We start from the raw sequence: 144,179 nt of genomic DNA on the forward strand, positions 1-144,179 counted from the left end.
CAAGCAGTACACCTATGATTAAGGGCGGAAGCTCGAAACGCGTCAGGAAACTGCGGACGCAGGCAGTTGAGGAACTTTCCCTGACCCGACAACGCCGCATTGAGAGTGAGCCTTGCTTTGGGAGCTTTGTGGAACTTTATATAACCGGCCGTCTCGGCCGGGAGGCGCACCGCCGCATATTCAGCGGTTCCGCTGCGGTCCCTTGTGAGACAACGCCTGCGGATCTAAATTGGCGAGTGGCTGAATAGGGAGAAATTGTCCTGACCTGCTTGAATATAATTTAAATGACATTGTGCAGCAAAGAGGCCAGCAGCCCACGGTGGTGTTATTTTTGGACTTCCAGCCCCAGAATGCTTTACGACAGTATTTACCTGATTGTTATCAGCCTAATAAAAGGGAGAACGCTGATTAGTCCTTTGTTGGTTTTCATTGCAGCAAGCAGTACACCTATGATTAAGGGCAAAAGCTCGAAACGCGTCAGGAAACTGCGGACGCAGGCAGTTGAGGAACTTTCCCTGACCCGACAACGCCGCATTGAGAGTGAGCCTTGCTTTGGGAGCTTTGTGGAACTTTATATATCCGGCCGTCCCGGCCGGGAGGCGCACCACCGCATATTCAGCGGTTCCGCTGCGATCCCTTGTAAGACAACGCCTGCGGATCTAAATTGGCGAGTGGCTGAATAGGGGGAAAGTGTCCTGACCTGCTTGAATATAATTTAAATGACATTGTGCAGCAAAGAGGCCACCAGCCCACGGTGGTGTTATTTTTGGACTTCCAGCCCCAGAATGTTTTATGACAGTATTTACCTGATTGTTATCAGCCTATTAAAAGGGAGAATGCTGATTAGTCCTTTGTTGGTTTTCATTGCAGCAAGCAGTACACCTATGATTAAGGGCGGAAGCTCGAAACGCGTCAGGAAACTGCGGACCCAGGCAGTTGAGGAACTTTCCCTGACCCGACAACGCCACATTGAGAGTGAGCCTTGCTTTGGGAGCTTTGTGGAACTTTCTAAATCCGGCCGTCCAGGACGGGAGGCTCACCGCCGCATATTCAGCGGTTCCGCTGCGGTCCCTTGTGAGACAACGCCTGCGGATCTAAATTGGCAAGTGGCTGAATAGGGGGAAAGTGTCCTGACCTGCTTGAATATAATTTAAATTACATTGTGCAGCAAAGAGGCCATGACCCCACGGTGGTGTTATTTTTGGACTTCGAGCCCCAGAATGCTTTATGACAGTATTTATCTGATTGTTATCAGCCTATTAAAAGGGAGAACGCTGATTAGTCCTTTGTTGGTTTTCATTGCAGCAAGCAGTACACCTATGATTAAGGGCGGAAGCTCGAAACGCGTCAGGAAACTGCAGACGCAGGCAGTTGAGGAACTTTCCCTGACCCCACAACGCCGCATTGAGAGTGAGCCTTGCTTTGGGAGCTTTGTGGAACTTTATATAACCGGCCGTCTCGGCCGGGAGGCGCACCGCCGCATATTCAGCGGTTCCGCTGCGGTCCCTTGTGAGACAACGCCTGCGGATCTAAATTGGCGAGTGGCTGAATAGGGAGAAATTGTCCTGACCTGCTTGAATATAATTTAAATGACATTGTGCAGCAAAGAGGCCAGCAGCCCACGGTGGTGTTATTTTTGGACTTCCAGCCCCAGAATGCTTTACGACAGTATTTACCTGATTGTTATCAGCCTAATAAAAGGGAGAATGCTGATTAGTCCTTTGTTGGTTTTCATTGCAGCAAGCAGTACACCTATGATTAAGGGCGGAAGCTCGAAACGCGTCAGGAAACTGCGGACCCAGGCAGTTGAGGAACTTTCCCTGACCCGACAACGCCGCATTGAGAGTGAGCCTTGCTTTGGGAGGTTTGTGGAACTTTATAAATCCGGCCGTCCGGGCCGGGAGGCGCACCGCCGCATATTCAGCGGTTCCGCTGCGGTCCCTTGTGAGACAACGCCTGCGGATCTAAATTGGCGAGTGGCTGAATAGGGGGAAAGTGTCCTGACCTGCTTGAATATAATTTAAATTACATTGTGCAGCAAAGAGGCCATGAGCCCACGGTGGTGTTATTTTTGGACTTCCAGCCCCAGAATGCTTTATGACAGTATTTACCTGATTGTTATCAGCCTATTAAAAGGGAGAACGCTGATTAGTCCTTTGTTGGTTTTCATTGCAGCAAGCAGTACACCTATGATTAAGGGCGGAAGCTCGAAACGCGTCAGGAAACTGCGGACGCAGGCAGTTGAGGAACTTTCCCTGACCCGACAACGCCGCATTGAGAGTGAGCCTTGCTTTGGGAGCTTTGTGGAACTTTATAAATCCGGCCGTCCCGGCCGGGAGGCGCACCGCCGCATATTCAGCGGTTCCGCTGCGGTCCCTTGTGAGACAACGCCTGCGGATCTAAATTGGCGAGTGGCTGAATAGGGGGAAAGTGTCCTGACCTGCTTGAATATAATTTAAATTACATTGTGCAGCAAAGAGGCCAGCAGCCCACGGTGGTGTTATTTTTGGACTTCCAGCCCCAGAATGCTTTATGACAGTATTTTCCTGATTGTTATCAGCCTATTAAAAGGGAGAACGCTGATTAGTCCTTTGTTGGTTTTCATTGCAGCAAGCAGTACACCTATGATTAAGGGCGGAAGCTCGAAACACGTCAGGAAACTGCGGACGCAGGCAGTTGAGGAACTTTCCCTGACCCGACGACTCCGCATTGAGAGTGAGCCTTGCTTTGGGAGCTTTGTGGAACTTTATATATCTGGCCGTCCCGGCCGGGAGGCGCACCGCCGCATATTCAGCGGTTCCGCTGCGGTCCCTTGTGAGACAACGCCTGCGGATCTAAATTGGCGAGTGGCTGAATAGGGGGAAAGTGTCCTGACCTGCTTGAATATAATTTAAATTACATTGTGCAGCAAAGAGGCCAGCAGCCCACGGTGGTGTTATTTTTGGACTTCCAGCCCCAGAATGCTTTATGACAGTATTTACCTGATTGTTATCACCCTATTAAAAGGGAGAACGCTGATTAGTCCTTTGTTGGTTTTCATTGCAGCAAGCAGTACACCTATGATTAAGGGCGGAAGCTCGAAACGCGTCAGGAAACTGCGGACGCAGGCAGTTGAGGAACTTTCCCTGACCCGACAACGCCGCATTGAGAGTGAACCTTGCTTTGGGAGCTTTGTGGAACTTTATATATCCGGCCGTCCCGGCCGGGAGGCGCACTGCCGCATATTCAGCGGTTCCGCTGCGGTCCCTTGTGAGACAACGCCTGCGGATCTAAATTGGCGAGTGGCTGAATAGGGGGAAAGTGTCCTGACCTGCTTGAATATAATTTAAATGACATTGTGATTGCGGTCGCGTGAAATGTACAGCTAACTATAACATGTGTGAAACCTATGGTTTTTTAAGTGAATATGTATATATATATGTATATGTGTGTGTGTATTTATATGTATATATATATATATATATATATGTATGTATATATGTGTATATATATACATATTTGTATATAAATCTTGTTATTTTCCAGATGACAAGTGCGTGGAGATATCAAATCCATAACTTTAGTCGCATAAAACAAAGCCACCATTGACAGAATCATTGCTTCCTCGGAGTATCCTATTGGGGTTAGTAGATAATGTTTGCGTTCCATGAAGTCTGTCTTCACCACAGAGCACACTAATAGTGGTAACATATTATTTTCTTGGCTAGTGAAGGTCCCTATTTTCAACAGTGTCCATATCTCCGACTGGAGCCCAGACCTTGTGGAATTTTCTGGGGCATCCCCTGCTCAGGCATGTGGCACCTTCAGCAGCCATGTAGAGCTCCATCCGCCTTGTCCATTTCTGTATTGTAGGGTTCTCTTCCACCCCCCATCGTCTGGCCACATCACGCTTGGCCACTGCCAGACCCAAGGAGGCGAAGAGCAGGTGTGCCCTGGTAATGTCTACCTCACTCGAGATCCCCACGAGGACAAATGAGCGGTCAACCGGCAGCAATACCCCCAGTATCGTCTCCGGCACTTTAATTATAGCCTCCCAGTAGGTTTGTATAGCAGGTCATGGCCATATTGTAGGATGAAAAATCACCCTTGGCGTCTCTACAAGTGAGACAGTATGGTGTCTCCAACCTGCCCATATTATGTAGTTGTCTCTGACATAATATACTGTGTGTGAAATGTTATATTGCACGAGGCGCAGCCTTGCTTTGATGGCTATCTCTCTGGGATGCATTAAGGCCGCTTTCTAATCTACATCTTCTAAAGGCCCTATGTCCATCTTCCACCTTTTCCATAGTCCTCTTAATTTGTTTGACATGTTTTTATTTATGGTTTTATACGTGAGTGAGACTGCCTTTTCCATGAGCTCCTCCTGTAGTAGCCTCCCCTGTACTGGAGCGTATTCAGGTAGGTCTTTGCATGGTATGTCCTCTGCCTGCCACGCATGAAGCAAATGTGTGAATGATTAATAAACTGCACTCCAATCCAGGATATCCCCTATCGTGAAGATATCCAAGAGATCCCAGGCCTCAAATCCCTTTAATTTGTGCAATTCCCTGAACCGTCCCGCTTACCAGATCAGCGTGGCCTTTGTAACCCAGCTTGTCCGCACAATAGCCTTCGTTGCTCTCTCCCATGCTATAACTCGCCTTGCCGGCAGTAATTGGGAAGTACCCTTTCCACCATAAAGGTAGTGTAGATAAGTATGGGGCACAATTGATTCTCCTTCTAGTCGATATGTAGGATGGTCTCACGCCCAATGCACCCAGTCATTTATGGGAACTAGATGAGCGGCCCAGTAAAAGGCCTCTATATCCGGTAACGTAATGCCGCCATTGTAGGGGTTGCTCTGTAGCGTCCCAAGCACAATTCTGGGATGCCCTCCCTGCCAAAATCGGGACCTAAGGTTGCTCTCCAGCTCGTTAAACACTGTCCGAGAGAGTGGGTGGTATGTGTTTTGGAGTGTGTAGAGGAATTTGGGTAGGGTAATCATTTTAAAGATGCCCGCTCTCCCAAGGAAAGAGTGGAAGAGGTCTTTACATCTCTTTGCATCTTGGTTAAAGTTCTGTAGGGCCTTCCCCAGATTGTGATGTGGGTAAAGAAACATTGGGGGATCCATGCAAGCCACACCTCCCTGGACTCCCAGGGGTGTCTAGTTTTCAGAAATGTCTGTGCTTGGTAAACTTCCCTAGATTGCCACTGAGTCCAGGACCAAAAATGCAGGTGCCTCCCTTTGCAAAACCAGGTTCTAGAAAATTTTGATGTCTCCACAATATGTTTTGGGTCCTTCCTTGTCATGGGCACTAGGCTTACCCACAGAAGTGAGGTATCATTTTGATCTGGAGACTTGAGTTAATGACGGGTGGATGGAAGTTTGTGGCTCCCTGCAGATTACAGAACTTTCCATCACAAAAATTAGAGGAGAATGTGTTTTCTTTAGTCAAAGTTTGAGGTTCCCAAAATCTAGAGCTACCCATATTGCAAAAAAGGGTCTGTTTATGGTGGAAAAATGCAATGCGTCCATGGTGCATTTCCGGTTGTTTACTGTTGCGGGCACCAGACACCTACCAACACAAGTGAAGTGCCACTTTTATTCGGAGACTTGTGGGATTATAAAATGGTAGAACACTTGTTGTTACCAATTGGATTTCACTGCATTTGTGCCTTTCAAATGTTAGCCAGTGTATAAAAAAGACAACAGATCACAAAATACCCTCTAAATCATATGGTAGTACAGGTACCCACAAATTCAGAGATGTACACTTAACTACTGCCCCTAAACTCCATATCTTGAGCCCATTTTAGAAATACATAAGTTTCTTAGATACCCATATTGCACTCTGCCTACTTTGCTATATGAATTGGTCTATACTTGGTACTCAATGAAAAAACATTGTGCAGTGCAGCTCAGTTGTTGGCTCTGGGTTCCCTGGGTTCCTGTACGTGTGGTGGAAAAATTAAATGAGTCCATGGTGCATTTCGGGTTGTTTCCTGTCGCGGGCACCAGGGACCTACCAACACAAGTAAAGTGCCACTTTTTTCGGAGACTTGTGGGATTATAAAATGGTAGAACACTTGTTATTACCAATTGGATTTCACTGCATTTGTGCCTTTCAAATGTGAGCCAGTGTATAAAAAAGATAACGGATCACAAAATACCCTCTAAATCATATGGTAGTACAGGTACCCACAAATTCAGAGATGTACACTTAACTACTGCTCCTAAACTCCATATCTTGAGCCCATTTTAGAAATACATAAATTTATTTGATACCCATATTGCACTCTGCCTACTTTGCTAAATGAATTGGTCTATACTTGGTACTCAATGAAAACACATTGTGCAGTGCAGCTCAGTTGTTGGCTCTGGGCACCCTGGGTTCTTGGACAGCCTAAAAACCATATATATCCTCGCAATCAGAAGAGGCTAGCGGATGTAATGGTATATTGCTTTCGTAAATCAGCCATCGTGACAAAAGGTTACAGATAAAAATGTTGTGACAAATTCCCGTTTGTTCCTAATCCGGTTCAATATTTCTCCAGTCAGGGAACTACACACATGGCCCCATTGCTGAATTTCAATTTTTTTTCTACTTCTCTCAAATCTATAGCTTTCCTAGATCACCCGAGGGTTTCACACTGGTTTCCACTACTAACTGGAAGTAGGTTGAGAGCACATAAAATAGGGAAAATAGGACCACCTCTGCGAAAAATGCAAAAACTGTGATACAAAAGAAGTTTTTCTGATTGAGCTCTGCATCTCCCTGAAAGCTGAGAAGATGGTGGCTTTAGCACAGTATACTGTTTGTGAATGCCACGTCTAGGAAGAAATAGCAGACACTTTTATCTGGAGCACTTTTTCCCTATTTGTTTTTAAAACTCAAAATTATGGCATATTTTACCTATTTTCTAGGTCCCCTCTTGACAAACACTGGGTACATTTAGAATCCCCAGGAGGCTGGAAAAATACGACTCACGTTTGGCATTTGTACCTTATAAGGAAAAAAAGTTATGGTCCCCTAAGTGGAAACTAGCCAAATAGCCAAAAAATCGCTCAGCACTGGGGGGAAAAAGGCCCTGAATTTAAGGGGTTAAAAAAGTGTTTGGTCATTATCTACCTGAACGAGATATACCTGTTAAATAATTCTTATTAGATAGAATATTTTAAGTCAGTGGCTTCACATCAGTGCATTATTCATTGACAGTTACCTGGTGATACCTGCCCCTGATAATGTATACACAATCAGGTGATAATCGCCACACTTTACACTTATTCCTGAAAATAGCAGAATAGCTTACACCATGAGAACAACACTCACAATCATACTGGCCTGAAACAGTTGGTAGGTGAGCCATCCATTCATTGTACATTCTTGTATAATGTACAGTGTCTCAGAATTTCCACTGAACTTCAAATATATATCTGCACCATATAAGATTATGCGCAGTGGGAGGGGGGTTTGCATACCATACACCCAACTCCACGGTGTCTAACCCATCGCAGTCTGCCCTCTGTGGTTAGCTTGCTGCCAGATCATGCCTGTCTTTTTTGTTCTCTGTTGACCTGCCCTTGCCTTCTCCCTGCTGCCCTCAGTGGTTTGCTTGCTGCCCCCTGCCCCCTGTCCCCTGCCACTTGGCTTCCATTCTCTTTGATTATACGTCTAACCAAACCCTCCACAGTTCCCTGCCTTCCTTCTTTGGTCTTTTTTGCTGCCATTGTCCATCCTGCCTGCCCTCCCTGGTCATCTTGTTGTCCCCCTTGCACCTTTCCCCTTCCCTCTGTTCTCTGTGAGTGTGCCCCTGACACAATCCTCCACAGTTCATACTGCTTCCACTGCCCCTCCATCCTGGCTCCATTGCTGCCCTTGCCTCTGCCCCCATTCTCCGTTTGTGAGCCACTGTCCTCTCTATCCCTGATCTACTGAACTGCCAAAGTTATTAAATGTATAGAGCGCACATTTACCCTGAGGTATCTTGGTGCTAACTGCACTGGAGCACAGCCTGAAATGCCTATAATTTCTGGAAAGCCATGTTTTAAGATCTTTCCTGAAGGCAAGTAGGGTATTCCAAAGTTTGGTTGTAACAGTGGCAAAGCTTTTTCCATCCCAATTAGCTTTCCTAATTCTGGGGGTTGTGAGTGTTTTGGCACCCAAGGAGCGCAGTGGTCTAATAGGAATATATCACTGAAAAATAGTTCTCAGAATCTCAGTGCCTGCATTGTGAAGTGCTTAATGGGTAATGCAAAGTGCTTTGAATTTAGTCCGACTTCTCACTGGGAGCCATTGACGCCTCCGGATTCCAGGGGAAATTGAATGCAATTTAGGCACTCCTAATATCATTTTTGCTGCTGCGTTTTGTACCATCTGAAGTCTGTTGGTATGTTTTTCCTGCATGTTCATATAGAGTCAGTTACAATAGTCTAGTTTGGAGTGTACTAGAGCGGCGATAAATGTTTTTGGGGTATTTGTAGGAATGTAGGGGAGGATTTTTCTGATCATTCTGAAGGTGTAAATGGATGAAGAGACTACATCCGGTACCTGTGCGCCGTAGTGAAGGCTGTTATTATTTAGTATACCCTTGGCTTTGGGTCCTGGAATGGAGGGGGGACCTAGCTCAGCCGGCCACCAAGAGGGAGACCAGGATGGCGAAAGGTTGCCAAATGTTATCACCCCTGTTTTGCCGAAGTTCAGCAGCAGACAGTGCCCGCTCGTCCATGAGCTTATATCTCTCAAACAGTCCTAGAAGCGGGGTGAGTTTCTAGGGTCATCGCTGAAGGCTGACACAGCTAATTGAGTGTCATCAGCATAAGACATTAGTGAAAAGTCTATGCTTTTGGTAAGAGTAGCCAATTCAGAAACATAGATGTTATAAAGTGTGGGGTTCATTGAAGATCCCTGAGGGACCCTGCAAGGAAGTGAAAAATGTGAGGACTCGTAAGAGCCCATGGCCACTGATTGTTTCCTATTGGACAGGAAAGAGGTCAGGAGGGACAGCGCCTTGTCCTTAACACCTTATTCTACCAGAATCTTATGATCAACTGTATCAAAGGCTGCTGACATGTCGGGCGGAAAGGGCTGCAGAGCTTCCTTTGTCTAGTGCAGCCCTCGTGTTTATGTTTATGTTTGTTAGTTTTATAAAGTGCATAGCTGCCTGAGGGATTCTCAGCGCTATGGAGCAGGAGTGAGCATGATCCGGGGCTCAACCTAGGAATAGCCAGGTTTTCAGTTTCTTTCTGAAGGCCATCTCATCTATGATGAGTCTTAAAAATCTGCAGGCATAGAGTTCCATAGTTTCAGCACTAAATGCGTAAATGATCTTCCTCCCCATCTGGATTTCCCAATACTAGTGGTTTGGGCCAGGTGCTCTGAGGAGGATCTTAGGGCTCTTTCTGGTGTATAGGGTGTGATCAAGTTTCTTAGTAAGGTTGGTCCTTTTCCATTTAGGGCCCTGTGTGAGATGCACAGCGTTTTAAACTTGATCCTGGCCTGCACTGGCAGCCAATCGAGTGATCTCAGAGCCTGATTTGTGTCTTAGTGTGTTTCTGAATAGTCTGGCTGCCGCATTTTATACCACCTGTAGTCTATTCAGCACATACTTGGGTGAACCCAGGAAGAGAGAGTTTCTGTAATTGAGGTGTAAGACCACCAGAGCTTGCATCACGATTCTCTGGGCCTCCTCTGAGATGAGGTCCATGAGTTTTTCGGAGCATCCTCAGGGTCCGAAAGAGGTGGCTGCTAGTTTCATGGCTTGGAACTCCATTGTGAGGGTGCAGTCTAGCCACACTCCTAGGTTTTTTATGGAGTTCTTATGCCCCTGGGGTGTCCTACTTCTTTTGTCCAGTTCATAGTGTCTTGCGGTGTCAACTTTTTGCTTAGGAACATTAGTTCTGTTTTGTCCCCCGTTAAGTTTTAACCTGCTGCGTGTCATCCATCAGGCTACCTTTTCCATACAGCGAGACACTAAATTATGCTTAGAGTCAGAGCCCTCTGTTACTGAGACTATCAGTTTTGTTTCATCTGCATATGTTATGATTGACAACCCAAGTTCCTGGACAGTTTTGGCCAGAGGTTGCAGGTACAGGTTGAACAGTGTGGGGCTGAGGGAGGAGCCCTGTGGCAACCCACACGTGACCTTGAAGTTGTCCGAGAAGTGTCCGCCTTCTGTGATTTGGAAGTATCTGTCCTTCAAAAATGACACTATCCACCTTGACACTTGGCCTTGGATCCTCGCTCTCTCTAACCTGAGAGTGAGTGTCTCGAGATCCACCATGTCGAATGCTGCATTCAGGTCGAGCAGCAGGATGGCGGCAGCACCCCCTTGGTCAACGATTCTCTTCAGTCTATCTGTGACAAGCAGTAGGGCAGATTCGGTGCTGTGTGCTGACCTGAAGCCCATTTGAGTCTGGTGAAGAATCTCATTCTCCTCTAAGAACTGAGACAGCATGTGGTTAACATGTTTTTCAGCCATTTTTCCTAAAATGGGAAGGAGTGATATGGGGTGGAAATTCCCTAGATCTTTTGGGTCTAAATGTGGCTTTTTGAGCAAAGGGCGAACTATAGCTTGTTTCCAGGATTTCGGCACTAACCCTTGTCTGAGGGAAAGGTTAAGTAACTCTGTGGCTGTTGTCGGGATGGTATCTCCCCCCCTGTAATAGGATGTGGGGGGGAATGGGATCTAGCGGGGACCCTGATTTAATGCCTTGTCAGATCTTAGTTTGTAGTGTCTCTGTTCATTTCTGGAAAAGCATTTATTGTAGGTCTCGTAGTGTGGGCTCAGCAGCTGACTTGTTTCCATGAGGGTCTGTGCTGTACTCATTCTCCAACATGGAATTATAAAGGTTTTCGATCTTGTTCTTGAAAAAAGCTGCCATTTTGTTGCATCTCTCCTTAGAGGAAGAATTTGGGGAGGCCTCCGGTTCTATTTATGTGAGGAATTTCACCACTTTAAAAAGTTCTCTGGAAGAGTTAGTGGCTGTCTTTATTTTTTCCTTGAATTATCTAACTTGAGATATCTTGATCTCATTATGGTAGTGTCTGATCTCTTTTTTGTATTGTCCCTTTAAAGTGATATCATGTGATTTCCTCCAGGTTCTTTAGCTTTTTTACAGGTTCTTTTTAGGGAGGCCAGATGACTATTAAACCATTTTTTCCTTTGTAGTTGGTTTGTTCCTATTCTCACTTTATTGCCACAGTGCTCTACCGATTTCGTAAGCCATTCGTCCCAGATTGCATCTGCACCCTCTACCTCCCCAGATATTTCAAGGGTACCATTTTCAGGTCAGGATGATTTTCCAGTAAGGTATTGCAGGGCCCTGGTGGTCGATAAATGAGAATCCCTGAGAAGGTTTGGGTGGGGGATAGCTGAATGCCTAACGACATAGTGTCGCAATTCAGGAGGGGGTTCGGTGTGATAGTGCAGCTGTGTGTTTCTTGGTATATGATAGCTATTCCTCCTACAGTTTTTCCAACTCTGTCCTGTCTATGTATCTTGTATCCTGATGGCAGGGCCATTATCAGGTCAGGTGTGGACCATTGTTTGAGCCATGTCTCAGTTATGAATACGCAAAAGACACACATTTGATGGACGGAATGCAGAAAAAATCAAAACATTCACCCCCAGTCAGGAGATCTAGGTTAAATCCATCATTCCTTTGCTCACCATGCCACCCCAGTTTAGACCTGGCCATATGCAAATCAGTCTTGACCCTGTGCCTCATGAAGTGGGCACTTCTGTGTGCAGTGTGAAATGAGTGCCTTGTCTGGCGATTGGCTGGCTGAGGTCATGTGATGGGCTAGGGAATCCCCAGAGTCAGGAGGAGTCACCCAGTGGTGAATAGGGAGATCAGCAGCCAGATGGGTGGGAGGAGTACACCTGGGACCTGAATAGGGCTGGGCTTTCCCCACACAATGCTGGCTCCGCCCCCTGTGGTGCGACTGATGACCCTGGCCTGTCCTGTGAATAGGGAGTGGGGCTGAGCAAAACAAAGTGCTCAAGAACCAGTTGCATCTGGTTCGCCCCTCCCCTGCACCTTGAAACAAAGGTAAACCTGTGTATAAAATGGGGCTGTGACCCCTTACAAAAGGTTCTTCTTCTGATCGAACTTTGAGGGGGGGGGCTGCTGCTGCTGGGCGCCAGGAGAGACCGCCACTAGGGACTGCCTCCCTGCTAAAGGGCCCTGTGAGCTGGCCCCTGGGCCCAGTCTTTGCCTCCCTGCATCTAGAGCCTTTTTCTGGACCTTCCCCATCCTAGCGCCTTGAAAGCGCTTCCTTTGTGGTGCGGAGCGCTGTGCTTTTGCCCCAGGAGGACTGCTGGGGCCTGCAGCGCGAAGCTGCACCGTGTGGGAGCCCCCCGCCCGCCGCCTGTCGGCTTATTATAATTACGAGCGGGTGCCCATCCCGCGTTTATGTGCTTTTAGGCGGGAGCCTACCCCGTTACTAACTTTATTTTTCCGAAGGCGGGAGCCTACCCCGCATCGCTGCCTTCCCGAGAAAGAAAATCACCACCGCAGGCCGGAGTCTCCCCCACGTCATCTCTCTGCCGCGCTGGGATTGGTCCAGCGGGAGAGAGTGTTGCCCACGTGACCGGAGGCTCGACCGAGAGAGCCGCTACTCGCCCTGCAGGACGTCCAGTCGAGAAAGGAGCCGGAAGGTGTGCGGGCCTGAGCGGGGCTCATGCGAAGCAGAGGGAGAGCTCCGCATGCCGCCAGAGTCCCGAGAAGCCTTCTCACCACGCTGGATCGACCCGGTGAGTGAGGGGCCAGCGGCACCGCAGTTGCGGGCCGCTCCAGTGGGGACATGTTTGAGCACCTCCTGTGCTCCAGTGGGTGCATATTTGTGTAGAGCCCTGAGAGGCTCCAACGAAGGGGGCACTTTATCTTGCCGAGTCCCCCCGAGCGGGACTCCAACGATTAAGGGGGCAATTGTTCTAGAGCCCCCGAGAGGCTCCAACGTCGGGGCAGTATTTGGCAGAGTCTGTGAGGCTCCAACCACGGGCATTATTTGTTTAGAGTCCAGAGGGACTCCCACGGGCATTATTTGTTAAGAGCTAGAAAGCGCTCGCACGTGTGACACATTTGATTCAAAAGGCACCGTGGTGCCCAGGCTCATTGCTACAGCTGCCCAGCACTTAGTGGGCAGCTGCACCGTTTAGGTTGTGCCTCTCCGCGCTTTGGCTTGCGCAGCCTGCGCCGTCCAGCCTTGACTCGATGGACAAAGGGCGTTTGAGCCCCTGAAAGGCCAAGTTGGCCTAAGGACAGTTCTTCTGTGGTACATATGTACTTTTGCGCCTGCGCAATGCCTTTATGCTATGTTCATTCCTAATGTGATTTATGCAATGCTTTCTGTATCCCTCTAGATGTATTTTTATACCTAGGAGGTTGTGTTACCTAGTATAGTGTTACTAGTGTGTTCCTGGTTCCCTGCGTAATATTTTCCTAAGGTAGTTAGGGTTGCGTAGGGGGTACTTACCTGTTACCAGTGGTTACTGGTTGTGTGCTACATCTATTATTTGTTCTACCTTTCTACACTTACCATTTGGTGATTTGTACTAATTCTGACAGTGGTCCATGTGGCCCTGTCTTGTGTAAATAGTCCCCTGTAAATTCTGCCTGTGCCAGTGGCACATTGTAAAGTGTGTATTTATTATCTAATGTGTTTGGTATAATACAAAGGCTATTTTTATATATAACCTTGTGTGGAGTTTCTTTTGTGGTGGGCCTTGGGTGTTGTTGCTGGGTGCGCGTGCAAACGCTTTACACATTGCCTCCGGGATAAGCCTGACTGCTCGTGCCAAGCTACCAAGGGGGTGAGCAGGGGTTATCTTTGGTGTGTAACTTCCTTGCCCTGACTAGAGTGGTGGTTTCTGCCTGGCTTTGGCGCAAGCCCTAGCCAACCAGAAATCCCATTTCTAACAAGCCCCAACTGCCAAGCCAGGTCCTCCCTGGAACGGAAACAAGCATCCTAGGACCGGTTTCGGGGTTTCACCCCTCTTCAGCCAAGATAGCTTGATTCCAGTGGCACAGTGAGCTCAATGCCCACATCTGGGCATACCTGGCGCACTTAGGGCAAGAAAGCAAAAGACACACAATTAGTGGACGGAATGCAGAACAAATGAAAACATTCACCTCCAGTCAAGAGATCCGGGTCAAATCCATCATTCCTTTGCTCACCATGCCACCCCAGTTTAGACCTGGCCATATGCAAATCAGTCTTGACCCTGTGCCTCATTCAAACAGTTCAGCCCGAACTGCCAAGCCAGGTCCTCCTTGGACCGGAAACAAGCATCCTAGGACCGGTTTCAGGGTTTCACCCCTCTTCAGCCAGGATAGCTTTATTCCAGTGGCACAGTGAGCCCAGGACCCACTTCTGGGCATACCTGGCGCACTTAGGGCGAGAAAGCAAAAGACACACAATTAGTGGACGGAATGCAGAACAAATCAAAACATTCACCCCAGTCAAGAGATCTGGGTTAAATCCATCATTTTTTTGCTCACCATGCCACCCCAGTTTAGTCCTGGCCATATGCAAATCAGTCTTGACCCTGTGCCTCATGGAAACAGTCCAGCCTGAACTGCCAAGCCAGGTCCTCCCTGGACCGGAAACAAGCATCCTAGGACCGGTTTCGGGGTTTCATTCCTCTTCAGCCAGGATAGCTTGATTCCAGTGGCACAGTGAGCCCAGGACCCACGTCTGGGCATACCTGGCGCACTTAGGGCGAGAAAGCAAAAGACACACAATTAGTGGACAGAATGCAGAACAAATCAAAACTTTCACCCAGTCAAGAGATCTGGGTTAAATCCATCATTTTTTGCTCGCCATGCCACCCCAGTTTAGACCTGGCCATATGCAAATCAGTCTTGACCCTGTGCCTCATGGAAACAGTTCAGCCCGAACTGCCAAGCCAGGTCCTCCCTGGACCGGGAACAAGCATCCTAGGACCGGCTTTAGGGTTTCACCCCTCTTCAGCCAGGATAGCTTGATTCCAGTGGCACAGTGAGCACAGAATCCACGTCTGGGCATACCTGGCACACTTAGGGCGCAAAAGACACTCAGTTATGAATAAAGCATCCAGCTGCTCTTCCTCAATTAAGCATCTTATCTCGATTTTATGTGCTGGGATGGACCTACAATTTATTAATACCATTTTCCAACTAGCTTTTTCCTTTAAGTTCATCGGGGGCCCTGTGAGCGGTCATTTTCCTCCCTTATTGCCCATCTATAGTGAGCACATATGGCCTTGTTGCCTATCAGGTTTTGCGGCGTGAGTGATTGCTTACATAGGGGGCTGGGAGCTGGTCTCAGCTCTATCATGTCTAGCACTGTGTATCTTATTGCCCCCTGGGCGTCTGGTTGAAAATGGGCAGTGTTTGTGGTCCCTTGGCCTCGGCCAGATGCGGACGGGCGCAGACGGGCTTACCTTAGGCGGGCCCACTACACGCGTCTGCTGCATGTCCGCACCTCCATCCAACTAAGTAGGTAGCCGGTCCGCACAGCTAGAGGGCTACCTGCTCCACGTCCCCCACCGGAAATGCCAAAACGGAAGTGGGAACATGGAACGTACTCTCTACCTTCCGCACAAATGGCACATCAGCTGCGACGGACCAGAGTAGGGAGGATGCGAATGCTGAGAATGCTGAGAAGTAGGTAGGTGTTTGCAAAAAGTCCTGAATAACTGTGTATTAAAATACCAATGTTGGTTGCTAAAATCTCTTAAAACAATTTAAGAGTCACCTACGTGAATGGCTATGGTGTCAAGATGCCGGCAGACTCTGCTCCTGTCCGCTGCGCAGCCGCACCTGTATCCGACTAAGTAGGTAGCCGGTCCCCACAACTAGAGCGATACCTGCTCCCCTTCCCGCGCTGGAAATGCTCTAACCTCCTCTGTGACTTTAATGAGGGCTGTTTCTGTACTATGCCCAAGTCTAAAATCAAACTAATTTGGGCCAAGAATATGTTTTTTGTGGATGAATTGAGCTAGCTGTGTATTCATTGTTTTCTCCATAATATTTTCCGGGAGTGGAAGACAGGAAGTGGGGCGATAGCTCATGGGGTCAGCTGGATTCAGGCTAGGCTTATTTGTTAGGGGAATGATGGATGCTTTTTTCCAGATAGATGCCCTCTGTTGTAGACCATGCCCCTTGTTCTGTGTGTGTGTGCACCTTCTACATCTCTCCATAGTCTGTTGTGGTGCCACTGTCCCTGTGCTGCCACTTGCTTCCAGTGGGAAACAGCGAACACATCGCATGCGATATATCGCATGCCATTACAACGCGGTCATTACAACGACTGTGTTGTTATATCACAAACCATTACATTGCAAGTCGTTACGACGACTTGCTGTAGGGGGCAGAAGGTGTTGGATTTACAATCCAACACCTTCCCTGCTGTTGCACAAACTGGAGTAGGAATAGTAAATTATACTATTCCTAAGTCCAGTGCGGCCCCTACAGCAAGTTATTGTAACGACTTGCGATGTAATGGTTCATGATGTAATAACGCGGTCATTGTAACAACCGCGTTGCAATGGTATGCGATGTATCACATGCGTAGTAAAGAGATGTATTCCTTCCATTGCAACCCCTGCCCTCTTCCTCATACCCCTCCGTTCTCTGAGAGCATGCAGCTTACCACCTCTCTCCCTGGTGTCTTTTGCGCCGTTCATTGCTGACTTTGCCCCTGATCCTTTAACCCTGTCTCACCATTCTCCATGTGCCCCTGTACTGCCACTTCCCACCATTACTGTCAGTGCCCCCTGCCTACCACCCCCCTTGTTCTCATGTGCATGCCACTGTTCCCTTACTTTCTTGGTTATTGTGCTGCCACTGCCCCTCCCATCAGCCCTCCATTTCTATAGCTATCCCTTTCCCCAGTTCTTTCACCATGTGCATACTATTGTCTGTGTGTGCCTGTGTCACCTACCCCCTTAGACCGATTTACTTCCACTGCTGCTGTAGTGTCATTGCCCTCATTTGTTCCCCCTGTTGCCCTCCTCTGCCTCCCATTTTCCATGTGTGTGCCCCTGCTACCTTCCATCCTGGCCTATTGTGGAGCCACTGCCCCTGTCCTCTCATACTGCCAGTACCCCCTCTCATTACCCCTCTTTGTACTTGTGCATGCTTCTGCCTGCTCCCTTCATGTCTATTGTGTTGGCGCTGTGCTGCTACTGTCCTCCATTGATGTCCTACCCCGTGCCAGCAGCCCAGACCCGCTCTCCTTTTTCAAGTCCATGCACCCTCCCTCCCTAGTCCATTTGGCTGTTCCAGCTCCAGTACTGCAAATGAACTCTGCTGCTGCTCCTTCCCCCTCCACCCTGGCCCCAATCTCAAGGTCGTTGCCCCTGACCCCTCCATCTCTGGTCTGTTTCACTGTCACTGCTCTCTGTTTCTGCCTCAACCCCTGCCTCACTTCCCCATCTCCCCTGTTATCCAAGTCCATGCCAGAGCCTCCTCCCTCCTTGGTTATTTGCACTGCTGCTGCACCTGTGTTGCTACTGCCCTCTGTTGCTGTCTATGTCCCTGCCCCATACACCCTACCCCCATTTTCCATGTGCATGTCCCTAACCATTCCCTCCATGGTCTGCTAACATGCCCTTGTTGCTTCACCAGTCCCCAATGCCCTCTCGACCCTCTTCTTCTCCCTGTGCATGCCCCTGTCCCCTCTCTTTCTAGTCTTTTGTGCAGCCACTGCCATCTATAGCTGCCCGTGCCAACCTCCCCTCATTCATCATGTGTGTGTGCCTCCCCTCCTTCCCTGGTCTAATGTGCTACAACTACCCTGAGGCTGTCCCCTCTTCTAGTCTGTAATTCTCCATGTGTGTGCCTCTGCCCCCTCCCTTGCTGCTGTACTGTTCTGGCTCTGTCCCAACTGCTCTCTATTCTTGCCACTACCTCCTCCCTATGACCCCCGTTCTTTGTGCACATCTCCCTGCAAACTCTCTCCCTACTCTGTTATACTGCCATTGCCCTATGTTGCGGCCACTGCCCCTTCCACTCACCGTCCCCGTGCCTCTGTTCTCTGTGTGCATAGCCCTGCCGCTGTCTTCCCTGGTCCCACCACTACAACCCCCACCTTTCTTCTCCACGTGGATGACTGTGCCCCCCACCCTTCCTAGTCTTTTATGCTATCTCTGACCAAGTCATTAGATTTCCTTTACGTCTTAAATGCTCAGTAATGGGCACTATAATATCATGGCACCCATGAAATGACTATACACACTGAAATACAGCCCTAAATCTTATGAACCTCCATGACAGAATAGTTTAACCCCATGACCACGTGGTCGTACCAATTCCTTTTTTTGCATTTTGTTTACACTGGATTATAATGAGGTTCACTGGTGGCAGCAGGAGCAGGACTATGCCGCTAAAGAGCCTAAGGAGAACTCAGCATTTTGTATTGTACTTACCTGCTGTATGCCACAGGTTACAAGCTGAAAGTCATCATTGATAATGTGACTCATCCCGTGGGTCGATTAAGAGACAGCATGGCCTGATTTGGCTGGAGACAGTGGTAGGAACATACAGCTTGCTATATCTGGGTGGTGTAGAATGTGAGATTCCAAGATGGCAGCAAGGCTTGTTTTTTTTTCTTCCAAAACCATCATGGTAATCTCGGCTGAGTGCTACGTGTCTTCCCAATCTTTGTAGCCCCTGAATCCTCCTTTTCTAGACTGTTGTGCAGCAACTGCCAAGGTGCCTAACTGCCTTCCTTTGCTGCCCCTCCCTCTGCCCCTTGATTCCCCAATTTGTATGCATTACCCCCACAATCACTGGTCTGTTGTGCTTCCACTGTCCCTGTGCTGTCACTGTCCTCTAATACTGCCCTTGCCTCTTAACTCCCTGCCCCTTGGCCCCAGCTCTCTTTGTGTGTACCCCGTTTCCTCCCTTCCTGGTCCGTTACACGGCCACTGCTCCTGCTCCTCTGCTGCCAGAGCCCTCCCTTGCTAACACCGACCCTGCACCCTCCCCATTCTCAGTGTCCATGTAATTGCCCACTCCCTCCCAGGTCTGTGGTTCTGCCACTGCCCCTGTCCTGAGTAGTCTTCATTTGCTGTCCCTGGCCCCAGCCCTCGCCCCATGTCCATTGGCTGCCACTGTCTCTGTGCTGTCACTGCCTGCGGTTGCCATCCCCGCCCCTCCCCTTTCACCGTGTGCATTCCCCTGCACCCTCCTTGGTCTGTTGTGCATCCACAGTTCCTATGCATAAGTGCCCTCTCATGCCCCTCCCTCTACACACTGTTCTCCGGGTGCATGCCCCTGCTCCCTCCTTCGCTGGGCTGTGGTGCTGCCATTGCCCTACATTGATGCCCCCTGCCCTCCTCCCTCCAAAGCATTCTGTGTGTGCATGCCCCTGCTACCCTGGTCTCTTGTGCTGGCACTGCCTTAGTGCTACTGCCCTCTGCTGCCCCTGCCCCCTCCATTCCTAGTCTATTGTGCTACCGCTGGCCCTGTGCTGTACTGACCTAATTTGCTCTCCCTGCTGACTCCCTGGTCGCCAAGTGTGTTCCCCTGCCCCATCTCTCCCTGGTCTGTATAACTGCCCATGCCCCTGTGCTATCAATGCCCTCCATTGCTGCTACAACCACCGCCTTCATTACCATGCCCCATGTTATCCGTGTGCATGCCCCTGCCACATCCCTCCCTAGTCCACTGTTCTGCCACTGTCTTCCATTTCTGCCCTTGTGACTTACCCCTCCCCCTTGACCCTCAGTTACCCTTCTATGTGCCCCTCCTTCCTGCCTCTGTCCCTGTTCCATTGCGCTGCTGCTCCATCTGGTGTGTCACTGCCACTCCCCCTCCACCCTGCCCCCATTCTCCATGTGCATGCCTTACGCACCCCCTCCCTGTTTTGTTGTGCTGCCACTGCCCCTGTGATGAACTGTACTCCTTTGCTGCCCCGCCATCCTTCCTCCCTGTCCTCTGTGTGCATATGCATGCCCACTCCTTTCCTGGTCCATTATGCTGCCACTGCCCAACACCTGCGCCTGCCCTCTGTCACTGCTCCTGCCTCAATCCCTGGCCCCCGTTCTCCATGTGCGTGCTCACGTTCCCATCCACCATGGTCTGTTAAGCTGCCACGGTGCTTCCCCTGTCCCCCTTTGGTACTTCCCACTCGTTTTGATTGTGAAACTATTGTGCTGTACTCCGGTTGTTGGTTTGTGTCCTGGGAAAATATTATGGGTTTGTTGTTTTGCTAATTGTATTTGTGTTACATTACTGTGTGTGCTTTGTTGCACTCAACACTTACTTTAGAAATATTATAAATGCGGTTATATTTCAAGGGACAAGCTGCACATTCCTTTAAAGTTCTATTGGCCATCAACCACTTTTTAAAGTGACAGTACAAACCCTACATCATTTTGGCTGTTTGACAAACCGTTCTGATTGAAACTGTGGCAGAAATGTATCTTAAATTAGAATCTTCAGTGCATAGTTTATATAATATAACCAACCCACAACTTTCTGCTTTTGAGATCCATGCAGGGCCACCTGTTTTAAATGCCATCCTGCTGACATAGTCGTCCATCCTCCCAAAGTTGATAAATACCATTCTGCCAATCCTGCTCAATTATACAAACAGATGTTTTGTATTTTTTATTCAGTAACAATAAAGGCCTTCTCCTCCTTTGTACCCTGGATCTATAAGAGCATTGCCGTGTGCATCAGCATTACCCAAAACTGCACCAATTTCTAAAACAGTTTCTCTGATGTAATCTACATTAAAATACAGTCACTGTAAACTTCCACTCATAGAAACTAGCCCCGCTACCAATAACGCATTGAGAGTATCTTTGCCTTTGTAATTGAACAGGGGATTGCTGCCTTTCGGCTAGATTCATGCTGTTCAAATACCACCTATATGCAGTGCTTAATTTGAGGTGATGGTTGCAGGTGAGGCCCACCATCACTCACCTTCTGAGACCCAGGCTTATATTTCATTATTAGACTTTGACCCAGAAGAAGATAGAGAAAGGGAGAAAAGAGAGAAGGAAGAAGGAAGAGAAAGGATGAAAAAGAATGACATAGAGAGAAAGCGAGAATTAAAAAAAATCCTGCAAGAATGAGATAAAGGGGCAAGGAATGTAGAGTAGTGGATGAAGGAAGCATGAGGGAATATCAAGACTGAAATTCTTTGGTATTTCGCATCCCTAACGCTCGGGAGCACCATCCATGTGCGTCTAACCAAAACTGTGGGCCTGGGAACTTTATCTTTTACAAATTAAGCACTTCCTACATACACATATACTTACATGAACACATAAATACATAAATGACTCGAACTAGACACAATGCAAACCTAGCAGAATAAAGTAAGGGCATATTTTAATTTAAGAAGTGTGATTAAATTACTTCTGTTGCTTCTCTCACCGTGGTTTTTCATCCTCCGACACTAGTAAGTAGTGGGACACCGGTACGGGGATTTGTTGAGGATAGGGATTGGACGAAATTTAAGCGGCGCATGGGACCGTTAGTAAGATCTGATGTGGGAGATGAAGAGAAACAGGTAATAGCCAATCAGGCTGCACAGTGGGCCCGTAATCCTATTTATAATGTAGAGGATGTCTGGGCGTCTATGAGAGATTTTAAGCTCTTTATACAGCAGCATGCTCTTAAATACATGTCCGCTTCTTTGGTTGGTCTTTGGCAACAGTACTTTGAAGTGGAAGCACCTCAAATTTTATATGACATTAGAGATCGAGTGTATATTAGTGTACTGGGGCCAGAACAAGTCTTTGCTAATGTCACAACAATAATAGCTTGTGGGGAAGAATACATGAGAAAAGTCCCAGGTCGATGTCCCAGTTTCCAATGAGAGAGGTTCATCCTATATATTACCCAGGCATCCCAGAGATACCAGAGTTAACGGATGGGCGAGGTAATGTTACTCGAGCGGCAGGAGCAGCCCGGTTTCAAGAACAATGGGTTTATACTCCGTGGAAAAGAAGTGAGGTTTTATCTCTTAAGACTCATTTGCCAGATCCTAGAAAAAATCCTACAGCTTAGTATAAAGAATTGACTGAATCTGCTTCTTCAACGGTAATGACTCTCACTGATATTGAAATGTTTTTTGGTCTTCTTGTTCTGGTTGCTATTTGGAGAAAGGTCCATACTTCGGATCATGTTCCGGAGCTAGGTGGTACATGGGATCAAATTAAGGCATGGGACCATGAAAGAAAGCCAGGTGATAAGCCCCGAGCGGAAATTTCAGCGTTGCCAGGCCGCATTATTACGTATATGCATTCTCTTATTCAGCTGAGAAAGGTAGACTGGGATAAATTGTCGGCCTGTCGACAAAAAAAGAAGAGAGTGTGTTTGATTTCTTCACCCACTTTGAAGATACGTTTTTGGATTACAGTGGGCAGGATTTGTCTATTGAGGGAGGTGTTCGGTTGTTTCTTAATAGAATTGTTTCTAATTTGCTTCCTGAAATTGCGACTCGATTGCAGGTTTCTGAAAGTACTCGCTCTACCTCTTCTCCCTCTTTTGAATATGGCACAGTATTATGAGCATAGGGATAATGAGGAAAAGGAGAGGACAGAGAAAAGGCATAAGGATTTGTAGACGAAGATGTTGTTACAGCAGGCTTTATGGGTGAATGGGAGAGGACGTGGGGGTCCTGCCCAACAGCTTCCACACTCTAGTAGGCAGCCAACAACCACACCTTTGGGTCCGAATCAGTGTGCGTACTGAAAAGAGGAGGGACATTGGCTTAGCGAGTGTCCTGTGCTTTTGCAGAAGGTAGCGGTCCAGAGAGGACGAGGTTCCTGTGGACGGTGTCATGGAGCTGGTGTGGCTGATAGGGTACAGAACACTGCATCCTCAAAGGGTCGTTCTGATAATATTTATTTTGATGACCCTCATATTACCAGTATTACCATATTGATTATGACATGGAGGAAGTGACAGGAATGTCTTACAGCTAGGACATTGAGGGATAGAGTGGGGGACCAGTTATGATGCCTGTAGACCAGCGTGGTCCTTATGTAACAACAGAACTGCAAGGTTCGACTACGGAATTTTTGGTGGACACAGGTGTGACAAAAAGTTCTGTTTCACGAAATATGGTCCCTGGAGTGGCTCGGTCTGGCCATAATAATGTTTCGATAGGTCTTTCTGGTGTACCGGTTGTAAACCCCATTTCAAGACCCCTTGCGTTTACTATTGGTCCTTTCACTGTGAATTCGCCATTCTTGTTGACATCCAACTGTGGTGAAAATTTGATGGGTCTGAATTTGTTGAAGAAATTGCATGCTACTACTTATTGTTCCCCAGCAGGTGTTTATATGACAATGGGACCAGATGTAGTACGTGCTAAACAGTGTTTGTCCAAAGATGCGCCTCTTCCTGTTGAATTTGCTGATGTGCCACCCACTTTGTGGGCGACAGGTGATACAGACTTGGGACTGCTGCAGACACCCCCAGTCTTGATACAGGTTAAAAGTGGTGCTATTTTGCCCCGTATCCCTAAGTTTAAAATACCACAGGCAGGAGAGCGAGCCCTATTGCAAATTATTCAGGATTTGATTAAGAAGTGAGTGGTTGAAGAGACGACTACCAATATTTGCAATAGCCCTATCCTTTCAATTCTTAAATGGAAACCCTTAGGTTCCCCTGATGAGCATGAAGATGTTTACAGTTTTGTGATTGATTTGCGCAAAGTTAATAAATAGTCGTTCCTCAGTTTCCAGTGGTCCCTGACATGACTACTCTTTTGACAATAATTCCTTCTACTGCTAAATTCTTCTCTTTCATTAACTTGAAAAATGCATTTATAGTATTCCTATTCATCCAGATAGCAGGTACTTGTTTGGGTTCAAACTAGCCGGCAGAAGCGTTAGGTTCTGTCGAGCTCCTCAGGGAGAGTCCAAGTATTTACAGTCAGGATTTTAAGTCCCAATTGGATTCCCTTTTGCTTTCAGCAGGTAATGCATTGGTGCAGTATGTTGACAATCTTCTCATTGCTTCTGACACAGAACAGGGGTGTCGAGCTAGTACAGTTAAATTGTTGTTGCATTTGGCTCAACATGGACATAAGGTGTCTCTTTCCAAATTTCAATATTGTCGACAGGAGGTCACCTATTTAGGTCACCTACTGTCGAAGGAGGGTAGGAGATTGACCCCGGTGCGCATCAGTACCATTGTTAAAATGCCCATCCCACAAACTCAGAAACATGTGCATGCTTTTATAGGTATCACTTCCTAGTGCCGGCAGTGGATACCTAACTACTCTTTATTAATCAAACCCTTGCTTGCACTAACCGCTAAAGATGTGCACAAGCCCCTACCTTGGACGCCTGAATGTCAGCAGTCTTCTAAGCAATTGAAAACTGCGCTTTGTTCAGCTCCAGTACTTGGAACCCCTGACTATAACAAACCGTTTGTGTTGTTCGTCCATGAGATGGCTGGCTGCGCACTTTCTGTGTTAACGCAACAATTAGGAGATAAGCAACAGCCGTGTGCGTATTTCTCTGCTGTTCTTGACCCTGTTGCACAAGCTCTCCCGAGCTGTGTAAGAGCGGTCACAGCCGTGGTAGTCTCCATAAGATAATCAGTTGGACTCGTACTTGTCACTGATCTCACAGTTTGCTAAACACATCATGATCAAAAGATGTGCCAATCTGAATCCAGCCACGTTACTGTCCCTCTCTTCTGAGAATGATGAGATTGATAAACATGACTATATCTTCCGGATGGAAGAAAAGACGAAAGGATGGGTAGACTTGACTGCTGTTCCCTTATCTGACCCACAAGGGGAACTATATGTTGATGGCTCTTGTTTTAAATAACCAGATAGCACTACAACTGCTGCGTACGCTATCACCACTCTGCGTACCGTAGTTGAGACATCACAAGTTCCCTGTCAATCGGCCCCAGCTGCTGAGCTTGTTGCCTTACTATGAGCTTGCGAATTGAGTGAGGGACTGGTTGTCAATATTTACACTGACAGCCGGTATGCCTTTGGAGTTGCACATAACTTTGGGCGACTCTGAGCTGAGAAAGGGTTTCTTACTTCGCATGGCACAAAATTCAGCATGGGCACCTTATATTGAGGCGTTTGTCTGCTTTGACACTCCGTAAGGAATTAGCTATAGTAAAATGTAATGCCCATCAGAAAGTCACTGATGATGCAGGTAGGGGAAATGCTTTTGTAGATCAGATAAGGAAACAGCCTGGATTAAAATGAAAAGAATGTTCGTAGCAGGTCCCGCTAGGTGGGTGCCTGAAGTTAATATGTGTGAGGATACACTTGAGAATGTGAAAGATATACAAAGTGAGGCCATGACAGAGGAATTAGCAATGTGGCAAGAAAGTACAGCACAACTGAATGATGACGGACGCTGGATTGATAAGTCAGGTTAGCAGAGATGGATGTTGCCAGATGCATATGTTCTTCCCGTAGTCACGATGACCCATGGCCCAGCCCATATTAGTGCTAAGGGTATTTGCAAGTTGTTAGACCCTGTGAAGGAGAGTAGGATCTGCTTCAAATGGGTACCCCCACTTTTTGCTGGTGTTTCACTGTTTTTCGACCTTAGTCTGGCTGTGGCCCTGCTAATCAGGACCACAGTCTAGCTACTTCCTCTCTAACATGGTTTCCATGTACATTAAGTACATATCTAATTGGATTCTGGAGTGCCTTATAAGCCCCTAGTATATGGTACACTATGTACATAGTGCATAGGTACCTCAGAGGCCTACCAGGGGCTGCAGCATGTATTATGCCACCCCTGGGAAGCACTCCAAAATGACACCACAGGTCTGCTACTGCAGCCTGAGTAAGGGTGTGCTTACACACCTTACTGTGGTATAGGCTACCTATATCACTACCTTATACAGACACATATAAACCTATAAGCCACTCCTATGGCAGGCTTTGACAATCCTGAAGGCAGAGTGCTTGGTTTTATGTGAGAGGAGGCCCAAGCATGAGCTGAGCTCCTCTGCAGCATTCGGAAATACTTCCTTATGGCTGTTCTGTGATACAGCCATACTTTATACTCTTAAGTGCATTATATCCTTGCGGTAAATGCTAACTTTGGAATGGCTGCATCAAAATGTTTGGTGTCAAACGCTTTGGGATACTACCCTCCCCCCCCCGCCAGTCCTGGCGGTGGGGTAGCATTCCACCCTTCTAGAGGGAGAGACATGTTCACACTGGCTAAACCCGGTAAAAACTTTCCAAAGCCCTGGCATCACAAAATGGATGCCAATGCCACAGACACGGGTCTGGCCTCCTGCTGCTGAGGGAAACTCCGGCAGGGGAGGCCTGGACAATAGGTTTCCTGTCCTTGACACCTCCTGCACCGAAGATTGTTGGCCTCCACTCCACAAGTGACCCGTGGGCAAGCTTCAAGTGCGACCGCTCGAGGCTCCTTCGCGATCACTAGTCCGTTGGCTAGCAGGTCCCCACGAAGGCAACTCCTTTTCTAATTGGGCGTTCCTGGTTGCTCCAGACGTGCCCTGGCTTACCTTTGCTGGGTGAGTCCCTCAGACCTTGCTGGTCTGCACCGCAGTCCTTTCTCTGCATTCCTGTGACTTGCTGATGCCAAGGCTTGTTGGGTCCTTTTTGGTCGCTGATACCGCAGCACTCAACAGACTTCATGGGACAGCTCGAATTCGGCTCATGGACTTCGTTGACACCTCCTGGACCTCGTGGCTGAAGATTCAAGACACCCATCAACTCACCTGAAGCACCCAACATCTGTGGGCATTGGTCCATCCTGCCCTAGGTCACTGGCAAGTGACTCAGACTCTGTCCCCTCTGCTTTCAGGTTCCTTACATCCTAAATCCAGGCTTGGATCTCTCCGGACACTTCTCCTCTTCACGGCATCAGCAGTTCTTTGCAGGCTTCCATTGAAATCGACGACGCAACCCGACACCAAAAGACACCTATGCACCCGGCTTCCCTGGGTGAGGTAACTCGAGTACTCCGGTGCTCTCGTGGGTGCTAGCCCTAGAACTTCTTAAGTCCAAAAGGGTTTGGTCCTGACTCGATTAGAAGTGTCCCTAATCTTTAAAATTCCAACCGCGACATTGCCCATAGAAGATAATAGGAACCCGTGGTTGTGTTTCCACACTGCATACAGCTCCTGTGGGTCCCCTGTGTCACTACCTTGGGTGGTTCCTTGGGGTCCCAGCGATTCTAGAGGCAATAGGCCTAGTGCCTATTCCAGTCGTGGTTCTTATACCACTTTTTTAGTATATGGTTTGGTACGCCCCTAGGGCCCAAACATGTATTTGTGCTTTTACTGATGCTTGATCACTTGTAACTTTAGTACTTCAAACTCCAGTCTCATAAAGAGACTAGAGGGGTGTGTTTAACCTTAAATACATATATTTTGAATATATACCTGATGTGGTTATCTTTTCATTTGATCATTCAAGATATTATAGACTGGTAAAACAAGCTGCTTTACATTCCTTGAAGACTTAGCCTGAAGGCTGCTCTCCATAGCTTCCACTAGGATAGCTTTCAATAAAGGTTGTCTTTAACCTATCACCATAAGGGGTTGTTTGGACTGATACAAGGTGCCCACTAGAACTAGTGGACATCATATATCAGGCCACCTTTTCACACCCTGTATGGCAGAGTGATAATATTTCGAAAACAGCTGCTCATCTAGTGAAGTACTGTATGGTGTGCATGATGCCCAATCCTGGAAAACGTACCCCTACACCACCTGGTAATTTCCCACCACCCACTTTTCCTTTTGAGGTCCTTCAGGTGGATTATATAGAGCTAGACAGATGCAATAATTTGAAGCATGTTCTGTTGGTTTTCTGTGCATTCAGAAATGGGTTAAGGCTTATTCCACTAAAGACAATACAGCCATTACAACTGCAAAGGTACTCCTGAAGGAGTTCTTTCCTCGGTTTGGCTTGTCCCGTTTGATCTGGAGTGATAACGGAAGTCATTTTAATGCCAAAGTGATTCAGTTAATTTGTGATGGTTTGCACCTAAAACAGAGGCTCTATGCTGCCAACCACCCACATTCAGCAGGTTTGGTTGTAAAGTACAATGGTACTCTCAAACTGAAATTGGCTAAAATACAGTACACAACAGGGTTACAGTGGCCAGATGCTTTAACATTAGCTCTTGTGTCGACAAGAACAACAGTCTGTTCTAGGACAGGATTGTCACCCTAAGAGGTTGTGTTTGGACACCCGGCAAATGTCTGGTACGTCCTGTGCTCTCGGCGGTTTTCCGATATTGAGTACCCGTTGTTGGTTGACCATCGTGCTCAGTTAACTGAAAGTTTGCGTTCTATTCACCAACAGGTCCGTGAAGCCCTGCCAGCTACACCACATAGGCCCGGACATGATATTCAGCCTGGCGACTTCGTGCTGGTGAGGAAATTCCAGTGGAAGAAGAGTTTGGAGCCATGGTGGAAGGGACTGGAGCAGGTCCTACTGGCTACATGCAGAGCTGTCAAAGTCGCCGGCCAAAAGAACAGGGTGCACGCAACTCATTGTCGCAGGATACCTCTAACCTTGCCCTACGATCAATGGGTGAGGGATGGAGTAGGGGACTTCGAGTGTGAGACGGTGCCTCAGTTTGTCCCCTTTAGTGACACAAAGCTGAACTGGACCAAAGCGGATGAGGAAAATGAAGAAGTGCTGAATGCAGCAGTTCCTCCTGAAATACGGGCTATCCAAGAGCACCTTTTCATTGATCCCTCTGTGCCTGAAGTCACTAGGTACAATCTACGCCCTTGGCTGAAGAACAGTGCACCAAAGGAGAAGTCAGATTAGTTAAGATAGACTGTGTAATTTAGGGTGTACTTTGCTATAGTACCAACTGAGTTAGTTTAGGGTGATGTGAGATTTGTGCACTGTTTGAACATTGGACAGGATAGATCGAAAGTATCCCCTTGGGGGTACATTATCCTGGTCGACGTGGGAATACGAGCTTAGGAAAGAGCAAGCTCCACCGCCGGTGTTCAAGAGCGCCAACGTTTTGATGGACAATAGGAGCCTGTACCAGTGAAGCTCTGACGGACATTGGGAACTTGTATATTCCTCTTGCTGGCATTTTTCCCCCTTACTTTATCATTTGCTATGCACATCTTTTGCAGATTGGTTGCATATGAGGAGCAGCCAGTGATTCCCCTTGTTCGTACATGCATATTTTGGTCTACCATGAAAAAGATATTATGTGCTCTTCTTGTGATAGTACTGCTATTGATTCTGGGTGGGGTGTACTAAACATAAGGTTGTTTCTCAAATACGCACAAAAAAAGCAGCCCGAGTAAAGTATTTCTAGACACACATAAAAGATTTTTTGGCGAAGGTACAGCTTGTTAATCCACCGAATCTGTCACAAGTTTATGGACTGCTTACCCATTGTCACTCGTCAATTATACGTATACCCGCCCAGCCCAATTTGTAGAGGTAAGGGGTGAGTTTGGATTGGGATATTCTGGTCCTTGTTTATATTCCAGGAAGCCACAGGGAAAGGGATATCCAGGTTGTGACAATAATATGTATTGTGATAATCTGTATATGAGAGAGCAGGTCATTACGTTAGTGGGCTGGCATTACCAAGATTTAATGGTCACCCAGAAAGCTGGTTATTATCCTGCATGTTGCCCGACAGTAAACAGTACTGACACATTTGTGTGTGTCAATTGGAATGATATTGTTTAAAAATATGATGTCTTTAGTGAAAAATAAGGATCTGAGTATTTTTGGAATGAACACCAGTATGCTTCTGTAGATTATCAAGGTCCACTCTATGCACATCCAGGATTTTAATTTCTGTCTAATGGTACTTATTCAAATGTTTATAACGGTACAGATGATGTTGCTTCAGGGATGGTGCTCCCTCTAGGTGTGCCTTGTAAGTACAGTAAGCCAAATATAAGATGGGTAAAAAGAACGTTAACTGCAGAGTTCTGTGATGGAGTGACAGATTTGGAAGTCAATAATTATAGTATTGGTATCACCTGTGGGTATATTCTTTCCTCCATTATTACCTTTGGTGGTACTGCAATGGATAGGGGTGAAAAAGCTAGAGAATATTTTGGATGTAAGTTGCAGACACTGTCTAACTCCACAGTAGCTGCTTTGCGTGACATCACCACCCAATTGGAAAGTATGCAGACATATTCTGAGCAAACTAGATATGCTGTTTATTTCATCCTAAGAGAGGTGGTGTGTGCGTGGTAGTAGGAGACCAGTGTGTAGTCGGGATCACATATATAGAAAGAATATTTCCAAACACATTTTAGACAACAAATATTAAAGGAATGGAGAGTGGGAACTGGAGTTGGTCACTTCTTTGGTGGATGTAGTTGGATCCTTGAAAAGGTGATTTATTTCATTGTGATTTTGATTTCTTGCTGTGTCTAGGTCCAGTGTCTTCCCTTATGTTGTTCTTATTGCACCACCTTTCTCGCTCCTAAGTGAATATCGATTCATGATACTAATGCTACAAATATGATTCAAAAGGAGGTAGAAGACCTCATTCAAATAGATGAGGGTATTTTGAGACTTCTTCCCTCCTTACTGTTTCCCTTACCAAAGCTGAAAATATGGAGTGCTCCTAAACTAATTTATTCATGATTTATTGCATAACATGTCTTTTTGCTATTACACAAAATGTTTAGCTCATGCTAAAAGGAGTGTCTGTTGGAATAGAAAAATATGTTTATCATTGTTTTACGGAAGTTAGCATTCGCTGTGCCATTATGTGTATGAGCGCCATTTTGTATCATGATCAAAATGAATTAATTCTTAGCCATTTCTGAGAAACACCCTTCTCTTGGTTATGTTTCTTTGGAGCTGAGTTTTGCTACACTAATGAATGCACTGTTCTTATTAGCGCATACCTTTCCTTTAGATGTAAGCCTTCTCCCACTTGTCTAGTGGTGATCATGCAGAGTGACCTTGAATAGTAGATAATGTGTCACTGGCCTCAGAATCAAAACTTACTCCTTTGTAATTTACTGTCCAGCTGCATCTCTCTGGATAATTCCATGGTGGGGGTGCTTTCATTGGTTTCGAAGTGTACATAATGTATCGGTATTCTTGCTGATGTCAGTCCGTCTGCAGCACTCCTAGCGACTGGGCAGACAGGGCTCCGCTCTGAATGTACTTTGAATAAACTGTCATTGGTTTGTATTCTCTACTGTCTGACCGACTCTTCATTTGGAGCAGAAGGCTGCGAGGGGGTCGTGAGTCACCCGGATGACCCTAATCGGGTCACTTCCTTCACAGGAGTCGCAAGAGGACCTCCAGCAGCTCACCAAAGTCAGAGGCCCACGATGCAGGAGATGCAGGGAGGACTCTGTTCTCCACGAAGTGAGGTGCTGTAGGCTGGAGCTTCTTGTAGCCTGCAGATCTCTGGAGTGCAGTGCCAACAAGCCTTGGCAACAGCAAGTTGATGCAGTGCACAGGGGTTTGGTCCCAGCAGCACAGACTAGGAATACTGTTCTCCAAATTGGTAAGACAGGTCAGGCCTCTAGGGAGCCACATAACCACCACCTGTGTTGCTGAGCCTTTGGATGTCCATGGGACGTCAGGAGCAGCAGATCGGTCGCCTTCATTGCGTTGCCTACAGATACAGGCGAGTGTCTTATTCACTCCATTGGAGATTTCTTTGGGTGTTCTTGATGCCCACCGGTCTTTTGGAGAACTCGGATGAAGCACAGCACAGATGATGTAGAAGACTTGAAGAACAGCGAGACCAGGGGCAGCAGGGGAGCCCTTAAATACCCTAAGGAAAGGGTTGGGATGACTCAGGGGTCTCTCCCAGAAGAGGAGATGGATAGAGGGAAAACACTCCCCCGTCCTTTGTCCAGTTTTGTGCTTGAGCGGGAGCCAAGGTTTCTGAACTGGGTAAAACTGGAGTGCGCAAGAAGGGCACTATCTGTGCCCTGGAAAGCAGTCTGGTAGCACTGCTTAGCGCCCCCACCCCAGCCCAATACACTAAGTCTTGACCGGGAAGTGGTCACATCTCCCTGTGACAGGAAATCTATTGTCCTACCTTTCCTTGCTTGAAGTGGCTCAGCAGCATGAGGGCTGATTTGTGTCTGTCGTCCACAGCAACACTAGCTTGCTTGCAAACTCTGAAAGGCTGTTACCCAGAGTAAAGGGGGTCCCCTATGCGGCCTCCCAGTACATGGGATCATACTTCCAGCACTGGAATCAGGGTATGATTCCAACATGTTTGATACCTAACATGACCATGTTCGGTGCAACCACGCCAAGAAATTGCTATGGTTCCCTGACAGAAGCAACTGTAGATAATTTTGTTAAGCTCCCAGGTTCTGAGGGGTAATGGGTTACCCCATTGTTTAGAATTGATTATATAGTTAGGCATCTTGTTATTACTGATGTCCACTATATGTCTTAAAATGGCTGACCACACTTACAAACCTGGAGAATCAACTCCGGGGTTTGTAGGTATGTCCTGCTCATGCAGGGGCACCCTCACATGTATAACCAAACACCTTGCCCTCAGGACTGAATAGCCTGCCATAGGGGTAACTTATAGGTTTTAAGTACAGTGACCTCAGATATAAGGAAACTTATATCTGTTGTGACAGGTGCAAGCATCAACTCACACAGGTTGTAATGGCAGGCCTGCAGTCACAGTTTAAGTGGCACAATACATATTTAGCCCATGATAGACCCCTGGTGTACCTATGCCCTGGGTACCTCTGTACCATATACTGGGGTGGTACAAAAGTACTTACCAGCACCATTTTGGGAGACATAGCACACTTGCTGGGGTACTTCTTAGCAAGTTCCCAGCAGGCTAGTTCAAAACCACACTGACACCAGGCAAAAAGTTAGGGTAACCATGAAAGCAGATCCTACTTTCCTACAGGGTTCTAGGTTTTTCACATTTAAGTAAGAGAAACTATTCCCACTCAAGGAGTCCTTGTTCCCTCCAAACTATGAGCATTTCAGTGTATCTCTTATTGGCTGCGGCTACTTCAGAGTTGTTGATATGCTGTAACATTCTGTGTCCGCCAATTGCTTCAATCCCTCTTCCAGAAAAAAAAAATCCAATGCACGAGTAGTTTTGGCTAAAGACAGCAAACCTTAAGTACATTAAACCAGAAAAACACACACAAAAGGGAGTAAATATAAATATTTGCGTCGTATTATTCAGTCAGAGTTTACAGAACCCAATGGAGTCTGGATATTAAGCTGTAATATTTATATATGGTCACCTGGTATTTCCCTACAACAATATAGAATCAGTGTGAGTGTTCCAAGAACTTCGTGGAGAACTGATCTATGTTACACTTAGACTTCGTTGTGACATTGGTGTAAAGAAATACATTAACCCTGATGAAGTCCTCTCGGAGGACAAAACGTGTTTGCCGGGCTGTTTCTTTGATGTATTGAAGAATAATAAAGAGAATTGTTATGAGGCTTCATAAGATGGCTCCCATGTTATTTTGATATTGGAGAAGAGTACATTGATATTGACACTATTGAACTATGTGCACTTCGTGAACGGAGGAGAGAAGAAACAAAGAGACAAAACTCTACAGTACCATTTTTGGACTCTTGAGGCACTCCCTTTTGTGTGTTTTCCCTCTTCCAGATACACCTGTTTATTAAGCACAACAATATATCCCCTTTATCCAATTAACAGATAACCACACTCAGATCAGATTTATGATTCTCAAGCGCAAGGGATATCCACATTTTTAATAACTGCAAGCCATGCAGTAACAGCTGTCTCCAGTCTCCCTATTCCGAATTCCACCAGATACTTTGAAATCAAAAAATGCACCAGTTGCAATACTGATTTCTGCATCTATTGCCTCATCTGTCCGTGTAACCTTTTATACATTGGCAGCACGATTCACAAGACTTTGAAGCATATACTTGAACATCTCATAACAATCAGACACAACAACCAGCAATACCCAGTCGCAAGACACTTTTTTGAGGTACATTTTGGTAAAGAAAAACTTCTATGCTTTGAGGTTTTGGATACAGTTGTACTGACCAGTAGGGGAGACGATAGGGTCAAGACACTCCGGCAACTGGAATCTAAATTAATTCTTGATTTCCATAATGTAACCCTGCAAGGCTTGAATTCTGATGAAGAACTGTCGGTACATTTACAATAGAGCTCACTATTATTGATGTCTGTCCTTCCTTGTAGCTTCTTGGAAGTGTTTCATGTTTTCTATGGTTTTAACTTCACTGCAATTTTGTCTCTTTTTCACCCAGGTCCCCGCAAACTATATTACGGGGCGCTGCAACCTAGACTGCACTTCGGATATGATGAATAATTTATAGTCTGCACTGGCACTTTATTCACATGGCATCTGTCGCTTCAACCCTTGTGATCACGGCACATCTTAGAACCCTGCACTTACACAGTCTTATTTGCACTTTTTGAATATGGTCTAACTACTAATAAAGCTAGGATACTGCCCAATTGGGCAAGACTCAGTATTGGACTCACTATAATGCAACCTGGTGTTGGCCGTTATTTGGATGTGCATCCTGAACCTAGCATGACACAGCCCATGTGAGCTAGAGTGTGGTATGCAGTTTGTATGATACTGATAGTACTTGCCTTTACTTTGACCGGTGATTCAGTGTTGACACATTATATGTGGTCCCGACCTATTCCAATAGCACAAACACCTTTCACTATTGGGCAGGTGGCAAGTTGCGTAGTGGTCAACATTTGCCTAGACTCAACCCGCTATCTACATGTCTTGACTAGCCACTTTTGAGCATTTATTTTGTAGGAAGTTGATCCATATCTGTGGGATTGTGGCAGCCTGTGTGATATTAAGGCACTAGCCTATTGGATGTATTCAGCAGGGATGGCATATTGTGGTTCTTCCAAGTTGACCAGGAAGCATGACGTGACGTGATATAGATGCACCATTGGTGGGGGCACTGCGCGTGTTATATATATATATTTTTTGGTTGTTTTACTGAGACAGTACGCTTCGCAAACTGTGGGGCAAATCAGACTGGTATGACGATTGGGATTATTTAGATTTATGCCAGTACAAACAACAGTTATATGCCTGCTATTTAAACTGGGGGCAATGGTGGTGCTGTGTGTTACCAGAGCACTTCTAGTATTCCCTTGCCTGTCTCCCCCTCTAAAGACTTAGAGAACCAGCATGGCCCTGTGACTGAGGTTGCCGATGGAGGACCTTTACGTAGCACTGAGGATTCTGGAGTAAGTAATGTGCCCCTACCTGAGGATCGGGCATTGGCTCGCCGTCCATTAGGGTCAAAACAACTACTGTTGTCTAACAGAGTGCTGAGCGCTAGTCAGATTGAAGGCCCGCAAGAGGGTACTGCTGTTCTAGATTTAACCTCAATATTCCATACAAGGGGCAATCATGACACAATAAATAGGGGAAATATTATCAAATTGGTCAACACCTTACAAGGCTTTTCTCAAGTAACTTCAAATGACTTGCTTAGTATAAGTTTTCACCAATGGGGGATATGCAGGGGAGGGAGCAGATATTAGCACTATGAAATAGCAAAGCAATGGGGGATGTGGCTAACCGCCTAAGATGGCGGACACACTCCGGTGAGACTCCGGACCTCAGGGGGAATTATCCTGATTGTCGCTGAACCGGGGGCTCATTATATCACTGCAGGCACGGGAGGGCTGCCGTCGCAGCCTATGGAAAGATCCTGTAGTCCCTGTAAAACTGGGAGGCGCTGGTGCGGCCAGCCGCTACACTCGGCTGTGACTGCGGGGCTTGCGGCCTACCCAGGGAGTACGTTGGGGCCGGTGAGCCGCGCCTGAGGCCCGCACCCTGCGGCCTGGACACTATGCAGGTCGCTGCGGACACCGGATGATACCAATCGGTCGGTGGATGGAGCCGGTATTGTAGAGCTGCCGTGCTGGGGAATGCCACGGCGGGGCCGGATCGCCGGTGCAGCGCGACCTGTGCCAGAGGGCGACTGCTGAGGAATGGTGAGGGGGCGCTTCGTGGCTGGCCCTGTGGGAGCGGCGGTGGCTACCAGCACAGAGGCCCCTGCTGAGTGGAGGTTCGCTGGGGCGGGGCCTGTGTGGCGGTGGGACTGGACTCGCAGAGCGGCCAATGGTGGTCTGAGGGCGGAGGACGGCATCTAGTAGTGTTACATGGAGCTGTGCAGGAGCCTGTCTCTTCCCCCCCTCTGCCATGCTGATGCTATTACTTTGTGGGGGGGAAACGGTAGTGGACACTCCCCTTGGATGCTGTGGCTGCCTGCTGCGTGAGGGGTGTGAGGAACGCACCAACATACACCCACGGCCTCGCCCTGCGTGTTGTCCTGAACTGCCCCTTGCACACGCTCGAGATTGAATACGGGCGGCAGAGTGGGAACATCCAGGGCCTCGGGAACGGTGGAGAGAGCAAAGCATTGGCCCAGCCTTGTGGAGCGGTAGGGCTGCTACAGGGGGTCGCGGTGGGCCCCTGGAGGTGGTCTTTCCTGGTTGTTGGAGCGCAGAATGGCAGAGGACCGCGGACAGACCTGAGTGGAGCTGCGCTCAGCGGGCTCACTGCACGAATGCACCTCAGACCACTGGACCCACCGACGTAAGCCACTGTGGCTATCACCGTCCGGTGGTGCAGTAGGGTGAGTGACACACAGAAGACCTCGCTCAATGCATGTAGGGGATCACCTGGCAGACTTAAGGGGCAACACTGCCTACCTCCACCCACATATCGAATAGCAGAACTTGAGGGAGACTTGGGCGGGTGGACCTGGGAGTATCCGTGGTAACACCCGTGAACCCGCTGGGTGTGACCAGTAGGAACCTGCAGTCATTGGAACTCATACCTTCCAGGACTGCGCTGGGTTGGAGCTACGCTGAACCGCATCTCCTATACCGATATCGCCCCTCACGCACTGCCAGCACTCGTTAACGCCTGACAGCCATCATGGGAAGACTTAAAGGGAAGGTACTGTACACTACCACGGCTGCAGGGGGCCCTCCAGGATGCCCGGGGATATGGATAGGCCCCCATCTCCTGGCGCCTCCTCCTCAGAGCCGGGCAATCTACCCCCTGACAAACTCGACCTGATTCTAAAGGAGGTCACAGATTCGCGCAGAGCAATAGAGCAGCAAATGGGGTCCCTTACGACTGGCCTCAACCTCCTTCGAGCGGATCATGGGAAACTCGCTGATGCAGTACGTGAACAGGAGAAAACATTATCCAACATGGATCCTAAACTTGCAGAATATGATACGCAAATAACACAGCTGCAGCCGCAGGTCGCCGGCTTGCGGGACAGAGTGGAAGATGCGGAGGGAAGAAATTGATGCAATAACATACGCGTGATTGGTCTTCCGGAACGTAGTGAAGGCACCAAACCGGCAGACTTTATGGAAACATGTTTCCGAGAACATGTGGCTTCAGATGGCCTATCACCAATACTTTTGCGTGGAAAGGGCACATAGAATTTCTACTGAAGTGCCAAGGGCGGGTTCGCCCCCCAGACCGTTGATTGTCAAAATACTTATTTACAGGGACAGTGATGTACTCCTGCAAAAGGCGAGAGAAAAACAACAGATCCAATACGAAAACCAGAAGATTTTGCTTTACCCCAACTATACCGTAATGGTGCAGCACCAACGGTCCTCTTATCAAGCAGTCAAGAAGAAATTACGTGCTGCCCAACTCAAATATGCACTCCTATTCCCAGCACGTTTAAAAATCATTCACAACCAGAAAACGTATTTCTTCGACAGCCCTAATGATGCGGATGAATGGCTGGAGGTAATGGGCCTGGAATCTAGTCAGGACAGACAATCCGGCTCATCGCGACGTGGCCTCACTCCCTCACAGAAAGGCGAAACCCAGCGTTGCCCTAAGAGCAAGATAGTCGGGCCAACATGTGACCAGAGGTTGACCGGCAGAGCGGAGGCGCTGGCCCTGGCTGGCTCCTTTTGGGAAGACAACGCCAAGATCTTGTCAGACTCAGAAGACAGCAATACCATTCCATCAGACTTGGATCACAGCATCACCCTGTTCCCCTACGTTACACCCCAAACTGTGGATGATCTAGTAGACAATTGACATGGCCCACTATGTCGCTTTGACTGAACACGATGAAGAAATACTAAAAACTTTAGTGGGACTACACAGCAAACCTGTATCCTTTTGGTCCTTAGCTTAATTATGCTGTATGTTGAAAGTGTGGGATTGACCATAAGGTTGCACCCTGACATGCTATACTGCTCCTCCTCATAATTGTGTAACCGGAGCCTACACAGCATGATAATAGCCTTTACTTACAGCCGGAAAGGCCCACCGCTTTTCGGATTAAAACCCCAGAGGCCCCCTACTAGGCGATTATTATTGTTTACTGATATATCATGTTTATCCCCTTGGGCTCTGTCGAGCTACCAGAGCTCAGTAGCTGAACTATTCTAATATGGCTTGTGGCAACGACCCTCCACATGGCGAACGCAGCGTAGTATTGTATACAAATGTTGCAGTTAATTGTTTGGCCCAGCGCTGTTCAATAGCTGCGCTGAGTATTTTTGATTTAAGGGGGAAGGGGCGCTCCTGGTCTGCTAGCATTAATTTGCTCTGTGTTAGGAGGAGTCCTGTTCACATTACCCACCTATGTCCAATAACATCACTAATTTGGGTTCTTATAACCTGTTGACCTGGAATGTGCGTGGTCTGGGGGCAGTGCATAAAAGGCACCGAGTTCATGCCTATCTCCTAAGGCGGAAGGCCCATATTGTCTTCCTTCAGGAAATACACCTTACTGACTCTGAAGCCTTGAAGACTCGCAAAAAATGGAGAGGTCACATGTTCTCCACTAATTACTTGGCCTTTGCACGTAGAGCAACAATATGGATTCGCCATGGGGTCCCTTTCAAAGAATTAGATTGCCGCGTAGAAGATCAGGGTAGATATATACTGTTGAGGGGTACACTGGACGGGCTACCTGTGGTACTGGGCAGTATTTATGCTCCGAACTTCGATCAAGACAAATTCTTTCAACGATTAAGCACTGCTCTAGTTGGGTGGGACACGATTACCTGGATCCTGGGTGGGGATTGTAATGCCGTTCTAGATGTGGATTGAGATAGATCTCATCCACCATTAAATGGCGCTGGCGCCCACAAACAAGCTGATCTTCTCACAACCTGGTTGAATGGTTGGGAACTGACTGATATTTGGCGGCTTTTGCACCCTACACACAGGGAATATTCCTTTTATTCACCAGTCCATCAACTTCACACTAGGATTGACAGGTTCTTAGGGTCTCGCATACTTACTACACAAATACACCACTCCACTTATTTAGCTAAGACCTTCTCTGACCACAACCCTTTGGAACTCATGCTCACATGGGGTAGAGTCCCCACCCCAGTCCCCACTTGGAAACTATGGCTTCAGCTCCTTGAAGATACTCTGTTCCGTAACACTTTATCCACGACCATCACAAATTATTTGCCCGAAAACTGGAATACAGCCTCCTCCAACCTCATTGATTGGGATGCACTTAAGGTGGTGGTGCGGGGTTCAGTAATTGGGACTATAGTAGGGGCTAGACAGGACATACACCAACGCCTCCTTGATATAGAAGCCCAAATGACGGACCTGGAGCAAGCAGCGGTGTCGGACCCAGAGAAAGGGAGTCCTTGCAGGAGGCCCTCATTCGACATGCAGAGATACTAGAAGATCTCTGTGTGATAGATCACCGGGCCTTTACACAGCAGAAGCATACTGAGGCCGACAAGTCTGGTACGTTGCTGGCCCGGATTCTGCAGGACAACCTGAAATCGCCCATGATCACCAGCATTCTGGCACCCATCAGGGGTCTAGTGCATACCCAAATCGAGATAAACGAGGCATTTTGTTGCTACCTCAGTGGGCTCTATGCTGCCCCCACACATACTAATGACACTCTATTAGAGGACTTCTTAAACGAACTAACGTTCCCCAGCATTACAGATGACGCAAAGGAAGAGCTTTCTGGTCCCATCACCCAGCATGAAATAAAAGCGACGATCAAGGGTCTCAGCCGTAATAAATCCCCCGGGCTTGATGGCCTACCCATAGAGTTTTACGAAACTTACTCAGACACTCCTGTCCCAAAATTTGAAGAACTATATAGGACGGCCCACTATGCAAGCTCTGGTCGTCTCCCTCCCCAAACCGGGACGAGATGGCACTGACTTATCCAGCTACCGGCCCTTATCGCTTCTAGCGACTGAATATAAAATCCTTAGTAAGGCATTGGCCAACCACCTACTGCCCGCCCTAAATACCATAATACACAGGGATCAATGCGGATTTCTCCCGGCCTGCAGTACTTTGCTAAACACCAGACGGCTACAACACGTCATGGCGGCTACTCCGCTGGAATACACCAATGCAGGCTGCCTAGCATTAGATTTTCGCCAGGCCTTCAACTTGGAGATATATGTTTGCAGCCTTGTGCCGATTCGGACTCCCTCCAGGGTATCTCCAATGGGTACGTCTGTTCTACACCAATCCCACCGCCAGAGCACGTACTGGGAAGCATATTTCCCACGAATACACCATACATAGAGGCACACGACAGGGGTGCCCTCTATCCCCCATATTGTTTGTCTTGGCGCTGGAGCCCCTAGAGATAGTGCTGCGGCATTCGGCAAAGAGGCTAAGGATACCGCTCGATGGTACTGCTCATTTAATTTCAATATACGCAGATGACATCCTCATTTATTTATGCGACATGACAGCTAGTGCGGAACCCCTTCCCAGTATATTCTCTACCTTTGAGCGTCAAACTCCTTTTATTTTCATGACGGACCTCGCCCAGACACACTTCCTTTTGGCACCTACAACTTGCCGATAACGTACACTACCTTTACATATCTGGGGATCTGTGTATACAGGGCGCACTCGGATCAACTTAATGGCACTTTAATGAGGACAATTACAGCCATGTGCTCAAGTATATCTTTTTGGACTTCCCTGCAACTATGGGCGATGGGGCGGATAGCCATTTCCAAAATGGTGATGCTCCCCCGTCTTCTATATTTCTTTGTTAGGCTGCCCCTAATAGTACCACAAGCTGTATTCAAAACATTAGATGTACTTCTTCTAGAGCTTATATGGGGGAAAGGTCGGCGCAGGGTTAGCCTCAAGAAATTGCAGCTGGAACCTCACAAAGGCAGATTGGGGTTTCCCGACTTCAGGGCCTACTACTATGCATGCCAACTGCAGTGGTTATCCTTCTGGACAGCAGGGAGAAATCTGCGGGAAATAGGCTACGGACCCCGAGATTTAGAGAGCGGGACACTTCACAGACTCTTGCTCCCCAAAATCAAACCCCCGTTGCAGAGACCTCCCCTTACTAACAACCGCACCCCAATGTTGGAAGAAGGCCCTACAATATACCTCGGGGACAGCCCCATACATGAGGAATATCCCGTTATTAGGTATACCACTTCCTGGGGGGAGGCTAACGAAGGTAAGACTACAGAACTGGGGGGAGGCGGGAGTGGAAGAGGTCGGCTCGCTCTTTCGGGATGGCACTCTACTAGGTCATGACATGTTCGTGCAAGCCACCGGAGCAACAGATTGCCATTATCTGCTATACGCTGCAGTCGCCCACTATACTAGAGAGACTTGGGCACCCCAGCGCATTGAACCTCTACAACATGAGATAGTACACTTGCTTTACTACATGGGGAAGGAAGGCCACCTAGTGAAATGGCTGTACACTGGTATCAGGGCGCAAGCCTCCATCACTCTCACTGATCTCCGGGCAAAGTGGGCAGAAGATACAGACACGGATGTAACCGACAAAGCCTGGGCGAGTATTCTAGAACACCCCAAACGGGTATCCCGTAACGCCCGACTTAAATTTATACAGACTATGGTGCTACATAGGAAATATTTAACCCTGAAGAGAATCCAGCGTATGTTCCCTGAGGGCCAAAATTGCTGCCCCCGATGCAGGGCAGAGGAAGCAGGATTTATCCACATGTTATGGGCTTGCCCCGCCTCGGCGCTTACTGGGGTAGGGTTTGAAGAACACCTAAAGAGAGCACACATTTAACGATTTGTGACAATACTGTGGAATGCCTACTGGGTCTCCGCAAACGTACTAAGGGTCCAGTTGCCATTCCTTGCCTTTACTCTTATCTTAGCCATACAAGGGATTACCATGAGATGGAAATCTCCTCGATGACCTCCATTAACAATGTGGCAGGAGGATGCAATACAATGGTGTGGGGCCAAGAGTGCGGCAATTAGACGAGAGGAGGCAAGAGGTTTACAAAAGCACTCCATCTCCCTAGAATGGGACCGCATGCTAGAAGATTTTAGAAAGTCCGATCTTACACCTGGGCCCGTCACTCCTACTCCATAATATATCCATAATGCCACATCACATGCGACACAGACTAGTTAAGGCCACCTTCGAGCCCAGGCAGCGCGCCACCAACAACTGGTAGCAAAGTGACCTAGACAGATGTATGGTGATAGGCTGAATGATACAACAACAAAAAAGCAGACCAGGAGGGAGGGTGGTGGGAGGGTAAGGGAATGTTTTAGTTAATGTAATAGGTTAAATTGTATTTCAAACTGTAATTGCTGCAGGTAATAACTTTGTACCTAATAAGCACGCGTTACTGGTTGTACATGTGCACAGAATTTACTTTGATGTATTGTGATCTATACTCAAACGTCTTATCCTACAAATTTGAAATTATTTGGCTAAGATGCCTCAACAAAAAATGAAAATGCCGTACTGTACCTAGTAATAACATTGGAACCATTTTTCTGGTGCTCAATAAAGTTTGCATTAAAAAAAAATTAAATAGCAAAGCAATAATAGACCATTTACTTAGGCATGGTAAAACTATTGCGTCCTGGGGTGCTTCAGTTGATAAACAATTTGCTGAGTCCTATCCGCCAATGTTCATGGCAGGTTTGGAAATGTATCAAAATCAGAGCGCCAGAGTGTGACTAAGCCACCAGCCACTTTAAATGGGAGCTTTTGGCCTTACACTCCCTCTTCCACCTATAGCTGATCTTAGAAAACTAAGGTTCCAAGTAACACCATGCCATGCTGTAGTGGGGGATGCTCCATTCTTGTCCCATTTGCCCTGCTCATTACATTTGCTAAACACGCATTCAAATGTTGCTTTTAAAGTTTTCCAACAGCAAGCCCATTCAGGAAGGGATCTCATTGGTACTGCTGGGCAACCAAGCAGTCACTTATAAGTAATACAGAGATCCCAGCATGTAGTGCTTCATTGCATGCAAATAATATGTCGAAATATTGCGGGTTTAAGCAAGAAAATGGAAGATCAAGACTGGGTTGCGTATATGAAGTTGCAGGATATATGCTGTTTTCAAGAAGCCTGGGCAGTGGAAACTATTGACTTAGAGGGGTTTGTGTCTATTAACACACCTGCTATAGCCCATTTGATAGGAAGGGCAAAAGGAGACCTACACATTTGAGTTACGGCGTCATGCACACTTAATGCTATATTATCCTTCTCTTCTATAGGTAAAAATATTCAGCAGTTGAGGCTCGAAAGAGGCAAGGGAATGATAGAAATTATTAACATCCATCTTCCACCGTGTGGAAAAGTTGAGACTTCAATATTCTTGGAAGCATTAGAGTCATTACTCTTTTCCGTAAGGCATGACAGACTGGATTAACATCATCCTTTAAAGAAGCAGGAAAAAATAATAATTCTATGTGGGAATTTAAATACTAGATTACACCTGGCCCAGCAGGACCAAGAAGTATTGCTTGACAATCAAGCCTGGGGGCTTCCCTCATATATTTTATGCAAAGATTGCATAGCAAGAAAGAAGGAACAGCAGGTATTTACGATCATTGTAAATGTCGGCCTAAGACCATTGAGTGGTCGTACCATCTCTGATTCCCCCCTAAGACCAACCTATATGGTTTGGAAGCTTGCTAGCGTCATTGACTATTTTATTATTAACCTGGAGGCCTGGTATCGGATAATCAACATGAGGGTCGAAAAAAGAATAGAGAGTAACCATGACCCACTTCTCCTGATGCTTGCCCTTGCTGATTCCCATTTTGAGAACTGGCATCAGGTAGAGCAAGTGTATCCGTCAAAGCTGAGACTAAGTGGGACAGGGAATACACTAGTCAGAGGACCAATTGAGTGGGACAAACTAAACTTTTTAACTATTCCGAAATGGAGTGCAATTTTGACAAAAATTAGTTTGGAGGTTAAGGATGGTGGCCCTGGGGCAGTTGAATCTTTCAGATCACTCCTTACCCTCACCAAGCAAGTCTTGCTTGAGCATAAAGCTAGCAGGGGTAGGTTAGTGCAAGATGTTCATTACAACTGGTATGAAAAGAAGAAAGCGCTTACTTCCACACTAAGAATTAGAAGGAAGATGCCAGCGGGCGTGGAAAAATTAATGGAAGCTCGAAGAGTCAATGAACACCTTGTCCGATCCAAAAAAAAGATCCAGTGTAACAAAGCTTGGAAAGCCTTGCCGTATGCAATTGACACAAGGGCTGCTAAAAGGTTTTGGGGGATTGGAGGATGGGGTAGCTCAGGTATGTGCAAGAATCTAGAGGCCAATATAAGTTCCTAATGATGGGTGGTGCATTTTTCTTCATTATGTCAAGTAATCTTGGTGGATGGCTCAGGTGAGGAAAAACAATCCCAAAGACCTTTGTTCATAAACAAACCGTAAGTGTCGCACCATGGAGGAATTATCTCCCTGATGGTGTTGCGTTTAGTAAATTGGAGATAGCGCAGGCCATTCAGTATCAAAAGCCAGGAAAGGATCAAGGCCCTGATCAGGTTCCCACAGATGTTTTCAAACAGAATCTAGATGTGTGGTTGGGCCCATGACATATGTTTTTAATGCCATTTTACTGGAAGAAGTGGTCCCTGACTCATTTAAAACATCTATTAGAGTCCCTATTTACAAAAAAGGGCCTAGGGACAACCTCTCGAACTACTGTCCACTTTCATTACTGGATGGTGTGCATAACATTTTTGGCAAATTACTGTTGACCTGCCGGCTAACATGGATGGAAATTCAAGGCATAATGTCTCCTCTGCACGCTGGCTTCTCCAGGAGCCAAGGCACAATTGATCAAGTTTTGCCCTGGTATCTGATCTGTTAAAATTACGTTATCTTAAGGAATGAATCCACTTTTTCTACTTTTATCGATTTAAATACCGCTTTTGATAGCGTGGATCGGACTACAGTCTGGCTGATCTGGAAGATCATCAGGTTCCTAAGTACTTACTGAAGTTGTTAACAAGTCTTCATATCGGAAACACAGCAGCCATAAAATATGACCCTAAAGATGAGTGCAGAAATATATTTGGAATACGTTCAGGGGTCATACAGGGATGTGTGCTAGCCCCAGCCCTTTTTAACATCTACATCAACAATATAGGGGAGACAGTTATCAATCTTGCACAGGATGTACCTCAGCTGGGAAACTAACAAATCCCAATTCTTATGTTCGCGGATGATGCGGTTCTCTCGGTACGCACCGAACTGTAAATGCACCACCTATTGGAAGGCTTGAACACTTTTGCACTTCCAGAAAATTAACAATAAATGTTCAAAAAAGCAAGTTTATAATAATAAAGCCAAGGGCCAATCTAAAATTAAAATCAACTTTTATGATTTATGGCAATCAAGTAGAACAGGTACGAACTTTTGATTATCTAGGCATATGGATTGATGACAGTTAATCTGGGGCAGTCAAGTTATAAAGTACAAAATAGTTTTTTCCCAACAATGTGGTGCAGTAAGGAGATTGTGAGCAAGTGCAATCTTTGTTTGATAAAACCAACCCTGACAGCTTATAAAGCCAAAGCATTAGCCCCAAGTATCTATGGTGTAGGTATATGGGGATATACTGATGTAAAGGACATTCAAGTAGTAGAAAATGCCTTCCTGAGGCGTTTCTTGCACCTTGGCCCAGGAACTCCAATGGTGCCACTCAGAGCTGAGCTTGGAATAAGGTCTGTGGCAGACTATATTGATTTTCGCCCTGTAAGCTACTAGACCTGTCTTTGGCCAACACTGGATCTTGTAGAGTACCAAAAGGGTCTGAGGGACATTTTGTGTTTAACAAACTGCAACAAATTGCAGTGTTTTAGGCATATGTAGCAATTATTAAAAGCAAATGGTTGTTTAGACCTTTGGTCTCATCCCAAAAACATAAGTAAATGTATATTACCATTGGTGAAAAGGATATACTGGGATTTTGTGTGGCAAAAATCTGCGGATACAAGTAGTGTTTTGTTAACTAAATATTTGGTGCTAAAGGACGATTATGTTTGGAAACCTATATAGACTTTATTTTTCTGCCTAAAAGAAGGGATATTTTCATTAGTTTTGAGCAAGGCACAGTCTTACATGGCAGCAATCTAAGGACCTCACTCAATTCTGCCACTAGACTCATCACTGGCTCAAAAAGATATAACCACGTCACCACGGATCTTAAATCCCTTACGTGGCTCCCGTACGAAGCAAGAATCCAACACAAAATTGCCTCCTTGACTTATAAAGCCCCTCACAATACCCCCAACTATCTCGTTCAGAAGCTTGAGCATTCTGGCGGATCCGGAACATCCAGAAGCTCCAAAACCTTTCTTCTGAAACCTCATAGATTTCACAAGAAGAAAACCTACAACCGTGTCCTCTCTGGGATTGCCCCAAGAATCTGGAGCTCACTAACTCTCAAAATCAGACCGAATCCCTCAGTCATATCAGTCACGAAAAAAGTCAAGGAACTCCCTATGAACAAACTCCTTCCCCAGATCCTAGTCTCCTCAGGCGCTCACATGATTACTTATCTACGATTACTTTTTTGCGCTTTTCCAAGTAGTAATGTCTTTACTTCCCTGCTACTCCACACTGCCTGATATTTGCATTGGTCTGAACTATGACAATATGACGGAACTATGATACTCGGTTGTTAGTTCATTTTGAATTTTTACTGTATGGGACATTACTGTTTTACTACTCTGCTTGCTGAAACTCTGTAAAGCGCTTTGATACCTGCAAGGGTCATGTTCGCACTATAAAAAACTATTAAAATAAATAAATAAATCATATCAATGGCAAAACATCGGAGAAATTGAACCTGGCTTTATGTTGACCAAAAAGTGTCTTGCCACTGGATGGGTCACATCATTATTCTTGATAGCACAAAAGTGCTTAAAGATCCTCTTGTAGATGGGAAATTTTAGACTGCCTACATACCGCAGTCCACACAGATATTCTAGCACATATATGCAAAAGCCTGACCTGCAAGATAAATGTTTGGTAATCCTGCATTGAAAATCCACTCCTTGCTTCATCCAAAAAGGTCCTGTGTTGGTTCTTGGAAATTACTGTGTGCCAAATAATCCCTCAAAGATTTAGCCTTTCTAAAAGTGATAGAATGATGAGGGGTGATCAAGGAATAGATCATATTTTCAGATCTTAAAACACCCCAATATTTACAAAAAATGTGTCCAATCCTAGTGGCCTGAGTTTTATAGCTTGCAATGAAGTATATCTGAATTTGATGCTGTCCTAAACAGAATGTCCTCTCGTCTTTTCTGTTTCATTTTTTAGTGGCCTGTGTAATACCTTGCGTGGTTACCCAAGTTTGTTCAAAGCAGGCTAACATGATCTGTTCCTCCTTCTTATACACTTTGTCTACACTGCAGTTTATTCTTACGTTGAGCAACTTCCCACATGGGATGCTCCACTTCAAATTAGTGGGATGATGACAATCCGCATGCAAAATACTGAGGCCTGAAGTTTCTCTTCTGTATAGTTGTGTGGTCAATTTACTATTTTCTACTATCAGCAGAATGTCAAGACACTCAATCCTGTCAGTATCCATTTTTTATGTAAAACTCAAATAGAGGTCATTTTGTTGCAGACAATCTATGAAATAAACTGCATATCACCTGTCGCCTTTCCAGGTCAGGAAGAGGTCATCAATATACTATATCCAGATTGGTATAAAAGATGTCATATGTGTATTGGCTTCAGTCCTGACCACCTGCTTCTTCCACCAGCCCAAAAACAAATTTGCAATGCTGGGAACGTAGCAGGTGCTTATAGCTGTTCCAAAAATGTGTCGGTAATAGGTAATTTTGTAATAAACAACAGGAGCTTAAACCCGTAAACCTCGTTGAGACAGGGGTAGTGAAGTAAAGAACAACAAGTAATCTCAACTGGTATCATTCAACCTAGACAAATAAAATGCATGTATAAGACATTACAATTGAGATAAGGAAGACTCTGAGAAGGAAAGTTTAGAAAAAAGTGTACTGTATTATATTAAATAAATACAAAGGAACGCACAAACACTTAATTGAGCAGAATAATGGGACAGTTGTATCAGCACTGTACGAAAATTCAATATAACATAAGGACAACCCGAACTTGTACTTGGTGCTTAAGGTGTACGTGACACGAAACGGCGACGCAAGTGACAAGGTGAGAACAGCAGGGGACGGCGCAAGGTGAAGTGGAAGTGAATAGTTGAAAAATAAACACACAGGTTCTGAATTCAATTTGTTACAATAAAAATGATTGCACATTCATTTTAAGGAACCATAAGGCAATCAATTAAGCTGAGATGTCGATGGCGTTTCGAGTCGGTTGAGTTTGGATCATTATCAGGACTGGGTTACAATATTCAAACGGTGCTGTACAGGGAAATAGGAGGAGTGTGAGATAAGAAAAAGGAGACCAAAGTTTTAAGAAAAAGGAGAGGGAGAAGAACTGGTCAATGTACCAGAGCCCGGGTATTAAAGTCAAATTGGGAGAAAACAAAACAAAATCAGGCGCAACGTGGAAGTAATGGTATAAGTCCGTCATAAAATATATAATTAAATATACAAGGACAAGGGAAGGGGAAAATATGGGGTGGTGGTTGGGGGGGGTTGGTGGGGGGGGGTTGGTGGTGGGAGGTGGGTAAACCAGGGAGAAAATTGGAGTGAAATGCCAAGGAACTAGTTAAAAGATCCAAGCAATAGACAAAACGGAAAGTAATTATTTAGTCAAAGTCTATGGGAAGGAGAAAGAATAACCTTATGAGTGTGAGGTACGCAAGGCACTTACAAGGACAGAGGGACCAGGAAAGAGGGAGACAATTTCAGTGTAATTACCTGGAAGTAGGGAATTATAGTCATGTTCCAGGGGACAGAGCGTGATGATAGAATATTTCTACGTAAACAAGAAGGACAAAAATACAAAAAGGGGAAAGAATTAATTTAAAAGGCACGGGAGGAGTGAGGTCAACTGAATGGCAAGTAACTTCCAATTCCAGCCGACTGGAACTCGAGGAAATTTCTGAATTAGAGAAAATGATTCTAACTGACACCACCTGCACAGAGGCCAAAAACCTTCTTGAGAAAATCAGTGCTACCATTTTGACCTTCAACACCTTTGAGCTAAATAAGAAAGTCACTAAAATCCAGAAGGATATTAAATTTTACAGTGTTGACAATACCTACCCTTATCTTCGCGAGGAATTTTACAACACCCCATATACCCCACTCAGAACACGCACTTGGGGTAGATCGCGTAATAATCAGCACGTTACCTTCTCTGAGTCCTCCAACACCTCTTTGGAAGACTCAGACGGAGTTGTCACCCCCAATTCCATTGGACCGGTCCACAGACCCCAACCTCTTTTACCATCTAGTTTTTTAGGGCCAAGCCGCGGACGCGGCCAAGCTCAATCACGACCACGGAACAATCGCCAGTACCAACATCAATACTCAGGCGAGAGACAAACCCGCAACAGGTATTACCAATGGGGACCCCCTCAATGATTCAACCCATTCCTACCAGTAACTGCAACCCACCTGATCCGTTGACCATACCCATTTTCAATCTTTCCAATCACATCCTCACCAACGATGAGACTCACATACTTAGTAGAGGACTCAGTTTTGTACCAACAGAACGTACAAATTTCCTTGATTTACAATCAAATCTACTTACATTTTTTTGCCATATAAAACTAAAACATTTCTTTTCTGACAAACCTTGTGATCCCTACTCTCCTTTTCCACGCTTACATCCCCCCTCCAATTTCAATCCCCCTTCTGCTTCCATGCCTGCCGAAATTTTAGCTTTCGAACATCTAGTTCTACAAGAAGTGGCTGACCTAGGGACTCATTTTGAATATGTTCCATATAACATACCCTTATCTGAAAAACAAGCTCTCAATAATCTTGCCAATAATCCTGAATTAGCCATTAAACCAGCTGATAAGGGCGGCGGCATAGTGGTCATGGATAATCACACATATGACCTTGAAGTAAGAAGACAACTTTCTAATCAAAACCACTATTTGCAATTGACTAAGGATCCTCTACCTGCCCTTAGAGACAAAATATTAACATTGACTGGGCGGGCCAAAGCTCTTAACATTATATCTTCTAAAGAGTTTAACTTCCTTAACAATAAATTCCCTCGGACACCTGTAATCTATATACTCCCTAAAATTCACAAGAATCCTATCAATCCGCCAGGCCGCTCAATTGTGTCAGGCTGTAGTTCTATTTTAGAACCATTAGGCAAGTATATCGATGCCATTATCAAAGAATTTGTACCTACAACTGATACCTACATAAAAGACACTATGGATCTCATTGTAACAATTGAGAATAGACCATTTGACAACAAGACCGAAATCATGGCAGGCTTAGACATCGAATCTCTTTATACAAACATTCCCCATTCCGAGGGACTTCAAGTTATCAGAGACCTCCTTGACACCAGACCACGCCCTACTTTGATTCCCACTGATTTTGTAATGGATTTACTTCAAATTGCGCTGGAGAACAATTACTTTCTATACCGAGATTCCTTTTACTTACAAATTAAAGGTGTCTCTATGGGTGCTTGTTTTGCCCCAAATTTTGCGATTCTCTACGTCTACAACTTGGAGAAAACCCATATTCTCACCTGCAATAATCCATTCCTTGATTGTATTTCTCTCTGGCGTCGTTATATTGACGACATCCTGGTCTTTTGGAGAGGTATTTCAGATACCCTTGACCAGTTCATGATTTGGCTTAATCAGTCTCAGCAACATCTTAATTTTACATGTGAGGCAAAACACAATGATTTACCCTTCCTAGATGTCACCATACATGCCTAGGAGGGCTTTATCGGTACACGTCTGTACCGAAAACCCACGGAACGGAACACTCTCCTTCAATACTCGAGTTATCATCCTCGTGCTCTCCGTGATGGCCTTCCTTATGGACAGTTCCTACAGATTCGTAGGAATTGTAAATGGCGTAAAGATTATTTCCTTGAGTCGGATGTCCTACTACAAAAATTAACAGATAGAGGGTATCCCAAACGCCTCCTGACCCGAGCACGCAAAAGAGCTTGGTATTGTCCACGTGAAGTACTTCTCACACCACAACCTAAACAAAGCATGACGCGGATTCCATTTGCCTCCAAATTTAGTCCATGCAGTAACATGGTCTCCAAAATCATCAAACGGAACTGGTCTGTACTCAGACAGTTGGACTCCTTTAAGGAATTCCCCCTCTTCTCGTACCAACGGGGTAAAAATCTGGCCACACATCTTGTCCATGCTATAACCTGGCCGACCGACACAGTTAATACCAACACTATTCCTTCAACTTGGGGTCTTCCACCGATTATTGGACACTACAAATGTCAAAACTGCTCAGTTTGTGACCTTACACAAAACACCAAAGAGTTCAAAACAGGCAACAAAACCTACATGCTCAAAACTATGACGAACTGTAGGTCCCAGAATGTGGTCTACGCAATTAGATGTCCATGTGATTTGACATATATCGGACAAACGACCCAAATGATAAAACAACGGATCATTCAACACAAAAGTCGAATACATTGTAAAGTACTTACTGCTCCCTTGGTAAGTCACTATCTGGAAAAAGACCACAATCCAACAGATATTGCCTGACAAGTGATTGTACAGCCAACACTACCACTATGAGGCGGCAATATCAAACTATTGCTCAATAAAAGTGAATCCAAATGGATGACCATTTGCAATTCTGTCAATTCAGGGTTGAATACCATTGATGAGTGGAACAGCACCATACTACTTTGAACCTTCTGGCTTTGAGTAAACAATCCCTGCTATATTACTCATTTTGACCTCAAGCATGACTTTAATCTATGGACCTTTTACTTTTTGGTCCTTTTTCTTTCGATTACCCTTACTCTACTTTGATTTAGGTCTCATGAATAAATCGGCTCATGACTTAGCCCTTCGTGGACAGTGTATGCTTTTGTTATCTAATTACCAGAGAGGACTTTATTTATGCCTTCCTGCCTCTTTGATTGTAACTGTACATTTATTTTGCGATTATATTACTACATAGTTGCATGTTAAAGTATTTACTTATTGCCCCTTGCGAGCAATTTTTAATTGTATAGGCTTTCAATTTAGTAAGTACCTTTTCCTTCAATTACAAAATTTAAATTTGTTTGACATTTTTAATCCCTTTCCTGTCCTCTCCATTTCACCGCTCCCTCGCTGTGTTCTGTTGTCTATTTCCATTCATTGACCTCTCACATGGAGGTATTTACGTTCAGTCACGCCCCCCCTTTTTTCCTGTTGATTTCCTGCAACACTCACGTCCATTGATTCACGATGCTGGTTCTGCGGCGACTGAGATGCCCTTCTCCCGACGCTCTATCGATTAGGTAATCTGCCCGTAACCCGTTGCCCGGTCATTCCCCTTGTTCTCTGCAAACTTCCCTTCTTACACTTGGTTTTTCTTTTTCAGATTGTCGGGCCCTTGGCGCTTTGTGCACCAAATTTAACATTAACCCTAACTATTGTCTAGCGGATTCAGTCCTGCCGGTGGTTTTTATGACGCTGGACCCCCGGTGACGGAGTTACCCCACCCCTGATGTTCTATTCATTAGGTATGCCATCCTCAATTGTTTCCCGACTTTACCCCCTTTTTCCCCACGGTTACACACACACCGTAACCTTGGTTACCTGACGTTTCTATTGTGTCCCTCCACTAGATACCCGCTATCATCGCGCTTTGGTTTCCCTCGAGATTACGATTTTTCTCGGTTCCTTCAGGTATATACTTTTATTCCTGATCATGAGTTTTGTGTAAATAGTAACTCCCAATTCCTTGCCATTCAGTTGACCTCACTCCTCCCGTGCCTTTTAAACTAATTCTTTCCCCTTTTTGTATTTTTGTCCTTCTTGTTTACGTAGAAATCTTGTATCATCACGCTCTGTCCCCTGGAACATGACTAAAATTCCCTACTTCCAGGTAATTACACTGAAATTGTCTCCCTCTTTCCTGGTCCCTCTGTCCTTGTAAGTGCCTTGCGTACCTCACACTCATAAGGTTATTCTTTCTCCTTTCCATAGACTTTGACTAAATAATTACTTTCCGTTTTGTCCATTGCACGGATCTTTTAACTAGTTCCTTGGCATTTCACTCCAATTATCCCCCTGGTTTACCCATCTCCCACCACCAGCCCCCCCCCACCAACCCCCCCCTCAACTCCCCCCCCCCCATATTTTCCCCTTCCCTTGTCCTTGTATAATTAATTATATATTTTATGACGGACTTATACCATTACTTCCACGTTGCGCCTGATTTTGTTTTGTTTTCTCCCAATTTGACTTTAATACCCGGGCTCTGGTACATTGACCAGTTCTTCTCCCTCTCCTTTTTCTTAAAACTTTGGTCTCCTTTTTCTTATCTCACACTCCTCCTATTTCCCTGTACAGCACCGTTTGAATATTGCAACCCAGTCCTGATGATGATCCCAACTCAATCGGATCGAAATGCCGTCGACATCTCAGCTTAATTGATGGCCTTATGGTTCCTTAAAATGAATGTGTAATCATTTTTATTGTAACAAATTGAATTCAGAACCTGTGTGTTTATTTTTCAACTATTCACTTCCACTTCACCTTGCGCCGTCCCCTGCTGTTCTCACCTTGTCACTTGCGTCGCCGTTTTCGTGTCACGTACACCTTAAGCACCAAGTACAAGTTCGGGTTGTCCTTATGTTATATTGAATTTTTGTACAGTGCTGATACAACTGTCCCATTATTCTGCTCAATTAAGTGTTTGTGCGTTCCTTTGTATTTATTTAATATAATACAGTACACTTTTTTCTAAACTTTCCTTCTCAGAGTCTTCCTTATCTCAATTGTAATGTCTTATACATGCATTTTATTTGTCTAGGTTGAATGATACCAGTTGAGATTACTTGTTGTTCTTTACGGTAATAGGTGATGGCACAGGGTCACAGGGCAGCAGAGTGTCTCATGGAACCGTACCAGGAATCTAGCACGAAAGGTAAACCTAGACCAAAGAAGACACAATAAGAGCTTGAGGTTTTTGCAATACCTATAGCTCGGATTTTGTGCTCTTCTTGTGGGGTGGGGTAAAAGACATCACATTGCCATGGAATGATTGGATGCAGGTTGAGGGAGGTTTTGGCTTTAAGGGGGCCCACGCATCATCACTTTACACCATTCTTACACATTCAACATTGACAATACATCAATACAAATGTGTAAATCGATGTACAGGATGTGTTACATCAGGCACTGAGGGTTACAAGGAGTAAGAGTCACATGTCCTTCATAGCTCACTGTGTTAGATTCTTTGTTACTTGCAGTTCATAAATTGTAATCCTTCTAATATATGTGTTAAAAGGCAAAGGCAGTAACTCACTTACCTATCTACCTAAAATAAAAATGTAATCTGCACGTTACATGATATGCTTTGCAGGAGACACCTTAACTCTTCATGCTACTCTAATTCAAAACTGGGACTAGACAAAACACAGATCTCTCCAGCCAATATGTTAACCTCCAGAGTTATCTTACCATTATTATTATTCATTGAGATTTAATAGCCACACAAACATCTCTGAAGCAGGTGCCTTAACCCCATAAGATATTTTAAAATGCAGACTTTGTAACCAATTAAGCTAATTTCCAATTTTTGAAACTTCTTGTGATGTCACTTCCTTTGACGTTTGGGGCTGAGATGCCAGTTCCGGTGATGCCACATGCTAAATGTCGTCCCTTAATGCCACACACTATGATGCCACGTGCCATGATGTCATTTACGTACTGCCTAAGTTAGTCCCCATCTTCTTTTTTTTAGGATTTCTGCCATGGTCACACCCAAATGCCATGCTGGGACCGCAGCTGCATCCAAAATAAATGTACATAGAAGACCTCATCCTCCCCCAAACCGGTCACTCAGCCCCAACCCCTCGCCCTTTGGTGTTCTTCTAAATTTTACACTCTGCTCCTAACAACTCATGCAGCTTCTGCACTTTGTACCCAGAGTGTACTCTCTCTTTCAGCTGGTGTCTTTCAGTCACTGCTTAGCCATCTGTTAAAGCTGAGCTGATGGTGGAAGGGCCTTGTTTGTGGGATCACAGCCTGTCGGTCGAAATAATACTTTATGACTCCTATGGCTCACTATGAAAACAGGGAAACACACACGTGCGATTACAATAAAAAATAAAGGTGTAAAATGCTTTCTAAAAGGTTTCATGTACATTGACGCTGGGTTGTGTGATAGAAGCATGTGTAAGGATATTGACATTCGCATAGTATCCTATGGCACTCCTGAGACATGGTAGACTGCACCTGCTGAACAATTGAAACCTACTCTCCTGGATAGAGACTCATGGGGGGCATTAGACAATTGGCATAGACAGGAGTATCCTGGGGGACGCTGTCATTCTCAAAGCACCTTTCATGGAGCCCCCTTCATTACATCACTGTTCAGCGGTCAGCGGCCTTGGTATGACAGAATTTCGAGGAGGGCACACAAGCTGCAATCATGCTTTCAGAGACTGGCACTTATGTTATTGCTGTCGGCCGGCTTCAGTCCAGGAGAAAGCACTGCTCAGGTAGCTTTCACCTGACTTTGCCTTACGCACCGACAAGCTACTTTTGTGTAGGGGAAGAATTGTTGTTTGGGCTTAGAACAGTGTCAATATGCAAAGCGTTTTCTCTCAAACTTGGGCAGTTACGCACTGTTCATCTGCCCTCTTGCTCGCTCTTCATCTGTTTCCCTAAACCAGGTGACCATGTCACAGTGACTCCTTTCAGTCCGAAATCAGATTGCCAACCTTTCCTGCCTTGTGCTACCAATGAGTGAGCGGATACTGGACCCTGGACGAGGAGCAATATGGCACTACAAAAATCTCTTACATACCAAGCAATTAATTGTGGAAATAGCCATAACGATGCCTGGTTCACATACAGAAAGTACATGCACGTGCCTATGTATTTTACATTTAGGTCACCGTGAAAATGCATGGCAACGCTCCTTCACTTATAGGGCTGTTTGTAAATGACAATGGCAATAGTGCTTTAAAAGCAGCATATTTATTTCTGCAGTTCAATGAATCTGTGCTGGAGATAGACAAAATAGAGTCCGCAAAAGCAAAGAGATGGAGGGAAAGCGATTAGGAGAGCCGAAACCAAGATAAAATAGAAAATTGCAAATGTAAGTGAAAGAAAATATTGGTGTTACATTCTGAATGAAGACGATTGAAGCAGTGGGCCAAAGAATTCAGAACTACTGAGCAAACACATTTAAATTTCTTTTACTATGGGAGCAGTGAATATAGATCTACAATTGAATGGCAAAAGTATGACTAGGGAACGAAGATTAGGGATATGTGGATAGAGAGATATTTATGGCAGAAAGAGATTTAGGATAGCCAAAAGTAGTGTGGTGAAAATGCGATACATCAAGGGGAATGAAAAAAATGAGTAGTATTACAGAAAACTTGAGTAATAATTTGAGCTTACATTCAGCTAATTGCAAAGTAATGTATTTTCTACTACAATCCCTAAATATGAGTGATAGTTGAGAGTCTGTTTATTGACACCCATCACACAGATGCTTGATTTTATGGTTCTCAAACTCAATGGTTTTGGAACAGTTTAAGCAAGTGAAGGATTACAAGTGTAGATCTAGACAGGTGCGCAGAAAGGAACACAAGATTTATTTTCTCTTAGAGGTGTTGCGTCCAAGGCTACCATAGCATTACAAATGAAAAGGCATGTTTTTTCAGAGGGTATAATGGTTGTCATCAGCCTTCAAGGTGCAAGGAAGAAAAGTATAAAGTTTGGTACTCAGTAAGCTCTTTCACTCCTTCTACCATATCAAATGCTAAAGAATGGGTGGTTACAGACCTGCTGGTATGAATGCATTTTTTTAACTAAAGAAAATCAGGCTGCAGTAGTTAAACATCATATGTATAATGCACAGTGTTATTATATTTTTTTAAATAAACAAATTGCAAACATCCAAGAGAGAATACACAAAGGTGCTGTGCACAACCTTATTTGTTCAACAACAAGCCTGTCTGCATTGAAGCCTGGCCCTTTATTCCCATTGCACATCATATCCAGACATTCAAGAAGTATCACAAATTTCACAATATACTGTACCAAGTAGCTGGATGAGAACGGTCAAACTAGACAATAGATGGACAGTTTGATTTTGGATAACTGATAATGACATGTTGAAGCGACATCAAAAAAATGTCAGGCCAAGTAATGGAAATTTAGTCTTGCCAAGTTTCCACTTTCAGATTGCCAATACCACAGTGGCGGCTTTGAGAGATTTTACTACCCAAATGGAAAGTATGCTGGTGTACTTGGAACAGACTAGATATGCAGTAGATTTTATATTGTCCAAGTCTGGTGGTGTTTGCGCTTTAATTGGTGATCAGTGTGTTATGGGCATAGAAATCTTTGAGAGAAACTTAACACAGCACATTTTGGACCTCATTGAAAATGTCAAGGGTATGGAAAGTGGGATTTGGAGTTGGTCTCTGTTTGGTAGTTGGGGTTGGATTTTCAAGGAACTGATTTACCTCATAGTTGTGTTGGTGTCTTGCTGCATCCTTATTCAATGTCTTCCTTTCTGTTGTTCCTATTGTGCCTCTGTTTTTACGCCCAAACAGAAAATATCAGCTCATGCTACAAATGCCGCTATGATGTTGCAGACTGACATTGATGATTTAATGCATATTGATGAAGGAATATTTGAGGATTCCTCCCTTCTCGCTGTACCCCTTTCTAATGGCTATTTAGGGCTAATGGCTTTAATGCATATTGATGAAGGAATATTTGAGGATTCCTCCCTTCTCGCTGTACCCCTTTCTAATGGCTATTTAGGGCTATTTAGGCGGCGAGGAGGACCGGTCATTTGCGGTAAGGGAGGACAGTGGCAGTGTCTCCCGACTCCGCTTGGCGTCAGGTAAACCCTTATTAGAACGGAGCATTGAGCATCGAGCAGTGTAGCGTGCTATTGGCTATTGGCATTGTTTAATACGTTTTTAAAAATCACTTGCGGCGTTGTTTTAACCTGCACGCATTGCTACAACTTTTCCATCTGAGTTGTACATTACTTTGTGGACAGCCTATTGTTCCTTTCTGCACTGTGTGGGGCTCTGGGGGCCGGTTTCTGTCTTGACTCGGTGTTTAAGCCTACCCGCCCTGGTCCGACTCGGTAGCCAATACCGTTGAGCGGAGGGCGGGCAGACAAGAGCAAGACACGCCCAGTAAACCCGGAACTGTCGAGCGGTTAGCGCTCTAACATCAATCCACACAGGGCTATTTAGCCCCTCGGAGGTCGAAGCGCGCAACGGTTGCGCGCAGAGGGGCGCCATTGACGGCGCCGAAGACAAGCCAAAGACCTGCCCGTCTGCGCCCGTCCGCGACTGGACGGGGCTAGGGGCTATGGGGCCAAACAACACTGACTACCCATCTACGCCAATTCCAAGGACGACCTATTCAGCACAGGTACTCCGTGCGATAGGCCGGAATCAACATCAGCTTCAAGAGTGTATGACGGGAAGGTGTCTCCAGTTAGACAGCCCATTTTCTTGCCGCTTTTGTCGAGCTCAGTTTGGCATAGTTTCAGAGGAGACTGGTTTTAATAATAGTACCCTCCTTGCTAGCGTTAATATGAATGGAAGTAAAACCTTTGTCGGAAGGAAAAACATACTCTGTAATATTAGATCTCTTCCTAAACATACGTCAGAAGTATGGGATCTAATTTCCACTTGTGAGCCGGATTTTTGTTTTCTTACAGAAACTTGGCTCAAACCCCATTCTAATCCAGCAATTGCGTTAGCAATTCCCTCAGGTTACAAAATAATTAGGCTGGACCGTCCGAGTAAGATAGGAGGGGGGATAGCCATTGTACATAAACAAGACATTTACTGTACCATTCTGGCTGAATTGAGCTCGCCAGTCATTGAATTATTGGTTTTTAAATTTTATTATTCTCCTAAAAACATCCAGATGGGTGCTTTAGTATATCGCCCCCCAGGACCATGCAATAATTTTTCCAACACGTTAATTGAGGCTCTTGCCCCCCATATTACTATTGACAGGGACTTTTTAATGGTAGGGGATTTCAACATACACAGTGATTTGATTGACTGCAAAGAGGCACAGTCTGTGTTAAATGATCTATCTTTACTTGGGCTAACCCAAAGGAACTTTGGGCCAATTCACCGGGCAGGACATACATTAGACCTGATTCTATCCAAATTTCCGGCAGTTAGATGTTCTCCTCCCATTCAAGTAAGTTGGACTGACCACTATATTATTGAATTTTATTCTTCCCACCCTACTAACACTTTGCATAGACCAATTGCTCTTCCTTGTCTCCGACGGCAGTGGCACAAAGTTAATAAAGAAGTCTATTCCAATAACTTTATTGAGCCCTCTATTACTTTGTTAGAAAATGTGGAAAGTGCTCTGAAAAAATTGGAAGCGGCTTCTGGAGCAGCCATAGACAAGATAGCCCCCATAAAGAGCTTCAAATCCCGGCCTGCTAATAAACAGGAAATTTGGTTCTCCAAAGACCTGAAAATATTAAAACAAGCAGCCAGAAAACTGGAGAAAATATGGAGGTCCTCCCATTTGGAGAGTGATAGAAAGCTCTATTGGATTTCATTATCGAGCTATCATAAAGCAATCCGGAGTGCGAGGAAAACACATATAACTTCTCAAATCACGGCAGCAGGGAATTCTCCCAGGGTCCTTTACCAAGTACTTAACTCATTTGTTAAACCAATAGCGTGTGAAAGCACGGAACTTGTGTCTCAACAGCTCTGTAATAACATATCTTCTTTTTTCTCTAATAAAATTGATGTTATTTATGAGAAAATTGTGGCATCTAATGCTGCTATGGTTACAGACGCAGCTTCTGCCTTTCAAAACACAGAATTTGTTCATGGCATACACACTCTGGACTCCTTTTCCTCCATTACTGATGAGGAGCTATCTGTATTGGTTAAACAGATTAAAAGTGGTAGTCCAGACGATACTATTCCAGCCAGATTAATGCCCTCTCTATTTGATACATTATGTCCCACGATCATTAAACTCATTAATCTGTCCCTGAGTACAGGATCTGTCCCTAAAGAATGGAAACGTGCACTTGTCAGGCCCATCAGGAAAAATACCACCATTGCTTGGACTGAACTATCCAACCTAAGACCAATTTCACTGTTACCTTTTCTTGGGAAACTTACAGAAAAGTATGTCAATAGACTCCTTTCCAACTTTATTGAAACTGTGGGCGGCCTTGACCACTCTCAATCTGGTTTCAGGCCGAAACACAGTACAGAGTCTACATTACTATCTGTTATGGACGACCTGCACATGTTCCAGGATAGGGGTTATTCAGTGATCTTGGTCTTATTGGACTTATCAGCAGCGTTCGACACCGTGTCTCATAACATTCTTATTGACCGGTTGTCGAACGTGGGGGTCAAGAACAAAGCTCTGGCATGGTTGGGAAGCTTCCTCTCTGATCGTACCCAGACTGTCACCATGGGTACGTATCGTTCAGCAGAGATGAAAGTCTCGAAAGGGGTACCACAGGGCTCTTGTTTAAGCCCAACGCTTTTCAACATCTATGTGGCGCCCCTAGCGAGAGTGATGCGCAAATTTGGCTTCATTCCCGTGTCCTACGCAGACGATACGCAGCTCCTCTTCCCTTTTAAGACTCTTACCCCGGAATTGAGGAGCTCTTTCTCTGCAGGCATGGAAGCTGTGGCATGTTGGATGTCCACCAACTACCTACAGTGTAACGTAAGTAAAACGGAGGTCATGCTGTTTGGTGAAGCAAAAATACTTTGGACTCCTGACTGGTGGCTTGGACCACACGTGGACCAATGAACAAGTTTGTAGAACATTGTGAAGGGGTTGCACTCAACAATAATACACAGTACCCGGGTATTGCTGTTCCTCATCAGTCGTGGGGTCCACTCACCTCAGCTCTGCTGGGGACTCACAATGGCTATTGAGAAGTCAGGAAATCTACTTCTGGGGCTGCAGGAACTTCGGACTCCAGCAGGAGCGGGAAAGTTTGCGACCCTTGATTCAAGTTTTTGATGCCTGCTAAGCAGGAGCGTCAGTCCTTGACTCCAAGGGAGATTCTTCAGTCTTCCAAAGGTAGTGGAATATCCAAGGGCCAGGATTCTTCTTGTAGAGCGTCATCCAGGGATATCTGATTTGCAATGGCAAGTTTTCCCTAACTTATACTAACGGAAAGGGAGGGACTATCTCTATGAATACTCCTCTGGAAGGGTCAGGGGAGTGGGTGGTTACACCCACTTCCCTTTGTCCAGTTTCATGCCAGAGCAGGGGCAGGTAGCCCCTGAACTGGTTTGAGCTGGCATATGCACAGAAGAGCCTACTGCTCCCCCAGTGCAGGACTTCAAAGCACTCTAGGAGTGCACCCACCCAGCCCCAATACACTAAATCCTGTCTGGAAGGTGGTTACACCTCCCTGTGACAGGATGCCTATTGTTGGGCCTCCTCCACTGCGAGTTTCAGTCAGCAGCAGGAGGGCAGCCCAGTGTCTGTGCTGGTGGCATCCATTTTGTGATGCCAGGGTTCTTTCAGATTTCTACTGTGTTTCCAAAGTAGTTACATGTTTTCCCCTCTAGAAGGGTGGTATCATACTCCCACACCAGTTACTGGTGTGGGGGTATGATTCCAAGTTGTTTGACACCAAACACGACTTGTTTTGATGCAGTCATTCCAAAGTTAGCATTTAACGCTAGGTTATAATGCACTTAAGAGTATATGGTTTAACCGCATCCACAAACAGCCAGAGAGAATAGACTCTGCCAGCTGCAGAGGGGCCCTGCGCATGCAGAGGCACCCCCTCACATTGTAAACCAAGCACCCTGCCCTCAGGATTGATAGGGTCTGCCTTAGGGGTGACTGATAGGTTTATATGTGTGTGTAAGGTGAGATATAGGAACCTATACCTCAGTGAGGAGTGCTAACACTACCTCACCCAGGCTGCAGTAGCAGGCCTGTGGTGTCAGATTTAGTCTGCTTCCCAGGGGTGGCATAATATATGCTTTAGCCCCTGGTAGGCCTGTGAAGTACCTATGCCCTTGGTACCCAAGGTACCATATACTAGGGGCTCATAAGGTACCACAGTATCCAATCACTAGTGCATCTAATATGCAATACAAGTTGTTTAGAGAGAACAGAGAGACTGGGGCCCTGATTAGCAGGGACCCAGCCAGACTATAGCCAGAAACCAGTGTTAACATCAGAAAAAAAGTGGGGGCAACATAAGTGCAGATCCTACTCTCTGACAACGAGGCACTAAGAATAGGAACAGACACAGACAGGCCAGCTGTTTTTGTGGGTGAGATCTCCTACACAACCCCCCAAATGAAGGGACACTAAACTAACCTTGACCAGTTGAGTCTTCGTGTTCTAAGTGGAAATACCTTGAGAGTCCATCTGCATTGGCATGTTGGGTCCCAGGTCTATGTTCCACTGCATAGTCCATCCCCTGTAGGGAAATGGACCACCTTAGCAATTTAGGGTTTTCACCTTTCATCTGTTTAAGCCATAGGAGGGGCTTGTGGTCAGTCTGAACTATGAAGTGAGTTCCAAACAAGTATGGCCTCAGCTTCTTCAGGGCCCACACCACAGCAAAGGCCTCCCTCTCTATAGCTGACCAACGTTTCTCTCTAGGGGTCAGCCTTCTGCTTATAAAAGCTACTGGCTGGTCTTGACCTTCATCATTCAGTTGAGACAGTACAGCTCCCACAGCCAGCTCAGATGCATCTGTTTGGACAATTAACTTTTTTTTGTAGTCTGGACTCTGTAAGATGGGAGCAGTGCACATGGCCTGCTTTAGGTCATCAAATGCCTTTTGACAGCTAGCTCTTCACTGAACCTTATTTGGCATTTTATTTGAGGTAAGATCGTTTAACCCCTTCAGTGCCCGCCCCTTTCCCCGCCCTGTGCCGGCGCTTTCATTAGCGGGCGGGGTCTATGACGAGCAGGACTCGTCATGGGCACAGCGCAACCGCGGCCCATGACGACTCCAGCTCGTCATGGGCACTGAAGGGGTTAAGGAGGTCACTATAGATCCATATCCCTTCACAAACCTCCTATAGTATCCAGTCAAGCCTTAGAAGGCTCTCACCTGTGTCTGGGTGGTTGGAGCAACCCATTCCATTATGGTTTGGATTTTGCTCTGTAAAGGCTGAACCTGGCCTCCACCTACAAGGTGGCCCAGGTAGTCAACCTGAGTCTGCCCTATCTGGCACTTAGTGGCCTTGATAGTGAGGCCTGCTGTTTGCAGGGCCTCCAAAACATTTCTGAGGTGGACCAGGTGATCCTGCCAGGTGGAACTAAAGACAGCAATATCATCTAGATAAGCTGAGCAATAAGTTTCCAGAACTTTGTTCACCAACCTCTGAAAAGTGGCAGGTGCATTTTTCAAACCAAAGGGCATCACCACAAAGTGGTAGTGCCCACCAAGGGTTGAAAATGCTGTTTTGGCCTTGGCATCATCAGCTAACTTGATTTGCCAGTAGCCAGTTGTTTGGTTAAATGTACTCAGATATTTGGCTGAGGCCAAAGTATCTATCAGCTCATCTGCCCTGGGAATTGGATAGGCATCAGTCCTGGTGACTGCATTGAGGCCTCTGTAGTCTACACAAAACCTCATTTATTTCTTACCACCCTGGGTATGAGGTTTAGGCACAAGGACTACTGGACTAGCCCAAGGGCTATCTGAAGGCTCAATTACACCTAGTTCCAACATTTTCTGGACTTCAGTCCTGATGCAGTCCCTGACATGGTTAGGTTGCCTGTAGATTTTACTCTTGACAGGCAGACTGTCTCCAGTGTCCACCTCATGGGTGCACCAGGACGTCTGACTAGGGGTCAGGCTAAAGACATGTCTGAACTGCTGCAGAACTTGTCTGCATTCAGTTTGCTGATGGTCAATGAGGCTGCTTGCCAAAGCAACACCATCTACTGACCCATCATCAGGGTTCTGTGAGAGCAGGTCAGGTAGAGTGGCACTCTCCTCCTGCTCCTCATCAGTTGCCATGAGCAAGCCCATGTCAGCCCTGTGAACATATGGTTTCAATCTGTTGACATGGAGCACCCTAAGGGGGCTCCTGGGAATTCCAAGATTCACCAAGTAGGTGACTTCTCCCTTTTGCTCAACAATTGTATGGGGGCCACTCCACTTGTCTTGAAGAGCTGCTGGGGTCACAGGCTCCAAGACCCACAGTTTCTGCCCTGGCTGGTATACAGTCAGCACAGCCTTTTGGTCATGCCAAGTTTTTTGTAGTTCTTGGCTTGCCTCCAGGTTTTTGGTTGCCTTCTTCATGTATTCAGCCATCCGGGAGCGGAGACCAAGTACATAGTCCATCACATCCTGTTTGGGAGGTTTGAGAGGTAACTCCCAGCCCCCCTTCACCAAACATAATGGACCTCTTACAGGATGCCCAAACAGAAGTTCAAAAGGGCTGTAGGCAACCCCCTTCTGTGGAACCTCCCTATATGCAAACAGAAGGCAGGGAAGTAAAATGTCCCATTTTCGCCTAAGCTTTTCTGGGAGGCCTTTAATCATTCCCTTTAGGGTTTTGTTGAACCTTTCAACTAACCCATTGCATTATGGGTGATAGCGAGTAGTGAACTTGTAGTTTACACTACACTCCTTCCACATTGCTTTTAGATACCCTGACATGAAGTTTGTACCTCTGTCAGGTATAACCTCCTTAGGGAAACCCACTCTGGAGAAAACCCACTCTGGAGGGCTCTTGCCACCACAGGGGCTGTGGTGGTCCTGAGGTGAATTGCTTCTGGGTACCTGGTGGCATGATCCAATACCACCAGGATAAACCTGTGCCCAGATGCTGTTGTAGGGTCAAGGGGATGAACAATGTCAATCCCTACCCTTTCAAAGGGTACTCCCACCACAGGTAGTGGTATCAAGGGGGCCTTTGTTGTGCCACCTGACTTGCCACTGGCTTGGCAAGTGACACAGGAGCGACAAAACTCCTTGGTGTCCTCTGACATGTATGGCCAATTGAAATGTGGAACTAGCCTGTCCCAGGTCTTGTTTTGGCCCAAGTGTCCTGCTAAAGGGATGTCATGTGCTAGGGTCAAGAGGAAACCCCTAAACTTCTGAGGTATTGCCAACCTCCTGGTGGCTCCAGAGGTAGGATCTCTAGCCTCAGAATATAGGACTCCCTCATCCCAATAAACTTTAAGGAACCCACTAGCACTCCCAGCAGCCTCAGCAGCAGCCTGCTGTCTGAGGGGTTCAAGAGAGGGGCAGCACTGTTGCTCCTTACTCAGATCTTCCCTGGAAGGTCCCCCTGCCCCCAAGAACTCGACCTGATCAGGCTCAAGTCCCTCTGGGGCAGTTCTTTCTTTAGGATCTGCTTCTCCTCACTCAGGAGGGGAATCTGAAATCTGAGACAGCGGGGAAGGCATTGACTTAACCCTACTGCTCCTCCTCTTGGGAAGCACCTGGTCCATACTTTCAGGATCCAGAGCTGGTTCAGTTTGATGCATTTTGGCTTGGGACCTGGTCACAGCAAATACCTCTTCAGGTATGCCCAACATCTCAGCATGAGTCGATAACTTTACTTCAGACCAGGCTGAAGCCTCCATATCATTGCCCAATAGACATTCGACAGGGAGGTCTGCACTGACTACTACCTTCTTGAGGCCAGTTACACCTCCCCAGTAGAAATTCACAACTGCCAGACTATGGTTGGTCCACACATTGCTTGCATTGATAACCTGGTACATTTCACCCAGGATGATCTGCCCAGGGTCCACAAGATCCTCTGCCACCATGGTGACACTAGCACCTGTGTCCCTGAATGCCAAAGCCTGTTTACCATTTATTATAGGCTGCTGTTTGTATTTGCCCAGATTACTGGGGCTCACTAGGAAGGACATATCAATGTCTCCATCACAAATCAGCAGTGCCTGAGTGGGTACTCTGACTAGGCCAGAGTCCACTTCAGAACCCAGGGTCAACCCTAATACACCCTTATTCTGAGTACCACCTCCACCAGTAGCTGAACTAGGGGGAACATATGCCTTAGGGGCAGGAGTGGTGGTGGTTTGGTCTTTGGACTTGTTACAATCAGAAGTCCAGTGCCTTTTCTGTTTACAGAATTTGCACCAGGGCTTCTGTTGGCCTTTTCCCTTTGTAGACTGTGAATCCCCACCAGATGCAGATTTGTGGGGACCTTGTGAAGACTTCTGGTCTTTTGACTAATCCCCACCTTTCTCAGAACCTTTAGGGTCCTGCTTCTTAGTGTCACCCCCTTGGTTCTGGGTTTTCTACCTCACCCTGGTTCTGACCCATTTGTCAGCCTTCTTTCAAAATTCTTGGGGAGAGGTCAGATCAGAGTCCACCAGGTATTGATGCAACAACTGGTTTTGGCAATTATTATGGATCTGTTCTCTCATCATAAGATTATACAATCTTTAAAATCAGTAACTCTACTACCAACCAGCCAACCCTCCAGAGCCTTGGTTGCACAATCTACAAAGTCTGTCCAGTCCTGATTCTGTGCTTTCTGGGTATCTCTGAACTTCAACCTGTACTGCTCAGTGGTTAAGCCAAACCCATCTATTAATGCACTTTTCAGGACTTCATAGTCATCAGCATCCTCTGCTCTAACAGTGAGGAGCTTGTCTCTACCTTTATCTGAAAAGGAGAGCCACAGGATTGCTGCCCACTGTTTCTGGGGGACCTGTTGTACTCTACAGGCCCTCTCCATAGCAGTTATCCATTTATGGATATCATCCCCACTCTGGTAGGGAGGAACAACCTTGGACAGGTTCCTATGGTCTGGAATGTAATCTCTGACTCTAGGGACACTGTTAGTGCCACCAGGGGGTTCTAACTAGGGGTGGGCGGAATTTGCGAAAGCGACTTTCGCAAATTATCGCAAAACTGTTAAAAATCTCCGCAAACAAGCGGAAATATCGCGAAGATGCAGAAGTTTTTTTCCCGCCCGTTCGAGATATTTTCTGCATGGTTGCGGGTCGCTAACTTACCCCTGCGGTTGCTCGCGGGCGCGGCCATCTTGTTTTCAGTTGCATGATCGCGAGAAGAAAGACGTGATCGCGCGACACATGACGTCACTGCGGGCGCGAACTGTCGCGAGACAGAGCAAATGGCTAAAACAATACAACATCTCATGGAGAACGAGACCGGATCGGGAAAACTTGTAGGCGAACGCGGGGATTCAGGTAAGGCGATCGCGCGCGCGTGAGAATGTATTATTTTACAGCACGAGCAAGAACCAAATTATCGCAAAGCTGCGGAATGCGGAAATTTTGACATTTCCGCGCTCTCCGCGGAACTCGGAAATGCCAAATTATCGCAAATTCCGCAAATGGAACGGAAATTTTGCCCAGTCCTAGTTCTAACCCCTCTTTTCTAGAAGCTGTCTGGAGCTCAAAGGCTTCTTTATCTAATGCCAACTGCTTGGCCTTAAGGGAAAACCTTGCTTCCTCATACTGCAGCAGTGTGTGCATTCCTTTAGTGGAGGTCTCTCTTCTATTACACCAGGGTCACCACCCAGCAAGGAGAAAAAGGACAGCAGAGTGGGAAGACAATGAGATGATAGGCATTGGTGTAATGATACCCTGTGCAAGAATACTATACACAACAAATCGAATACACCAGCTAGGAAGGATGATTGAAATTTAGCAAGCTCAACAGCAGCAGCTCTAGGTAACATTACTGAAGAGCTTACCGCCATGAGAGTTGTAGTTTTTCACAACTGCATTGCGGTAGACATCATTCTTGCCAAGTAAGGAGGGGTGTGTTGGGTCATCCACCAAACGTGCTTCCCTTATAAACCAGATAGCAGCAACAACATAAATAAGACGATCAATAACATAAATAAAGGATGAAGCATATGGCATACACACAGGGGGAATGTGGGAACAAGTGTCTTTCACTAGCCTGCCGCCGCTGCACCCGCTGATACTTCCCTTGCCGGCCTGCAGGAGGGGCCGTGATAACATGCACAGGTGCCTGAGCACCATAAAAACAGCCCGGAAGAGGCTGGGCTGGGCCACCCCCCTGATATTTGCTTTTGGAGATCTGCAAGCACACTTGAGGGAGTAGTGCCATTTCAAACACTGTGATTCTCTTGTTTTCATTGATTTTTTCTTGGAGAAGGTCGCAAAAAATCTACCACACCAGGGGAGAGAACCACAAGCTCCAGGCTCCCCGGTTCTACTGATATTGCCTGGTAGAGTCTGGATTGGGCCACCCCACTTAATTCTGGACACTGGACCCTGTAAGTGGGCATGCTGCAGTGGTATATTCCTTGACCCTGTGGCCCTCCAGTACTCTGGGAACTGTTCTTCCCTACGTAACCTGCTAGTTTTGACCTGTAGATTGGTGGCAATTAGACTCTTGAGCATGGGGAAGAGAAAGGCGGAAACCATTAATGGGGCTGATAAAAGGCTGAGAGACAGCAAATCTATATTGTCCTTTTTGAACCAGGCCGTGGGGGTGCTATCGGATAAGATCACCAGTGCCGAAATAGAGCTGTCGGTCAACCACCATGCCATAACACAAGATGCAGAGGCTCAAATTGAGGAGGGTGCTGACTCTATCAATGCATCCCCTATGCTTCCCTCTATCACCGAAGCCCCATTGACGGGCCCTTCTGGCACTCAGGAATCACAGCCCACATCCAGTGACACCACACCGAAACGTTCTGATACACTTTGTAAAACGGGTGCCAGACGCAAAACATCTATTCCAGGTCAGCCTTTACCTGCTAAACCAACTAGGAAGGTTATAACTGGTCCTAGGAAGACTCCAGTTACACCTGCACTCAACAATCCCACAGCTTGTGGGCAGGATACATTTGAGGGTTCCCTTGTGGCACTTTTTAAAAACATGGAAAAAAGATCTCTGCAGCTTTAAATGCCTTTGATACTTGGATAACTGCACTGGAGCAAATAGTGGGATCGTTAAAAGGGTCTGTGGATAACCTACACACAAACATTAGCAGCTGACTCAATGACTTTCCCAGAACTATGCTGAACACAGGTACTAGAACTCTCTTAAGTGGTGCCAATGGCAATTTAGGAGCCGGAGCATCCCCTCAGCCCCAGGCTCAAGCTCTATCCACAGCCTTATTACAACCGCCATCAAATGCCTGTACTCATCATCAAATTGCTCCACCTTGTATAACCAAGGGCAATCCTGGTCAGCCAGCTTCCGTTACAGGACAGCTGCTTACTCAGAGAAATTACACTACTCAGTATCCACCACTCTTGGCACATCCCAAATTGCCCCTCTAGTGAATCACCCCACTAACGTTACCATCCAACTGCCTCCGGTGGTCACCCCTTTTATTGTTGTGTTGGTGAATGGTTGAGGAAGGATACACAGGATAGCTACGCTCAACTGAAGAATAAAGTAGTTCATTGCCTGGCAACCAGGGTGAACGTTCACCAGCCCCCCACCCAGATATTGGCAGAAGAAATTATAATGGCTCAAAGGGTGGGCTGGATAGGCCAGTCCCATAAAACATCTCTGGGTGATTGCATATCAGTGAATTTTACCAACCCTGTATGAGCTGGCTCTATCCTTCATGTCCTTGGGGAAAAAGGTGCATCAATGGACCGCATATCTGTTCTTTCTTTGGGCTTTTCTACCCGCCATTAAACTCTAAGTTCCCGGTCAGGAAAGACTGGCATGTGATTCAGAAAAAGCCACGCCTTGAGCCAACCAACCCCCGCCTTAACTGATACCACTACCTTACAACTAAGCAACCGTTTTCTATCCCTGAGTGAGTTGGAAGACCCGGACTGACTAGCCCCTACTCCAATCATTAACACTCTGAATTCTGACACTCTGAACCAGGAACCCGAGACCAAAAGTCTAGAAACAATTGCGGTTCTCAGTTGGAACATCGCCAGGGTACAGAGCCAGCTGCTGGTTGGCCGTGTATGCTGATGAACTTTGACTTTACTTGTCTACAGGAATTGTAGGATATACAGGGTTGTTTACATTTAGACAGCTTCTCCTTGTTCTCAGTCCCAGCAACCCGCTCCGCTAGTGGAAGTGCAAGTGGTGGCCTTACAACTCTAATAAAACGAGAGCACAATTGTAAAGTAGAGGCTCTGAAATCTAACTTAAAGACTATTCCGAGTACCCTTTTATGATTACCCAACAAGTGCAGACTGCTTCTTGTCAATTTTTATAATGCAGTTACAGTGAAAAATGAGCAAGACGGTGTTACCAGTCTTAAAGGATTTATTGACAATTTTTACCAATCTGCACCCCCTTTTACCATAATCTTGGTAGCTGGGGATTTTAACTTGCATCCCTGTTACTCCTGCGCAATGTATAGAGATTCAGATTCTGAATATTTATTTGACAACCAGGTGCATTTTAAACACACTTGCCAAGGTAACGCTGCAAATAGCCTTATCTCTGAGTTTAATTTAATGAACCTAATGGCTAGGAATCAGGATCCCTTGAGTGAGAGAATACCCACAAATAATGGGGAGGACACTGCACTGTTATTGATTATATTTTTGTTTCCTGTTGTTTCTTTTCTGTACTTTTAGATTTTAAGACACAACCTGAGCGACCATAATCCGTTAACAGCCTTATTCTATTGGGACAAAAAATCTCCGGGAGTTGAGCACCTATATAAGGAGCCCATCACATTGACTGATTAGGGCCGAAGGGTGAGGTGGACTAGTATTGTTGCCTCAGTTTTTGTCCAAAACTTGATTATTTCTTGTCAATCTAATTATCTCGCGTGTTTGTCTAAACAGTCACCACAAAGAATCCTGGCATAATTTTCTAACTTTAGCAGGTTTATCAAATCCGCACTTTGTAGAAATGCCTCATCTCCATAATACATGCAGAAAGATGGTTTGACAGACCGTGTTCTAAAACCCACAAGGTCCTCTGAAACCTTCTTCAAAGTCAGAAGGACCAGGGCTGCGTTTAGAAAGGCTTTCAAGGATCACAAAGCCCAGCTGAAAGAGGAGTCTTAGGGCAAATTATTAACTGCCAGTTGGCAGCACGACAGCTCTGCTTTTTGGAGCGTCGTCAACTCGCCTCTTTTTAGCTCTGAACAACTTCCTAACCATGTCTGTACTAATAATATTTAGGCCTGGGTTGATCACTTTAAGGCCATCTACAGCCTAGATGAAGAGCCAGAACCACTGAAAGATCCCTGGACTGCCAAACGTATAGTTTTTCCACTGATCTGAGGTCTGAACTGCCATCTCTCAGTTACTGTCAAACAAAGCACCAGGCCCAGTCAGGGGACCTTTTTAAAACCTGTATAGATTTATGGGCCCACTGCTGACGTTACACTTAAACTCTGCAACCTCCTGTCCTCTCCCACTAACTTGATCTCAATCAACAATAGCCCTTGTTTTTAAAAAGGGAAAGAGGTCAGACCCTGCCTGTTTTAGACCTGTCTCCCTTATAGACTCAACGGTGAAAATCATTGGCCGGTTTTTATTTAACCGCCTTGTGGATTGGGCTGAGGAGAGAGGCTTTTTATCTGACCTTCAGTATGGGATTCGCCCTGGCCGGGGTACTATAGAGCAACCCCATAATCTCTATTTGTTAATTTGTAAATACACGAAGGCCAAGTAGGGTACAATTCATCTGGCCTTTATGGACCTTAGGTCTGCCTTCAACAGAGTCAACCGTTCTAAGCTGTCTGGTCCATGATGGAGCAGATGGATGTCAACCCGGTTTGAATGAACTTTTGTCTGATTTGCACAAAGACCTTTCAGCCAGTGTCAGGTTTTGCCCTAATGGGAAATGCACTGAGCACTTTAAATTGCGGCGCAAGGTTCGGCAAGGGTGTATTTTATCTCTCTTTTAATTTATTTTTTATATCAATCACATAGAGCAAGCTTTGATAGTCCTGGGTGTAGATGTCCCTAAAGTGGGAGGCGGCTCTATACCTGCCTTCCTCTATGCAGATGATACAGTTTTAATTGCTTGCACAGCTAAAGGCTTACAAAAACACCTTACCCTTTTATCAGTTTTATGAGTAGCCTTGACCTGACAACAAATTTTTCAAAGTCACATGTTATGAAGTTCAGTCCACCGAGCAAGAAAACTATGAAATATATAGTAGATGGTGTTAGAAATGGGATTTCTGGTTGGCTAGGGCATGCGCCTAAGCCAGGCAGAAACCACCACTCTAGTCAGGGCAAGGGAGTTACATGCTGAAGACACACCCTGCTCACCCCCTTGGTAGCTTGGCACGAGCAGTCAGGCTTATCCCAGAGGAAATGTGTAAAGCATTTGCACAACACACACACACAGCAGCGACACACTAGGCACACTACAAAAGACACTCCACAGAAGGTTATATCAAAAATAGCCTTTGTATTATCATCAATACATTAGAATCATAATCACACAATATACACTGTGCCAACTGGCACCAGGTAGAAATTCACAGGGGATTATATACATGACAGGGCCAATCGAGCCACTGTCAGAACCATCACTAAGCACAAGTGGCAAATATAAGACAACCAGCCTCTGCTGGTAAAAATACTGTTCTTAGCATCATATCACATCAGCATGAGGCATCATCCTAAGCATAAACATCATAGCATGACATTAGGCATCATCATCAGCATGAATACTTTATGCAACAATCACATTTAGGCATAAACACCTTAGGCATGAACACTAGGCAAAACCACATTATGCATAACCTCTTAGGCATAAACATTATTATGCATCACATTAAAGTGCACACCTTAAGCATATTCACAATCAGTGCCAGGGCCCTGTGGTGAGCACTGGTCACAGTACCCCTAGCCCGGGGCACATCCCATTAGCCCCTCTTGGGCGTAAACCTAATTGCACCTTAGGCCACACCAATGCACAAAATGACCCCAGGCCCACTGGCCTTCCTCGGCGGCCCGTCTGGGCTGTCCTCAATGCCCTTAGTCCTCCAAAGTCAGGGCATTCTGTACTCTGCATGTTTTTTACGCAACTGCCCGCGTCCCGGCAGTGCAGCTGCGAGCACCAATCTTTGCCCCTAACTCAGGGCAACACAAAAGTACCCTGTGCAGTCTCGGACCCCAAGGGGGAGGGAAGCCGACACTTTGCTCCCCCTCCTCTGCCATGGCCCAAAATGGGTAATGCTACCACCCTCACGTTGCACCTGCCTGCAAGCAGCAGTGCAGCTGTTGCAACCTGGACGGGTGCAAGGCAGGGAGCCCGCGTGGCTCTGCCTGGCTCTTGCTTGTGCTCCTGCTGGCTCTGCCGGCTGGTCTAATCTCCTTCTTCTGGGCACAAGAGCGAGGGGTAGGCTCCCGTCTGCTTTCTTTCACTCGCGGGTAGCCCCGACCACAAACAGGCACCGGGTTGCCTGACTTCCTTCTTATGCGACGTGCCTGCTCCCACCACGCTTAGAAGAGCCCACTCTCCTCCGGCATCAGAATGAGGGGTGGGCTCCCGCCGTCCCTCCTTGTGCAGTCATACTCTGGCGGCTCACCAGTTGACCTGGCAGCACGTGGAGCTATCTCTGGCCAGGGGAGCCCCGCCTACAGACAGGCACCAGCTGCTTGACTTCCGGCCCACAGCTGATCCTCAGAGCGAAGTCTCTGACGATTTTTGCCAAATGGCGCAATCCCTTGCTCTGTGCCTGTCGGGCAATCTCCGACCGGGATCCCCTACCGCTGGGCTCTTCCTCTGCCACGCGGGACTCTCTCCACCACACAGGTGACCTGCCCTGAACCAAGCCCGAGCGGAATGTTGATCTCACTCCTAGGGCTCAAAAGGTAAAAGAAGAAAAAGAGCTCAACACACACTTTACCTGGGCAGTAGTAAGAAAAGTAAAGCGCTCATCCTGCGCCAAGTTCCCCCACCTACAGGGCAGACCACCCAGTCCTGGTAGGTCACCAGGCACCACAGGCAGGCCAGCACGCAGGACTCCTTAAGAAAAAGGTGGGGCAGCTCCCTCAGCACCCCCAGTCAGCAGGGGCTTGGTCCCAAATGGTGGTTCCTCCTGGCAAAGTGTTCCTCAGGTCCCAAGTAAGCACACCGCAGCTTTCATGAGGTCACAGCCCAAATACTTACACCCCTTAGTGTCTTTGTTCTCCCCCTGCCACAGGGCATTGCGCCCAGTCCAAACCAGATCTGGGGGCACTCACACCATTTCCTAAAGATGCACCACCACCCCCTTTGTCAGTGTAGGCCCTGGCCCCAGACACACCACAGGGGGGCAAAGCCAGCATTGTGGAAGGTAGGCACTGTCCCATTCAGTCCCAGGTGCTGTTCCTCCCACCACTCCAAATGCAGTTTGGCCTATTCAGCCTAGTGCTGACTCACCCTGCCCCTGTCACTCCAGAGCCAGACATGCAATAGACATCAGGCAGGCACAAAGACACATATCACACAGAAATGCCTACTTCTAAAAGTGGTATTTCGAAAATAGTGATAATAAATTTGTGAACATCATTGCGCACCATTTACTACCACTATTCCAAACATCCCAAATTTGACCACGCTACTCCTCTCAGATTAGGAATTACCACTGCAACATTTATCAGGGAATCCCCAAAGTATTCCTATGAGAGGGCAGCCTCACAGTATTGAGAAACTAAAATGGCTGTTTGTCACTACCACGACATGCCACATATTTAAGGCACATGTCCTACCTTTTACCTACAATGCACCCTGCCCATAGGGCTAGCTAGGGCTTACGTTAGGGGTGACTGATATGTAGTAAAAGGGGAGTCACAGATGTGGCACCCATTTTATGTGCCATGTCACAGCGGCAGTAAACTGTGAGTGAGGTTTTAAAGGCTACTTTGGTGGGTGGCGCAATCAGCGCGGCAAGCCCACCAGTAGCATTTAATTTACTGGCCCCGGGTATATGAGATACCACCTTACTGGGGACTGATAGGTAAATTAAATTAGCCAAACAGGTGTAAACCAATCTTACCACTTTTTACCATAGAGAGAACATGCACTTTACACTGGACAGCAGTGCTAAAGTGCCCAGAGTCCTAAAACCACCAACACCAGGTCAGAAAAAAGTATCAGGAGGAAGGCATAAAGTTCAGGGATGACCCTGCAAAAAGGGCCAAGTCCAACAGATGGCCATCACATCAGCCAGGTAGACAAGTTTAGGTATGTGGGGTCAAATTGGTTTCTAAGCTTAATTGGCACTCACTTATAACCCAGAATGTTTTGTCTTTAAACATAGCGATACTCAGTATAGGAGATTTTTCCCGCTGGTTTGGGCGCATTCATGTCCAATTGGTCCTGGAAATTTACAAGGACAAGTTCATCCCGCTAGTGATCTATTGCAGTGGAATATGGGGATATGGCTGGTACCCCCAATTCAAGTAGCCGAAAACAAATTCTTAAGGGGCCTTCTGGGAGTTCCTCGTAGTGTTCCTCATGAAATTGTCCAAAAAGAACTAGGCTTTGATTATATTATTGACCAGCTCCGTCTTTGCCTTCTAAACCTTTGGCACTCAATTTGGGTAAAAGAGGAACTCAGTTTTAGCAGATTAATTTTACAGGAATTTTTTAAATTAGACGAATCATCCCTGATCCAGTGGCTGGCGTATGTGGTGCATAAATGGCGGACTCTAGGGAGGCCCGACCTGTACAATAATCCCTCTATCATGACCCTCTCTGAAGGCAAATGGGTTGAAACCACCTTCAAGGACAAGTTGGCATCAGAACGTGAGGACTCCACATAAATGAAACTTATTTGACCTGGAATATGACACGTCATCAACGCCGCCTGTTGACTTATTTCAGGTTGAATTTATTCCCCCGTCTAGTCCCTTTTAATCATGTCTGTTTTACGTACTCGGACCTTCCCCTTTGTAATTGTGATAATGCATCGATCACCAACACATTACATATTGTCATGCTCTGCCCAAAATGTAATAGTCTGTGACATAAGCTTTTACTCCCAATTTTAAAACCAATGCATTTTACACAAGTTAGGCCTGCCTTACTGTATTTACAGCTGCTACATTCTTCCACAGTTTGCTTTTTTCTTGCACGCTTTCTCATGGTGGTTTTAAAATAAACATTAGCATGGTAATGATAATTTGTATACTATCTTTAATAACTTTTATGATTTTATTTGTAAAACTGAATAAAGATTATTAAAAACAAGCATTTGCAATGCAATAGGTCTCGCATTTACGAGAGTTTGAGCTATTGGCATTGTAAATGATAATGCCTTTTATTTATGTGTAGTTTTTAAAACAGACACCTTTCATTGGGAGGTGGTACATGCAGAGTCCCTTTCTGCACCCTGAAATAGCCTGCACCGGTCAGTTAGTCAGTAATACTATAGTTTATTATACATCCAAAAAAGCATACAATTAAAACAATATAAACATCCGATAATTACACTGGAATATATACTGAAAAATCCATCATAAAACACATGTCCGAGTAAAGTGCTTCAGTACAAGTTTTAAAAAGTGAGCCTCATGATAAAACATCTAGAGAAAATTTTAAAAGAGAGTCCTAATAAAACTCATCATTAGTTCCCCACTAATTGCCTATATGTAATAGCATGAACAAGAAATCTATATACCATAGTACACACTTGATCTGTCTGGTGCAATTGTATATACTCTAAAGCCTCTTTGCACTTCCTGAAAAAAAAACATTTGCATTTGAAATTAGAGAGTAACCACATTGCAGGGACTTAAATCCAAATCCTTCTCAGAGAAAACTTTAGAGGGGTAGTACGCCAAAGAATGGGACAAATCTATACTAAACCTCAACAACAAAAAATCTGAGCTGCTGAGGCACTCTGAACAAATATGGCTCAGTGCCACCAGTAGTACACAATGGAAGGTACATCAACACCCTACTCTTCTTCCTCTCAACCTCCCATCTCTGCTCCACTATATGATACAGTAGTTCATTTTTCACCAATAACCTGGTCTAACTAGCAATGGACATTGGATTACAAAACAGCTCTAACCTACCAATTGCATGAAGTTCACTTTTTACATTGGTCAACCAAATGTATGTCCTTTATCCCCCATAAATCCTACAAAGGTAATCCAATGCTTGGTGGAACACCTCTGGAAAGAGTGAGTACCTTTTATTATCTAGGCGTTCGTCTCTCGGACAAAATTACATGGAAGCCCCAGCTGACCAAGCTGCTACTGGGCCATAAGCGAGTCAAGGGGGCTTTGGGAAAGGAACACTGCTCCTCAAGTAGCAGACCCATAGTTGCTGATCTGCAGGGTAAACTCAAAGGCAGTCAGCACAGCTCTGCATGTTGCAGAGCTGTGGGGATTTGAGAAGACACCTTAGCTCAGTAGATCTGACCATAAATTCCTCAGGAACCTCGTGATGTTTCCCCAAAGTACCCCCCTTGCTTCCCTAATGCTCGATATGGGCAAGCGGTCTATCAGCGATATAGCAAGGCTTCGTCCGCTGCTCTTCTGGGCACGCCTTAGGAGGACGCCGGAACTTCTACCCTCTACGGAAGCCCTATCAGAGGTCATCCGTTTAGATATATGCAATAAGGTAGGGTGGATCAGAAATGTTAAGAAACTGGTGTCTGATGTAGGGCTTCAGCCTCTTTGGGAAAACCAAGATCAACAACTGTACCGAAAAGAAGTAGCAAAGCAACAGTTTTTTGAAATGGGTTGAGTAAAAAAACTTTCCAAGCCCAACCAGGGGAAACTGACCACATCATTTTATTTCCATAAACCGGCCAGGCTACTGGAGGCTTACCTAGACCTAATTCAGGCCCCCCAGGACAGGATGCTATACACCAAATTTAGGTTCAGCACTCTTCCTTTGGGCGAGGTAACAGCTTAGTGGAATTTAAATGTTTCAAGCCCGAGCACTTGTCCTGGATGCAAGGCACCAATGGAGTCCGTTGCCCATGATTTGTTTGCATGTCCAGCATATGTGCATCCCAGATCCAAATGGCTAAAACCGATCTGCCGGCAACTGGGCACACTGAGCCATAGGGATGCCTTGCGCATCTTAAAATCGGATCCTAGTCCACTCATTGTCTGTGGAGTGGCTAAGTTCTTAAGCCACATGTTTAGCATTAGGAAGAAGGCACTAATGAGAGAACACCACAGGCAAACATCTGGTAAACTCCCAGAATGAGCTGTCCTAGGGATCACCAGTTTCCCCACCAATATAATCTGGTATCTTCTTAGACACAATGCACATGCACTTTAACGCAAACAACTACCTTGCAGTTTTCCCATGAGAGGGCCCAAAAGGAAAATAACATGATAGCATGATATGAAAAGCAAACTATCATACTGCCATTGTTGTAACGCCCTGATGGACCCTTTTTCCCACTGAGATCGTTTTAGTATGTTTTATCTTTTGAATCAACTTGCTTGCTCTTTTTAATCCTTGTTTTTACTTCTCTTTTCATCGTTTTAAAGGTTGTACTTCCAAATCAAATGAATGTTATTACTGCTTGCAAAAATAAGTCTGGATGATGAATTGTCTTTCAATCGGCTCTTGACGAAAGGGCATGGCACTGCTTCACTTGCCTATACTCTGGATCGCTCTTCTTTTGAGGTTTTGTATGTAGTTACTTAGCGCGTTTTAAATTACTGAACACCGTTTTGCTTTGAGGTCTCTTTATAGGAAGAACGACGCAGTAATAGCATTGTTGTGGAAGGAAGAACCTACATGTCCATTGTAATGGGTGTTGTATGTATCGTTTATTCCTACATTTTTATCTGTATCTAACTTTTTTTTAGCTTTTATGACAGGTGTGTCGAAATAAAGCTTATACAACAACATAAGTCAACCACATAATCTTGTTAGCCTTGGACAGTTGTAAACAATCACTAATTATAGATTGCGTTAGTGCTGCCTCAGGTCTATTGCAAATCAACTTCCATGTGCACAATTGAGGAAGGGGTGCTGCAGGGATGTAACAATCTACGCAGAAATTTGTTTTCACCATTTTGTAATGGTGTATGGTCTGTGGCACCATAGGTAGCTATAGCATTGGTCTTGCTTTATAAATAGTGAACGCAGCATCCAAAGTAAGAGACCCTAATTTAGAGTCAAATTTAAAAAGTGCTGCAATAGCCTGCTCCAGCTGGGTACCCCTTACATTTTTCAAGTGGGATCCCTAAATATGTAAAAGTGTCAACAGTTTTAAGAGCCTGGACTAATAAGGGTTGGTGTTTTACAAAATATGATACTTTTATACACTGTTTGTCTTCAACTCCTGTGCATTATAATGATTTTGAATATTATAAAACAAATCAGGAATTATTAACCATGTTCAGTCGAAGGCTAAATAAAGCCTAAACTAATCTAAATTATGAGGATCTGACAAATAGCATGGCTGTACTAGGTACGAAGATACACCAAGTCATGTAAATCCTCTCTGTGACCCTTGTTGTGCCATCAGACATGACTTTTGAGCTCTGTATTCCAGCACAAAAGAGTAGCCAGAAAATTAATATCCCCCTCACTTTGAACCAAAGCAAGCAAAGCAAGTGAGCCTGTCCCTCGCTAGAAGAGGTCCCTTGTCTCTTCTATCCAAGCATCTATCCATTCATACTCTCACCCTTCCATCCACCCTCTGATATCTACCATTTCACAGTTACATTTTGTCATCTAGCCATTCTTTCATCCATCATTCAATCTTTTACCATTCCATCCATCCATTGGCCATTCAGTCCATCCATCCATTCATTCATATATCCATCATCTATGAATAAATCCATCCACCAAACATTTAACTTGCCCATACATCAGTAAAGCTTTTCATCGGTCAATTGATACTTTTGTCCATCCTTTCAAATTGTCCATTTACTCGGTCATCCAACCATCCTCTAAAATTACAATTTACTTCAGATTTCCATTTACCCTGCTATCTTTTCAATCACCTGCCCATCCGCCCATCCTCTTATATTTCCATTTACTTTGCCATCCTTTTATCCATCAATCTATCATCTCAGATTTCTATTAACTATACCATCCTTTTTCCCACCCATGCATCAATCATCTTCTCAGATTTTCATTTACATTGCCATACTTTCACCCACACATCTATCTACTAATCATGTCCGATTTCCACTTACTGTGCCATCCCTAAATCTGTTGATCTATCCTCTCAGATTTCCATTTAAGCCAGCCATTCATCTCTCCACACTCTCAGATTTCCATTTACTCTGAAATCCTTTCACCCACCATTCAATCTCTCAGATTTCCATTTACTCTGCCATCCTTTCACCCACCCACGCACCTATTTTCTCACCCACCCATTCCTTCACCCATCCCCACACACTCATATGCCTGTCCTCTCACCCACTGATCCATCCACCATTTCACCCACTTATCCATTCATCCTTTCATCATCCCATTCTTTCACCCACTTATCCATCCATCCTTTCATCCACCCATCCATCCTTTCATCCACCCATCCTTTCACCTACCCATCCATCTTTTTACCCACACAGCCTTTCACCCTCCCATCCATTCAGCCATTCTTTCACCTAGCCATACTTTTGCCCAGTCACCCATCCATTCTTTCACCCACTCATCTATCCACACCCAAATCTGTAAATTACCCTTGTGATCAGGTAATGTAATCGTAAGGATTTTAGGGGCCCCGGCATGAAATATGTTGGGGTCCCCTATTTAGAATAACTTTAATTTTTTTTTACCCATTTTCTGCTAATTCAAGCCCCATGATGCCAACCAGTGTTGAATAATATGGCAAAGGTGAGCTCAATAATTGAATAGAGTTATGATAAGAGAAAGAAATCACTTTCACAGGATCCCCTTAGATGGTGGGGGTCTTGGGCAGTTGCACACTTTGCCCTTACCTCAAGCCTTCTCTGGAATCAGACCCACACTCTCTCTGTCCCCAGCTGATGGAATTTATGGTTAATGGTTGAATGTCAGTTGTGGACATGTGCATTCTCTTAGCATAGAGCAAATGTGTGTGTGACTTAAAGATATAATATAGGCACAAAACTATGTTTTTTCATTTTTAAATAAACTTTGAAGTAACATAACTTTTTTAATGTTTAGCCCCTTTTATTAATAAAAGTTATTAACAATGACAAATATATTTTAAATTTGAAAAGTACTATGCATGTCCTTAAATCACAACACCCTCATATTTTCCCCATTGTGATACCAAAGTATCCTGTTTTGGGAATTTTGGAGCATAGGTAGGGTCTCCTCGTGTTTCACATGGTATAACATTTCAGGTTCTGCATAAACTGCAGTTTTTGGTCAAGCAAATCTTTCGTTTGGTTATGTACAGAGGAAAACAGCTTCAAAATCACCAGTGTAGCACTAGTCATATTTTAAGGTGGACCAAATCTTCAGGTAGCAATGATCATGCCAGTTTTATTGTTTTGCATCTATCCCTGAAGAGAACAGTTCTATCTTTCTTCTTCAGGGTCCTGATGCAATTGTTGATAAATTAAAATCCTTCAATTTTTAAATGTAAGAATACCAGAGCACTTTGTACTTACTGAGGATCAACAGGGAGCACAATAAAGAGGGCTTTTAACAGACTGAGTTCTACTGAACTTGATTTAGTGGCCTCTGAACACTGCATTTGAAATACTAGAATGAAGACTGTATTAAACTATAAGCACAGCCACTTGAGTTATTCAGCTATGTTTGACTAAATTATCTAGCAAGGAATGACCATTATGTGGCATTATGCAGCACCTTCTGTGGCATTAATAGTTTACCTATTTTAACACACTTGCAAAATAGACCCCAACGCTAGAAAACTATCTTTTTAACATTGCCTTCTCTGAGTCGCAGAGTATATTAGCTTGTGTAAACTACACAATGTTTCACTCAGCAGAAAACAAGCAATTCACATAAAGGTTCACTTCTCTTTTTCTGTGCATCCCAACTGCTTTTAAACTAGGGCTCAGTTTGGGGGCTATTCAATGTTCACCCTATGCCCTTTGACAGCAGTTTGCCTCTGTCGTAAGAACATATGTGACATACAACTGTCTCACTAGAAGGCATTGTAATTTTCAAGAGATCAGACCTCCAAAACATAAGGAAAATGATTGGAAATGTTTCTATACGCTGAGGGTCTTATTGAAGAAATGGCTGTTTTCACTTTTTTTTGAAGAACAGCCCTTATGGTGTAACATGAATTTGCACGAGGAGTGTGGGGATTTTTTAAATGCAGCTGCCAAAGGCCTTTGCTAGTACATCAATTGGAGACAATAATACCAAATATGGAAAAATGTCACCTCTTTAGTGCCTGCTTAACACCTCAATACACTCTAAACAGAATGAGGTTACCATGTATTCCTCATATACATCGCCAAGAGTTTGGTTCTTTCGGAAATACTCAAAACATTAATTATACATTTTCAGGTAGTCTGCTTCAAAAAAATCCTCTCCTAAACACAATATTGTTGTAAATATATTTTGAAGAACACAATAACCATACAAAATAGTTTTTCTTTACAAATAGTATATTTGTTTGGCGGTAGTTCAATTCATTACATAGACGAAAATTCATTAAAACAAGGTACTCAGTCCGCAGTGTGAAATGTGCTTGTGCAAACAGTAAAACATTTAAAATACATAGTAATCAATATGATCTTATTTGAACTTGCCACTTCACTCAGATATGGAATCCCATTAGTGCTGGATAGGTTTAAAGAGTCCATTATTTTATTCTACCCATTTAGGCAGGAGATGGGAGGTGAGCCAAATGAAGCTACAGTGGTCTAATTTTGTGATGAGCTTTGAAAGGTTCAGCCAAATAGCCCTGTATTTGTTGACTTCTATATGATTTTTTATGAGCCATCCATGACGCTTTTTTATCAAGATGATTTTTATCCAAGGTGAAGATAATGTCTTTCATCACTTTATTTAACTGCTTCGTAAACAAAGAGTGTGATACATGTTCAACTCACTCCAGTTGCAACCTGGCAATCAAGACATTCATCCAGGAATTATTCTTTTTAGGTTGGGCAAGATTAGTTTCCCACCATCTGAGTGACCAATGTTGTACTTTTTGCCATTCTTAGTGTGCGCATTTATTTTTTAAAAAGCTGCTTTCTGGCTGATTGTTCTTTGATTAGGCATAACTCAAGCATGAACTGTGCTGGAGATGCATTATGGGGCAGGTTAAATAAAGAGAGATAGATTTCATGTTGGGAGTAGATTAAAAAAGTGCAAAAATTGTCCAGGAAAGTCTTGGTGTCAGATGCAATCGTAACAACAGCTTGGCTTCGATTACTTTTAAAACTGGCAGAACTGAAGGATTCTTAACCAATTTTAAAAATGATTGAAAAGCAAAGAGTAGGGATGTGAGTTTTGGTTTCAGGGTATGTTGAAGTTGCCCCCCTCGGTCATCTAGCCAGACCACCAAATATTTGTATTTATTGTTTTTTAATTGACGAAGTTTCCCCAGGTACCACTTTCCTTGCTTTGTTTGTGTTTTAAAGGTTAAAATCAAATTCATTAATATTGCAATCGTTTTTGAGAGTATCTATTAATCACTGTACACCTTCCCCAGTTTAATTCAGGAGGACCACATCATCAGCATATTGCAAAGATGCAATAGGCTTACCTCCTATTTCTGCTGGATAAGTTTTGGCTGTTTTGAAATGAAAATTTAATTTGGAACAAAAAGATTAAATATTGTTGGCACTAAGACGCAGCCTTGCTTAAGGTGTCTTTGCATGAGTATTTTTTGATGGAAATCCCTCTGGTTATCTCCAAGCATGACCTGAGCCGAAGTTTCCGAATATTTCTTTATGGTATCAGGAGTGTCATGAAAATATCATGGTGAGCGTCTATAGTTCTCATCTCAATTGTGAGAGCTCATAGTTCCATGATATTTTCAGGACACTCAAGATACAATTAAGTAAGGGGAGAGTTATAGATTTGAAATGGTGAAATTCATGGGAAAATACAATTGTAGAACTGAGTCTTTTCCTTGAAAAAGAGGTGTTACCTCAAAACATGTGTTGATTGTTTTCTACTAGATCGTTTTGTCCAAATAAAAATTAGGAATAAAGAATGCAAGATTATGAAAAAATTTGAGTCCACTGTATATTTATTTGGAGCATCAAATCTATTGAATAATCAAAGGTTCTTCTTTTGAAGACGTATCAATTCTATACCGCACCAGTGGGGTCTTGTTGCTGGAAGTGTGAGGCGCCGGGCATACTAGCTCCTGACCCCTTCCTTTGTAACTTAGTAATGTCCATTAATGGCACTAAGGCCGGATTGTAATGGTGTTGAGGCTGTGTTGTGTCAAATTTTTGAAGATCTCTGTTAGCTCCAAAGTTTGTAATTTCCTTTCTTGCAGTTACTTGTCAGCTGTGTGAACCTGTGGTTGTAAAACAGGGCTTATATTGTCTCTCCACACATTTTGATAATTTTTTCTGCCTAGTGCCACTAGGCTGAATGGTTATTTATGGATTTACTATTTGTGAAAATGAATCCTTTGGATTCTTGTGAGATACTTATTTCACTAAGAATGTATATTTCTTCCAGCTTATTTATTGCTGAAGATAATTATTTGAAAATCAGGAAAAAGTTTGCTATGAGATTTTTCTTTTACTTTTACTTCTTTATTGCACGTGGACAACATTGTATAAGGCTGATTTTGAATAGATTGTGTTTTATTATTTAAAGATATTGTTATAATTTGTTCCTGATAGTCGGTGATTTTAGCCGTATTGTCTACAACATCTGCGCTTGAGATGACTAGTACTGAAGAGATAATAAGTTTCTCATTTTTGAGAACGTTATCTTCCTGAACGAAGGTGCTGACAATGGATGGCAAGGTAGTGAGTTTTTTAATGATAAATGCAGAGCAACATTCCTGAGATAATAAAGAAGCTTGCTTCTCAGCATTTGCTAATAAGCTTTGTATAAGTGTATATACATTTTCAAGATGTGATGAATCAATTGAAGACTTGTATCTTGCAAAGGTTTCAAGTAGAGATATTGGGAGATCACATTTGTTGGATTGATAGTCACTTGCATTTCATGTGGTGGTAAGTGTGGTAAATAATTTTAAAACTGGTGGTTGTGAGTTGTTGCCAACAATCCAGTTCACTATCCTTTTCAGCATGACAGGGTGATTTTATCTCGGTTGATATTCCATTTCCGTGTAAATGGGAAGTGGGCTTTAAAAAAGAACTGGAGCGCCTATTTAGTGCAGGTTGTTGACTATGGTCTGCTTCATAGCCTGTGCTCCCTGAGCCCAAGACCCTTTACATATGTGTGTATTCTGTTTGCACCCTGAATAGCACGAATATATTGTCTCTGAGCTGTGAAAGGTGATAGAAAAATTGGTTTGCCTTGGGGGATCCAGAAGTGTCTGTTACCTGCTTTGAGATTTACTTTTCCATTATGCTCCCGATAATTATAGGTAGGTAATTTATCAGTCTGAAGTTTTAATGATATTAAGTCCTTCATTTGTAGGGCTACTCTAGCTCTTGTGCTGATGCCAGTTGAAGAGCTGCCTGTTCTTTCTTTTAGGTTTTCAATAATAGCCCTTGATTTTAGCCCGGATGATCAGTGTTTAGTGTAAAAGTATTGCATTTTGTTTAATTTTATTTAAACTCAACTATTTAGTTTAGTTTTAATGCATGGCAGGTGGGAGTTTACCTGAATATTGTGCTGGGCCTTATTTTATGTGGGCCTTTCTCTGGACTTTTGTCTTGTCTTATTTACTGTGCCCTTTAAGTCAGCAGTTAAACGTAGCCAGAGGACTTGAATTGTAGAGGTGTCAGTTAACCTACCAATGGCTTTGCTCCCAGTTTGTATATTCAATTTAATTTAGTTTGTAATTTATCATTATGTACATTTCTGGACTGCCTTGAAAACGCTGGAGGTGTTACTAGCCGGGGGGTTGTTTTTTTTCTAAGAGTTTCTTAGCGGGTAGATGGTTGTAAATATTCAAGAAACAGATAACCCCAATGTTATTCTAACTGACGCTGCAAGGGGAAGCTGGGCTGAAAAAAACACCCACCAGACCCTGTCTGGCAGCCTGGAGAGATATAGTAGTCAGACTGCCAGCAACCATCGATGACAAAAATGGGCACCCTGGGGGGACGTGGCCAACCGCCGAGCAAAATGGCCCCTTCCTAAGGCGGCTCTGACCAACAGCGCCCGTCCCTGAGTAAATCCGGCCACATATCCTACCTATAACTGGTTTCGAGATCACCTTGCGACACCGGAATACGCAGCAGACCAATTGAGCTGTGAAACCGCTGATCCCACTGTGCGGTTCCGGCGCTGCTGCTGAATCCATGCCTGCTGGTGTACCAACCCTGATGGCCGTGATCCTGTGGCTCTATCGAGGGGGCCGGGGACTGCCTATATGCTGCGGGGTGGCCCTACGGTGGTAGCTGAGCCGTGTGGCGTCTAGCGGGCTCCCGTGAAACACCGCTGCTTTCCTCGGCGCCGGGCGAGCCTCTGGGCTTGGCCTGTGGGGCGTGAACGGCATGGATCGGCGCGTTGCTCACTAGGGCACCAAGTGTTGAGGGTGATGAGCAGCAGGAGTGCCCATCCATCTGGAGGCGATACTGGGGCCGCCCGCATAGCTGACCCAGGAGGTGTGGCCCCCCCAAGTCCAAGGTTGGGCCTTGAGGTGAGGAGATCCATCGCCTGTACCAGGACGGCATGAGCCAGCCCTTCTCTTCCCATACAGCTCGGGGCGGAGGAGGTGGGGAAGCACGCGCCCCTGTAATCCCGTGTTGCCCGGGCCTTGGGGGGGGCCTGTTTGGTCGATTGCGACCCTGTCGGCGGCCGCCGGGGGGCACGGAGACAGCCGTTCTTGGACCCCCTGAGGCAGCGAAAATCACAGATGAGAGGCCTCGTGACCGGCCCGAGCTTTGAACTGCTGCAGGGAGCCCTCACTGGCAATATTGCTGGCCTTGGCCCTGCTCCCACTGCGCTTTCATCGAGTCTACAGCGCCGGGCCTGTCACACATGGTCCTGGTGCTCTCCTGCAACCAAGCAGAGGACTCATCACCTTGACACCGGGGGTCTGTTTTCACAGCCTGATGACTTTGTCTGTTCCTGGACATCCCCCGGCCCACATCGCGATCTGCAGCCTATCGGGGGGAGCTCCACCGACGTTTGGCAGTGCCTGAAGGGGTACTGGCCTGGTCCCCTCCCTATTCCCCTGGTAATGTTTGGTTTGCAAGGGTCGGGACATGGCTGGAGGTCGAGGCGCGAAATCGGTGGTCCAGGCCAAGCTGAGTAAATTCGCATGGGACAAGGCGGCTGGTGCAGGGGCCTTGTCCAGGGGAGCGGCAGCAATCCGGAGGTGAGGTGAGGGAACCTACACTGCAGGATTTTCTCACTGCCATCACGTCTGTCCGTACATCATTGGAGTCACAGATTGATTCTGTGTCCTCTGAAGTCTCCCTCATACGTGCAGATATGCGCTCCATGAAAACCCGATTGAAGGATGTGGAACTTAAAGCGAGCTCCCTGGTTGAAGACACTTCTGACCTGCAGCGCAAGATGGACGACCTAAGGGTCCACACCGACAAACTAGAGGTGCAGCTGGACGACTATGAGGGATGCTCTCAACGCAACAATGTCTGCATACTGGGAGTCCTGGAGAGGGTGGAGGGACTGGTTGCAGACCTGTTCGTGGAAGAATTTATCACCACTTATCTCAAACCAAGCGGTCTCTCAAACTTCTTCTCTGTGGAAAGGGCGCAGTGGGTGCCGGGCAGCAGACCAAGACCTGGTGCCCCTCCAAGGCCTTTTGCTGGCTTGGATCTTTAACTTCAAGGATAGAGACATTATCCTTCAAGCGGCCAGATCGTTGCCCCCACTAGACTTCCAGAATAGCAAGATCACCTTTTTCCAGACTTCACCCTCAAAGTACAGATACAGCGCCGAAGCTTCCTTGACTTCAAGAAAGAGCTTCGTGAAAAAGATCTGAAATTTACCACGCTCTTCCCGGCCAAGCTGAGGGTGGAATCCAATGGGAAAGCTTGGTTCTTTGCCACCCCGGTGGAGGCCTGGGACTGGTTGGACGGCTGGCGCACTGTGGGCCGGAAGGGCAACCGTGCCCAAGGAGTGAGGAGCGACAAGGGCACTGATGGATCTGACGGCGGCTCGCTGCCTGGGGAACTGGAGGTGGTGTCTGGAGGGTCCTAATGGCCGGTCTTTATGTTATTCTTCTTGGGGGCTGGGGACTCTTTATTGACCTCAGGACTGGGTTGCGGTCAGGCCCCTCTTAGTGACTGAACTGCTCCTGATCCAAGATTCCTAGTACTTATGGTGATGGTCATAACGTGTTTTGGTATTGATTGGTGCTTCCGAACGAGTAGTGTTTAACTGTATGATTGATTACCAGTTACTTATTTCTCAGGGACGGTGCCAGGTTGGTTATATGCACCCATGAGTTTGAGGGGTGTGCAACAAGCACTCTGCAGGTTTGGGTGGGCGGGAGTTTCTGACACCGCCATGCAGGGAGGCAGGGAGGCAGGGAGGCAGGGAGGGGGGTTCCGGCTTGCGACTTCCGGGTGCTTGTTGGGGTGGGGGAGAAGATTGTTTTAATTTGTGTTGTTGTTTTTTTCCTGTTTGGATATAACATATTTGATATGCTTCAGGTATTGACAGTTATAGGCCCCATGCTCTCGGTATATCTATCCTTGAATGTCCACGGATCTCCGAATACGTCTATTTCTGGGGGCCTTCCTCGTTGGTTTCCTCCATTACTGAGCATACTCTTACGAGGGGGTGATGGGTACAACAATTAGACACGAGCTTAGGTTGCTGTTGTGGAATGTCAATGGGCTGGGAGACAAGATCAAGCGAGGTGTGGTTCTCCAATTTTTAAAACATCACTCCCCAGATGCCATCTTCCTACAGGAGACCCACCTGCTTGGGAATGCTTGCAAGGCCCTGTCGCGATGGGGTCTCCAGCTGGTGGCCCACTCGGCTTTTGGCTCTGGTTCCCGGGGAGTGGGTATACATGTCCGGAAATCGTTCCCTATGACTTGACTCAGTCCGCACTGATGTCCTGGGTAGATTTGTGGCTGTCTCTGGGACCTGGGAGGGGCGTATACTCAATCTCCTCTCAGTTTACATACCACCAGGATTATTCTCTCAGGCCTTCATAGATCTTGGGGACCTCCTTCTGAACTTACCCGATGGCAGGCTGTTGATTGGGGCGACTTCAACTCCATTGTCTCTGACTCCCTTGACCGATGGCCCCAGAAGGCCCTGCCGCCCGCCCGCAGGCGTATACACAGCTTTTTGGGAGTGATGGGCCTGGTCGATGTGTGGAGGAACTTGCACCCGACCAAACTACAGTACACTTATCTCTCTGGCCCTCATGACAGTATGTCTCGCATTGACTATGTGTTGATGCTAGCGCATCATCTCCACATTGTCAGAGACATACACCATCTGGCTAGGGGGATCTCCGATCACTCACCCATTCAGTGTCGCTTAGAGGTTGGCGAGCCCACAGTCGGTCGTGTTGCCCCCGATTAACTCCTGGTACCTCACGACTCCCCACATCAGGGACAAGGTTCTGAGCGAGTCTGATCTTTACTTTCAGGAAAATGAAGGGTTGGTCGACTCGCTGATTACACTTTGGGAGGCCTAGAAGGTGGTTATACTGGAGGTGGTCTTGGGCTGGATTGCCGGACAGCGCAGGGAGAAAGCAGCAGATGCGACGCGCTTACAGGGGGATCTTAGACTTAGAAAACGCAATCCAGACACAGAACACGGCGGAAGTGCATCAGAAGCTGCATATTAAGATCAAGGAGTTCTCTGACCTGGCCACGGAGGCCGCCAAGACGCATTATAGGGCCACGCTCACCAGAATCTACGATGTAGGGGAAAGGCTGGTAAATTACTGGCCTGGTTGGATCGAAGAGATAGGGCTCAGCGGGTAGTGGTTGAGATAGAAACAGACTCACACTCTTGCCTCACTGCACCACAAGATATTGCAGACGCCTTTGGCCAATACTATCAGTTGCTTTACACATCCCACACGTCGCATACGGAGGAGGAGGCTTCCTCACTCTTATGGGATATCTCGATGCCGTCGCTCGCCGAGGAGGAGTGCTCAGAACTCGATCTTGACATTACAGTCACAGAGGTTGAAAAGGCCAGCCAAGACTTGCATGGGGGAAAGCATTGGGCCCTAACGGTCTGCCCATTGAGTTCTTCAAGCTCAAGGTGAGCAAGACGGCACATTATCTCACCGAAATGTACCGTGAAAGTAAAAAAGAGGACCAACTCCTCGCCAACATTATCGCAATCCATAAAGCGGGTAAGCCAATCAATAAGTGCTCATCTTATCGGCCCATCTCATTGCTTAACAGTGAAGCGAAAATCCTTCCGAAAGTTCTTGCCACTCGCCTGCTCAGGGTCCTCGCATGCCTGGTCCATCCGGACCAATCGGGATTCATGCCTGCCCATAATACCTCCCTCAACTTGCGCAGGCTTCATGGAGTGTTGTGCCGAGTTGACACGATCAGGAAGGATGCTGTCGTGGTATCCCTAGATGCAACTTCGGCATTCAACACCATCGAATGGCCCTACTTGTTTGCAGTTCTTCATAAGCTCGGTTTTGGGCTCAAATTTATCAAATGGGTGCGGCTTCTGTATCATCAACCACTTGCTCAAGTGGTCGTTAACAATAGGAAATCTCCTGTTTTCGTTCTCAGCAGGGGCACCAGACAGGGTTGCCCCTTGTCTCCGCTTCTCTTTGCATTAGCCCTAGAGCCCTTGGCGACATGGGTTCGCCAGAACCCCGTCATATGGGGCCTTAAATGGATGGCAGGGTGGGAGGACTGCATCTCGCTGTACGCGGATATTTTACTTTACTTGGCCTCCCCGGCGGCATCCCTCAACGTGATTTGGGATATATTTCATGTGTTTGGTAGGGTTGCGGGGTATTCAATAAACTGGTCTAAATCGGTGCTCTATGTCCTTTATGGCAAACGGCCTTTACTTCCTTGGGGTTGCCAATCGGAGGAAGCCGCCGACGGCTTTAAATACTTAGGGATCTGGGTCTCTAAAGCGTCCAAGACTGGAAATCACTTCCGTTGACTCTTTTGGGACGAGCGGCCCTATTCAAAATGATGTCCCTTCCTAGACTTTTATATGCGTTACAGAACACCCCACTTTCTGTCGCAGCCTCGTATTTCAGGGAGATCGACGGTATCGTTCGGGACTTACTGTGGGAGGGTAAGCCACCTCGCATTGCATAACATAAACTCACGTTGGGATGGTTTGACAGGGGAATCGAACTCCCGGATATTAGGAGATACTATTGGGCATTGCAACTTGCAGCAATTAACCAATGCATGTACAGACCACAGGGGGACCCGACCTTTTAGATCGACAGGTGGTTCCTCCTGTGTGGCGGCTTCGAGGGTGCTTTATATTAAAGATCTTTGAAACCCGCTCTGACTGGCCTGACCGGACACGCGGTGCACTTGTGGAGGGTGGCTACTAGGAGTCTGGAATGAGAGGGAAAGCTCACACAGGCCATGCCACTCTGGCACAGTGAGCAGCTAGGCAAATTGATCCGCTCGAAGGGCTTCCATAGATGGGATCTCGTAGGTATCTCCAGGGTGGGTGATCTATGGAAGTCAGGGGATGTGGTCCCTTTTCCCCGGTTACAGCAAGAAGATGACCTAGCCCAATCTGAATATTTCAGGTATCTCCAAATTAGGCATGCCTTGCTAGCTGTGCTTCCCAGGGGAAGGGTAGTGAACTCCCCGAATCCTCCCCACTCGAAGATAGGTTCTTAGACGGTGATCTACCGGAGATGGCCATTTCACTTATCTACAAAAAACTCATCAACAACATGGCGGACCCCTTGACCCACTTCAGAGCCAAATGGGACAATGATGTGGCTGGTCTAGATGATGAGGTGTGGCAGGCGGCAGTGGCCTTCCCTTGGGAGGTGGCCATCTCCTCCAGGCTTCGCCTGGTGCAGTTAAAGCTTCTCCACAGATCCTACTTGTCGGGCCCCTGATGGTCAGCATGGGTTACACGTTGGATGAGGCTGTGTGCGACAGTGTGGTCAGGAGAGAACTTTTATCCATACCCTCTGGGAATGCTCAGTTATCCAGAGTTACTGGGAGGGGGTGGTGCGCCAGATGGAGGAAGCGTTGGGGCAACAGATTTACTGTGGTGCGCCAGATGGAGGAGGCGATGGGGCTACAGATCCACTGTAATATTAAATTGGCCTTGATGAACATCTGGGACCCTACTGACTTGAACTCCAGGGAATGTATGTGGGTCACTTTGGGGCTGATGGTTGCTAAGAGGAATATTGCCCGATTATGGAGGGCACAGAAACCGCCTCATGTGGCTGATTGGGGCAAAGATATGGATTGGTGTATGGTTACGGAGAAGTTCATCTATGTAGCCAAGGGGTGCCCGAACAAATGGACGCAAATATGGTGGCAATGGAATGTCCACAGGGGAGAGATTTGTGAACCCCCGAGATCCAGGGAAGATCCTATTGGTGGGACCTAATTCTTTACAATTGAAACTGTCAATGTTGTGTGTGCTAAATGTTTTAAAGACCCATTCCATGTGCAAATCTTATTGCTATCTTGCATATACCTGTATAGCCTCTGTGTCATGCCTAATTTTCAATAAAAAGAATTAATTTAAAAAAAAGAAATGGGCACCCTGACCTCTGCCCATGGCTATTGCCCGCAAAAATAGGAGGAACTCAAGGGGCGCAAACAACCCATAAGAAGGAGACCACCAGCAGCATTTAATGTGCTAGTTCAACTCTCTCCTCACGTATGCTTGGTGAAAGTGGAGACCAACACCATCTTCAAGGTCCGCTGGGACTGCCGGGGTGGGGATGCGGCTTGATCAGCCGTTAGCCATACATAGAGCAAGTAATTGGCAGAAAGGTCCTTCACTCTGTCCAGCCAGCATCAGCTACCACCCCCATTTTTTAAACCTCTTTTTATTGTTTACATTGTGCAATCTTCACAATAAGTGTCCACTGTACACATATGTGTCTGGGTTGTACATAAACAAAGGAGTCCCTCGATTGAGGTTTCTTAATTATGAATGAGTAAATGTATAACAAAACAGTTACACACACTGGTTCCTGTCCTTCAGTTCTCACAAGAAGTGGTCTTCATTTGTACAGGCTATAGCAGAGTAATAGGAAGGTTCGGACAGGCCTACTTTAGTCAGGTCCACCAAGGCCTGTGAGAGGTTATCACTTTTGGGGCTATCTGCTCCCCTTATCTTTGGCACTGACTGTGGAATCAATGGAGATATTCCTTGGGGTACTGGCTTGGTTACGGTATTCCAGAAAGGATTGGTGCCCCTCTCTCCATAAACTGGCTAGAGGACTCCTGTGCACTGCACTTGCTTCTTCTCTTAGGACCACTTTTTCCTCAGCACTAGACCAATAGTCTACCTCAGCGTTCCATCTCGTGTTGGTAGGGCCCTTTCTAGATTTCCATGTCCTCGTAGTCAGATTTTTGGAAAGAGCAAGGTCCAACAGTCTGTTTCCAGCTTTTTTGTTCTGTGTCCTATGGAACCACCCTCAAAAAGCGATTCTCTGGTGTCATCTCAATGTCCCTGCCCAGGGTCTCTCCTAAGTGTGTGACAATATTCAGCAATCAGTTTGTAAATTAGGGCAGCTCCAATTCATACAGAGGAAATTAGCAGATTGAGACGAACATCTGGGACAAAGTCTCTGGTCTCCACCATATATATGCCATATTTTCTAGGCAGTGATATAGGTTTGGTGCAGGAAATTATACTGGGTAAATTTCAGTCTTGTGTTACAGGACACCCTCTTTGTGTAATTCAATATCCTGCCCCATTCCCTGTCTACTATGGCATGCTCTAAGTCCTCTTCCCATTCATGCCTTACCTTTAGTGTGCCAACCCACATCACCCCATTGATTGCCCTATACAACAAAGCAATCAAATATCTCCCACTTTATATTGTTAGAAGCAGGTGCAGGACAGCCTGTTGTGAGGGTGTCCTGCTCTGTAAACGCATGTGTGAGTGCCTCATATGTCAGAAACTGAGGCCAAAGTCTTGTATCAACTGCTCAGAAGGCATGACAGTACCATTTACATATGTCTCCCAACATAACGAGGGCAAGTTCAGTCCATTGTCCCAGATGGTGAGCCTTAAAAAACAATGAATTATTTCCTCCCGTGGCCCCCTGTGGAAGACCTGCAAGTGGTATAGCAGGGAATTATAGAGAAAATAGTATTAAGTCAGTTTAATGCAGTTGTTCGAGCACTTCAAGGCTATGGTGAGTAAGGTCGGCATTTTCTAGGATGGTTTTACCTTCTACAGCAAGAGGGCTGTCAGAGCACTCTGGTTAAGCTCCCTTCTGACTTGTCCCATATCCCCATTCTTTTCTCTGTCTAACCAACGAGCAATCCAGTGTAGCTGTGCTGCTGGGTAATATAGCTTTAAATCAGGAACACTGAGGGGATTTGATACTTAAGGTTGTCTAGGGCAACTTTCTTTCTCCTTGTGTCCCAGATCAAATCCTGTACCAAGGAATCCACCTGCCGGAACCATTGCCAGGGGACGCGAATTAGAAAATTGGCAGAGAAATAGAGCAGCCTGGGTAAGAAAGAAGAATTTGTTATGGCTATTCATGTCATATTTGGGAGTCTAAGTCACTTAGCCCTTGAGTGCCCAGAACACAACCCCCAAATTCTCATCTTTCAAGTCAGAAGGGGAGTAGTATATATTCACCCCTAACTATTTAAAGGTGCGGGGTCCATAGCATTCCCAACATCTATATATTAGGCTCCTCTCACTCCAGTGTTAAGGGGAAATGATCCATTTTGGAATTGTTTGCTTTCAGTCCCTAGATTTCTCTAAAGTCCCTTAGTAGCAGCTGAGTCTGAGTCAAGTCAGGTTCTCCATTTCTGATGTAGAATAAGATGTCAGTATTTAAGGATACCATATGGGTATTGTCCATTGTGAGAAACCTCTGCCCCCACCCTCCGCCCTACCCACTGCTGCTAGATATTCAATTGCTACAGCCGAAAGCTGCGGCGAGAATGGGCAACATTGTCTGGGGCCATGATATATTGGGTATTAAGAAGAGATTCACACTCCCATCTGAACCCTTGCCCTCGGATTTGCATAAAGTGTCTCAATCCAAGAGAGCTCTATCGTACCATATCATACACTTTCTCCAGATCCACTGAAGCAACCAGTGTCTGGGGGAAAGCATCCACGTCCGTCTTGTCCAAGACATGATACAGTTTACTCAAATTGTGCAACATGCCACGAGTCAGTAGAAATCCCTTCTGATCTCCATGATCCAGCATGTGATGGGAGAAGCATGTTGCCAGTATCTTGCTACGATTTCTTAAATCAAGGTCCCAAATAGGGAACAGTTGGTGGAAGAGACCGTATCTGGATCTTTCAAAGTTGGTGAATCTCTGCTGATGTACCCCTTTATAAGTTTTATGTGATCATGTTTAAGATAATACCAGAAAATGTATTACTTCTTGCAATATGAGGCTCAGTTTGTGTTTTAGTCAACCATACATGATTTTAAATGCTTAACATACAAGTTGTATGTATGTATATTTATTGACTTTTGTGGCCTAATGGCAGAATAAAGTACTGTTTGATTGATTGTCTGTATCTGTAGGTTTAAGGGGACCACTAGCTCCTCTTGGGTTGTCTCAGGGAGCTCTACCTTCTCCAGGGCAGCAGCATACATCTCAGCCAACTGTGGAACTTGGAGGTCAGAGTAAGTGTAATTAAATTCAGCCGGCAGCTCATCCAGCTCCAGCCTCTTTCCTCTGATCAGCTTTTTATTGGCACCTTGCATTTCATTCTTGGTTGGCAGACCACCCAGTGCCTTCCTATCTCCTCTTTCCTGTATCCTGAAAAAGGCCCTGTCAAGGAAAGCTTTTGCTGGATCGCAGGTAGCCACTTCCTGTGGACCATATAATGTCTTATTGTAGTCTAAGAAGGCATTGTCAATAAATCATGGAGCTTCTGGTCCCCTGGACGTGTAACATTGGAGAGCATCTTGACTCCGATCTAATAAGCCAACCCAACAATCTACCTGGACCGCCCTCCCTTTTGTGTACTCTAGTGAGATATTCACAATAATGGTGACATTGGAGCTTGTCAATAAGTTTTGTACATTCAGTTTTGCTACCGTCAAGCCTCTGTTTTGCATTTGGGTTTTATGCCACCTCCAATTCTAAATCATGAATTGTTTTGTCCAGCGAAACCAACTCAGCATCCAGTTCCCTGCCAAGTCACTATGAGGTTATTATGGTCAGAAATCGTTTTCCCCAGGTACTCTGACCGCACCAAAAATGGGCTCAGCTGGCTCGAGCATAAAACTCTGTTGAGGAGGGCATGGACATCATGTAGCTATAATAAAATATATAATCCTTTGTCATTCCGTGGTGTAACCTCCAAATATCTAGCAACTCCCAACTCTGTATCCAGCTGGTAAACCCCTTTGCCACTTTAATTGACTGTGCCCTTGACACTGATGGTATAGAGTGGTAAAATTGGACATCGTTAACACAATTATAATTTCAATTCATTAGCATGAGGAGGATGTCATAAATCCAAGTTGCAGTGAGAGGGTGTCTAAAAAGTCAATCTGGTCATAATTTGGGGCGTATATGCTACCCAGGAGAACCTGCTGCAAATCCAGCCTGCCTGATGCCAACACCATTCTTCCCCTGACAGAGCAAAATACCTCGGGGCAGATTTATGTTGCACATGCGCCACTTTTGCGCCGCCGTTGCGTCACTTTTGTGACGCAGCAGCGGCGCAAATCCTGCGCCATGGTGCGGGGTATTTACAACGTGACGCATCTGGGAGATGCGTCACGTTGTAAAGCCCTGCGCCACATGTAGGCGTTCCAGGGCAGGTGGGGGCGTTCCGGCGCAGGAACGCCTCCTAAAAGTGGCTGAGAGAAATCTACAAGATTTCACTCAGTCACTTTTAGGCCCATGCTGCGTCAAAACCCTGCGCCTGCTTGAAGCAGGCGTAAGGATTGACGCAGCATTGTACAGATAGGGCCCCCCAGAACATTGCTGGAGCTGCGTCGCGCTTGCGACGCAACTCCAGCAATGCGCCACTTTTACGGCACAGATGCGTCACGCATCTGTGCCGTTTTTGCCCCATGGTGCGCCGCATTATAAATGCGGCGCATCCATGGTGGCGCAGCTGTGGCGCATAATAATTGGCGCATCCCTGCTGATATGCAGGGATGCGCCAGTTAACATAAATCTGCCCCCTCATTTTTTGCTGGTGAAGGATGTTCCAACCGCCAAAAATGTTTGGTGTATTATTACATCACTAGAACCTTAGACACTCATATTTTTTTTTATTATAAGATGGCGTTTATCATTAAAAGATGGCATTAAAGGTTATCTATTGTGTACTCTTTCTCCTAATAGACACACAAGTAAAACATCATTGTTCACATTCTTTTTTTTAATGTGTTTATTCAGTTCTCAAGACAGCACAGCAACAAATAGTGCAGCAAAGCATAATCAATTAAATACACATTGTGAATGCGGTAGGTTCGTGAGTAGGGAATCCCAGGTAGGAGCAAGTAAATGGGAAAGTAGGGACACAATCATTACTCAGATGTCTGCCTTCCAACACACATCTCCTGCGGGAGGCCTACAAAAGCCTAATCAAGTTACTCTCCAGAAATGTGCTTACTGGTGCCAGAGGGGGCAGGCTAGTGTGCTTGTGAAAGTGGCAGTCCAGTTCCAGAGTTAGCCATTTCAGAGACTGCATCTTTCCTCCCAGCCACGGTCGAGCCTATTTCATGCCCAAAGGCTGTGTCATGTCAAACAATGCAACTAGCATGGTAGTCTAGTACTCTAAATCCCTTTCTGCATGCTTGTCTGTTTGTACCTTCTAGAGTCTGCAGTCCTCCGCAGCTGCCCATTCCAACGATTCAGCCCTTCATTTAAATAAACTCGGTGGGTTAGGGATGGCCCAGTGAATGGCAATACGTCATCGTGCTAGGACTAAGTCCAACTGTGCAAACCTGTATCTCATTTTATTCCCCTTTTTAGGTCTTGGCCTGGCGAAAGCAGCGCATGCGCAACCCTGCCATGCAGAGGGCTTCTTGGAATCAATACGAATTCCGAAGTCGTGTTCCATCTCCGCCTTCAGCTTTCATTCGAGCGCGTTGTTTGGCATCACAAATTATGCCAGAGGCAGTGCAATGATTGCACCAAAGGCATGTCAATCCCTCCTTGTTGCCACCCTGTCTCCTTTTAGCCACGCCCAGCGGGATTGGATCTCTCACTTGCGGCGTGATACTGTCTCCTTCATTAGCTGGGACGCACTCTTTCTTTTTCATTGTGAGCACGGGCCGCAGCTTGAGCACTTGAGTCTCTCCCCTCTGCACACTGGCGACAGCTTGAGCACGTGATTGTTGATGTCGTTAATACCAGATGATTATTTAAATCCAGGTGAAGTACTGATTCTTGGATTTGGGAAAACAAACCATTTGCTTGTGGGAATTCATTCATCCCCACCCCCTTTCCCACGTGGTGTTGTTGTCATCAGCTCGGCCTGTGACCTCTTTCGACCAGGGTCGTAAGGCAAGCCTCTGCCGGCCGAGTGGGGAAGGGACTGCAGCCCTTCTAGGGCCCCCAAACGCCAGGGGGGCCCATTCAGCCTAAGGCCACTCAATGTACATCCAGGATATAGAAAATGTATTTAAAGTAACAAATGAGCCAAAGGGGGACGTGACAGGAACATGTATGTTTGTGAAATTATTAGCGTCAAAAAACAAATTTCATTCTGTTGTAACGTGCGCATGGGTTAGAGCCAAGATTGTTATACTTTGAAGTACATCTCAACTTTGTTCAATCTTCATATTATATCAATAGTTGGTAGGTTTGGGAAAATCAGTGTGGGTTTTATTTTACAATGTTTAGGCGTTTAGGAGTTGAAAACGGTGGGGCTAGAGATGAAAGAGGGCTCATGGAAAACCGTGTCGAACAATGTTGTTTTACAATGAACATCAGGTTTGACAGCTATGTACTCTGGTATTATAACAATAAATAAGTACATAATCTTGTACTTCATTTGTCTGCCTTTCTGTGCCCCGGCAATGTTTCTTAAAAGGCATGTGCATTGATCTGTAGAAGATGAAATGCGGAGCTGCCCATGCAAACTGCAAGTTGCACACAGCTATATCCTCTGCATGTTCAACCCACACAGCTGTTCACAGTTACTAACCGATTGCGCTGGTTTGTCTCTTTTGTATGAGCTACATCAAGCCCTGGCGTTTGTTGAAAGGGGAGGGTGGCTTTTGTGTAGGTGCGTTTGAGAACTGCAGAGGGTGAAATCCCATCATAAGGCCACGTGGACGGCTCACTCCAGCCTGGCGTTCTTCATTTTATTGTGACGTCATGCCAAACCAAACCAAAACAGAACTGCAAGTCCCAGAATGCAAAGCGCTGTTGGCTTAAAAATGGCATGGAGGTGGAAGACGTCACACAGGATATTCAGCTGCTTTCCAAGCATGTGCACATAAGACCCTCATGCCCTAAATACCAACAGGATCTCACTAGAATTATTTAGCATTAATTTTTAGGTCACAAAAAAAGATAAACATCCAGCGCTAGACGAATTCACACACGTCTGTGGACTGCTCTCTCTTTCAAGTGCGGCTCTCACGGAGGGTTCCCTGTTTGAACAAGCATTAAAAATGCAATATGTCTCGCCTTCTATTAAGTTAAAGCCATTTGCTTTGCTATACAATACCATTAGCAAAGCAAATGACTGTAACTTAATCAAAGGCGAGATCTATTGCATTTTCAATGCGTGTTTGAAAGTTGCAGTAGCCCTAACAGACATTGCGGGGGGCTAAGTTCCATTGCCACTTTCATTACTTTACCTACCTCCTGTTGTAGCCCAGCCCAAAACGCTCGCCATTGCACACATTTTCATGCAATGTGAGCAAAGTCTGCTTGGCTCTCACCGCACCCGGCAGAATTATACTGGGTGTAACGGGTAAGCCCTGTGCAAGCACTTTGGAGTCATATATGCCCTATGAAGAAAGTAAAATTGCACCAATTTAAATCTGGCATTTCTGGCTACGTCCTGTACATGTACAAGAGCTCTATTCCACTCTCCATCTGTAAGTGGGGATGCCAGCTCCCTGTCCTAGGTGGCACATAGTTTCGCTGTTTTCAACTGCCTATCATTTTTTTAAGGCTGAAGAAAGCTGGGAGACGATGTACTTGAAGGAGCTGGGATTTAAAATCTCCTGCAGTACGTGCAACTACTCTAGCTCCTCTGGTACGGAGGTCCATGATTTACGTGCTGTGTGGGATTTGCTCACATATTGTAGAAATCGCCTCCGATCGACGCAATAGTGTGTTTCAACCTCTTCCTCAGAGTTGAAAGTACCATTTAGAAATAGATCACCGGCATTCTGGCAACCTCCCTTAAGCCATCCTGTGACAGCCATGGAGCCACGGATGTGTATGAAGGGCCGTAGCCACCGGACCTGAAGAAGTTTAGCATAGGGCACTCGTTTCAAAACCTTTTTAACTGCTCTTTCCCACACTTGGGCAAACTAATGAATAATAAACCATCCCCACAGGTATTCTTCCACTGGACAATAGCAACATGGGAAGGTCGGATACCTCAATGAACCCAGTAATTCTTTCTTCCAATTAGGTCCATCGTCGCCACACATTGCAGCATATTGTAAAAGACCTGCTAAATAATACAGTTGAAGATCCAAGAGCCCATGTCCACTGCAGCTGAGATGCAATTTCAGGATCTACAGTCAGACTCTACTCCTCCTACCTGCCCAGATCAGACTAACCAACAATGTGTCGAGCTCTCTAAACAACGGCAGCACACAAAACAAGTTCTGCATCATATAAAGACAGCGAGGCAACAGGACCATTTCAGCCACCCTTTCCATTGACAACAGGGGCAATGTGGTCCAGAAACATACCACGGCTATTAAACCTTCCATTACTGTTCCCATATTTAACTTGTATTGGAGACGGCCTTCGTGGGTTATCTGCAGGCCCAAATAGCTGAAACTCCGGGTCACCCAAGGAAGGCCCACCACCGGTAGGGCTTATTCATCCCAGTCTGCCAGGGGGAACAGTACAGTTTTGTGTCGGTTAACGCAAAGCCCTGATACTTCTCCGAAGTCTGTCATCAGCTGCAAGAGGAGAGGCACCTAGTGCACTGGGTCACGCATATAAATCAATGTGTTGTCTGCATACATGGACACACCAGGAGTCTTGTTGCCCACCTTTATGCCCCAGTTCTGCATCTTATCCCTAGGATAGGCCGCCAGCGGCTCTATAGCTAGGGCGAACAGAAGGGTCGTCAAGGGGGAACCCTGTAGCGTACCTCATACCTCACATAATACAAAAGGCATCAGACACTTCGGTACCCACTCGCAACCACGCCATATGTGCCGTGTATAGAAAATGCACTTATACCAGGAATCCAGTTCCCAGTCCCATTTGTTTAAGGACCTTACAGAGATACGTCCAGGACCTGCTTATCGGATGCCTTCTCTATATCTCAGGCTATTATGGCTGCATTGATGTCTGTGGTTCTAAGATTTTGCATTCCATGCAACAGGCATCGTAAATCCATATGTGATCCCCTTCCCGGCATAAAGCTACACTGATCATCTCAAACTAAGTGTGTAACAACCCATCTCATCCGCAGAACCTGGACCTTGGCAAGCAGTTTTATATCAACATTGAGCATTGATAGTGGTCTGTATGCTCCCGGATCAGTAGGGTCCCTGCCCAGTTTGTGGAACATAATTGTGATGGCTTCCCACATATGTGGTGGGAGTTCCTTAGCCCCTTGGACCTCAGCAAAGTTTTGAGCAGTGCTGGGAGTAAGGTAGTGGAATTTGAATGATAATATTCAACCAGGAGATCATCCGGTCCCGGAGATTTTTCTCTAGCCATGTCTCGGAGGGCCTCGCCCAGTTCCTCCAGTGTTATGATTTCTCCAAGTCCCTCTGCCTGATCCTGTCAAGCAAGGCATGGCTTCTGTGCCAATAACACCTTGATTCAGGGGTCTCCCTCACGCGTTCAAGCCATATACACTTGAGCAAGATGGTTGCGTAATAATTGGGTGATCACCACCTGACCCATGACTGCTGAGCCTATATAGTGCAAAAATAAGTGGTGGGGGTCGTTCTCTTTTGAGCAGCCATGCCAGCATGCGTCCAGATCGATCACCCTTTCTATGTAGGTGCTTTCTATAATCTTGCTGAACATGTCAGTCCAGCCCCTCCCAGATGGCTGCAACCTTTCTATGCACCTCTGCCAGCGCTTCATCCCTCATCTTTCTCAGGGACCACCGCGGTAATCTTGCAATGTTCTCTTCACCGTCTCCCAATTTTCTTTCTAACCTTTTTCTTATGCCATATGTCTTACCATGGCTTACATCTCTGATATCCACCTTTATACTTCCCACTCCACGCCACGTGTTCAGGCAGTATTCCAATTAGTAGCAAAGAAGTCTTGGAGGGTTTCTGCCATATCAATAGTATACTCTGGGTCCTCTGTGCTTCGGGTCTAAACCTCCATAAAGGGATAGTGGGCCTGTGTCCCCTAATACCACATTCCAGTAACAAGGGAGCGTGGACGTTTAGGAACCTCACCTGATAGTCAACCTACAATACATTAAGGTTCCCTTCATTAGTAAGGAGGAACCGATCCAACCTACTATATGCCCTGTGGCTGGGTGAATAACAGGAATATTCCTTTACCGCAGGATGAAATTCTCTTCATACGTCCACGAGTTAAAGTCTAGTCATGGTTTGGAGTAAAACTGCCACCATACGAGGTTTTGTACCCATACGGGGTGGGTGGCAGTCTAAATGACAGTCTAACACACAATTGAGAACCCCAGCCAAATAATAGGCAGATCAACATAGGGTAGTAACTCAGTTTCTAGGGCCCCAAATAACTCTTCATCATCCGTATTAGGGGCATATACATTAAACATGCAGAGCTCTTGACCATCTAAGATATCATGTAGCAGCACATACTGTCCAGCCACATCAGCACCCTGCCCCCTCAAATGAAACGGGCCACCTATATGGACACTCCTTAGGCACTGGCGAAATAGGTGGAGGAATATATTTGCTCCCAACACTTCTTACGGAGTTTTGGGCTTCTTCCTCCAAAAGATGGGTTTCATGGAGGAACAGCATGCATGTCCCCACCCTCCTAAGTTATGTGTGAATCCTATATCATTTGATGAAATAAATATATCCTCTCATATTCTATGTGAGCATGCATTTCAAATCAGTCATCCCGAGAGGGTTACCAGCCCCGGCCCTATCCCTCCACAAGCCCCCCCCCCCAGTAACTCACTCCCCCTAGTACCCACATAATATGATATGCAATTGCTGCTGTATAAAACTATAAATGTACCTCTAAACCATTCTCCATCGCCAACCCCGGTTAAACACCTCAGAACAAAACTAGTGTAATTTATAATCATGGAAACTAACCCTCCCTTCCAATCTAACAGAGTCCATAAAACGTCAGCATGTGTGAGAGGTAGTGTAGGGCTTTAAACTTGTGCTGTTGCTAAGGAGTAAGGGTGGTCTAGCCACTGATCCCCATGAGGGTATCATGCAGTGCTCCGCTCCTATGTGTCCTATGCTCACTTCTGCTTGACTCACCATCACTCACTCACCACATGAGAATAGACAAGAAAAACAACAAAAGCAAAAATCAGAATAACAGAAAGGGTGTCGAGAAAGAAGAGGCCGGGTGAACTAGTGTGTGCTTCCAGTCCTGTTGGATGATGCCACCCAAAGTCTCACATTGTGTCTGTCTGTCAGTCCCAACTGAGTGTAAACAACCCCTGGAACCCGTACAATCCACTTGAATACCCCGCCTCGCAGCCAAGTAGCATGCACTCTATTTCTTTTGTGGTACTAGGCTCACTGCTCTCAACTACCCAGGTTGGGTCACCGTTTCTCTCAGAAATCTGTGGCTGTGGCACTCTCAGCAAGTCCCCACCTGCAAGCCACATCACACCTCACCAGAGAACCCCGCACTGGCTCCCCATCAACAAGAGGATCACCTTCAAACTCCTCATCCACGCACACAAGGCCCTACACAGCGCCGGATCAGCATACCTCAGCGAACGTCTCAGCTTCTACACCCCCACCCGCAGACTCCGCTCTGCCAACCTCGCCCTCGCCACGGTTCCACGCATCCGGAAAACCGCCGGCGTTGGCAGATCCTTCTCCTACCTCGCCGCCAAGACCTGGAACACTCTCCCCACCAGCCTACGACAGACCGAGGACCTGCTGGCCTTCAGAAAACTCCTCAAGACCTGGCTCTTCGATCAGTAGCGGCACCCCCTCCTCCCCCCAGCGCCTTGAGACCCTCACGGTTATGTAGCGCGCTTTACAAATGATTTGATTGATTGATTGATTGACTGATTCAGCCAGGATCCACCAACAAATCTGATTCTTTACTGGAAGATGTAGCCGAGGTGACAGTCTTGACAAGTGCACTGGCCTCTTCCCTTGCATGGTGCGGTGTCTCCAAATCCAATGCTTCATCCGGTCTCACCACCACCCTCATACTGGACAACAAACGTTGTCTGCATCTGCTTCTCCATCTGGAGGTAGGTCCTCCACCTCCCCCTCCCCATCTGGGTGCCTTACGGTTTTGCCTCATGGCACCACAGGAATGTAGTCTCCACTGTGGATCTGTAGCCCATCCCACATCTCCTCTGGTGTGTCAAAAAAGTGTGAGCAGACATCCAGGATCACTTTCAACTTTCTGGGATACAACAGCATATAATGTAATCCCATTGCTCTAAGCTTTCGTTTAATGCCACTGTAGCCCTGGTATAATCTGGTAAAATAAGGATAACATGGTTCTCAAACTTTGGGTCTCTCTTCTTTTGAACCATCTGCAGGACTTTGTCACAATCTCTGTAGTTAAGGAATTTAGCAATTACAGTCCTGAGGGGAGCCCCTGGTTTGGGTGGTGAGGCAAAGGACCTGTGAGCCCTCTACACTGCCAAATATTTTGACAGGTTTGTTTCTGGGAGCGCCATCACGATCCACTCCTCCAAGAAGAACTCTGGTTTACTTCCCTCAGCATTCTCAGGAAATCCCACAAATCTGACACTACACCCACAGGAGTACGCCTCCACATCCTCCCTAGCCGTACCTCCATTGTACTTTTCGGGCTTCGAGCACAGTGACCAACGACTTCAGGTGGGTGAGCTCCTCTTTTATTTCTGTGACCTGGTTCACTGTTTCCACAGCTCTTCAGCCACTTACGCAGGTCGGTACGGAGCAGATTCGTGTTGAGCGTCATGACTTAGATGTTTGCCTGCAATGCAAGTCCTGAAGCTTCAATGTCTGCCAGGATCTGAGCTTTTGATGGGTCTGTAGCGCCCTGGGGTGCCTCATTCTCCCCGTTCGGTGGACCTATGCCTGTTCTCAAGGAGGTGAATCATCTCATCTGTTTGTCCTTGCCCATTTTCCACCAGGGAGTAGGCCCATTGTAGACACTGAAGGTGTGATCCTCACCCCTCGAGAGCACTCCTCCGATCAGGACCACTAGCTAGTAACAGAATGATACAGCACATGTGAGGAAGACAGCTATGGGCCAGTTACAGGTGCGGGGGAGGAGAGGAACGTCCACTCCCAGGTTTCAAACAGTTCATATCCTAGTGGGGGGGTGGTCCTCTCAAGTAGAACTTCATTACTGACACTAGAGTTTCTCAATATTAACTATGAAAAATACCTATGATTGTTAAATGTAGTTTATCCACCCGTCGAAGCTCCGCAGTAATATCTTCCAGCATTGGATCCAGTTTATTTGCCCACAGTGTATCAATATCCAACCCTACCTTTACCCCTAAGTATGTTGCCCACTCCACCTGTCGCTGATCTTGTAGGTTACATTGTGTGGTACAGATTACCTGAGTCTTTTCCTTATTGACGCGAAATCCTGACCTGCTCCCAAATTCCTCCGCCATCTTCTCAATTTCAATTAATGCTGTTACTGGGTTAGAGGTAACTACGGCAATATCGTCCGCATAGGCCAGTATCTTGGTCTCATATCCCCTTGTTTTAAAAGGCTCAATGGCAGAATTCTTAATTATCTGATTGATAAAAGGATCCAAATATATGGTGAAGAGAATTGGGGAACATGGACATCTCTGTCTAGTACCCCTCTCCACCACAACTGAATCTGAAGACTTACCCATCAGCTGTAGTCTTGCAAATGGTTCGTAATACATCGGTTGAAAAGCTGTAATCAATTTAGGGCCAAACCCTCTTGCACCTAAGGCTCCCCATAAATACTGCCATCCCACCACATAAAAGCCTTCTCGGCATCTAAGAGGATCACAGCCAATTCATCTCCCCTAACTTTAGCTATATCCAACAAGGAAATCACATGCCGGATGTGATCTTTGGTTCCCCTACCCGGCACAAATCCATGTTGCCATGGCGAAACTAACTTGGATATGACCCTCTAAAGCCGAGATGCCAATACATTTTCGCATTCTAATTTATTGGGACAGTATGAACCAGGCAGCATCGCCGTATTCCCCTTTCTATGAAATATTATTATGTCCGTTTCCTGCCATGATTTAGGAGGGACTCCCCGATATTGCACATCCAAAAAGAGATCGTGGAGTAGTAGAGCCAAATCCGCCTGGAGAAGTTTATATAGCTCAACCGGGATTTTATCAGGGCCTGACACTTTCCCTGAAGAAAGGGAGTTTAAAGCCGCCACAGTTTCCTCCAATGTAATCTCCTCTTCCAATTCCAAGCGTAGCTCTAAATCAAGTCTGCTCAATTGTGGATACTGCCCTGCCGTGGCTGAGTGTGTACCATTAAAAGAGGGATCTGATTGATACAATTTTTTATAAAACTGCTAAAAAACCCCATGATCTTTGCCGGGGTAGTTTCCAGCTGTCCCTCTGAGTTCTTAATCTCTATTATATTATTACGAGAGACCTTTTGTCTGATCCTAAGAGCCAAGAGTGTACCCGCCTTCTCTCCATATTCCTCCATCTCACTACTGTGCGCTTGAGATGTCTGGGCTACTTGAGTTTGAAAATAGCTGTTTAGCTCTATTTTGACACATGTTATTTGATTCCTAACCTCAGTTAGTCTCGCTGATCCCCCCTGCAGCAGCATCTTAGTATGTACTGTCTCTAGCTGTGCCATTCTAGTCATGAGAGAGGTGATCTGATCCCTTCGCACCTTACGTTGCTGGCCAACATAGCTCATTATTTCGCCTCTTAAGCATGCTTTGTAGGTATCCCAAACAGTCATGCGGATGCACTATATCGATTGATTTAAAAAAAATCTCTAGACCATTTTTTAATATACTTTATAAAGTCTTCATCTACTAATAGTTACCTATCAAAGGTCCAGGAGCAATGTTCCCCTTCCTTGCCTTGGCGCCTTATTTACAGCAAAAGTGGGTTATGATCTGAAAAGAATTGCGGGAGCTTAGTTATCTCAACCTCGCCAAGATTAGTAGCTGAGGTCAAAAAATTATCTAAGCGAACATATTTTTAGTGAGGACATGAAAAGAATGTTTCTCCTGGGTCTGTATTATTTTTGGCTGCCCAAACATCCATCAGATCATGACTAATTTTCAGACTGTTTAAGGCCCGGTTGACCCGAGGTTTCCTCCCACTATACCCACTTCCGCTTGAGATCTCAAGATGAACATTAAAATCACCACATAATATTAGCGGGCATGGCCACAGAGCAAGTTCTATTTCCAGCTCTTCCCAGATCTCGGGATCATCCTGGTTTGAAGCATGGTCAGCCCCGAATTTAATGCAACAATGGCCCAACGACCCCACTTATCTGACATAGTCCGATTACTAATACCCACTTGTCGTTTAATAAGTATCGCTACTCCTCTTATCATGGTGGTCTGTGTTGAGCAAACCACCAGGTCATACCCATTAATCTGGATGAGCCCCCTGTTGTTCCATGGAATATGGGTCTCCTGTAGGCAAATAACGTCAGGATTAATAAAGCGCAAGACCTCAAATATCTTGGCTCTCTTTACTCAGACCAGCCACATTAACAGTAGAAATCCTTAATTTATCCATATCCTACTCCTTGAGAAAACCATCTATGTTGCCTACCACTCCATTTCTTATTTATTTCTTCCTTTTCTCTATTTTCCATTAAACTCAGCAATTCTCTGTTCCTTGACTGGCTTTTCTTCCCCTTGCGCCCTCCCTTCCCCCACCCCACCCCCTTTTTCCACCTCCCTCCTGACGACCCTCCCCACTCCCCCACCATTCCCCATGGAAGCTACTAGACCGCTGGTCTAGTTGTCGATGGGGCAGCATTGCGACATGATCCGTGAATACCCTTCATATCTTTTCATCAACAACATCAAACAAACCCAGCTTCTTACTACCAATATACCTTAGCCCGCACCCCTAAAGCAGCCCACCACCACCCAATATTATTCAAAGATTAATACATCCACAATCATGAATATTAAAGTCATTGAAATATGCAGTGCTCAAAAATAGAAAAAGGAACAAGACAGATAGCGAAGCCTCTCATCCTCACTATAAATCAAGTCCTTACCAACTCTAGAGGCTAACCCCACTTAACCTTTCCTATTTTAGATCATCCAGGAATTCCTTGGCTTTCATTTCTGACATAAAATAGTGAGCTCTATCCCCAATTACAACTTTGAATTTAGGCGTATTCAGGAGGTATGCCTGTGCCCCCTTTTCTTGGAAGGGGTTTATCATTTGTCGTAGCCTCCAGCGCCTTCCCACTGTCACCTGGCAAAAATCTGGTCTAGTAAAAAACTCAATATCCCCCACTCTGCGTCTGCGGTCAGGTCTGGCCTTTTCAAAAACGGTCTGCCGGAGGAGGTAGTTTGCAAAAAAGCAGAGTACTGCACGGGGTTTAGTGTCAGCACCTGCCTGCTGTTTCATCACCAGCGGAACTCGATGAGCTTGTTGTATTTCCTGGGCCCAGTTCCAGCCTTCAACCTCAGGAAATGCCTTGGCCAGAAGATCCACCATATAAAGACGGACATCCTTTCCACCTAAATCTTCCGGAATACCTAGAAACCATAAATTGTTTCTACGTTGTCGATTCTCTTGATCTTCAAGTTTCCATTGCACATTCACTAGTCTGGCCTCATGAGACGTGGTCTGCTGCTGGACTGACACCAAATCAGCCTCAATAGTACCTGTTCTTGTTTCAAGCTCAGTTAATCGTTCCGAAATTTCACTGCATACCTTTGCTATTTTACGAACTGAGGCTTAGACTTTACGAATTGCCGCTTGAAAACGTCTATTGTCTTGCCTAGACTCTTCACGATGGGCCACAACTGATTGAAGAATGGCATCTAGGGTTGTAGTGGGCATTGTTTCCGTTGCAGGGACTGATTTGCTTATATCGCCCATTAGCAAATTAGATGGTGAATAGTCCCAATTCCAATCCAGTTCCCCCACCCTTGTTCGGGCCAAAAGAGCTGCTGCTTTTTTCGATTATCGAAGCGTTGCGGCAGAACCCCTTCCACTAGCATCATGAGGACTTTCACTTTCTTCTTCTTCACTGCCACTCGCCTGTGATATGGAGTCAACCATCGATTCTGTGCCATCCGAAAGAGAATAAAAATAGTCCGTTGATTCCATATCTGTTTCTTTCCCAGGATGAACCTTTTGGGCAAAATGCTTAGACTGCGTATGGGGTGGGTTCCCACACTTGAAGCCTATTGCCTGTGTTCTTTCCATTTGACTAGACCTTGGAGAATAGGTATGGTTTTTTCCTTTTCTCAAATCCAGTGGCGGTGCGTCCATTAAGGGCGCTCGGGTGTTGTCCCACAAGCCGCCCGCACCGGCAGCTCAGGCCCGGGAGAATTTTCTGACAATCAAATCATGTCAGTCACAGTCAGCAGACAGCATGAACTCGGACTGCCCACCCCCTTCAGATTCTGAAGGGGGAGGGCGGTCCGACGTCATGCTGCTGAGTGACTGACATGCAGCAGACCAGGGGTGGCGCAGAGCGCACAGCAGGCAGCAGTGCGCATGCTGGGTGAAGGAGGCGAATTTTCGCTCCGTGCCCAGTCATGCGCACTACTGTCTGCTGTGGCTGGCGCATGCCCATTAGGAGAGCGAGGGTTGAGCAAAGGCTCAAACCTCGGTCTCCTAATGGGCAGGCGGGCGGTGAGTCACCCTGCTCTAAGCCAATGCTGGCGCTGCTGGAGCAGCGTCAGTATTGGCTTAGAGGGGTTGCCAACGAACCAGGGCTGTTCCTTAGAAGAGGCGCCAACGGGACCCGGCCGAGAAGCAGAGAGGCGCCGCGCGGACCTGGTCTGGTAAGCTTAGCTTTCTTTTTTTAATTGTAATCCCCCCACCCCCGGCGACCTCCTCCTCTCTCCCGCTAGTATTGTAGTGAAGTTGTATAGTTGTATTGTCAAGCTGACTGTGTTTACATTGCCAATGCCATGAAAAAATGCAAACATCTTCAACAATCATGTCAAGGACACATGGTTGGCCTGTTGCACAGAAAATCCGTTTGTTGCTAAAAATATACAGGACCGTTTTGTGCTCACTACAGGAAGACACCATTTTAATGACATTATGAGAAAAGCTTTTAAAATAAAACGGTGTCCTGTTGTTTTTCGACCAAGCATTCTGAATTGTGTTTTCATTTTCCAAGCTATCAGTGTATGCCTGAAAAATAATAAAGGACATTCTTTGTATGATTTTTATAGAGCTGCCTCAGTAAAGCCATTGCCACAGTATATTTCGTACATTAAATTGAAGCACAGAGACTTTAAAGGTCATTAATTTTGATTGTGTACAGAACACGAGAATATATTTTCGTATGTGATAGGTGTATACATTCTCTATTTTTCATAAAACGTTCTGGGATATCATTGTTGAAAAAATAAAAAGTGAATGTACAGCAGTTTTTTTTCAATTTAGAAACCACTTTCCCTTCTCCGAGAAGTGAAATGTATTAGTTCCTAGTCATAATGTTGTGTGCCATTTGATAACTCACTTTTCCAATTCCAAATTTCCTTCGTGAGCGGCATTGATTTGAATGTCTTTAAACCATTTGTGTTGTTTTGCACTTGCATTTACATACCACGTTATGCCCTTGACGAGCCATTGAAACGCTTTTTAAGGGGGGGAGGGGGGTAAATTGCTACTTTGTGGAAGTGTTAGTCGTATTGTTTTTATGGATAATGTTGCTGATGTGCGTGAGGGACAGAGTTGTGCTGTTATCATATTCTTGAACCTATGCTTATGCACTAGCCTGAGGCGCAAATGAGTGAGAAATAGATCACTTAAGCATAAGAAATGCAGTCATGCAGGCAGTCATGCAAGTGTATACCTACCATTGGTATTGCCATCTAGACAAAGTGATTCAGTTCTATTCTGCAGAGAACAATCGCGGTTCAGCTCCTATGTGGGTAGTTTAATTACATTTCAGGTCAGTTGTAGGGGCTTTGATGAAATAGGTAAAGAGTAGTACGTTAAGTTACAAATTTCCTAGAAGCCTTTTTAATCCAATCAGTTTCATTACATTTCCAATCTAGTGGATGGGAGTAGAGTAGACATAGAAAGAATATTACAGTATTGTTAGAATAGGCAACATGAGCAGTTCAAACAAGATATAGGCAGTTTAATTACGTTTCAGCTCTAGTCTGCTTTAGTAGAATAAACATAAACAAATAGTACAGTAAAGTTACAAATTTCCAGTGACCCACTTCATGCAAACATTGTAATTACCTTTCATATCTGGTTAGTCATAGCAGAGTAGGTGGGGTAAGAGTAGTGCAAGTATTTACAATTTTCCCTAGGCCAGGCACGGTAACGGAGAGCCCCAGATTTAAGCATGTGTCCCTAGTAAGGCGCATGGTGATTGCCCTTTCCCTTGCCATCCAGAGCAGTTTGTGTGATGTAAATGACAGGGGGACATGAGAACCCCGAAACAATTGGTTTTTTAAATTTCTCCTTGATTTCGTCTCCTGGAAGCTCCCAGAAAGGGGAAGGTGTGACCAGGGGTGCTTATGAGGTTGCACAGGGCCCAGTATGTCTGGCTGCGGGTTTTGTGTTTGTCACTTTGTGAGTAAATCGAGTATTTCACGTCTGCTTGCAGCTGCAGCGGTCTCTGTATACTTTTTTGTTTATGGGTCTTTAAGCCTAAACAAATGTTTGTGACTCGTGCTTTATGTGTGTACTTGAAAGAGTTTGAGTGTGTGTTTGTACTTGTGTTGGGGTAAAGTTGATGGATATAAGGATGTTATTACAGATCCTGTCATAATACTTTCGCAAGTGCTTTATCAACCTTCCTGCTTCCTCAAATTTGCTTGAAAATGCTCCATTTATCCACTCTTTTTTCAAAATTTTCTCAGAGGAGTTGTTAGGGCTTGCTCGCTCGCCTCAGTACAGTACCATGATAACTTTACGGCTCACCACTTTCAAATGTCACCAGCCGCCACTGCTCAAATCTTGTTCACCCTCAGCATCCGAACGGTTACTAGATTCATCTTCTGTCACAGGTGTTGCATCCACATTATCACCATCCTGAAAACACAAACCCATATCCTGCTGTACACTTTCTCTTCCATCCAGCACCCCCTCAGCGGCATTAATGGCAGTATTGGTAGTGAGGGCATCTAACTGGTCCCCCCACGTCAGTCCAATCCCTGCTACAGTTACTCCTTTAGGGGCATTTAATTCATATACCCTCTGCGCTCCCGTTATGTCATTTGTCTTCGGTAAATTAAACACAGTTGAGGCAACGTCCCCCTCTTCTCTATTACCTGCTGGATTTCTCCCATAGTTTTTACGTCCAGTAATCGACTCCTCTGCCACCTGCATTACCTCCTCCGGTGCATTGATCATTTCTTCTCCACCTTCCTCATTCCCCACATTCTCCGTCATATGTACTGCTTGCTTCTCTGGCCTTTTTGATCCGGCAAGCAGTTCTGCAATAGAGGGATCGGCCCGATGTCGCTGGGGCGCTACCTTTCCCAGAAGGTCTTTCCGCATCGGATTTTGCCCACGTCGTCCTAGCACTCGAGATGCTCCTGCTCCAGTTGCTGCTCTGATTACCGCTTATCCATCTTCTACTATTTGGGGCTTCACTGGTGGGGTCACAGCGGCCCTCGGAGATGGATTCTCGGAGATCACGTTTTTTCCTGTCTTTGAGCGTGTCGTTGCGGGCTTCATTGCCTTTCTATGTCCGTAACACTTCAGCCTCTGCAAGCAGATCGGGATCTTTATCTGTCCACAGCCCGAATCGTTACCAAGGCTCAAGGACTGCCAAATCCGTCAGCAGGTAAGGGCTGTTTCTTGTTTTACTGCCGCCGCTTCTGAATTAATGACACCGTGATTGATCTTCCCTTCAAGTATTTTCAGTATGAAGTTCAGCGTAGGCCAAATCATGTTCCAGAGGGTTTTAGGGCATCTATATTCTCACCGGGCTCACTGGATCATGCCGGTTGTGCTGCAGAAGTAGCCTAGCCTGCCACCATCTTGCTTCCAGTCCGGTCAGGGCAAATTCCAGTGCGGGCCAAACAGCGCAACAGCCCTTGTTGTCACTTTCCTATGTGAGCACCTGCACGAGGATTATTCTCTGCGTACTATTGCAAATAAATAAGTATTGTTATCCTGATCATAACTTGTCCCTGGCCACACTTTTATTTGCTCCCTCCAACATTTATTGTCTCCATTTTTATAATTACTGTGTCCTCAATTTGGGCGCCTCACACTGCTTATCCCTTGGCCACCTTCTGAACCATTGTTTCTATGAACATTATTCCACCCTAGGTTCGATTACTGGGGTGCCCTTGTTTTCCTTTACCTCTCACAGGCAAGGCATGCAGGGTGGGACCCTGAGCCCCGCAAGCATCCCGCGTGGGGCCCCCTCACGACATACCTCCTCACCGCCAAGCCTGGCGCTGTTTTTGCTCATGGCAGTCTGGCTTGCCTAGGGCCTCAGGATCAGCAGCTAGCCAGGCCAGGATCAGCAGCTTCATTGCCCTTCACCTTTGGCCTAAGGATCTGCCAGGGGAACAGGGTGAGAGATATCACCACCGGCTCCAGCACCATGGTATAGGTCCTTTGTCTCCCATATGGCCAGAACCACGCAGCTTGCACCAAGGTCAGCCTCCTCAGCTCTGGCTCCTCCAGTGTTCGTCTCCATTGGGGGAAAGGGGTTTGTGCCTCTTGCACCACTTGCCAGGCCCGCTATCATTGCTCACCCCTGGCAGACTGTTTTTTACCAAGAGGCTCCGAGCGCAACTAGGCCTCTAGTAGTCAGGAACGGGTGGCCTGCACATCACGGCTGCATCGCAGTTGCACCCCTCAATCGCCCGGGGTATCTTGCATGTCCACACCCTCCCCCCCAAGTATGCACCACGATAAGCTGACATAGTTTCAGACATTTTTGGGGCCCGGGGTGGTGGGAAATAATAAGATCTTATTTTTTGGGCCAGAGCGCACGTTTAGTGCTGCCGCTCAGCCATCTTGTTGGTCATGCCCCCATTGTTGACATTCTTTAAGCACAACCTGAAAGATCACTCCTTTGCTGTTTTTTTTGTTTGTTAGTAGAGTCAATAATTGAACTGACCAGGCAATGAGTTTAATTTACCAGATCCGGGTCCATGTCCATCTCTGATCTGTCATCAAGAACAAATATGGAATAAAAAATGATAAAAGAAACCAGTATTGACCTAGAATGGATTATGCATTAACTGGGCCCTCTTCCATGCAAATTTTATAGGCTTCAATATATACATATGGAAACCTTTCTAAATTACCTAAAGTCATACAACCACACCGGTGCAAAGGTGTGCCCTGCAAGTGCAGATTTACAAACAAGTTTTATAAATCTAGGTCTATAGTTGTTAGACATTGATATTGGGTTACAAAGGACATCATTTCTCAGTGATCATTAATCAAGATATTCTTTTATAAAGGATGTATTTTACTAGAATTTATAATAAATTATCCTATTTCGTGCAGCATAGTCAACCAAGTCACAGTCCCAAGTATTGTACTCGGAGAAAGGTTAGAACCAGTGTATGATTGGGTTTAGAAATAACCCGTGATTCAACATGTCTCATTGTGTGCTGCCTAAAGCAGTTTTAGATTTGAGGTGGTAATTCCTTAAAACTACACTTCACTCAGGTAGGATATTAGCAAGAGCTTAAGGCTGGTGGTACTGGCTGCATTCTAGACATGTACAATGCCCCATCCCTATATTAGAGTTACATTTGACTGCATAGAATATAAAATCGCTCAGTGTGTTTTTTGCAGGGGATACACTTTCATATTACACAACAGTGGAAACAATGCTCTGCAACATTGGAAACTGATCATACATATGACACAGAATAAAATAGACAAAAGTGAACTTAGAATATTGTAACAAACTAATAACCACATTTGGAGATCATTCCACATGTGGGTTGTTGACAAAAACTAATTGGGAATTTAAGAGTGTTCGTCAGACTTTTCCTCTATGACAAAGTAAATGCTATAGTCTTAAAATGCTCATTACATTTACTGCATCAGACACTCTTGTTGTCTTTGTGACATGGTATTAAAGATTATCTATTGTGAGCACTATCGCCAAATAGATACACACGTATGAAGTAGTTGTTGATTTTAGTGAGAGACATTTGTTCAAACCACCTGGAAAAATCACTATTTTACTGGTGTTCTTTATTAGTAGAGTTAATAAATGTGCAGTCCAAGCAATGGGTTTGCTTTACCTGATTAATGTCGATGTCCGTGTCTGAGTCAACAGAAGTACATATCTGGAATAAAAAACAATTACAAAACATAAAACACAGCTTTATCATTTTGGTCTAGAATGGATTATGATCATTATATTTCCTCCTTGATACTTAAATATGTGCACAAGTACTTTAGTGGTATTATTTTCGGGGAACAACCTTTACAACGCAACTTTTACAACGCACTACCATTACAACAAAACTTTTACAACGCAAGTGCATTTACAACGCATGCCATTACAACGCAAGTCTTTACATCGACTTACGCTAGATGGCGTGCTAACATTACAAATAGTGTAGTTTACTATCCAAACACCTTCCCTACTGTTACGTGGACTGGAGTTGGAATAGTAAATTACACTTTTCTAATGTTAGCACGCCATCTAGTGCAAGTCGATGTCAAGACTTGCGTTGTAAAAGCATGCGTTGTAAATCAACTTTCATTGTAAAAGTTACGTTGTAACAGCACGCGTTTTAACGTCATACATCCATTATTTTCACTAAAGAACACTCTTTCCCAAACTGTGGGGCGCAATCCACTGGTGGTTTCCCAGCCTATTTTTGGTGGGTGACAAAAGGCCAAGCAGTTAATAAAGTTGGTTTTAAATTCTGTATTTCTATTGTCATATTTGCTGCATTTGATAGACAGAGGTCAAATTTCAGGCTATGCCTTCTGACAAATTGCTGCTTATTTTTTCAACTTGGGAACTGGTGTTTACAAATCCCTCTCACTTTGAAGTCAGAGAATGAAAAGTAAAGTGAATTATGTGGCAATCTTGCTGCAGTGCAGGTAGTGTGAAAGAAAAGGCTCTATGATGTCAATTTTTGTAACACATAACAAAATGTAAATACCTCTAAGATAACTGTATACATTCAGCGCTTAGAAAAACAAAAATGAAGCACAGTTTTGTAATTCTGAAGTGTAATAAAAAAATATTTTACTAGGATCAAAAAATATCTAAACACTTTCCATTGTGATTCACAAATGATAAATATTAACTGAAACCCGACCACACATTATTATTGGTGTGCGATATAGATGTATCAGTAAAACTGCATGTCTGTGCAAATTTAGTGGCCACTTCAATGAAAAATGTGATGTAAGTAAATTACAGTGCCCAACCACACTATCCCTCAATTATATATAAAAAAACACACTGCCATTAAAGCAAGGTGGGTTGCAAATATTTGCCTTATAAAAATGAGGTTATGTTTCTGAAAACATTGGAAAGAACTGATATATAACATTAAAATTGTTAACTACAATGAAAGAGAAAGTGAGTACTATTCTTGCATTGTACCTACAGACAATAGACTAACTTATCTACCACAGTTATCTGTCCTTATTTAACACTTCAATCACAGACAAATATCCTACCTGGTTCCCTCAAGCTGCTATCCTCGGGCAGTGGAAAAATGAGTACCTCTGAGTTTAGTAACAACAAACCTCCACATGCATCAAAGTTTGATTTTGCGATTCCTTAATAGCGATTTTTAAGGAATCACTAATAAGGAATCACATAATCCAATGCTCCCAAAAAGTTGCTAAAAAATAGTAAATTGCTAATATTCGTAATCACCATTAGTGATTACATATTACAGACTCACTAATAGTGAAATAGCAATTAGCGAGTTCGCAAATTGCGAGTCGCTTTTGGTGCAGCTTGATGACATCACAATCAGGAATGCTGATTCCAGTACACCGAGAGAGTCAGAGGAGGAGGCAGTGTGCAGGAGCCCAACTGAAGTTCTAATTTTTGATTTGACAAAACTGTCCTGGAACAAAAGCATGGCTTCAGGAGCAACTGCGAAGCAGGCAGCCAATCGAAAAAGGAAACTGAAATTCAGTGAGAAGTAGATAGAAATCCTCACTGAGGAGGTAGTGAGGAACCATGACAAGGTGTTTGGCAAACTATCACTCCAGGTCCATGAGTCAGAGAAGTGAAAAATCTGGCTCAGGATACAAGCCAAAGTGAATGCAGTGGGGGTCACCCACCGCGCAATAGAAGACCTGCGCAAACGGTGTTATGACCTGTGTAGCCATGCAAAGGAGAGGCTTGCTGACAGGCTTTCGGAGGCAAAGCAGACTGGAGGTGGACCTGCAACACTGCCTGGGAATACACCCCTGGAGGACCTAGTGGAGTCCACACTCCAGCCTGAAGCTGTAGTCAGAGTGACGGAGTTGGACACCTCTGCACCGGCCAGAACATCACAAGGTAAGATGCATGCAAATGACAAATTAATATAGAATAAAAAATGAGAAACATCACATTAGATCAGGTTCAGTGTGCAGAATCCTACTCCAGCCCACATTTTACTTGCTACACCCAAATGCATTATGGGAGGAACAGTCAGGGAAGGGAAGTTGATAGGAAAATAGCATTGTTGCCCACAAGTACAACAAGGAAGCAAAACATATAGGCACTCTGTGTCAGTTAGTAATTTAATGGAACTCAAAAATGCACTATGTAAGACATAAATATTTACATAATAACTGAAAATTGCACTGTTTAACATCACAGATGCAGCTGTACAGGAGTCAGATGAAAATGAAGGCGGAGACACACAGAAGACTCCGGCTGAGGCAGACGTGGAGACACCCATGGCCCCACAAACCACAAACCCTGCATCCACTAGAAGCAGGTCCACAGTCCCACCACTACCTGCCATGGAAGTTGAGGAAGAGAGCGAACATGATACCCAGACATCTCAGCCTGGACCTACACCCACAACAATACCCCAGTCACAGGTCCGGTGCAGCAATAATCAAACCCGGAGGTGCAGGTCAAGGGCACAGAAGACAACACCAGAGGATGAAAATCCAAATGTCTGGGGTGTGCTGGAGAGCCAAATACTGAGGGTGCGGCACCTGCAAGCAAAGAACATGAGGCTAATGCAGGCACAGCATTGCACTATGTCTAGCAACATGGCAGACTTAAGGGACTGCTTGAAAGAGCTGATTACAGCAGTGGTGGAAGGGCATAGACAGTCCAATGAGGCCATACAGGAGCTATGCAGGGTGATGCAGGAGTACCAGGTGTCCCAATGAAAATGGCATCACCAATTCTTAGGGTGCCTAGATGGCTACACAAGATCTGTCAACAGGCTGAGCACCAACACAGCTCTGCTGTCCCGTCGTTCTGGGGCCATGCAGGTGGAAATGAGCCATTGCTGTGGGGATGTGGCCAGGGGACTCGTCCTGGTCACAAATGCAGTAGAGTCATTTCTGATGGATACATCTGCCTGTGGATTCCTCACCTTATGAATATCTCCCTGCGCCAGCATTCCGGAAATGTTTCATAGCTCTCTGTGCCGACGAGGTCGTCACATCGTCATGGCTCCGCACGCGACTCCTCATGACTTCACAGGAGCCATAAGAAGACCACGTCGGCGTGATGACGTCAGTTCCACCCATTTCTTCCGTGCCACCGAGGCAAGACGGGCGGACCGACATAGAGACAATGTATACATAGTATACAGAATTCACACAAATGCACTCAGTGTATAAAGAAAGAAGAAAGCTTGCACTTCAAACTAAACAATAGTAAATAAACAGAGGTAACAAAGTCTTGAGTGCATATAATACGTCAAAAAACTAAAACCTCAGCTTTTATGGTATAAAAGGATGGACAGCGGGTAGGTGGGTGGGTCTGTGAGAAATCCATAGGCAGATGATACTGTATCCACCAGAAAAAGTGTTACCAACGGTAAGTAACTTGTTCTTCTGATGGATACATCTGCCTGTGGATTCCTCACCCTATGACTAGAATCCCACAGCAGTACCTCTCCCGGAGGTGGGTGTCCACCCTTCTATACCAAAAAGTCCTGCAAAACAGAACGCGCAAAATGGCCATCCCTCCTCACTTCAGAATCTAAGCAGTAATGCTTCGCGAAAGTGTGGAGGGAGGCCCAAGTTGCGGCCTTACAGATGTCCAAAACAGGAACACCTCTAGACAATGCAGAAGTAGACAATTTAGACCTGGTGGAATGAGCTCGAATGCCTACAGGGGGCTCCTTACCAGCCAGGGAGTAGCATATCTTGATGCACAAGATGATCCATCGTGATAAGGTGCGCTTGTGCACCACCTTGCCCTTCATACGACCAGCTTATCCAACAAAGAGCTGGTCATCCTGACGGAAGTCCTTTGTTCTGTCCAAATAGAAGCTAATCGCCCTCTTTGGATCTAAACCATGAAATCTTTCCTCCTCCTTGGAAGGGTGAGGGGGAGGATAGAAAGTAGGAAGGGTAATGGACTGACCTAGGTGGAAGGGAGTCACCACCTTAGGCAGAAATCAGCCCTGGTCCTAAGTACCATCCTTTCAGCATATATGGTCAGAATAGGCGGCTTTTAACTCAAAGCCTGGAGTTCACTCACCCTCCTGGCCAAGGTGATAGTTACCAGGAAGACCGTTTTAAAAGTTAATAGTCTTAAAGGACAACTATGCATCGGTTCGAATGACGAACCCATTAAAAAAGTTAACACCAAATTCAAGTCCCACTGGGGCATAATAAAAAGGAGTGGGAGGAAACATGTTTGTCAGCCCCTTAATAAATCTTAAGACTATAGGAGACTTAAATAAAGAAGGCTGATAAGGTAAACACAAAAAGCCGACAAAGCCGACAAATTCCCTTTTACAGTGGCCACAGCAAAACCCTGCTGGGCCAAATGAAGAGAAAAACAAAGAACATCAGATAGATGACCTTTTAAGGGATCAATAGATTTCTCTCCGCACCATTTAACAAATTGAGACCACCTGTATGAATAGACAGACTTGGTGGAGTGTTGCCTGGCCAATAATATAACGTCCACCACGTCAGGCGGGAGAGAAAAAGAATTCAAGTTGCCCCGTTCAATCTCCAGGCATGAAGGTGCAGGCTCTAGAGGTGGGGGTATAGAACTTGCCCCTCCATCTGAGAGAGGAGGTCTGCCCTGAGAGGGAGACGGAGCGGAGGGTGTGACGAGAGGTGAAGAAGGTCCGTGTACCACACCCTTCTAGGCCAATCTGGGGCGATCAATATAACTTGGGCCCGGTCTTGGCGAATCTTCCTCAGAACCCGAGGAATCAAGGGTATGGGAGGAAACTCGTAAAGGAGTTGTGAGCCCCAACTCAATTGAAACACGTCCCCCAACGCTCCCTGCCCCGGAAACTGGAGACTGCAGAATGACGGGAGTGCGCGTTCTCGTGAGTCGCAAACAGGTTCACCAGAGGAGTTCCCCACGTCAGGAAGATATGTTGAACTACCTCCGGATGAAATCTCCATTCGTGATCGGCGGAAAACTGCTGACTTAGACTGTCCGCACGCACGTTCAGCACACCGGCCAGATTATTTGCCATCAAGCAAATCCGATGGTCCTGAGCCCAGGACCAGAGTCGCAACGCCTCTCTGCAGAGACGGTACGACCCTACTCCTCCCTGCTTGTTGGCATGCCACATCGCAGCAGTGTTTCCATCACGACTTGAACCAACTGACTGTGAAGGGAAGGAAGAAAGGCCTTGAGCGCCAAACGTATCGCCCACAATTCCAAAAGGTTGATGTGAAACAACCTTTCATCTGGAGACCAAAGACCCTTGATCTCCAGATCCCCCAGATATGCTCCCCACCCTAGGGTAGAGGCATTCGTTATCACTGTGGCCACCGATGGAGGAAGATGGAAAGGTTTCCCTTGAGACAGATTGCCCTCCACGCTCCACCAAGACAGATCCGCTGCAGCTTCTCTGGAGATCCTCACAGACTCCCTGAGATCTCCGTTGTGCTGATAAGACTGCCTGCGGAGACACCACTGGAGCGCCCTCATGTGCCAGCATGCATGGTTGACCAACAGGATGCAGGAAGCGAACAGACCGAGTATGGCGAAGGACCTTCAGAACTGGAACAACCGCTCCATTGTAAAACAAGGGAATTATTTCCTGTATGTCGAGAATCCTTTGAGGTGGAGGGAATGCTCAACACACAGTGGTATCCAGTACTGCCCCTATGAACAGGTTGCGCCGTGAGGGCACCAGGTGAGACTTGGGTACATTTATTGAAAAACCCAATTTGTACAACAGCTGGGTTGTTACCTGCAGATGACGACACACCATCTCTGGAGACTCTGCCTTCAGAAGCCAGTCGTCCAGGTATGGGAAAACCGGAATCCCCAGCCTTCTGAAATGGGCTGCCACCACTGCCATCACCTTGGTGAAGACTCGAGGTGCAGTAGTAAGACCAAACGGAAGGACCGCAAACTGGTAATGTTGCGACCCAACCGTGAAACGGAGATACTTCCTGTGTGACTTCAGGATTGGTATGTGGAAATACGCATCCTGCAAGTCGATGGACACCATCCAGTCCTCTTGTCGCAGCGCCTGAAGAACCTTCGCTAGTGTGAGCATCTTAAACCTCTCCTGCTTGTGAAATAGATTCAAGATTCTGAGGTCCAGGATAGGACGTAGTTTGCCATCCTTCTTGGGAATCAGGAAATACTGGGAGTAGCATTCCTGACCCCTTTCCTGCTCCGGAACCACCTCTATTGCACCTTTTTGTAACAGGGTAAGAACCTCCTTCTGAAGGAGAAGCAAATGATCCTCCATGCAAAACCCTTGACAAGGAGGGTAAGGAGGAGGGAATTCCCTGAAGGGAAGGTCGTACCCATTTTCCATACGATCTAGAACCCAAAGGTCCGAAGTTATTCATTTCCAGTCTTGTAGAAAATGGGTAAGCCGGCCTCCCACAGGACCCACATGATTCAGGATGGCAGATCTAGGGCTGCTTTCCTGCATTACCGGGAGGGGGAGGGGATGTAGAGGAGGAGGAGGAAGAGGGATGTCGTCCAGCTCCACAAAGTCGACCTCTGCCTTTACCTCTGTAGGATTTATACAGAGGGTTTTGCTGCTGTTGTTGTTGTTGCTGAGGCTGGTGGGAACGAAAGGAAGATTTCCCAAAACCACGGTATCTTCTGTAACCATACCCTCTTGACTGAGACTGTAAACCCAGGGATTTTGCTGTGGCTTTGCTGTCCTTAAATCTCTGCAACGCCAAGTCAGCTTTTTCCAAGAAGAGCTTAGAATCGTCAAAGGGAAGATCCAAATGAGCAGCTTGCACATCAGGTGAAAAGCCTGAAGATCTTAACCATGTATGCCTCCTAGTAGAAACAGACAAACCCATCACCCTTGCCACCGAATCTGCAGTGTCCAGACCCGACTGGATTACTTGGCGAGCAGCCACCTGAGAGTCCGTCAAGACCTCACTTAAATTGCTCCGACCCTCATCCGATAGCTTAGGGAGAATCTGCTTGGCAGAGTCCATAACGGCGTGAATATATCTACCCAATAGACAAGTTGCATTGGCGGATTTCAATGCCATACTGGCCGACGAAAAAACTTTCTTTGCCGATTGCTCAAGCTTTTTTGAGTCTCTATCAGCCGGTGCTTGGGCAAAAGAGCCTACCGACTGTTTTGAACATGAAGCTTGAACCACCAAACTTTGAGGTGACGGGTGAGAAGAAAGAAAATCAAGTTCCCCTGGTGCCGGTCTATATCTTCTAGAAACAGATCTACAAACTGCAGGAGCGGAAAGAGGGTTACTCCAGACTTCTAATATCGGCTCCCTCAGGGCATCATTGAAAGGTCAAAGAGGTTCCACCACAGCAGAAGGAGAATGAAGCACCTCTGTTAGAAGATTAGGCTTATATTCAGCGATAGGAAGCTGTAGATCCAACAGTTTAGCTGCCTTCTTGATGACAACATGATAAGGAGCTACATCCTTCGAAGGAGAAGCCTTCTGTAATGCAAAATCCCCTCCTGAAGAGACATCCAAACCACTTGCTTCACACAAGTCTTCCAATAAGTCCTCAGACTCATAAATTTCACCTTCCTCCATGTCACCAGCCCGATATTGCTCCTCTTCAATCAGCCTCTGAGCTTCTCTTCTAGAATGCATCCTCGGCAGCGGCGTCGGCGGAACAATCCGCGGCGTCAACGGCTCCGGCAACGGCGTCGAAGGAGGCTCCGTAACGGCGACCCCGCGTCGAACGAACCCTGGAAGAGGGGATGCCAGACGGAGCCGGGGACTGCTCAAACGGCGCCGACACCGTCGGCACCGGAAACTGCCATGACAGCGCCACCTGCATATAAGGCCAAATTAAATTAAATTAAAGGCCAAATTAAATGCCAAAGGGCCCATGGAACCCGAAGGTGTTACAGAGGGGCATGTGGCTCTGGTAAAAATACCATACATCGCATTCATGAAGTGCGACGGATCCGAACCCGGCGTCGGGAACGAAGGATACTGCGCCAGTTCGACTTCCTTATGAGGAGTCTCCGGAGTCGGATCAGCTGGAGTCACAGGTGGAGTCACAGGAGCAGCAGGAGACCCTTCTTCCACTGGATTCGAATCCCCATCGAAAGCCGGAGAATCAACCGGCGCCGGAGACTGCGCCGGAGTACTAACATCAGGAGACCAGCCCAGCGACGCCTGTGGAGACTCAGAAGGTGAAGGAGAAACAAAGTCCTTGACACGACGTCGAGGAGCAGGAGAAGGCAACTTCAAAGCTCAAGACTTGGATGAACGACGTCGAGACCCATGTCTCTTCTCCTTCTTGTGCCTTCTCTTGGATCCATGCGAAGTCGACGACCTCGACTTCGATCTTTTACGACCTCTTTTCTCCTTTCTCACCTTGGACATGTAGAGCTTAGCGTCTCTTTCCTTCAAATCCTTAGGGTTCATCTTCCTGCAGGATGAACTACCTTCGACGTCGTGATCACTCGAAAGGCACCAAAGACAGTCATCATGCGGGTCAGTAATCGACATGTGACCTCTGCATTCCTTGCAGGGCTTGAAACCCGACTTCCTAGGAACAGACATAGTCGAAAACAGTAACAAGTAAAGTCTCGAAAAACAAAGTAGCAGTAGAAAGATATGAGAGTCCCATAAAATTCGTTAGCTTTGTAGCGCGGAAAAAAAAGGAACTGACGTCATCACGCCGACGTGGTCTTCTTATGGCTCCTGTGACGTCATGCGGAGTCGCGTAGGGAGCCATGACGATGTGACGACCTCGTCGGCGGAGACAGCTACGAAAAATAATGAATAAAATTAATAATAATTATTAAAATAATGAATAAAAATTTGAATATCCCCCTGCGCCGGCATTCCGGAACTTTTTCGTAGCTCTCTGCGCTGACGAGGTCGTCACATCGTCCTGGCTCCGCACGCGACTCTGCATGACATCACAGGAGCCATAAGAAGACCACGTCGGCGTGATGACGTCAGTTCCACCCATTTTTTCCGTTCCACAGAGGCAAAACGGGTGGACCGACATAGAGACAACATATACATAGTATACAGAATTCACACAAATACACTCAGTGTATAAAGTAAGAGGCAAGCTTGCACTTCAAACAAGACAATAGTAAATAAACAGAGGTAACAAAGTCTTGAGTACACATAATACGTCAAAGAACTATGATGGTATAGAAGGGTGGACACCCACCTCCGGGAGAGGTACTGCTGTGGGATTCTATTCATAAGGTGAGGAATCCACAGGCAGATACGGTACCCACCAGAAAAAGTGTTACCGAAGGTAAGTAACTTGTTCTTCAGACTGCATCTAGGGGGGCAGCAATGTACTGGGAGGTGGGGAGAGCGAGGAGGCGTCCAGCCTCAGTAGTCTCTTGGTGCCAGTGACTACATGCCGGAGGCGCAGTACTAGGAGTACCACAGCTTCTGAAGGCTCCATGAGGGAGGTGGATGAGGCCACTGAAAGGCATTTGGGAGTGCTTGGATGATAAAAATAGGGTGGCGTTGGCAGACGACCTCGTATATGGTGATGTAACCATTATCATTACCAAAGTTGTGACTGACAATCAAGTCCAAGGATGATGTCTTGTTTTTAGTTTTTGGTTTACACCCACTGTGCTATTAAGCACCTGGTATGTGTGCATTAACACTTCCACATTTCTACATTAAAATAAATCCCGTACAGTTCGACCATGTAGTGTCTTGTCTCATCATTACCCACTTCAAAAATAATGCTGTGTAATTTCTGCACGTCTCCTGTTCCCTTCTGCTAAGCTTGCCCCAGCTGCTGCTTGCAGTGGTTGCCCTGGCTGGTTGTCCTCCTCAGGCTCGCTGTCAGACATTTCCAGGGGTCTGTCTCTCCTACTAGCGATATTGTGCAACATGGCACAGGTGGCCACAATTCTGCAGCAGGTCTCAGGTTGGTACTGCAATGGCCCACCAGTCTTGTGGAGGCAGCGAAACCTACTTTTCAGTAGGCCAAAGGTGCACTCGATGACGTTTCATGCTGCGATGTGCACTGCATTGTAACTCTGCTCCCTTGGGGTACTTGGGTTGAGGTATGGTGTCAGGATGTACTTGCGCACGGAGTATGTGCTGTCACCTACAGGGTAGTAAGCAAACAGTAAGTGACAGATATGCATTAACATTTGTACATACTGTCAGAGACATTGCAACATCTGTTTACCTAGCAGATATCCTTCTCCAAATTCACCCCCAAGGAGACGAGTGTGTATGCCACTGTGCCGGAATATGTACGAGTCATGTGTGCTGCCAGGGTATTCTGCCACTATGTCAGTGATGATGTTTTTAGCATTGCAGACTACTTGGATATTCAGTGAATGGTAGGATTTACGGTTCCTAAAGATGTATCATTCACTGATGGTGAACCAATGACTACATGCGTTCCATCAATGCAACCTATTACAAGGGGAAACCGGGCTACCAGATAGAAGTCTCGTTTTGTCTTAAGCAAATCTCGTGGGGTTGAGGGGAAGCTAATGTGGTGGTGTATCCTGGTCAACTACAACACCTTGGAAGCTACCTGACTAGTAGATGCAGGGAACATAGGACCTGCACATGAGTGGGAAGGGCATGTGTCCTGGGAGTCTGGCGCAGCAGTAGGGGATCCAGTTCAGCTATCAGATCATGGATCATGTCAGCATTTAACCTATACTTGCCTTATATTTCTTCCTCTGTCTGCCCCAACAACGTAATGCGCACTCTAAAAATGAGCTACTGTATCCTCCTTCTCCTCTGTGCTGCTGCTCGTAGCCTCATCCTCCTCGCCATGACGTACAGTGCTGCCATTGTGAAACATTCTGAGGCCTCCTGGGCTTGTTTAAATACTTTGCTGATGTTCACCACCTGTTTTGATTGTTTTCACCTGTTTACCACCTGCCTGTAAAATTTGGTAATTTGCGATTGCAATTTTGCGATTTACAAGGAAATCGCTATTTGCGACTTTTCTAGCATTGCTTTGCGACCCTGTAATAGCGATTTGCAAATAAGGAATCACAATTTTGGGCCTCGCAAAATTGCGATTCCCTATTTTTGCGATTTTCTTATTTTTCGCAGATTTGTTTTGATACATTGCAAAGGGCTAATTTGCAAGCGCTAAGGGCCTGTTTTACAGATTTTCAATTTTTGCGCTCTCAAATTAGGTTGATGCATGTGTACCAAAATCTCCTATAGCTCCAAGAAATCCCCAGGTAGATGTGTGCTGTACAAACACACGTTGTTTAATTCCCAAACTACCATGGGTTGAAGACAGAAAACGCTTGGCAGCTCAACAATGCATGACCGTACAGAATGCTTGATACTTCAACTGGGCCCTTCTTTATGCGGATTTGGTTCACTTTAATATATACACATGGCAACCTTTGTGAATTAACTAAAATCTTACATCAACTCCTGTGAAAAGGTGATCTCAACAACTGCAGATCTGCAAACTAGTTTTGGGAATCTGGGTCAGTAAACGTTTGACATTGGCAATGAGCGAAAAGGTACATAAGTTCTCAGTGTTCATTAATCAAGATATTGATTCACATGTATTTTGCTAGGACTTTTAACTCATTTTAAATCACAGGTGTATTACAACGCTCTATAAATGTTTGATGGATTGATTCAATCTTTTATCCTTTTTAATGCAGCACATTATCCCAATCCGAGAGCCTTATACTTCAGAGGACTCACAGTGCTAAGTTATGCCCTTGGAAAATGGTTAGAATCAGTATATTATTGTATTAATGAAACACTGAACTTTAACAAGTCACATTGTGTGCTGTCAGAAAACGTTTCAGATTTGAGGTCCTAATTCCTTAAAACTACACTTCACTTAAGTAGCATATTAGCAAGAACTTGAGGTTGATGGCGATGACTACCGTCTAGACGCGTACAATCATTCATCTTACATTGGAGTTATAGTTCACTGGGTAGAACATGTCATCCTTCAGTGCATTTTCTTTGAGGATATACTTTCATATTGACAATACTGGAACGAATGATTTGGTCAATTGGAAACTGATCACACAAATGACACAGCATAATGTAGATGAGAATGCACTTTTAGTGCTGGAATATACCATTAACCTCATTTGGAGATAATTTCTCACGTGGGCTCCTGACTCAAACTAAATCAGAATTTGTGCGTATTAATCAGACTTTCATAACAAGGTAAATGCTGCAATCGTAAAATGCTGTCTAGGCATTCTTTAAAAAGTAGTGATGAAATTGTCCAGTGTCATTATATCACTAGAACTTCAGACCCTCCTTTAGTAATTGTGAGATGGTATTAAATGTTATCTACTGTGTGCACTATCTGCAAATAATTATACAACTATAAAGTTGATCTTAATGTGGCATTCATTCAAACTCACCTGGAAAAATCACTCTTTTACTGATGTGCTTTTATTAGTAGAGTAAATAAATGAACCATCCGAGCAATGGGTTTGCCTTACCTAGCCAATGCCCATGTCTGAGTCGTCAGAAGTCTGGAATAAAAAATAATGGAGAAACATAAAACACAAATGTATTGTTTTAGAAGATGATGTATTATGATAACTTCATTTCCTCTGTGAGACTCAAATATGTTCACAGGTTCTTCAGTGGTACCTTTCCACTATCGAACGGCGTTTAACAAACTGTGGTTCGTGACCTACTGGTGGGTCGCCAGTCAATGTTTGGTGGGTCATTAAAGTACCCGCATTAACAATGCCTTTAAATTCTGTATTCATTTTGTCACATTTGCTGTGTATCAAAGACAGAGGTCAAATATTTGGCTATATCTTCTGAAAAATTGCTGCTTCTTTTCTTAACATGAGGATTGGGGTTCACAAACTCCTCTCAATTTCCTACCAGAAAAAAGTAAAATGAATTATTTGACAATATTGCTGGGGTACAGGTAGTCTGAAAGAAAAGGCTAAAGTAAGTCATTTACTTGTAATACACAACAAAATGTAAATACCTTTAAATGAACTGTACAAATTCAGCAATTAGGAAAGCAAAAATGAAGCACATTTTTATAAATGTTCACTGAAACCCGAGCACACAATATCATTTGTGTACGATATAGTTTTGTCAGTAAAACTGTATGCATTTGTAATTTGGTGGTCACTTCAAAGGAAAATGTGCTTTATGTAAATTATTGTGTGCTACCACACAATTCTTCTATTATATTGATAAACACCACCTCATGTCCATTAAAGCTGGGGGGATTGCCAATATTGTAATCCCCTTCGTATTGTTCTTAGAGAATTTAGACTAACTTAACTCCCCCGCCACTCCCCTCCTGGGGTGGACATCTTGTAATGGAGCTCGTCGAAGAGGACAAACCACTCCCTTGATCCGACGTTACATTAATCATGGTATCCCTTTTTTGGCTCGTGCAGCTTAAGCACATATTGCACTGAGGTTTGGTATATGTACATCTTTTGATTCAACCTGAGCAATTGTAGCAATTTTATTCTTCTTATGCTAAGCGCACCCAAATGTACTCACCCACCCCCACTCATCGCGCTACACACTCTCATAATTTCATATTTTATCGTAGATTTGAATTGTTTTTCACCCTTTTATTGTTTAACTGTATTTTCGTTGAATCGTTATTAGTTGCTTTTTATTTATTGTTCGATGCACACTAATATTGATCTACCTCATTGTGTTGCTTTCACATTTCAATCATCTCTTCATCTGCTGCTTGACACTATGCATTTTACTCAGAGCTGCCCAAGGATGTTTTTAACTTAATGGGAGTTATGCACCAAACATTTTCTACCTCATCTTGACGCCTGTATAATTTTTAATGTTTCCTCGCTGACTGCTTCACAATCTGTTTGTTTCGGGGTTGGGCTCCTTGATGTTTTAGCCTAATGGCGCTATCTGTTTACAAATTAATCTACCTCATTGTGATACACTTTCATTTCATATGTTCCATGAACGGCGATAAGATGTTTTGAACCTATGGCACTACGTACACCCAATTTGAACTACCTCAGCGTGATGCTGCTAGATTTCAATTTGAACCTTAATCTGCTGCCAGTTTTTCTGCACGTGTACTCTGAACTGCTACAATTTGTTTTAACCAAATGCACTTCTTGCCCCCTAACAAACCCCCCCTTCGTGTTCTAATCAATGTTCTTGATTGTGGAATGTCTGGCTACTAAATTAGCTCTACAATAGCACTTTCCACTTTGCAACCTAGTATTTTACTGAACTGTTCCCTCTCATTGTTTCCCTCTCCTCTGCGTGTCCCTTTCCATCTCCCTCTCCGCTATACGAGTTGATCCCCTCTACCGGGACACTTCCATTCCCTTCTCGCCTACCGCACTGGGCTGACGTTGATTTTTGACTCGACTGCTGGACCCCCCCCCCTTTTTCCCCGTCCGCCTGGCCCCCCAATGTATCTCTGTTTCATGCGTCATCTTATCACGGCCTTCGTCCTCGTTTGGGGCTACTTTCTCACTCACTGACCTCTCCCCTGTCCTCCATGTCCCCCCTTACCACTCTTCCCCCACCCAGTGCCCCCTTCCTTTTCTCCTTCCCTCTCACCCTTCCCTCTCCCCCGGATCTCGTGTCTCGAACGACCATGCCTCCCCGCAATCACACACTCGTGGCATCAGACTCTCCCATCACTAAAAATGGCCTGAACTCCTGGACAATCCTTTACCCACCCAACCTATCCAAAAATGTTAAGAAAAATTTTAAACACAAACTCTTAATAAGTCACAAAGAAACCTTATTCGTAGATAATTATCTTAGCCTCACTTCCCTTATCAAAACCAACTACATCTTCTACTCCAAAAGCCCCTCTAAATGAAAAGCATCCTTCTCCATCACCTCCCCATAACAAAATCTTGCAAAATCCCCTACAGAGTAAAATTGTCTACCTCCCCCTCCGCCACCTTTCAAGGCGAAATTGACGTATCCATTTTCAAATCTGGAAATATCCTAATCCAAGCCTCCGAAAACCACCTCACTATCTTTGAACGCCACTTTAGCACTTTATCCTACCTTCTGTCTGCGCCTGCCCATATCCCTTCAACCTCTTCATCCCAGGAAGTCCTCCCGTCTTCTCCCCCCGTAACGATAATCTCTCCGCTTCCTGACATAGCAATAACCTTGGAAACCTCTCAATCTCTGACTCAAGGTCCCCTTACCCCTTTAGAATCATCTCCCCTGTCCGACATTCCTACTTCATACCCAGTCGACCAAACCCTCTCTCCTCTCACCTCGCTTGTCTCTCCTCCTTCTCCTGACAGTCCTACAGCACACCCGGCTGCCCCAACCCGCTCTCCTCCATCTGACTGTTCCCCACGCAACCCTAATCACTCCCTTCTTCCCTCCCCTTCCTCCCAGCCCCTTCACACTAATCCCTCTACTACCCTTCTACGGACTCCAATTGATTGCAATCTACTTGACCGCCACCCCCACAACTAAGATGGCATCCCTCATCACTCGCCGTACACCCCCATTTCATCTCATGACCCCTTTGCGACCCCCGTGGAGGCGGGCCTTCCCATTACATTCAGGCCTCAATCTTGCTTCCACAACACCCATCCCGATCCGCCACCGAGGTTTCCTCCTTGTCCTCCCCCAGAACCCCCTCCCCGGCTAAAATGATACATACCCTTCTCCCCCCATCCTCCCTGCCACCCTACCCTCATCAGCTCTAACCCAGTCCCTTCTAAATATTGAACTCCACCTCTTAATCCTGGCTTTGGAACTCTCATCCCTCAGACAAGACTTTAACTCCCTCTCCCTTAGCAATTGCATCATTAACACAGACATCGTTGGCTCCGCACAATCCAACACCTCCCTCCCTCAGCAACGGAGTACTACAGCTTGCGATACCTCTTCGTGCGGACTACCACATGGTAACTGTTCTCTTAGACCATCCGACGCCCTGAACCATCTCTCCTCTCCTGACCCCCAGGAACTCAATATTGCCCCCACATCTCCAAGACGACCGACTCTCCCGCTCTCTGTTCAACTATTCCTGTGATTCTGGGGAAAGGCCGCCTCCCACGCCCCCCAGTCTTGCCCAGACCCCCTTCGCAACTCACTACCATCCATTCTTGCTCCCCCCCTAAAAACAACCCTAAACCCCTCTGCTGCATGCTGGTCAATTGCCGATTGGCTGTCCGACATGCTTCAGAAATCTCTGCAACCATTCTTTTTTTTTTTTTTGACATACCTTTATTGAGATTTCAACAAATTACAAGTATGGGCCTACAACCCCCGGGGCCGGCCGCTAAGCAGTCAGAGTAACAAAAATCAATATTTATCACAGGCAGCACCTCGGGGAGCAGAATCTCCATGCTAGTATACTCTCGCCACTAACCAGCCCAAGTAGGAGACCAGGATACAAAAGGTTTTCGTTTTATAATAAAAGAAGATGGAAGGATCAGGTGCCAAACAGTTTCCCAGCAGCAAAAAATGGCAGGCAGGATAATAAACATCAACGATAAACAGCAATTTATCTAGTCAATGGCGCTGAAACAGAAAGTTCAGGATGTGGAGGAATATCACGGCCATTTGCGCCTGCAGTCCCCTGCCCTAAAACCCAGAAGACACCACGGAAATTGTGGCACACATGAAAACGCAGCGATTAACACCAAAGGAGTTCTACCATGCTGATCCCAGAAAAGAAAGACAAAGAAGAATAAGAGAAGAAAAAGAGGCCATGGAAAAAAAGGGAGTTAAAGACTAAAGGATCCCCTCCCCCAACCCCCCACCCTGCACCTCTGCAGATGAGTACGGCCCCTCCCCCCCAGCAGTGTGCCTGTCGCCCCGGAACCAGACCCGAAATATAGAAGAAACAGAGAAAGAGGAGTAAGAAAAGAAACCCCACCAGACGGGGGGGTAGAGAGAATATTAATAAACTGGAGGAGGGCCTTCAAAACATGCCCCCGGCTTCTCCCTCCCGCACAATATGTTTTCCCCCAAAGCAAACAATAAGCAACACCGAATCGACCATGTCAAGGAAGAATGGGGAACATTATGCGCCTATTACACTAACAGTTATGCCGTGAGAGCACGCAACCCCAGAGCCCGCCCGCTTATTAGATGACCACCTCTTAAGGATCAACCTTATCCTTGGCCACTCTTTGCGAATCTACCCATGCATATCCAGCGACCCAGTGCCATGTCCAATGGTACAAAGAAGAGGAGCGTCCAAAAAAGAACATGAAACGACACACACAGGTAGGGTGGAAGTCTCTGAATCCCAACACAGTCAGCAGTATGGAGAGTTATCTTTCCCAATGCTGCTCCAGGATCTGCACTGCACACAAGGTCCAAAAAGGCGAAATCAGCCAGGGCAGGCGACCGTTGCTTGAATATTGCCTGGGTCGCCGGAGGCCGCGCACGGGACAAGGCCATCACCCCCCACTCAGGTCCAGGACCTCCGGAACAGACCAGGCCCACAGCCAACCGATCACACGTTAGTATACTGTCCGGAGTTTCCAGCTGGTCGCTATCCACAGGGGCGGCCACAACACTGTCCTCCTGTATGCAGTGTAGGAAGTCCCCGTGTACCTGGGGACAGGCAGGCAGCAACTGTTCCGACGCTGATGCCACCCCATCAAGCTTACTCCCCAATACCCAGGCGCCGTGAACCAAGGTGGAGTGAAGGGCGCCGAGAGCCTCGAGAAGATCACCATACCCCAGCACAGCTCTCGGCGCTAGCTCCGCTACGCTCCTCATAGTCGCACACTTCCAATCGTGCTGCGACCCAGTGTACAGGATGGTAGGCTTCGTCCTGTCAAGATGGCCGCCGGGTAGGTCCAACCCAGATTGGGACCAGGACTCAGGGGCAAGCGCCTCAGGTTCCATGTTACTGGAATCAGGGTTTCGGGGGCAGGCAAAAAATATATCCGAGGTGTGATCACGGGCAACAGTCATCCCCACCACGGATCTGCGCCCGCGAAAATCCGGGAGCAGTCAGCAAGAATCAGGGCGAGTTACAGGCGGCGGCCGGGCAGCTCACCGGCGAAGTCTGAGGCAATCACCGGGGAATCTTGGATTAGCCACCTCGGGCGTGCACTCGTTCCGCTACGCTCAGTGGTAGGAACGACCACGGCGAAATGTAGGCCGAGAATCGCACCGCTCCGGTTAGTCCGACTCCACCCAGTCACCAAAGGCCGCTGTTGTTAAACTGCCGCCCGGCCATGTTATCCACTCGAGGTCCCGGTTCCAGGGTTGCACAGGCCGCAAGCTTCAAATGGATATTTCTCCGGCGATACCGCCGCCAGAAACTTCGGAGTCACACGATCGGTTGCCGCTCTCCTTCACCAACACGGGCACATAGCGTAGGCTAAGGATCTCATGCAGGATATCTGTGCGGGATGCGGAGGGTCACGGAGCCGGGAGCCTACGCTGCCGTCCCGGTCGCCATCTTGGCTCCTCCCCTCTGCAACCATTCTTAATGAAACCATAGACATAGCATTTCTCATGGAAACCTGGCTCAATGCCCACTCCTCTTCGATTCTCGACCTGCTCGCTCCTCCGGGTTACTCCATTCTCAGAAAACATAGACGTGCTAAAATTGGAGGGGGCCTTGCCATTATCGAAAAGGATGAACTTCAACTCTCACTTGTTCAGATCCCTGAGCATCTTACTTTTGAATACATCGGTGCAGAACTCAGAGTACAGGGCTCCTCTCCTATCCGACTACATAATATCTACCATCCCCCTGGTGACCCTCTCCCCTTTGTGGAGGAACTGTCTGACCTCCTCATCCAATCCTCGATTTCCCACTCCAAAACCCTCTTCCTTGGAGACTTTAATATCCATTGGAACAAAAAAGATGTTTCTGCGGTAAACCTCCTCAATGACCTCCTCGACATTAATGACTTGATACAACTCTGCCAGGCACCAACACATTTCAAAGGAGCAACGCTTGACGCCATTGTTACAAGCAAAGATTTGGCTTCCCTCCCCCACATTGTACCCATTGATTGGTCCGACCATCACCTTATCCTCTTCACGATCTCCAGTGCCACGCCTTCCCCCACTCACAAAAGCATCAAACACAGGAAATTAACTAGAAATCTTCACCTTATTCCTCCAGGCCAGCTAGAGACTCAGATCAAAGCAAAACTTCAGCTTACCCCTCCCTCCCAAAACGCAAACGTCCTTGCCGAACATTACAACAAATCCATCATCGAAGTCCTGGACCAAATAGCCCCAGACAAATTAAAACTTAAAAAAAATAACCCCGCTAAATCCTGGTTTAATGCCGATCTCAACAATGAGAGACGCTCCCTTAGGCTGACCGAACGTACATGGAGACAACACCCTTCACCCTCTAATCTTGCTCTCCTTAGGACTGCAAGGGCTTATTACAAAAAACACATCCTTAAAGAAAAGGCCGCCTTCTTCTGTGCCCAACTTGACTGGGCTAAAAATAGACCCACGGAACTTTTCAGCATTATTAAAAACCAATCAGCTTCTGCACCACCTAAAATGATAGCAACTAGTGAGAGATGCAAAGAAATCGCGAAATTCTTCTCGGAAACAATCGCCAAGATTGACCAGTCCTTTGCCTTAACCCCCCCTCCACATTGCTCTTCAGCCGTCTACAACATTTCCGCCAAACCCCACCTCATCCCTACTCCTTCTCCGGACGCGGTTCCTCTCCCACTCGCTGTTGTCTCGCCCAAACCCTACTCCACCAACCCGAGCTCAAAAATAATGCATCTTGGCATAACTACTGCCCAGTTACTGAGAACGATGTCCTCAACATCATCACTAAGCTTAAACCTTCCTATCATACCTGGGACCCTCTCCCCACTAACCTTGTTAAAGATTTAAAATACATTATTGCCCCACTTTGGACCACCATCATCAATGCCTTCTTGACCTCTTGCTGTGTCCCTGCTTCCCTCCAAATGGGGCAAATCACCCCCACCCTCAAAAATACTATAGCAGATCCTAATGACCTCAACAATCTGCGACCCATCTCCAACCTGCCTCTTCTTTCCAAGGCCCTTGAAAAATGCGCCCAGCTCCAACTTTACAAACACATCTACTCTTTCAACCTTTTGGACCCATTACAGTCAGGCTTTAGAAAGGGCTGCAGAACAGAAACTGCCATGCTCAACATTATGGATGACATTCACCACTCCCTTCTCATTCTTCTTGACCTCTCTGCTGTCTTTGATACTGTTAACCACTCCGCTTTACTAAACATGCTCAAAGATCGTTTTGGCTTCAGTGGTCCTGTTCTCAAATGGTTCACCTCCTTCTTCCAACACCAAACCCAACAAATTAAACTCAATGATTGCATTTCTAAACCTATGCCTATTCCCGTCTCCTTGGGTGTCCCCCAGGGTTCTATACTGTCTCCCTCTCTATTCAACCTCTTCATGGATCCCCTCACCCTCATTCTCAAACAAGCAAGAATTAATTTCCACCTTTATGCGGATGATACCCAACTTTACTATAAGATTAAATCTCACGCGGACATTCTACACCTTAATGATACCCTGACTAAAATTCAATGCTGGTTCCATCACAATCACCTCAAACTCAACCCTAAAAAAACTGAAATCATTCTTTTCTCTCCTAAAAACAACAGGCTACCCATCCATCTCTGGATCCCTGACCTCAAACCTCTCAACTGCACTCTTTCCCTCTCTAACTCAGTTAAATCCCTCGGAATAAGCATTGACCAAAACCTCAGTCTTACTCCTCACATAAACAACGCGGGAAAAGGAGCCCTCTTCATTCTCCAACACCTCAAAAAAATTGAACCCTTCATTCCCGCTGATGACTTTAAACTAGTTGTGCAATCACTAGTTCTGTTTAGATTGGACTATGGTAATGCCATGCTTGCTGGTACGCCGAAAGTCCACCTAGCCCTCAATCAAATCGGACCTTAACCTTGCGACTAGAATTTATTTCCGATTGTAAGCGGTTTGATCACATCTCCCCCGTCCTCAAGGGTCTTAAAAGGCTTCCCGTTGATGGCAGATCCATCTATAAGACCGCTTGCATTAAGCACAAAGCCCTCCATCAACACACCCCATTGTATCTCTCCGATAAACTCCATAACCATAAAACTGGCTGCTCTAGAGCATTGAGGAGCACCAACGCCCTCATCCTAGTGCCGACCTTGCTAAACAAGAAATCTACGCAGTCACGCTCTTTCTCTGGAAATGCGCCTACCATCTGGAACTCCCTAAAGTCCTACAGTGCAATCCCTCCTACCACAGCTTCGAAAAAGACCTCAAGCTGCATCTTCTCAACAGATTCTGGGGGCCTTAAGCCTGTTCACCCAACACAGATCATAATCCAACCCTGACTCGACGAGGCTCCCTTGACTGATTGCCCGTTCCATCCCCCCTTCTCATTCATACCTAATTTACTACTTCCCCCCTCTGTTTTCTTTTGTAGTTACCCCTCTCCTCTTCTTTTTATCACCTCTTTCATCATCCTCTTTAGCTCCAACCCCACCTTCTCATCTTCCACCCCCTCACCTCCTACCATCCTCACTTGTTTTATTACCCAACTCTTGTTATTGCCTAATGGTTTTCTTTATGTATGACCACCTGCAAGATTTGCAACGTTTATAATGCTATAACTGTTTTATATTTCTTATCTCCGCATTCAAATGTTTATTTGTATCACCCAGCCCTTGTAAAGTGCTCTGATACCCTCGGGTCTAGCCAGCGCTATATAAAACCTTTAAAATAAATAAAATAAAAATGTAAATTATTGTTGGCTACCACACAATTCTTCTATTATATTGATAAACACAACCTCATGTCCATTAACGCTGGGGGATTGGCAATATTCAAATCCTCTTCGCATTGTACTTAGAGAATTTAGACTAACTTATCTAATGCAATGATGAACAAGTTACTTACCTTCGGTAACGCTTTTTCTGGTGGATACAGTATCTGCCTGTGGATTCCTCACCTTGTGAATATCCCCTGCGCCAGCATTCCACTGAACTTTTCTTTCCCAGCACTCCACGTCGACGTGGGCGACGTCATAATGCCTCGGCTCCGCTCGCGACTCCGTTCGACGTCACCGGAGCCATAAGAAGCCCACGTCGGCGTGATGACGTCAGTTCCACCCATTTCATTTTTTCCCCGTGCCTTCGAGGCAAACAGGTGGACTAACGACAGACCCAAAGTATACACAGTATACAATAAACCATAACATATATATATAATATACAAAGGAAAGGAATGCAAAGAAAAACAAGCATTTCCTACAACTGTACTATACAGCAAAAACACATATCTACAAGACCTTTTTCATGGCATATGAAGGTGGACAACGGGGAGGCGGGTGGGCCAGTGAGGAATCCACAGGCAGATACTGTATCCACCAGAAAAAGCGTTACCGAAGGTAAGTAACTTGTTCTTCTGATGGATACATATGCCAGTGGATTCCTCACCTTGTGAATAGATTCCCACAGCAGTCCCCACTCCCGGAGGAGGGTGTCCACCTTCCTATACCAGAAAGTCTTGCAGGACAGAGCGCGCGAAGCGGCCCTCCCTCCTTATCTCAGAGTCCAAACAATAATGCTTTGCGAAAGTATGGAGGGAGGCCCAAGTCGCGGCTTTACAAATATCTGCCACAGGAACACCCCGGGCCAGAGCAGATGTAGAAGACTTAGCTCTAGTAGAGTGAGCACGAATACCCTCAGGAGGAGTCTTACCAGCCAGGGCGTGGCAGATCTTGATGGCAAGGATGATCCACCTCGATAGCGTGCGCTTGTGCACCGCTCTACCCTTCGAATGACCAACGTAGCCAACGAAGAGTTGATCATTAAGACGAAAGTCTTTAGTCCTGTCCAAAAAGAAACTCACAGCCCTCTTCGGGTCAAGGCGATTGTACTGCTCGATTTTCCCGGCCTTCTTGTGTTGAAGGGTGATTAGTGTGACTTCAGTCTCTTACCATCCAAGTCTAAGGGTTAGAGTAGTGAATGGAGCCTATTTACTAGGCACTTTGACATGATCCTGTGCTCTTCCCCATAGATCAGGGCTTGCACACATAGCCTAGGGGATAGATTCGTTAGTATTAGGGATAACCTGTCCTGTAGTGAGGGTATTTCATGGAGCCGTGCTGAATTCAGGCCTGGTAGGCCTCAAACGGGAGAGACTCCATCTTTCTTTCTGCTCCGGCAGCTTGGGATGCTTCTAGGTCAAATGTAATTTTTTAGTTATGAGGTGTTATTCGCTTGGAGAGAACCGGTTCAGGCCGGCCCTTATCGAAGGATTGTATTTTTCTTCATGCCGAAGACACTACATCAGGCCGGCCGGCTGGGAGCGTGTCCTTGGTACGGGGAGGTACAAGAATTTGGTGGGCGGCAGGTTACGGGCCGGAATTTTCCATGAGGAAATGCACCTCTATATTAGTGAAAGTCCGAGGCAGATACTTGGCACTTGTTTTCAGTCCGTAGGCGGCATCTAGCCGTTAGCAGTAAAGCTACTACTTATTCCAGGGAAGACAGATGACAAACTTGAAGGCGGAGAGAAACCGAGAGACAGATATTCTTCTAGCAGAATAGCCGGAGAGGAGAGAGTAGCCGATGAGGAAGAGGTCCCAGTGACTCGGAGAAGGGTGAAGGGAACAGATCCGTGACTGCGGAGGTGTGACTTCCAGGCGAGCCGAGGCACAGACGAGAAGGGAACCTAGATGACCATTGAGTGCAGGCTACACACGACTAAGGTGATGTCGACCCCTTTCTTATTAGAGTGTACAACCTAATCTTTCACTTTTCTTTGCAGGTTATATGTTATATTGTAATGTTATGTGGTTGCGTATGTAATGAGTAATAAAGTACCCAGTTTGTAGTGAACCAACATGTGCTGCGTGTTCTTGTATAAGAGGGTAGCCTATTCTTCTAGTCAGCTGTGACTTGACATGAACAGATGTTAACCCTGATCAGGTAAGTGGTAACTGAATAAGGGAGAGAGGAGCCCCTCGAACCAGAGAACAGGTTGTGCTCGAACTAGCAATCCTTGTGCGATCTGATGAATAGTGAGACTGGTTTCCTTCCTGTATGTTATGGTGATCATAGGATGAACTTGTGCTGAGGCTGCCGTCTAGGTAGGAAGTCCTGGATCCGTGTGGGATCGCGAGGCCGCCACTTGTCTGAGGCTGCCGTCTGGGTAGGAAGTCCTGGATCCGTATGGGATCGCGAGGCTGAGGCTGCCGTCTGGGTAGGAAGTCCTGGATCCGTGTGGGATCGCGAGGCCGCCACTTGTGTCTGAGGCTGCCGTCTGGGTAGGAAGTCCTGGATCCGTATGGGATCGCGAGGCTGAGGCTGCCGTCTGGGTAGGGAGTCCTGGATCCGTGTGGGATCGCGAGGCCGCCACTTGTGTCTGAGGCTGCCGTCTGGGTAGGAAGTCCTGGATCCGTGAGGGATCGCGAGGCCGCCACTTGTGTCTGAGGCTGCCGTCTGGGTAGGAAGTCCTGGATCCGTATGGGATCGCGAGGCTGAGGCTGCCGTCTGGGTAGGAAGTCCTGGATCCGTGTGGGATCGCGAGGCCGCCGATTATAAGAGGTCTTGATATATATATATATATATGAGTAGGAATTCCCTGTCCTTAGGTGGTATATACATGTGATTACTTATTGTGAATAGGCCCTAGGGAGGGGGTAACGTTCTGGTTGGGTTGGAGAGGCTCTGCTGAGCGGGTTCTATCTGATCCGAAGACCCAAGCAGAACATTTGGCGTCACGAACCGTTTACGAAACCTGTGTGCGTTGTGGTTGTATCGTGTTTGCTTTCGGCGCGTGCGTGGTTTTGTTTGTATCTTATTTGTGGTATAATTGTGTGTATAGTTTTTTTCTCTTTCTTCTTCTTTCTTTTCTTTTTCTTCTTTTTCTTTTCCACAATGTTTTCTAGAAAGTCAAAATCTACTTTTAAGTTGCCCGTTGATATTCCCGGCTGGGATTCGACGCCTTATGAAGCCTTGGCCCGTGAGTGGGCTGATTCTACTGGTTTGAGTGAGAATTGGAATTCTTCTTTGGAGCTGGCGGAGCCGGCTAATGTGATTACTTGTTTACAGAAGGCACCCGTATCGAAGGGTGAGGAGATTCCCATTTTGGGGCGCAGAGGTTGGATTGTTCTGTCTGCGTACAGGATTCTGCATGAGAGGTTGTTGAAACTACAGATATCTCTTAAGGATGTGGAAGCGCACTTTGTTGAGATTCAGAATTCTCATACTCTGTTGCGGTGTCAAAATAAGTTGCTTGCTGACAAACTTGAGACTTACCAAACTATTGCCGAGAGGGCGGCTGTGCGAATTGCTCGTTATAAATACAAGAATCGGCGTGGTCGGGTTTCGACGCGAAAGGTGCGTCTGGTCGTGGCGAAAGCCGGACTAGATTGGAATCCTGATGAATGGGATGGTAATATCTGGAACTCGAGTGATTCTCGTTCCTCGGGTGAGGAGTCTGCCAAGCGCGAGTCCTCTCGCTCCGGCCGTGATTGTAAGTCTGCTTCTCACACCTCTGATGGTGCACCCCGTGATTGCGCTCGTCCTTCGAGTGGGGTCGATGCTTCTTGTACTGATTGTTCCTCTACGTGTACTGATCGAGCTCCTTGTGATGCTCGTCCCGCAGTCTCAGTGCATCCAGTTTTTCGACGGAAGTTGCAGCAGTCTCCCACTGCTCCGAATGGTGTTTCTTTAGACTCTTTGGAGGATTTTACTCAACAAGAAATTAGTGATATTTTGCAGCGATTTCGACAGCGAGCTGGTGAGACCTTGCTCACTTGGATGGTGCGCCTTTATGAACTGGGCGCTGCTGGTATTATGTTGGATACTGGCGATTGTTTGAAGTTTTGTTCCTTGAGTTCGGATTCTACTGTACAAGATCATTTTCGTAACTTTAATGGTGGTGGTCAAATTTCTTTGCTTCAGTTAGCGACTGAGGGTTGTCATCAAAAATATCCTACTGAGTCTGACTGGCCTGTGAATGACAAACCGTGGTATACTTTGCGCGACGCTGCGCAACGTCTCAAAGAGGAGGTGATGAAAACGGCAATTTTTCTGGGTACTGCTGACAGGTTGCTTGATGGTTTGTTGACATCTTCTGTGCGGAATCGTATTATTCGTTCTTCCCCTGTTGCTTATAAGCAGGTCATGATGACTTTATTGATTAATCAGACTGGTAACGTGTTATCTACGGTGCTGGAATCGGTGCGCCAACTCGGTGAGTTGGGTGAGTGGTTTAAACCTGAACGGCAGTCCCGGCCTGACACTCGTACTCCTGGTGACAATAAGCTTACTAGACGCGATATCTTTTCTGGTCTCCTGGCCGATGGTGTGCGGAGGGAGGACATTGACGGTGCGACTACTTCTCGTTTGTGGGAAATGTTTCGCAAACGTGGCTTGGATCGAAAGGAGGGTGCCCGGCGTGTTCGGACGACTGAGTGTGATCGTGGTTGTTCTGACGGGAGCGGTGATGACGACCGCCGTGGGCGCTCTGATCGTCGTGATGATCGGCGTTATGTACGTGATTGGTCCCCCCGTCGTGAGAGAGACAGAGAGAGAGAGAGAGGGAAAAAGAAAGGGGGAGAGACGATTATGTTAACAGCAGACGTAGAGATGATAGGGATCAATCCCCTGAGTTGAGGAGGAGAGAGGATCGCCACAGTTTGGCTGATCGAAACCCGCAGTACAATGCAGAAGACACGAATCCATTTCGTACTGGGAATGGATATGAACAGGAGGTATCGATCCCTAAGAAACGTGAGAGTCTTTATCCTGATTTATCCTGGTACACAGAATGCAGTAAAAATGACTAGGAAATAGGTCAAGCTCCAGTACACAGATGGGCTCACAGAGATAATAGACCCTATGTAGATATTGATATTTATTGGAGACATCTTAATATCCAAAGGGCCCGAGCATTGGTAGATACAGGAGCGGAGGCCACTCTTATTCATGGAAAATCAAAGAAGTTTAAAGGTCAGCCTTTTACAATTACCGGATTAGGTGGAAAGGAAACTCCCGCAGTTCAAACTTTACTTGAAATGAGAATAGGTAGAATCCCTAGAAAAGAATACTCTGTACTAGTGGTGCCACTCTTAGAATTCATAATTGGAATTGATATTTTGAAAGGAATGACTTTGCATTTAGATGATGGATGTTACCAATTTGGAACTACGCATTATATATCGTCTAGGCCTGTACGGGTTGGTCGTTTAAGAATGCCCCCCATAAAAGTTCCTCAGGCGACAAAAGTGGTTTGTCAGAAGCAGTATCGTATTCCAGGTGGTCATGAAGAGATTAGTACCACTATTCAGGAGTTGATGGATGCAGGAGTTATAACCCCAGTTACTTCTGCTTGGAATAATCCTGTTTGGCCTGTACGTAAGAGTGATAATTCTTGGCGCATGACTGTTGATTATCGAGAATTGAACAAACACACACCCTCTTTGACTGTTGCAGTACCGGATGTTATTACTCTAATTGAAAGAATCCACAAACATCCAGGTACATGGTATGCGTCCATTGATATTGCTAATGCTTTCTTTTCGATTCCGATTGCCCCTGAGTGTCAGGAACAGTTCAGTTTTACGTGGAATGGTCGTCAGATGACGTTTAGAAGTCTTCCTCAGGGCTATGTGCATAGTCCTACGATATGTCACCGGCTGGTGGCAGAGCATTTGGCTGAGGTACCGGTTCACCCACAAATTCAGATATGTCACTATATTGATGATATTTTGATCCAAGGCGAAACACAAGAGGAAGTTCAGACCCAATTGGACAGAGTCATTGAGTGCCTGCGTGAGAAAGGTTGGG

This window comes from Triturus cristatus, chromosome 4_1 (assembly GCF_964204655.1).
Source record: "Triturus cristatus chromosome 4_1, aTriCri1.1, whole genome shotgun sequence".
Classification (NCBI taxonomy): Eukaryota; Metazoa; Chordata; class Amphibia; order Caudata; family Salamandridae; genus Triturus; species Triturus cristatus.